At 37.4% G+C, this 141,834-nt stretch overlaps 14 protein-coding genes across 22 annotated transcripts in view; 8 read left to right on the top strand and 6 right to left on the bottom strand.

Annotated features, from left to right (window-relative positions):
• LOC149026216 (protein STICHEL-like 4) overlaps positions 1-6,094 on the bottom strand; it is a 13,996-nt gene extending 7,902 nt beyond the window's left edge. Inside the window, exons 1-4 of one of the 4 annotated variants that reach the window (XM_089146480.1) lie at positions 5,910-6,094; positions 3,063-5,790; positions 1,994-2,213; positions 1-291 (exon numbers count right to left, since the gene is read on the bottom strand). The exon at positions 1-291 is cut by the window's left edge and continues 261 nt beyond it. In XM_089146480.1, coding sequence (XP_089002606.1) covers positions 1-291; positions 1,994-2,213; positions 3,063-5,123 — 2,572 coding nt within the window. In that variant the 5' untranslated portion in view covers positions 5,124-5,790; positions 5,910-6,094. The other 3 variants (XM_089146479.1, XM_089146478.1, XM_089146477.1) reach the window with 3 other exon arrangements.
• A 3,180-nt stretch (positions 6,095-9,274) lies between these two features.
• LOC149026215 (uncharacterized) lies at positions 9,275-17,623 on the bottom strand. 2 transcript variants are annotated; one of them, XM_089146475.1, is made up of 4 exons: positions 17,079-17,623; positions 14,555-14,677; positions 9,665-9,784; positions 9,275-9,553 (listed from the first exon to the last, which is right to left on the bottom strand). In XM_089146475.1, exons 1-4 carry the CDS (start codon positions 17,125-17,127, stop codon positions 9,489-9,491), a joined length of 357 nt encoding a protein of 118 aa, XP_089002601.1. In that variant the 5' UTR covers positions 17,128-17,623; the 3' UTR covers positions 9,275-9,488. The 2 variants fall into 2 exon arrangements, with proteins under 2 accessions (XP_089002601.1, XP_089002602.1); XM_089146476.1 differs by having other exon boundaries at positions 17,091-17,623.
• Positions 17,624-24,201: 6,578 nt separating this feature from the next.
• LOC149026214 (P-loop containing nucleoside triphosphate hydrolases superfamily protein) lies at positions 24,202-41,518 on the top strand. Its single transcript, XM_089146473.1, has 19 exons — positions 24,202-24,352; positions 24,564-24,740; positions 24,850-24,996; positions 25,159-25,249; positions 25,378-25,496; positions 29,451-29,641; positions 29,784-29,994; positions 30,204-30,444; positions 30,685-31,157; positions 33,056-33,155; positions 33,478-33,677; positions 33,851-34,213; positions 34,935-35,006; positions 35,119-35,337; positions 37,348-37,587; positions 38,943-39,152; positions 39,416-39,685; positions 39,781-39,984; positions 40,547-41,518. The coding sequence occupies exons 2-19, from the start codon at positions 24,603-24,605 to the stop codon at positions 40,712-40,714; spliced, it is 3,657 nt and encodes a 1,218-aa protein (XP_089002599.1). The 5' UTR covers positions 24,202-24,352; positions 24,564-24,602; the 3' UTR covers positions 40,715-41,518.
• A 109-nt stretch (positions 41,519-41,627) lies between these two features.
• Positions 41,628-46,711, top strand: LOC149026213 (ATP-dependent zinc metalloprotease FTSH 2, chloroplastic). 2 transcript variants are annotated; one of them, XM_089146468.1, is made up of 5 exons: positions 41,628-41,724; positions 42,113-43,365; positions 43,446-43,759; positions 45,739-45,979; positions 46,162-46,711. In XM_089146468.1, the coding sequence occupies exons 2-5, from the start codon at positions 42,187-42,189 to the stop codon at positions 46,501-46,503; spliced, it is 2,076 nt and encodes a 691-aa protein (XP_089002594.1). In that variant the 5' UTR covers positions 41,628-41,724; positions 42,113-42,186; the 3' UTR covers positions 46,504-46,711. The 2 variants fall into 2 exon arrangements, with proteins under 2 accessions (XP_089002594.1, XP_089002595.1); XM_089146469.1 differs by having other exon boundaries at positions 41,638-41,724; positions 42,136-43,365.
• Positions 46,712-47,272: 561 nt separating this feature from the next.
• Positions 47,273-52,719, top strand: ERD2 (ER lumen protein retaining receptor family protein). The gene is made up of 6 exons (XM_089146472.1): positions 47,273-47,558; positions 47,694-47,959; positions 49,680-49,795; positions 51,563-51,636; positions 51,722-51,785; positions 52,234-52,719. Exons 1-6 carry the CDS (start codon positions 47,468-47,470, stop codon positions 52,268-52,270), a joined length of 648 nt encoding a protein of 215 aa, XP_089002598.1. The 5' UTR covers positions 47,273-47,467; the 3' UTR covers positions 52,271-52,719.
• Positions 52,720-53,059: 340 nt separating this feature from the next.
• Positions 53,060-60,186, bottom strand: LOC149026211 (NHL domain-containing protein). 2 transcript variants are annotated; one of them, XM_089146470.1, is made up of 7 exons: positions 59,634-60,186; positions 59,473-59,541; positions 59,198-59,365; positions 58,779-58,949; positions 58,448-58,657; positions 54,497-54,588; positions 53,060-54,043 (listed from the first exon to the last, which is right to left on the bottom strand). In XM_089146470.1, exons 1-7 carry the CDS (start codon positions 59,722-59,724, stop codon positions 53,381-53,383), a joined length of 1,464 nt encoding a protein of 487 aa, XP_089002596.1. In that variant the 5' UTR covers positions 59,725-60,186; the 3' UTR covers positions 53,060-53,380. The 2 variants fall into 2 exon arrangements, with proteins under 2 accessions (XP_089002596.1, XP_089002597.1); XM_089146471.1 differs by having other exon boundaries at positions 54,497-54,585; positions 59,634-60,185.
• Positions 60,187-62,493: 2,307 nt separating this feature from the next.
• Positions 62,494-68,517, top strand: ATCOAE (dephospho-CoA kinase family). Its single transcript, XM_089146467.1, is given in 7 exon segments — positions 62,494-62,568; positions 63,586-63,655; positions 63,751-63,826; positions 66,963-67,173; positions 67,252-67,397; positions 67,792-68,043; positions 68,045-68,517. Coding segments are annotated over 4 exon segments (705 nt in total). The 5' UTR covers positions 62,494-62,568; positions 63,586-63,655; positions 63,751-63,826; positions 66,963-67,065; the 3' UTR covers positions 68,244-68,517.
• A 408-nt stretch (positions 68,518-68,925) lies between these two features.
• On the bottom strand, positions 68,926-79,043 carry LOC149026209 (endonuclease III homolog 1, chloroplastic-like). Its single transcript, XM_089146466.1, has 11 exons — positions 78,818-79,043; positions 78,580-78,701; positions 76,833-76,896; positions 75,728-75,796; positions 74,204-74,322; positions 72,477-72,543; positions 72,167-72,258; positions 71,827-71,964; positions 71,642-71,746; positions 70,858-70,941; positions 68,926-70,662 (listed from the first exon to the last, which is right to left on the bottom strand). The coding sequence occupies exons 1-11, from the start codon at positions 78,951-78,953 to the stop codon at positions 70,519-70,521; spliced, it is 1,140 nt and encodes a 379-aa protein (XP_089002592.1). The 5' UTR covers positions 78,954-79,043; the 3' UTR covers positions 68,926-70,518.
• Positions 79,044-82,827: 3,784 nt separating this feature from the next.
• LOC149026208 (uncharacterized) lies at positions 82,828-87,663 on the top strand. The gene is made up of 7 exons (XM_089146465.1): positions 82,828-83,087; positions 83,912-84,283; positions 84,675-84,902; positions 84,985-85,339; positions 85,421-85,548; positions 85,707-85,842; positions 86,596-87,663. The coding sequence occupies exons 2-7, from the start codon at positions 83,940-83,942 to the stop codon at positions 86,833-86,835; spliced, it is 1,431 nt and encodes a 476-aa protein (XP_089002591.1). The 5' UTR covers positions 82,828-83,087; positions 83,912-83,939; the 3' UTR covers positions 86,836-87,663.
• Positions 87,664-97,918: 10,255 nt separating this feature from the next.
• Positions 97,919-101,854, top strand: LOC149026207 (protein GRAVITROPIC IN THE LIGHT 1-like). Of its 3 annotated transcripts, XM_089146461.1 has the most exons (4): positions 97,919-98,281; positions 98,559-98,608; positions 98,719-98,826; positions 99,732-101,854. In XM_089146461.1, exon 4 carries the CDS (start codon positions 99,732-99,734, stop codon positions 101,133-101,135), a length of 1,404 nt encoding a protein of 467 aa, XP_089002587.1. In that variant the 5' UTR covers positions 97,919-98,281; positions 98,559-98,608; positions 98,719-98,826; the 3' UTR covers positions 101,136-101,854. The 3 variants fall into 3 exon arrangements, with proteins under 3 accessions (XP_089002587.1, XP_089002590.1, XP_089002589.1); XM_089146464.1 differs by lacking the exon at positions 98,559-98,608; XM_089146463.1 differs by lacking the exon at positions 97,919-98,281 and having other exon boundaries at positions 98,290-98,608.
• Positions 101,855-111,149: 9,295 nt separating this feature from the next.
• On the bottom strand, positions 111,150-114,976 carry LOC149026206 (putative alpha,alpha-trehalose-phosphate synthase [UDP-forming] 7). Its single transcript, XM_089146460.1, has 4 exons — positions 114,730-114,976; positions 112,368-114,450; positions 111,990-112,263; positions 111,150-111,656 (listed from the first exon to the last, which is right to left on the bottom strand). Exons 2-4 carry the CDS (start codon positions 114,347-114,349, stop codon positions 111,354-111,356), a joined length of 2,559 nt encoding a protein of 852 aa, XP_089002586.1. The 5' UTR covers positions 114,350-114,450; positions 114,730-114,976; the 3' UTR covers positions 111,150-111,353.
• Positions 114,977-136,051: 21,075 nt separating this feature from the next.
• On the top strand, positions 136,052-137,686 carry LOC149026205 (uncharacterized). Its single transcript, XM_089143268.1, has one exon. It carries the CDS (start codon positions 136,252-136,254, stop codon positions 137,581-137,583), a length of 1,332 nt encoding a protein of 443 aa, XP_088999394.1. The 5' UTR covers positions 136,052-136,251; the 3' UTR covers positions 137,584-137,686.
• Positions 137,687-139,991: 2,305 nt separating this feature from the next.
• Positions 139,992-141,834, bottom strand: part of LCB1 (long-chain base1) — a 14,629-nt gene continuing 12,786 nt past the window's right edge. The window contains exon 14 of the mRNA XM_089146459.1: positions 139,992-140,413. The gene's annotated coding sequence lies outside the window, so the exon portion shown is untranslated. The remainder of the gene's footprint in view (positions 140,414-141,834) is intronic.
• The window catches only part of LOC149026204 (brassinosteroid-responsive RING protein 1-like), a 958-nt gene continuing 278 nt past the window's right edge, over positions 141,155-141,834 (top strand). The window contains exon 1 of the mRNA XM_089143267.1: positions 141,155-141,834. This exon is cut by the window's right edge and continues 278 nt beyond it. Within this exon, the coding sequence (XP_088999393.1) occupies positions 141,289-141,834 (546 nt within the window). The 5' untranslated portion in view covers positions 141,155-141,288.

Below are 141,834 nucleotides of genomic sequence, written 5' to 3'. Positions count from 1 at the left end.
CATTGCTGAGTTGTATGATATTACTATTTGACAAGGCCCTTTCAAACATGTCAGCATGATCAATGTTACTTTTCTTGGCTTCATCTTTCTGATTGTTATTTTGGAATGAAGAGCCATGATTAACACTAGCATCTACAGCAAAACTAGGAAAAATATACTGTTGATCAGGAGCTAATTGAAGCAATGCAGCTGTTAGCCATGTCAGTTTGTCATTAGATGTTCTCAGTTGTTTCTCAGCTTCAGATAGAGTTTTGAGAGCTTGACGGAGTTTCTCCATGTCTTCTTTGGATACTGGAATCAATAATAAGCATCAGTTGGACTATGATGAACCAAGAAATAGAGATCATAACTGGCAACAAAAACCCACTGAGGTATTTAGCAGAACTGAAGTTAAATTAATTCAATAGCACAACCATTATAAAGTTATAATTTTCGAGCAATAAAAAGGAAAGAAACACAAAAGGCTAAGGATTACTGATTACGCACTCTCCAAAACTATGTGTTGAATGTGAGTAAGTGTTATCTAATAAGCATGTAGCAGGATGATTCATGCCTGCACATTTGGATTTATCCATAAGCAGTTAATGAAGAATTAAAATCCCCCCAATGGTTCTTTTAAGCTAAGACACTGCTACTGCAATGATCCTTAGCATCCATTCACCTGTACCAGTGGTCTAAATGATGTAGCCATGTAGGACCATAACTTTCCCATACTATAAATAACCTTTTCCTGCACAACATTGACTCATTCGTATTCATCCACTGTTTCTATTTCTATTATTTCAAACTTCTCAAATAAAATGTAAGACCTGAATTAATTCTTTCCAGATCTGCACAAGCTTATTAGAGACAAAGATTCAGAGATCAATTAAGACAAATGGGTGAAACTGTAAGTCCGCACTATTTCTGGTTGGAAGAAATGTGTAAACATTGGTAAACTTAAAGACCCTAAAAGATGATACTTTGATTCATGTAGGTACTAATTCTTGTTGGAAGAAATGTGTAAACATAGGTAAAGTTAAAGACCCTAAAAGATGTTACTTTGATTCGTGAAGTTACTAATTCTTTGAAACTAAGTAAATACCAAATATTCATCCAAAAAGAAAAAAGTAATACCAAATTAAGAGAAATTAAGAGCTCCTAGAGGACCATTTAGCAGTAAAGGAAAGTGCAAACCAACTTCCTTGCAGACACTATAGGAATAGGATATGCCACTATATGTGCCACTATATCTATAGATATTAGTTCTCAAGAAGGAATTCACAACTCATTATATGCACTACTGAAATAAACAAGGGGAAAAAATAAGGACTTATGGTTCTGGATGAGATTTTAGATGATCCAGAATTCCAGATCACTATCAAACCAATGTTGGTACCTCAAGTTCTGCAGAGGACATGAGGCAAGTAACCAATGACTGACTTGTGCATCGAGCAGTCATTCAGAGACCAGAGACTGAAAGAAAATGGAAATGGCCCTCAACCAGTCTCTCAGATTGGCACATCTCACTTGGTTTTTAGTAGAGTAGTGGATATTTGTTAAAAGGCAATTCCCATTCCCCCAGATGTTGGGTATTATTCCACTGCAGCAACATTCCAATGTAGAAATCCTATCTCACTGGAGAGATATATGTCTCTGCCTGCTCTAGGAAGATCCAAGAAGCATAAACATCAGCCAACTCTTTAGCCCACAAGTTTATGAGCTGCCAAGTTATTGGGCGACTGGGTTTCGTATGCAGAGTGAACATACTGCGGCAAACCTTTGTCTTTGAGTCACTTCTGCACTTCAGTCATACCTTGTCTTTGCATTCTCTCTTTGATAAATTATTTGATATTTCTCAAAGAAGAAGAAGAAGAAAAAGGGACTGACAAAAACAATAAACATTTGAATCAAACATTTAATGGCAACAACATGATTTTACTCCAGCTCATAACTTATTTAGGCAATAACTGACAAATACAAAATATAGGGTGACGGGATTGTCTTGACTCACGCGTTGATCGGCGGAAGAACTTCCTCCTTAGCCTTTCCTTGGTGAATACATAGCTTCCAGCAAGAATGTCAGTTATTATTGTAGCAAGCTGTGACATCAATGCTAATGGCTCCACACCAGCTTCCATGATCTCTCTCAAATTTTTTACAGTGTTCACTGTGTCTGCTGACAATGCCAAGTCAAGTAGGTCTACCAATTTCTCATCAGATATCAATCCAACCTGGAAGGAAGTAATAAAAATCAGTACGATGAGTTCTAAAGCAGTTTTAATAATTTTTCATTCTTTTGAGGCGAGGGGCTATTAGGGGAGCAGCTTTTTTGTGAAAATTAATATGACCACTAAGACAGTTTGATCTTTTCCCTAAATCATCATAAATTTGCAATAAATTAATGAACCCTTCTTTGAAATAACATTCTGGTATCTTTTGATAACTTCATTCACAAAGTTCATGGCGCACAGAAGCTAAAACTTATGAAATTATATATTAAAAAAAAAAAGAGAGAGAAAAAACTTAGTCCTTTATTCCCTGAACAGTAAGAGTCAAATGTGTTAGAATTGGATTAACAGAACAACTTTCTCATAAGATCCTTCTTTTGCCTATTAAAAGAGAGGAGGGGAAATTTTTTCAAAAAGCTGGGAACTTCTTTATGAATGTAACTGAGTTTGATAGTAGTGTTTATGCAATAAAAACAATCAAATTAACAGCAGCAGGCTACATAGATGAGAGTCAGCAACAAACAGGAACAGAATGAGTTCCAACACCACAAAAATGCTCCTTTGTAATAGATGAATTCCTCCAAGGAGGAGGACAATGAAGAAGATCACATGCATAAACAGATAACTAAGAAAAACTAGGGGAAACAAGACATCAAACATGCATTGACAGGAAGTTCAACTTAGAAACATTGTTAAAAACAATTATTTTGCTCGAGTATATCAGACAATAGCATATTTAATAAATCTTGGACTATAACAGTTTTTACAACTTTGATCATGGAATACTGACAAAAATGACTTCAGAAAATATATCTTATCAAAGAAATACAGTAGAAGCAATCAAGAACTTACGAGTTCTTGAACCAAGGGAACAGTAATTCTCTGACCAAGCAAACTCAGTTGCTCTAGAGTCATCTCAGCATCTCTCAAAGATCCATCTGAACGTGATGTGATAAGTTTTAGTGCATCTTTATCTATTTCTAAATCTTCCTGGGTTGCAATCCACTGCAAAGTATAGATGATATCTGCATCCTTCAGCTTTGGAAAAAAGAACTTCTGACACCTGGATATTATTATATGAGGTAAATGGTCGAGACTTGTACTGACAAGGATAAAAACCACACGTCTGGGTGCTCGATCAATGACCTTTGAGATTGCAGTCCACGAATCAGGGGATAAATTATCACAATCATCAAAAATAAAAACTCTATACTGAGATTGCAACTGGGACATAACCATGTTGTCAATTAGATCCATGATGCTCTCAAAATCAAAATTGCCAACTGCACCAAGTTCCCTTACATTTCGGCTCTTACCCAAATCATGTGCAATACATGAATTGCAGCCACCACAAGGTTTGGGATATTCTCGAGATTGGCAATTTAAAGCTCTGGCAAAAACACGAGCACATGAGGTCTTTCCGGTGCCATGAGGCCCATAAAACATATATACCAAGCTTACTTTCCTTTTTACAACAGCATTAGAAAGGGCCTGTGCTACCAAGTTCTGTCCAACAAGATCCTTGAAGGTTCTTGGCATGTATTTCTGCGTCAAACTCTGGTGTCTAACATGGCGGTGCCCTTTTACGTTGGAAGGATTACCAGATCTAGCTTCAGAAGCAAGGTCAAAATCTACATCATGCTTCAAATCATGATCAGAAAAAATTCCTAACCCCCCTGAATAGTCCTGCGACCAAGCAAAATTGTCTGCGCTGTCCTGAGACCCTGATGGCTCAACTAGTAGAGGCAGTGCTTCTGCATCAGAATTGGTAGATGAGCTTGAGTGATCAGATTCTGCAGGCACATCTGAACCATCTCTTTTGTGGGGAATGGAGCTCCTTTTCCTTGATCTTGTATCAGATAACCCACAAGATAAACTTCTTCCAGCTATGTCCAAAAATGATTTACCCCTGTGATGAATTCTGGACCAATTCCAAGGAATACCACACCCATTTGAAGGAGCCCGAGTGCCTTCCAGATTCAAACCCTCATCCTCTTCTTCCTCCATGTAACACTTAGGTTGTGAACCATGAGCTAATGCATTCAAAGCCATGGACAATTCATTCTGAGCTCCGGTATCTCTTGTGCCAGTAGAAGCCCGAGGTCTCCTCGCACCTCGCAACCTACGCCTCCCTACCCTGTGCAATCCACTGCAGTGGCCATTATTGTTTTTGTCTAGTTCGTTACTGGTTCTCTCCTGTTGCATACGTTTTCCATGTTGACGAATGCGAAAAGAATCTACATCATCACTGTCCATTGAAAGCTCATTAAGCTGATCCGAAAGGGTTTTAAGCTGCACATCTTGACGAGCCTTCCCCTCCCCCATAAATATTTTAGCCTTTGGTTCTGTCATACCAAACACTAAGTCATTGACTGAGTTGTGAGCATCATGTGAAGTACCCTCACCCACATTATCATCCCTTCTAATTTTCGGATTACATTCCTCTGCCATGGTTCTTGTGGAATCTCTAACTCTAGCTATCCTTCTCCGATCATTAGTTACTTCCGCTCCAGCAATTCCCCTGCTCACTTCAGCAGCAGCAGCCTTTGGTGCCACTTCAGTTGCAAAAGGTGGGGAACTTCCTGATAACCTTCTGTCTTCCTTTCTTCCCTCAATTCCAATAGACCTCCTTCCCTCGCGTATTGCAGCATCCTTTTCTAGTCTCTTAAACAAAGAATCAGCAATAGAAGGAGAACGCCAAGAAGGAGGACTAGTCGAAGGATCTCTGAGAGACCTTGTCCTTTGAAGGACAATAAGGTCTCTTATAAGCGACCTTTCGGTCAATATAGGGCTCTGCTTGTGCATATGGTTCTTCAAATGAATGCAATTCGTCAAATGCACATGATTGCGGAGATGGTCGCTAATATTACCATTTTCATCTTTGAGGTATTTTACGCGAACAGGCTTGGTCATGATCAGAACATAGACTGTTCCCGCAACAGAGACGGAGCCAACAGTAGAACAACATAGGAGACAAAATCAAGCATTTTCTGTTCCCAACTGAAAAACCATCTCAATCGTGAAGTTCATCGTAAGGACTGTAACGAACGCCGACTCCGGTGCTTATAACTCAATAAACCAGAGTTCCTCCAGAAAAATCTCGTAACCGAGGCATGCAAATCCAGATACCGTCATTCCACCAACAATCACTCCCAAGTCCAAGAAGTTGTACGACTATAAAGCTGAAACCTTAAGCTTTGCTCACAACGGTTACTCCTTAAATGCACCGACAGCAACCAACATTGACTAAATCATCCGAACTTCAAAAAACCGGATCAAGCAAAAAACAAAAAACAGAAAAACAAAACCAGAAGCATGTCGTTCCACTCAACAGCCGGAACTCCCAATATTGGCTACCTCTTCGAGCAGTAAGCTATAAGAGCACAGATCTCTGCAACCGTCTATATTTTCCTTCTTTACCAGAATTAACGAAATCATATCCTCATTTATGCAGACTCAGCAAAACAAGTTGGAAGAAACGATTATGAACATCTCTGAAAACAGTATGAAACTCGCTTACTTTCACTGTTTCTGCTACTCCCGTCTCTGACAACATATAAAGCTAAGAATTCCATCATTTCTACGTATTCAGAAAGGCGAAAAAAGTATAAAACCGAAACTGAACCGAACAGAAACCTCATAATCAATTCAAATACATTATGACTAACAAGGAAATTGAAGAGTAGTCACCGAACTCACCTAAATGTAGAGAGCAAGAGATCCGTTGGTATTGTCTGCAACTTTCACATGGAGTTCACGAGGATTTCTTCTACAAACGCGATAGATGAAATGAAAATGGTGATGGAGATCTACACCGATTCCCTAACAGCCAGCTTGAACCGGCCTTAACTCGTTTCTCCATCTTGGTCCTCACTTTCCGCTCGAAAAACTAGGGCCTTTTCCCAGAATATCTATTTTATATTTAGGATTGAGACCCTACGGGATTCTAAGTTCAACTCTCAGAAAATTTTCCCGTTTCTGTTGTTGAAGCGGGTCCCACTCTATATTGGGAACTGCCACGTACTCTACGACATAGGATCTTCTCAGGCGGACCGCGTAATAAATGGTTGAAAAAACGGCGTTTCGGCGTGAAAAAGGTAACGGTGTCCCGTCAAAACTAACGGTCGCATGACACTATCACGTGCTCTCTCATTCGCTAAGATCCGTTGAGGCATTGATGTTATGGAGACCCCATCATATTCTGTGCTATTCAGAATAATTTCTGCATCTCGACGGATGATTTGAGCCGTTGGATTATAATCGTTTTCCACTCAGTATTGGCCGTCGGTTTCCATCATAGACTTTTATTTTCGATCGTTGGATGGGACATATCAGACAGAAACTGAAGCCACTACTTATCCATATAAAAAATGTGCATGACTGTCAAGCAAAATTTCAGATCGTCGGATTAAAATTTTGACGAAAATCTCGATGCGACGGACCAAAACGTACATGAAGGTCCTGCATAAAAAGAAGGTCTATAGTTGACCATCTCTCGAGAATTATTTCTTTTATTTTCTTGTGATGCAATGGACCCGTTTTGTCATGCTTGAAAGTGAAAATTTTACCGCCAAAATAAATTCATACAGCCAACTTATTTAAGCATTAATGTATAGCCTTTCAATGTTAACTGCCCCACTTATTTTTTCTAACATTTATAGTTTGAATGATGACATCATTGTATTAAATGTGTATTTATAAACTTTTCCTTTTAATTTCAATTACGGTTTATGAAAACAAATTGATAGGGTAAATCATAAATGTAGGATTATGCTCAAAGAAAATACAACAATACAAATTTAATAGTAAATTATTAACATTTAATATTCTATTTGGGTAGTAGATAAACATATTAAAATTTTGCAACATGAGACTTTATTATACACTGGTAGTCTCACGATGATATGAGAAATTTCTCCCAAAACTCTAAAGTGAATATCTTAAATCTCATAAATCTGATCATTCAAGTTGTGGTTACCTACCAAAATATGTTGGTGTGGATCAATCTTCAATCTCAAATACAATAATTTAGATCACATATAACATTATTTATTTATTTCAACTATATGACATGTAAAGCATTGTTTTGGATTGTCACGGAGCCCGAACATTTAAATTTGGAGTTAGACTATTAGTGAACCCTCTAAATTCCGCTATTATGCAAATTTATGCCCCACTTGATTCAACGGATTAGAAAGGAATTTTCCTTTGCAGTGACTCAATGATGGAATTTAAGTTTCTTCTTTACTAGCCTATTTACTCAATCATATTAAAGCTGAGGTGCATTGTACGGTTGTACCATTTTATCTCTTAGTTTAATGTCACAGTTGGCATAATTGCAACATTTTTATTAGGTAAGTGAATAAATGTAATACAGTTTTAAAATGTTGACTCTTCAATCTCTATCTTCTATTTTTCCAATAAAGAGATGTCTTTTGTTTCAAAGGTAAGTGAGCATTGATTCATTTCACTTGTAGTCTCCCCAACCTCACCAACTTAAAGAAGAAAAAAAAAAAAGAGGAAAGGAGATGTAACATTAATTCCATGTTGTATAGATCCACAGGTTTGTGGTGACACTCCCAATGGACCAGTAGAAATGTTGAATACTTTTCCATATTTTTCTTCTTTTTGTAGTAAATCATTTATGCAAAAATATCATGCTCTTAGGAACCTTGACACTAAACTAAAATTGAGCAATAAACTAATGATTTATTATCTACCAAGAAAAAGGCTATGGACTCTTTTTTTCTTTTTGGCATCATAAGATACTCTGACCACCCTATTGTATAATAATAAATAAACAATAATTTCTTTCGAAAAAAGTAAATAATACCAACCATAATAAGTAGTTTTTTTTTTGGGTAACCAATAATAAGTAACTCTTACTTTAACTTTTAGTTGAAATGTTTGACTACATCACTACATGTACCTCGGAAGCCGTTAACCTGAATTGTCTAATGATAAGCGTGTACTCTCTCAAGTCTCAAATCTCAAGTTAAATTATAAGAAAACTGATCTGTTAACTTTGACCCTGTTTATTAATTAGGGACTGTATGGGGACTGGAGAGCATCCTTCGAAAAGCTTTCACTTCAGATTGGTGGGCGCAGCTATTTAACATCTCCGATGGTAGAGTATCAGAGTAATCATGTGGAGAAGAGGTGAATTCAGTGATCACATTTCACCATCTCTTCTCTTTAAATCTTTTTACAAATCTCAAGAGTCACCTCTACCCCCGGTTGCCCGATCGCGGGGCTCGGCCCCCGGCCCCCGGCGCCGGGGCTCTTCGTTGACAAAAAAGAGTCACCTCTACTTTAATAACTTTACCTGCAACATGATGCCAAACCACCCCACCTAGATTCTTAATTTCTTCATTACTTTGAACCAAAAGTGATTCAACACTACCTTAAAAATATGAAACCCTATGCAGTTGCAGTTGCCACTATAAAGGCATCATCATACAACCCATTAACCTTTCTTTTCTTATGTGCTTGACATGGAAAAAGCATTTATATGTGGGCCTGGGTTGCAATCCAAATTTGCAACCAAAACTACAGCACCCACTAGACCTGTTATATTGCTAAACCAGTCTCTCTAAGAGTGGAACTAGTGTGAAGGAGTAGCTGCATAATGACCTTCATTGATGACTTCACCTCTCTCTGTGCAAACTATCTTGGGACCAGAATTGAATCCATTCTCCCGTCAAGTCCCCGACCGATACCAAACCCAGGAAGGGATGACTTTTAGGCATGTCCCTATCAAGCTCTACCAGTTTTGGTGCTACGGGATTCAAACTTACCGATCGAGGATGGCCAGGGGAACACTCACCCAAACTACTCCCGTTTACTTGGCTAATTGGATGCCTTGACAGCACTTTTGCATTGTCAAACAGCCTGGATTTTGTTTATTTGACTACATATCTCAAACTGTCAACTTCATATTCATTTGAAAAAAGTTAGTAGTTAAACTCAGATGTTGACATAGAACCAAACCATCAGGATGCATCAGAAAATTTTATAAGGAAACTTCTTTTCTTTTTTTTTTTTTTTTTTTTTTTTTTGGGGGGGGGGGGGGGGGAATTCATCAAAAAGCTGTACTCCAGAAAGCATGTTTCCTGTTTTCATCTTTTTTGGGTAGAAAGTTTGGAGAAGTTCAATCTAAAGAATTGTATCAAGAAGAAAGAAGAAACCAACCCAACTCCACTGAACATATGAAAAGAGAATGAAAGAGATATACATTATTTACATTCAATTTCAATGCAGCAAGATCTCCTTCTGTCATTAACTGTCACGAATTAAGTTAGTTGGTTCACTGATAACATATTTGGGCAGCTCGTACTTTGCACCTGCAAAAGTAGTTTGTAAGAGTAAAAATATAACTAAGGAAAGAAATTGCAAGAGAAATGATAGTAACACACGAACTACTGAAAACGATGGATACAGAATAGGTGAGATACCTCTCTCATCGTAGCATGTTGTCAAGTCTGCACTTGCTACAATGATACCTGCACTGTCCACAATTGCTTGCGCTAGAGTTATATCAGCCTCAACAGCAGCACGCAGCGCATCCCAGATTTCTGACAATAATTCAGATTCAGGTTCAAACTTCACTTGTCCTTCATTTCTTCATTGAGTAAGAGAGAGAAAAGAAGAAAAAAAAGGGGGGGGGGGGGAGCAGCTCAAAAAGCCACTCCTCTCTAACAAGTTCAAGATAAGATCTTTTTTAACAGAATAAAAAATGCTACCACTAAATTCGATATTTAGTTTATCATTAACAACCCCCCCCCCCCCCCCCCAAAAAAAAAAAAAAAAGAAAAAACAAACAACAACAAGACACAGCAAGAAAATCAAAAAAATTATTTGTTTCCCCTACTCCTTTCTTCAGAAGTAACTAGGCTAGAAAATGTCAAATACGCAGTACATAAATCAAACTGTCAGCAAAGATCTCAGTCAAGGAACAATTCCACAAGAGATTACTTGGAAAAAGATTATTAACCCCATCTAGCATAGTTAATGAAATTTAGCAAAGAAAACAAGGAATCAATAAACCATTTTACTATATCTTTTGATACTTCAATAAGTCCATGCAAAATAAATCCTTCCTCATTAGTCCAGAGTCAACCAGCAACTCCCAACTGAAACATACTTTTAATCTGAAATTGCCGTGAGACAAGAATCCAAAACTCTTAATAAATACATCCTAAAATAGTATGTGGTTGAAATTGATGATTCCTCTAAGATTCTCCAGTTCTGATTTTATATCAAGTCTAATTTTGTCCCATCTCACACAATCTATTCCTCTTCATTTGAAGTTGCAACCCCAAGTTTAAAAAGCCAGCGTGATCATAATGGCAAGAACAATGGTATGTCACATCTTTTTCTTTTCCCCCTTCTTAAAAGGAGCATTCCAAATTAGCACCTAAGAATTACTAAGCAGTTAGGACATACCAAAAGACAGAAAATGCTTCCACAACGTGTGCTTACTTCCAGTAAAACTCTCCCTCACAATTACCTCGAATGTTCACAACTACACCTGAAGTTTGTCCTCCTAAACAATTCATCTTTACATATTAACCACTTGAAATATAGATGCAGAAAAAAAACTAAAAAAAGGGGGATGAACCAAACAAACACTACTGTTTTCAATATGAAAGAAAATTGTCCACCTAAAGAGTTTTAAGACAATTAGGGGCCATAGTTTAGGACAAGTTCAATTTATACGAGGGAAAAAACATTCCACATGCTTTTAGGCTTATTAAAAGCCTAGTTGGAAGAATGATTCCTGTTGAGATAACCTATTCATCCTTCAACTAAAGAGATAATACGTATCTAAATTATATTTTCTTAGTCTTTTACATGAAATATAAAACAACTCTGTATGGATGTGCTGATAGCAAGTAGTTAGACAAGAAGCAAACGACCAGTCCCCCACCACCCAATGTAACACCAACTAACTTAGGAGTAGTAGTCAATATAACCACAATAAAGCTGATAAGGATCTGGCTACCCAAATTGATTGATTATCTGTCACCAATAAAAGAATTTCACCATCACAACAAAAAATCATCGTCATCCATTAGAAAAAAATCCACCTCAAACCATAATTTTATTTTCTAGAAAACGCATTCATGGACTGAATTATCAAATCTCTTCATTTTGATATCCAATCATTCCCCAAATGTTCCTCAAGCATCAACCATAATTCTCCTGAAATTTCACTCACCCGTGCCTCCTTTTCCTGCATTTTCTGACCAGCTATCAACTACTGACCACCAGTTTGACAATCCTGCCCATAGGACCTCCCAAATCCACTTCTTTAGACAGGAATTAACATGGCAAATTGATGTAGTACCAGATTATTGACAAGAGCCAATCACACAGGATCCTATATCAACTAGACAATTTGGCATGGAATTTTCTCCCTTCCTAAATCCTCTATCCATTCCATAGAATCCCTCTTCTGCGCCTTCCTCTAGAAAGGCCAAGAGTCCTCTTGTTTCCTCCACCCTATCAGCTGGTCCGATAAATGCCGCCCAACCTCTGAAGGAGGTCTTGGCATCCGCCATATCATGGATGTCAACATTGCCTGCCTTCTAAAACTCATTTGTAAAATTGCCTCAAAGCAAGACTACATCTGGGTTTCCTAGGCCTACTCCTACCTTCTTAAATCGGACTCTAGACTGCTCCTACCCCCTCTAACCCCTCCTGGGTCTGGAGAAAGCTCCTCCTCCCCCGTCCTAGGGCCTTGCCAACTATCTTTGTCCTAGTTTCTTCAGGATCATCCACCTCTTTCTGGCTTGATCAGTAGCATCCAATGGGCATTTTGCACTCTCTTCTTGGTCCCCACTCAATCTATGATACCCACATCCCTAGAGCCACCCTCCTCTCTTCTTTCATCTCCCATGGTTCCTGGTCCTCCTCCCCCCACCCAAACCTCATGCATGTCTAGGATTCCCTCCCTCCCCTCTCGCCCTCTACTTCTGACCTCACCATTTGGCTTCCTTCTCCCACCAAATCCTTAACTACCTCTTCTGCTTGGAACCTCATCCGATCCCCATCCCTCGTGTCCCCTGGGCCCCTCTAGTCTGGTTCAAAGGCCACATCCCTCACCACTCCCTTACCCTCTGGAGAGCCCCTCAACTTAGTTCTCCCCACCCAAACCTTCCTCATTAGTCATCACATCTTGATTGACCCTACCTGCATTTTCTGTGGAAAAGGTTCAAAGTACTTAGATCACCTTTTCTTTCTCTTGCGCTTTCTCCCGCTCGCTTTGGTCAGCCATCTCCTCTATTTAGCCTTGGTCGAGGCGTCCTCGTGGTTTTGCTAGTGATTGGAATTGGATCTTGAGAATCTTTTCGGGTTCCTCTATTTGCGACCATGTAGGTAAGCTAGCCTTTGGAGCTACCATCCACCACTTGTGGTGGGAGCAACCTGAAGAGATAAACCTCCAAATCTCACCCCTTAGACTTGATTTGGAAAGCCATCTATTTTTATGTTTCTTTTAGGCTCTCGTCTCTCCCCCACCCCCCTGTGGCTGATTCCCCAAGGACTAGGCTTATTGTTAGATCCTGGGGACTCTCCGCTACATTTCGATCATCTTCTTGATTGGTTCCCCCACCCCCTATTTCCACTTTTTGTATCCTTTTTTCATCATTTAATATATTATTAATTCACCCCAAAAAAAAAAAAAGATAATTTGGCTAGTCAAAACTGGGTGTGGGGTCCCCACCAGAGATTAGATAGGGTAAAGGTTATAGTTTGAAGGGGCAATGGCCACAAAATGATGGGAGATCTAACAGTGAAGGATTGGGGTTTCACCGAAGTGATTAAGACACTTGCTCTGATATTTCAGCAAAATTAAAGGTCTTTAGGGATCTGAAAAGTAAAGGTCATAGAATTCTAGGGTTTTGACTCATCAATTTGGGACCAGCTTGGTATCAAAAGGAGAGAAGCTGGAGAAGGTTGTTTAAATACAAATTTGAGGGAATTTGGACAGCTGGTTAGTGCTAGATAGTTATTAGGGTTTTGGAATGATCAACTGATCAGTGAGGGCTGGTTAACTAAATTAACAAGCCACTGGAAACATTGGTCTTTCAAACATCAGATCAGCTGATCTTTGTATTCCGGTGTATTCATATAATGAGGATCAATATCCCCAGGAACAATTCAGGATCCAATACAAGTACAAGGAGTTGAAATTCGGTAACACAATGATGTGAAGTTAATTATATAACTTTCGCTTCGCTAATACATAGAAGATTTAGCATATAAGGTATCACCCATTGAAATAGGCCTCACTATCTCTTCAATATAAAAATCTCTTTGGTTTTCCAACCAAAGCGGCAGTTGAACAAAAAAGCAAGAATAAATAATTGGCAAGAGGGACTCTCTTTCTTTGTTTGGCTGGGAACCCCGAAAACCAAAATAGAAAAGAATGAGACCTTCTAAGGTTGATCTTCATCCAGTTGTGAAAATTGAGTTTCCAACACTAGCCCCAACATTATTTGTAATGCTAACCACACAAAGATTTCACAAACTATCAGAAGTGATAGCTATCAAACAACCTTAATCTATTAAAAGGGAAAAAATGGAAAAAGAGAACAACACAAACATCATTAACCAAATACAGTATGGTAATACCAAATAATAAGTTTCTTTAAAAAAATTAAGACTTAAAACCAGTGGCTAAATACAGTCACTACCTCATATTAGAGGCAAATCAAGTAACGACCAAAACAGCCACTAGAATCCTACACTAAATTAGCTGGCCCTATTATTCAACATTCCTGTCAACTTCATTATAGTCATACTAAAAGAAGGGGCCAATGATTCTTTTCTGCACACACACAATATCAGCCTAAGTAAAAAAATACAGTTCAAGACCTGAAGAACAACAAAAACAGTAGGATTCAAATTGCAGTATGTAATTCATATATCACAACTACTGAGTAAACCGAGAAAAGGATGCAAAAAGCCCACTGTGATAGATGATGTATGCAATCACCCAAACCAACCACAATCAGACACATTTAGGGCCATGGGTGGAGAAGAATATAGGATTATAGGTAATGTAGAAGCATAAAATAGAGAGAGAGGAAGTTAACATTAATCTCATAATCAAGAAAGAAGGAGTAACATCCTTAGCAGGTTATACACTTGGTGACATATTCTCATTCACTTCAAGGTGGATATGCATGGCAGCCAAACTGCTATCTTTAGTTAAATTGACAATCTGCCACTCAACTTCCCAATTGGTAATAGATAGATGAGGTATGCAAACCAATCAGCATTAACAATATTGGAAATTAGACAAGCTATAGATTCTAGCTTGATGGTGGAAAAAATACCTTTGCGGCCACCATAGTGAGGAGATGTGTCCCAGAACTCATCGCGCATCTGCCTAAGCTGTGTCTCTGTTATTGGTTGTGGATGCTTCCAAGGCTTTGGCTTCCGAATCTTCTTAGCATTCTCTGTGAGAATTAAAGCAGTCAACTTCCTCAGTCAGAGATAATACACATTATAATACCAATCACATTCACATATTTCCTTTACAACTCACAGGCTCTAATGAATCAACAAACAAAATGATTTTCCAAATGAAAGTAAAGCATTATAAAGAAGAAAGAACAAAAATATTAATATTATTCCAGAAAAGTACATGAAAACAAAGGGATGGTTAAATAGATCCAGTTCAATCATAAACTGTTGAGCAATTAGAGTAATAAAGCAGTTACTTGAGAGAGTTAACCACTGTTTTCTCCCTTCATCCTTTGCGCCCCCACCCCCCCCAAAAAAAAGATTTACTACAACTTCAAATCAGAAGAGTCAAAGTAACTGAGAGAGGGATGATGCAGCTGCAAACTAAAACCATAATAGACTGTATGAAGAATACTTTCAAGCACTAATAACAGTGAAATCCCCCAATGATCAACAGTTGACTCTTTATCATAGACAATGAAGGATTGATGTTCTGACTAGCTTGACATAGAATGGCCCCAATCCACCCCACTGCCTTCCTTTGTTTCCTCATCTCTGATCTCCAAGCCTTGGTTGTCTCACCACCACACATCCCCTTCCCCCCTCACTCTCTCCCCTCTCCAGAAGTAGAACAAATTGTCAAACTTAATTACATTGTTGAGTTCACTAAAAGTTTAGGTAAAGTTATCAAGCACCCTCAAGCCCAGTGGAGGATAGTTCATAACTGGTACGAATGTTTTAAGCTGTGCAATAAGCTTTAAGAAGTTCTTTAAAGCAGAAACTTAATTAGGTTGTCTGTTGAGGTGATTCTGTCACCGTAGCAGATTGACTTTGAAACTTTTGACGTTGGTCGTCTCATAAGAAATGCAAATTCCTTCGTCCAAATGTACCATATAGCTTCATAGGAGGCAAAGATTGTCAAAATTCCTGGCTGATGATTTGGTAAATGAGGAGTTTTGAGGCACTCATTATTTAAGGGCCACACCAACTCCATCTGAGTGTTCTTATTTATGTAATAGTGCTTGCCGTTAATCACTCACTCATGGCTTCACTTGGATGGTCGGAAAGAAAATAAAGCACTAACATCAAGATAAATAATGCCTGCACCCACTTAATGGCATCTCTGGAGACTCAAACAAAATTGTACCTCTAGCAGTGCCACAAGGTACTGGTGTGTGGAAAATAATAATTATAATCAATATGGGGCTCGAGCAAAAACTCTTAACATCACCACAAACAGAACATGGACACATGTTAAAACAAACACCCCTGAAACACAGAATAGAAAACAAAATGGAGCAAAGACGGCGCAAAGATTTAACATGATCCACAAACCCATATGATTTGCTACATAGAGACTAAAGATGATTCACCATGTAATGAAAGAACAATATGATGGAGATTTATCAATTATACCCAAAGGCTACACAAGAACTATTGTCCAAATAACCTCAAATCCAGATCCCCAAATGTCACTTGTTTCATTTACTTGCATAACAACACATAAAAATTCTCCTCCCAGTTCTGGTTGATCCATCGGGTCAGGTCGTACTGCATCAAGCTCGATGCTACCATTACACATACCTCAGAAAGAATCCCATTTGGTTGCCACATAAAATGTGGGAGCCGGGCCAATCTTTAAAACAGCAACAAGAATTTGAGAGACATAACAAAGGCACCTCAAAAAATTCATTGAGAAGGAACCGGGAAATGATTGGGCCACAGAACATTGAAATTACACCATACCATATTGCAGCTTCCCAGGAATTTGACAGTCTAAATAAAACCGCCAACTTATAGAAAAAAATTACATATGCGATTGATTACAAAGTAATCTCAACTACTAAGGTTGCCCACGGTGAGCGGGTGCCAGAATAACAAAGCAAGGTCACCATCCGGATCAACAAACGCATATGACCCACCATAAGTTAAATAGAGCTAAACTGCCAACGCAAATAATATGAATTACACCATTGGTACAAATTTGATTTTTCACAAATCTCTAACAGTAGTCCCGTCCTAAGATGTTCCCTTGTCATGAGATATTCAAGGCAGTAAGATTCACTCTACGAATTCCATAGCACCTTAGTGAAAACATGAATACAAAACACTAATGATGCATCTTATCAGCGAAACCCAAGGATCAATTCAGAAATATCGAAGCACTGAAAACACTTAATACCAACTAGTTCCTAATCAGTGACAAACAAGAAACCAAATTAAGCAAGTGATACACGGAATGCTCCTGCATTCGTCTTCTTTTAGACTTTTCTGTTTCCCAGTAAAAAGAAACCACACACAAAATAAGTCAAAGATCAAACGAATTTCAATTACATAAAGAAAGAGAAAAAAACAGAATCAACGAAAAACCTACAAAAATATGAGAAACAATACCAGTAAACTCACCGTCTCCTTTTTTCTCCTTCGATCCAGAGCAACCCATTTGTGTGTCGACAGAATCAGATCGATAACAATTCAAGCAAATCAACACTCAGACAAACTTCATCGACTGACTGGAAAAGAACCTCAGTTCATTTAGCTGTTATCGTTAGAAAAGTTCTGTAGAATTTCAGAGTAATTGGCAATAATTTGCAGTGTTGATTGGAAAGAGAGATTTGCGGATTTCAAACTAAAAGGGATTCAGACCAGATAGAAAACAGAGGCTAAAATTTGTAAGGAGAGATGATCAAAGGCAAAGAAAGAAAAAATCAGGGGAAGTCTGAAGCGAGGAGAGTAATCACTGGTGTGGGGTTGATCTTGTATATCTCTCTATTCTCTCCTGCGCGATTGCGTTTGGTATTAATTGACTCTCTGGTAACTCGTTTTCCTTACACTTCTCTCTCAGACTCTCTCTCTCTCTCTCTCTCTCTCTCTCTCTCTTTCACAGCTCTTCAACTTTCAACGATGGCTGGGCCGCTGGAGCGAGAGACTCGGCGCCGGCTTCCTTCCGCGTAAAATACGCCCTGAGACCCTCCACGTCTTCGTTTGTTACTTTTCGCACGTGCAGATAGCGTTACACGTTGAACCGTCCGATTGCTTTTTTCTACCACTCCGGTCCGTTTTCTTAATCAGTTCGGTCTTGAATACTTGGTTGGTTTTGGTTCAACCCTAAACTACAATAGTAAAATTCAAATCCGATCTAATATCTGAGACGGTTTGGGTCCAATGCCAAGTCAGCTCGATTCTGATTTGATTACGGCTCGAATTCGGTTCTAAATGGTCCTAAATATAGTTGCAATTCGGTTCATACAATTTAGTTATTAATTATTATATGGTTTGATGAATTCTATCAAATAACAGAAAAATATATCTCATTAAAAATAAACGTATAAAAAATTTATTCTTGAGCCATTCTTTTTTAAAGCGGTAAGGTAAGGAGATTAATTGAAGTGATGGGACCTTAAAAAAGAAAGCTTTTTCAGAGTCCACTACTAATTATAGGTCTTTAATTATTAAATTTGAATTCCTTTTAATGAAGATGAGTCTTGCTTTTCATTATAAAAGGTTAGTAATTTAAGACAATAATTAATTAAATTCTTCAGTTTGTTTTAGTTACAACCATGGTTATGACTATAAAGGTTAACTATTTTAATTTAAATTCAAATCTACCTCAACTAACTCTATCATCCATTGGATCAATAAGAGTTTGAGTTACAGTTAAAGTATCATCAAGTTGATATTTTCAAACTCAAACTCTTCTTGATCGGTTGGTTAGAGATAAGATCAATGGATGATAGAGTTAGTTGTGGTGGATTAGCATATGACGTTCATTCAGACCAATTTACGTGCACCTTCATTACATCATTAAAGGAAACTTTGTTGTTCACAAGGATTGCACTCGACTTCTACTTTAAGAAACAAACGCAAAAATAATATAAATTTTAATAATTTCAACATATATTTAAAAAAAAAGAATCACACGAAAACAAATTTTATCGAATGATTTTTATTATTTTTATTTATTTTGTTTCTTGAAATAACAAACATTAGAAGGAAGAAAAAAAATCTACGAATTATCAAATGGATTCTAACATTGAATGGATTTATTTTAAATTAACCATAATAAACCAATTAAATCTAACGTTGCTTTTCAAATCATTTAAGGTGATCAATAAAGGAAAGAAAAAAATGTTATGAATGTTTAATTTAATGGTATTAGTTGACTTGGCATGCCTCTCATAATAATATCGTTTTCTTAAGTAGATCTCTTAAAAATATCAATATATTTGAATACTAATCTATCTAGGTCGCATTGATTCCTAGAATAGTATGGTGAAAATTTCAATTATATAAATCACTTTTATTGTTTTATGGGTTTTGAACTCACCTATGTTTCTAGACAATCTAACAATGTTGCAAATCATCTAGTTCGAAGACTTACTTGTTTCAGAGCCCAAATTATTGATAATATTTTTGTGAGTGGTTATTGAAAGAAGGAAAAAAAAAATGTTTTCATCTCTATGACACTGTGTCAATGATTTTTTATTTATTTTTTAATAAATGAACAAGGTTTGTTTGGGCCAGTTTACACACCTGGACTACATTTTAGAGTATAGTTTTCTATATTTATAATTTTAATTTAAGACATGAGAAAATTCAAGTCATTGACTTCATACAATGAAGTATTGGTCTTTTACCAACAAAACAACCACTAAAGATTCAATGAAATCTTCATTTGGATACATTTCGGGTTAAGGTGCAATATGGCATGTTTGGCACGATCAACCAAAATGATTTGTGTCATTGTTTAATATATATAAAAAAAAATTTAATGTATCACATAGGTTATTTTTTTCTCTTAACATCATATATACAAGGAATGTGTAAGTCCAAGTCGGCAAATCCAAAGGCAGGCTTGGCATCAAGTACCAATAAAAAAAAAAATAAGGCCTTATTATCTAAATTAGCTTGGAAATCTCATTCCAATAGCCAATAGGCCAGGATTATAAAGGAAATTTATCTAGTTCATTTATGATTTGTAGATGTATGACATATGTCCTAACATCACATCAAATGATTGGAATCAATTTATAAGTCACATCAAAGAGTTGTGATTAAATAAAAATAAAAAAAATAATGTGACTTGTAAATAGACCTCAACTTTTTAATGTGATTTTTGGACACATGTCACACATCATGGATGATCCATTTTATTGTCAGAAATATAATGAATATTGGTTCATATTATGAAAATCACATATAGGGAATGAAAGCTTTGGAATTGGGCCGACGATGGAGGGTAGGTCTAGGCAACAATATAAATATTTGGATGCCCAAATTTGAAATTTTTACTAATAGGGGAGAGTGAATTAAGCAATTGGTTGCCCAAATTTTGACCTCGCTGCTTCTTGCGGAGTTATGGTTCAGTTTCACTTTTTGTGATACTTTTGTACCTTGTTAATGAGATTCAACATGGATTATGTGTAAATGAAGCAGTGGATTTGCTTTGTGATGGATTTGGAATTACTAATAATTGCAAAATGCTATTATGGAGAAGGATTGCTTGATAAGGAAGAGAAAGATGTTGAGGGTCCATATTATCTAGCATAATTGATATGCAGGTATGTATATTTCTTGGATCTACACCATTTTCTGCCATACAGAACCATTGCCATGCAAACCCTTACGACAAGTAGTACCAGAGCTAAGTACTCTCAAGTTTGATAAAAATTGGGCTAAGCGACGTTGCTTGAGATTGAAATATCAGTTTTTTGTTTCTTCAATGCACACAAATGAGGTTTCCTTCTTCAGCAGGTCCATGTCTCTTTTTGGTTTGTTTTTTTTTTTCCTTCTTTGGGGAGGGGGGGGGTTGTTAACCACATGTCTCTTTTGGTAATATGATGTGAGTATATTAATCTTAGTATTACCTTTAGAAACCATGTACATTGAGGTTTGATTCTCTATCCAGTACAGGGACCATGTTATTTATTTATTTAATTTATTTTTCTTCTGTTTTGGGGTTTGTTTGTCTTAGGCAGTGTATTGTAGTTGCCTGGTTAAAGGGCATCATGGGATTATCACTATTCACTGGTGGGTTGTGGGGTATATGATCAATCAATGTGTAGCTGGTTTTTCATTTCATTGTCATCTGATAGATAGAATAGAGTAATTGCAATATCATTGTCCTCTCCATTTTTTATCTTCAATTACACAAATCCCCTTGACAATTAGAGGAACATAGCCAATAACTCAGTCCCTAAACCGAGTGGGCCTTTTGTGCTAGATGATCAGCAGCACTATTGGATCTTCTATAAATATAAGTGGCCTTAAAGCCCAAAAGTCTACTACCTATAAATTTGATGTCTTCAATTACAAGTAGTATAAAAGTAGGGGGTAAGTGTTTCGGATAAGAAACTCACTAGAAGCTAAGAGTCGGTTTATATTTCCACAAATTCAAAGCCATTAGTTATAGCTTCTAACATCCCTGCTCGCATGGCCTCCGCCTCCCATTCGATCACAAATTAAAATGATTTGGGTATTGATGCTGCCACTAGAGGTTTTGTTTTACCAAGATGCATCGGTATTCACTTTCACAAAAGGGTGATTTGGATGCTTCAATTCCATTATTTCCTCTACAATGTTTACATTTTCAGTTGTGGCACTTTGTGATTCACCTTCTTGACCGATGACCAATATTTTGAGTGTGCTTTGATTGCCATTTGCATTACTTCAGTTGGTGAATTCAATGATTCGCCAATTACCCTTGAATTCCGTGCTTTCCACGAGGACCATAAGATAAAAGAAATCAAACTTTTCACTTTTTATCATTCCTTCTTCTCAATTATTTGTAAGTCTGCCAAAATCTTCATCCAATCGGCCAATGTGATGAATTATCTTTGGGAGCTTCTCCATGATAATGGACTACCAAACCACACTGCTTTGGCAAATTCACAGTGGAGAAGAGCATGAGTAATGGTTTCTTCCTCCATCCCACAGGCTCCACAAAGTTGGTTCACTTTCATTCCCCTCTTGTTTAGTTTATTGAAGATGGCTAAACTGTCATTACATGCTCTCTACAATAAGTTATTCACTTTGAAAAGAGTTTAATACTCTTAAATATCCATCCAATTTGTTGGGTTCATATTTTACCAATTATGCACCTTTGAAGATGATAGAGTTATTTCTTATTCTTTTTCTTGAATGTTTTCATGAAACTATAGGCTGTTTTGACCAAAAATGTACCATTGGTGCTAGCACCCCATACTTGAGTGTCTTGGGACCGAAATAGAGTTAATGGTATGCTAAGTATTGCATCAGCCTCATATGGTAAGAAATACCTCTTTATATTTTCTTATAATCATGTTCGGCTATGAGGATGAATGTTATCTACTACCATCTTGATGTCACACTCCTCAGGTTTAGGATATGTAACTCTAAAGTTATCCAAACCTAGCACACATCTTGCATTCCATATACTCACTTTGTTCTTATGCTCATCTCCCATAATAAGTATTGTTTAAGAACATCTATTTCTTATAGTATGCTTATCCATGATCATGAAGGGTTGTTCCTTTAGTTGGCCTCAATAAAAGGAACAATGAGGAAAATAGATGGCTTTGAAGCACTTTGCCCATTCGGCATCCGGTTGTGACAATAATTGCCAAGCTACCTTGCAAAGTAGAGCACAGTTATATAAAAGAGGATCTTTTAATCCAATACCACCTTTATTATTTCCCTTGCTCAACTTATTATAAGACATAAAAAGAAGAAAAATGGATTTTTGTCTTCATTACCACCCCCAAAAGAATCTTGATGCCTTTACTTTCACTTTGTCATGAACGTTTTTTGGAATCTTGAAGTGTGAAGTGGCGTAGATGGTGGAGGTATTGTAGAAGATATTTTTGATATCAAACTGGGATTTCATCGGTGTGTATTAACACATCATGTAAGAAAATTCAACTTTTGTGCTCACTTTTTAGCAAGTCATGTGAACTCTCTTGGGGAAACTCACTTGTGCCCTAGCTATCTTCCCCCGGATTTGGTTCGATTTGTTCACCAAGATGCTAGTGGGAAACGCTACCAACGCTTGTAATTTTTTTTCTTATTTTATTTCCTAGTTTAATAAAAAGCACATTTTCACAAATTATTTTTTATTATACATATTTAAAAGAAATAAGTACAATAATTTATTATTTGGTCAATAATGAAAAATGGTTTGCTGAATTTTGTTGAAAAAAAAAAAAACTGTTAAAAAGTAATAGTGAACAAGTGAAAAAAGAGGGAAAAAAAATATGTATTGACTATTTTACCCTGATTTTAACTATAAAATTGTAAGTAAACTTGCACATAAATGAAGATAATCAAATTCTTACAATAATCCATAATAGGCAAAAAATCTATTATGCATCTTGGAGGTTTTTCTATTATTTTAAATAAAAATAAATTTGATAATAGACGTCAAACAATTTAAATTAATGAAACATTCTCATAATTGAGAATGATAATTAATATAAAAAATAGCCTTAAAAAATAGATTTTTTAAAATTTTAATTTAGTTTTAATTTTTAGATGTGACTAATGGACATGTGTTATTCATCGAAGGAAAAATGGATGGTCCAACTTGATAAAATTCATTTTTACACTTGGTAGAACCTAATAACTATGTGGTAAAAGGATATTTTGATCCTAAAATTGATACATTGTCTTCATTCCCCATGGGAGGTAGAAGCAAGTTTATATATATATATATATATATATATAAATAACTTGAATGAAAGTTAAGTCATGAAAATTAACTTTTATTTATTATTGATCTTTTTTTGTTTAAGGCGTGAAAATTACCTTTTATTTATTATTGACCTTTTTTTGTTTAAGGCGGTAGCAATGTACAAAGTGTCGGCGATGTATCGTCTTAACGTTGGGGTGACAAAACTCCTCCCAACGATATGACATTTACATAATGCCGACGATATATCACTGAAAAATTGGCGATGTATAGTGAAAAGTTGATTTTTCGGCAATATATCGCCAAATTCACCATATTTATAAAAATTATTTCGGTTGTTCACTGATTTTTCATTCGATTTTTGCCAAAGTGACATATGACCTCTCCATAATTGTATAATGAATTGTAAACTTTCGTACTATTCACTAGTTGAGTATTTGTGTTCTCTTTGCATGTTTACATTAGTTTATATGAATTTTTCAAATTTTCAGCTTTGCCCGCATAAAGTTGGACATGTGCTAATCAATTAGAAACTTTGGATTAAGTGACGTTTCAGGCTAAAATAATGTTCCCAGTGGTTTATTAGCATCAAATTAGATTATGTAACTGTAATAACAAAATTCAAGTCAAAATGACCCAAACACCCTCCAAAACCGGTTGAATGTTCATGGACACAGGACACCCCGCCAAAAGTCGCCACACGGTTTGACATTGGGCGGTAGACCCTTAACTCCAAGTGAAAGAAATACAGTAAATGAGGGTATATTAGTAAAATTAGATGTTCTTTCGGAAAAACCTAGAAAACAACCGTGCTCGCTGCTCTCGTCTTGCTCCCTATACTCTTTCCAGTAGGGTTTAACCAAAAAAAAAAAAAAAAAAAAAAAGAAAAAGAAAATCTTTCCAGTAGGGTTTTCCTCACTCGTCGCAGACTTGCACAGGTCGACGCAGAGTGATCGAGTTTTAGGGTGACAAGGCGTCGGTAGCTTACAATCCTGCAACCCAGGTAACTTCATTCTCTTTAAGCCTCTGCATATCTGTCGCCGTTCTTTGATAAGGCTACTTCACTTACGTTTTCCTCTCTGCCCCAGTATTTTGCGAGTCTTCCATGCATGGGCACCGCGTAAAACTGCAGAAATTCAACCTAGAAAACCTCAAAAAGTTAAATTTTGATTTCTGAATTGTTTTATGAATCACTTATTTGTGCGTATGTACAGATATTTGTAGATTCTGGTTGGTTTTAAGTTTAGGCGAGAATGGTGGTTGATTCTGGTAATCTAGGCCAGCTTCACAAGGCCCATCGGACTCGTCTAGCAGGTCCATCTGCAAAGAGAAAGAAGAAATCTGATAAGAAGAAAGGCGCCGGTTCGGAAGAGAAGAAACATAATCCCAAGGTTCATATCTTATCCGACAATTATCATCCTCCCCCAACGACCCCAAATGTAGAGCGATTCAGCCTTGGCTTTTATGATGGTTTTGTACGTTTATTTGTTTCCATTACAGGCATTCGCTTTTAATTCAACGGTGAAGGCGAAGCGTTTACAATCACGAGCTACAGAGAAAGAGCAGCGCAAGCTTCACATTCCTATAGTTGATCGTTCAACTGGAGAACCAGCTCCATTTGTCGTGGTGGTGCATGGACCTCCTCAGGTAGGCATTATTGAGCGAGTTGGAATTTGATCAGTAGCTTTTGAGTGGCCAATTAAGTATTTTTTCAGTTTTGGCGACTAATAGCTAACTGAAAGTCTGCACCTCTGATTTGGTTGTGTATGAAATTTTTATTGGATAGCATGTTGCTTGTGTTTTTCTCAGGTTGGAAAGTCTCTTGTCATAAAATCCCTTGTTAAGTATTATACGAAGCAGAACTTACCAGAAGTTCGAGGCCCAATTACTATTGTTTCAGGTAAGAACTTTATTTTTTTCATGTACTTTGCTTGTTAGCTGCCCTTTAGATGTAAATATTGCGTCTGCCATATCGAATGATGCTCGTATTTTGCTCCTAATTATAACGTGCATGAATGTTTGGATTAGGGAAGCAAAGACGGCTACAATTTGTTGAGTGCCCAAATGATATTAATGGCATGATTGATGCAGCCAAAGTTGCTGATCTTGCTCTTCTACTGATTGATGGCAGTTATGGGTTTGAAATGGTAAGTCTACTGCAGGGAGATTAGTAAGTAATTGTATTCAAGGGCGACAATTTTTTGTTTTAATTCTTGGTTTCGTTGCTGAGTTATGCTTAAACATTTATGAGGCCATGGATTTTCAATGACATTAGCTTGAGTTCTCAATTGCCGTTCTGTGATCTCCTTCTTCCTGCCTTCCTCTTTTTCATTCCTCCAAGAATAACCAAGTCCTGAATCTTATTTTCTTGGATGAAGTCTTGTTTGACTCCCTTTTTTAAGTGCAACCCTGCATTATATTCTTCTATTGACTTAAAACTTCATTCTCATTGTGATGTAGCATCAAGTGAATGAGGGCTAGTTCTTCTAAGATCGTTAGATGATTATTAGTGAATAAAGTAGGGATGATTGAACCAAGCTGTTGTTTAGGCCTAAACAGAATTCTGACGTGGAAATTGAACTCTCATACTAAGCCTTCTTTTCTGATTTATAAAGCTGAACGGATGTTCCAAATATATTCTCTGTTGCTGACTTGTTGGCAAAACAAATTGCTGACCTGAACTTCTGAAATCTGAAAATTCGGGTTTGTGTTTAAATTCATGTTTGAAATGCTGGATTAGGATCCCTATTTCTGGATATTTCAGATATCTGAATGCTAGACTGTTTTCCCTTTGATTGCTGTAATTAGGATTAGGTATTAAGGCCCTCGGAATGGGGTTTGTTAGGGTTTTAAGAGCTTTTGCATTGGTTGTAAAGGGATCAGGTTTAGGGTTACAGAGATAGGGTTAAAGTTTTAAGGGCCTAGGATGGAGGTCTGGTAGTTGTGAAGTTAGGGTTCTGAAAATCTAGGGTTAGCATTTATAGTTCCAGAACTAGGATTTTAAGATTAGGGTTTGAGGATCTAGGAATAGGGTTTATAGTTTTAGAGTTAGGGTTCTAAAGATGTAGGGTTTAGGGTTTTAAGACTAGGGTTTGGGAGTCGGGTAGCAACGAATTAGGTTTTGGAGGGATGAATAGTGCTGCAACTAGAATCGAGTTGATGCAAGTCAAAGAGACCACCCCAAGAAGATTTCCAAGGCTCGAAGAAGGTCCACAGCCTGGGATGCTATTGCTGCCCATCAGCATAAGAAGCAGAGTTCAAAACCAGGGGTAGTTTGGTAAATATGGCAGTAGTACTTGAGCCCAGATGGGTATTATTATAATTAGGAGTTTGTTAGGGATCAAAATATGTTTTTAATTATTATCTACGTCCGTCTAGGTTGAGATTGTTGGGTTTTGTGGGCTTAACTAACACTGGTCCCTTTATTTGGGCCCATATTCATTCAGGGGTATTACTGACCTTTACTATTGTGGGAGTGGTTAAAGGTTAGAGTTTTATATTATAAATAACCTCTTGGGTCCCCGTAGCCGTCACACAATACATTTGGGTTTGAGGTTGTTTCCACATGCACTCAAACGAAGGATTCCAAAGAGTGAAAGGCTACGGAAGATTCAAGGAGAGAAAAAGGAGGATCTATAATGAGAACGCACTACAGATATTTATTTCTATGCTTCCGTGATTATATTCATAACTATGATTTAATTATTATAGGAGCCATATAGATCCTGGTGGATCCAACAGAGATAATTAAAAGTCCTATTTAAGGTTCTCTTTGGCATAATTTATGTTTGTGACTATTAATGAACAATCAATTATGATAATAGGTTACAAGTGATGAACAATTCTGTTTGGCTACTACTAGACATAATATGTTATATACCAAGAAATAGGTTTGGTGAATAATATATTACGTAGCATCAGTTTAATTTTGAGTTGGTTTGGTTTTACCTTGTAAAATAATATCAACTTTAGTTTTGTTTTTTGCTCGTTTTATTGGTTTGAACTAGTTTTGATATCCCTAAAGTATCGTTAATGTGGAGATGAGAGCAATGTGGAGGTTAGAGAGTAAGAAAAACTAGGTTTTATTCTAATTTTTGGTAATCTTACCATTTTACTTCTACTTTACTAGTTATTCTCATTAATATTACCCGCATATACAAAAATTAGCAGTTTGTGGTGATAAATCATAAACAGCCCTTGATCTTTTTATGAATTTATGTTAAAATGAGTTTATTTTAATTAGAATCTGAAACCATGTCAAATACTTGAGCATAAATTTAAACTGTACCTAAGAGAGTCTAAGATAGTAGTCCTATTTAGATTCTATTTTTGGCGGCAAGTCCTGTTAGGAGTTGGTAATAAAGCCTATAAATATACAGCCTATGCTTGTAACCAAGACAGCGTGATGAATAAAATTATTGAAGAGAGTTGTGTGGCAGAGATCAAGGATTCTAGTGAGCTGATAGGCTTTCAACTAGAAGGAATTCTTCTGCGGCGGCATTCTTCGTTTGCCTACACATCACCATCCCCCATTGCAGGCTTTGAGACTTGGTAAGTATCAAGCCTAAATTGATTCCCCCCTCTCACCCCCCACCTACTATTTTTTTACCTTGCGGCCTTCTTTCTTTCCCCTGTACCCTAATTTCCACATCTTGCAGACCCTCCATCAGAATTTCCCACCCTCTAAATCCATATTTGTCTCACTCCATCACCCCTGGATCCCAATTCCAGCCCTGTTTTCCCCCTCCAAACCCTAAAAATTTTGATCCCCAAAAACCTCCAAACCCTATCCCTAATTTGAAATCTGAAATTAAGATCAATCCATATTAGATTTCTTAAACCCTAGACCTAAATCCTAAGAGAGACTTGGTACCCCCATCCGAGAAGCCCTACAAACCCTTGCCCGAAGGTTATGTAAACCCTAATTTGACTACTGTTCATCTATTTGATCTTGGTTTCTTGATCCTCACTCTATTGAGGCTACATCACGAGTATCAATGTAGTAGTTTGTTAAGGATTCTACAATGGGGTAGAATTGTGATGGAGGATTAAGGAATTATGGGTTCTAGGGTTTATGGAGAAAAGAAGAAGAGATGAATGGGGTAGGGTTTGCAAAGTCAACAACTTAAGTATGGAAGGTGAATGGAATCAAGTGCGGACTTGTTACTTACCTGCAAGGCTGTAACGCAAGTTTGGTAATAGTCTGCAATGGAGATGGAATAATGGAGCCAGACTGCAAGCACTGCCGAAGGGGAATCCTTCAAATAAAAAACCCTAGGTTGCTTGCTCGATCACATGGAGGTCCCTCACCACTGATAAGAAGCTCTACTAACACCTTGCTCTTAGACAGCAACACACTCGTTATTATTTATTGATTGTGTTCTCGAATTTGTTATCTGAGTTCTGTTACTGGCACTTGCCTTCTATTTTTAGCCTTAAGACTGACCCTCCTAGTTGTACTCAACATACTTATCCAAATTCAAGTAGGACTCTTATAACTAAATTAAAAAGGACTCTTATCATATCCTAGACTGACTTAGACTTTTACAATTAAATAAAATATAAGAGAAGACTGTTATGCTCTTAAAACATAAGTTGGGCAGAATTTACATAATTGAACCAATAAATTAGAAATCTATTTGTACTTGGCCGAAACACTGAAACTGATGGGCTCATAGAATATGCTATGAGCACATAAAGCTGCTGAACAAAGGCCCAAAGCTCATATTTATCAATCCTAAGTTGATTTCAAAGGGGCCAATTTGGTGCCGGACATTCATCGTTTTGGCATTGTAGTTAGGGATTCTCAAATGCATGGGTGTTTATGGATGGGATTTCTTGCTTTTGTGTGTGTGTGTGGGTGGGGATTTTTTTTGGGGGCCTTCATAGATGTCTTTTTCTTCATTGGTTGGATAATTTAATTAGTTAATACTTAACTGTTTTGTGTCAGTTTACATTGTGAGGCAGTGAGTTCATATTTGCATTGAGTTTGTTGAATAATCACTTAAAAACTTGTCATGTCCATTGAAAAATGGTCTTATGAGCTACCATTATCTGTTCACCAGATCTCACTGTTGGTTATTGGCTGTTGTGTTCTGCAGGAGACTTTTGAGTTTCTAAATATTTTGCAAGTCCATGGGTTTCCAAAGATTATGGGAGTTCTTACACATCTTGATAAGTTCAAGGATGTAAAGAAACTGAAAAAGACTAAGCAACGTCTCAAGCATCGTTTCTGGACCGAAATATACGACGGTGCAAAGCTATTTTATCTATCTGGTCTCATACATGGAAAGTAAGTTCTTTGATGAGTAGATTATTGTGTCTTTGTTTTATATGCACATGAATATTGATGAATATGATGGTTTCTCAATCATTTCAACTGGTAACCACATTCAATGCTCCTATTAATTATGATCCTTGAACTGAATGAACAGATACCCAAAGCGTGAAATTCTCAATCTTGCAAGATTTATCTCTGTTATGAAATTTCGCCCTTTGTCGTGGAGAACTTCACATCCTTATTTGTTGGTAGATCGTTTTGAGGATGTTACTCCTCCAGAAAGAGTGCAGATGAACAGAAAATGTGACAGGAATGTCACGTTATATGGTTACTTGCGAGGTTGTAATATGAAGCAGGGCACTAAGGTACAGCATTTTGCCCCCATTCCTCTCTATGGCCTATCCCCCTTTCAATCTTTTGGCTGTTCTTGTGTGTTTTTCACTAGGCTGTTCTTTGGTCATGGGTTAGTCTCTAGCCTTGCCCAAACTGTTTGAATTCTGTATGCTTTCTCGTTCATCTGAAAACTGTATTACAACTATATTTGAGGGGAAATGACTTGGATTTTGTAAACTAGGTGCATGTTTCTGGAGTTGGTGATTACAATTTAGCTGGTGTGACAGTCCTACCTGATCCTTGCCCTTTGCCATCTGCTGCTAAAAAGAAGGGACTACGTGACAAGGAGAAGCTTTTCTATGCCCCTATGTCTGGTCTTGGGGATCTTCTATATGACAAGGATGCTGTCTACATAAACATTAATGACCACCTGGTCCAGTTCTCTAAAGTAGATGATGAGAATGTGGGGATGGAACGACAAGGTATCCCTTGTTTCCATATAACTGTGTGAGAACTTCACTTTCTTGAACTGTTACCCATTTGTTTGCTTTCCTCATTGTTGAACATTTCCTTCTTCGATTTTTTCGATCGGTTGTCTGATCTGGACAAAATTCGGCCTTTTTTTTGGGGGGGGGTGAAGCTAAGCTTTTGAGATTGTAAAGTAAGTTCCCGTCTTGTGGTTCCTCATGCTTGCTAAAGTTCTTATTTTGTGACCATTTCAGGAAAAGACCGTGATGTGGGTGAAGAATTGGTGAAGTCACTTCAGAACACAAAATATTCAGTTGACGAAAAATTAGAAAAAAGCTTCATTGCACTTTTTGGTAGGAAACCCGCTGTTTCAGCAGAAGATAAGAGTGATGCAAGAACATCTTATTCCAAAGATGGCATTGAGGATATGGCGCATATGGATGGCCCATTTTCTTCTGAGAAAGTTAAACAAGGGGAAGATGAACCAATTGATTCTGACAGTAATTCTGAGTTTTCAGAGCAATATAAAACAGCGGAAAAACATGAAGTTGTAGAAAATGGGGACAGTGATTCTGATGAAGAAGGTGGTGATGATTCGGAAGAAGGTGGAGATAAAGAGCTGCAATCTTCTCCAAGTTGTGGTTTTGAAGAAAAAGTTGAGTTTTACAATGGAAGGCTAAGGAGAAAAGCTGTCTCAGTTCATGATTTTCATGATGCCAATCTGAAGGTATTCTTCAGATGTGATGTTTGTGTTGGTTACAATCCCCAATCCCTCCCCCCCCCCCCCCAAAAAAAAAAAAAAAAAAAAAAAAAAAAAGGAAAAGACAAAAAGAGAAGAGTCATTCTTCTTTGGATTCCGTTCGGTATTAGTTGTGAATTATAGTATTTCTTTTATAATTTATGAATACCCTGTCTATGCAGCATGCATGATTCTGCACCACTGGGGTTCACTGGATAGGTAGCAGTGGGCACCGTCGTGGTGTTTGTAAGGGAGTTCTCAGTTCGTTAATGAATTCAATTGCATTTGTTTGTTAATTAGTGGCTACTCCATTACTGTTTTACCAATTTCGTGGGTGAGAGTGTGTGAGGTTGCAGCGTTGAGGCATGAGCTTGTTGCTGAAATTCTTAGGGAAACTACTAGAGTTGCCAGAGGCTTCAGAGGAGTTATTCAGGGTCTTATCAGGAGGAGTTTCTGGTTTAATTGAGTTAGGCTGAAGCATAGCTTACTGTTATGAAATAAGAAAAGATCCCTGAGATCTGATGTCAAGTGGATGGCAGATCTGAATGGTTACTGAAATAGAAAATGGTCACTAAAATATGCTTGTAATAGAAGAAGAGGGGACAATATGGGGGAATTGACAAAACAATAATAGCAAGAAAGTAATACCTGGGCTTCACACCGCAAGGTGGATTGATTGGATTGAACACCAACCCACCTTGATTAGAGACAAGGTTTTTCCATAGAGAAGAAGGGCTAGAAAAGCAACTTTGATTTCAATTGATGAGCGAGTGATCCAACCTCTTACATAAGTCCCTTTATATAGCTATTGTAAAGGCATAAACATTAAGTGCACCATCCAACCACTAGCCAACATCCACTTATCAACCACCACTTATCAACTACCACTTAACTCTTGACAAAGACAAGCTTCTTTTGACAACGAGTTCCTTATTTTCAAATTGCAGCCCCTTTTTTCGACTTTGATGAATTTCTTAAGGCTAGACTTGGGCTTAGGTCTAGCCCATGAAGATCATAAGATGTAGGCTGGCTTGAACCTACCTAAATATTCTTAGCCCATGAAAGCCATGGGCTGATTTCGGTCATACCTTTCTTGACCCATTGGGCCTTTTCCCCCCTAGCAGTCTTCAGCTCTGCATCACAAATCTAGACTTCTATACTAAAAGGAGAAGGCCTAGTCCAATTCTTAATCTATTAGCTAGCTTAAACTGACTAGGGCATTGTGCTAGACTTGAAAGAAAGTCGGTTACAACTTAAAAGAAAATATTCTCATAGCCAGGAGGAGAATATTTCACAAAAACTTAAAATGAACACTGGTTCGCCCATTGTTGAGGTTCTGAAGAGTGTCTATGACATTGAAAACCATGGGATCAAAGGCCTAACGTGTGTAGAACACAACCCTAGATTTATTTGTAAGGAAATAAACGTAATTTGGTGATTAATCTGCATCACACTCTGGATCTTCTCATTCCTTTAGAAACAAGTGAATGCATATCATACAATTAAATGAAATGCCACACAATTTCTTGATAAAGGTAACACATTGCTAGTTTACCATTTAAAATAAGTATCGTAATATCTAGTTACTGTTTTTAAATTATGAAATTTTGTTGTGTATGAACTCCTGTTAATTACTATACTTGCCATTTTCTAGTAAAAATTTCCGATTTTAGGGATGTGACTACATTCTTAATGAAACTACAGCCGCACTCACCTTAAAAGGAAGTTTCTAGCTAACTTCTATATATATGGTCAATTATTATTTGTGTTCTAAAAGGTTAACACTTGGCATGATGTATATTTTCCCAATAAAAAACAAGGTTTATTATGTAGTAGTTTTCTTGTTGTGGAATCTTATTATGGTCGTAATGGTCCCTTAATGATAGGATTTTGACGAGGAGGAGGATGATGATGAGGAAGATGATACGGATAGCAAGTCATCTGCTAGTTCAGATTCTGCCGAAGATGAGGACCACCAAACTGAAGGTAGTATTTCATTTGGTTGATTACATGTCAATACTCTTGTATGGGTGTTGAGAAACAGTCATACTCCTTTCCAACCATAAGTTACGACTCAAATAGTTGCTTATGGATTATATGCTTCATGATTTTGACAATAGAATCGGAAAAAGTTGGAACTGGATATTGCCACTTGTAATGAAGAAAAGTACCCTTGTCTCTGTGTCTTTGAAAATTGTTTCACTTCTAGTGTGTCATGTCATGTGTTTATATGTCATATTTCTTTTTTCCCCCACCTCCCGAAAAGTATCATTGTTTTTTCCTATTTATTTTCTCGTTGTCCTTGTAGAAGAGGCAGGAAATGCTTCAAAGTGGAGAGAATCTTTGAAAGAAAGAGCTGCCAGGGGACAGAGTACCAATCTCATGCAACTTGTTTATGGGAAGTCTACATGCAAGTCATCATCATCTATTCATGAAAAGGAGGCTAGTAGTGAAGATGAAGAAAGTGAGGATGATGACTTCTTCCGGCCAAAGGGTGAACTTAACAAGGTACTTTTCAAAGGCCACTCATTGTTTGAATGTCTTCTTTGTTGATCTTTCACCGTTCAATCTTATCGAATATTGATTAATCCTTTTTGCTTTCATAGAGTTAGTTCATGTATTGGATTTTATGCAGCAAAATTTATGTCTTCTGCATATTTTTTCTCTTGTATGAACCACAGAAAAGCGAAGGTTTGGACAGTTATGACGCCAATGGAGAGGACTGTTCCAAATTTTCAAGTCATGGAAAACTCCAAAACTGGAAAAATGAAGAAGTTATTGAAAGTATTCGTGATCGTTTTGTCACCGGTGATTGGTCAAAGGCTGCTAGCAGAGGTCAAGCCTCAGGTGCTGACAACGAGGATGATGATGATGTGTATGCTGACTTTGAAGATTTAGAAACAGGGGAGAAGTATGAAGGCCATCAGGCAGACAATGAAGGTTCTAGAAGCCAAAATAGTGATGATCTTGCAGATGAGGAAAGGAGGCTTAAAAGGCTTGCACTTCGTGCAAAATTTGACGCTCAATATCCTTTTCCCTTAACAGTTTTCTCTTTTATTTTGTATTTTAATAATGCTTCCAAAATTTTATTCATGCAGCCGACCTAGTTTCCAATGTATTATTGATGGAGTTAGCCACCCTAGATTCTAGTTTAGGATTTAAACATCATAATATCATATTAGTTGCTCTACTGTCCCAGATCTGAACTATTTTCTGATAATAGGGAGTTGAAAAAGGCTTACTGATTGCTGATTTCAGTATATTGCATTAGATAAGAAGAGGAGGTACCATGACTGACCAAAATAGTACTCTATTATGACTAAACTATGACCATCTGCAATACATGGATCGAACTACTGATTATGTGTGTGTGTATATATAATATATATTTTTTGGCACACCCTTTAGGCCTCCACTTTTGGCCTTATAATTCAGCTCATTATGAGGACAACAAAATTAGAAGTCCGAACTCCATCGATTTTAAAATTTGAACAATTCTTCTACGGGGTCTGATTCTGGTGGCTGAGCTTGTTAGTTTATGGTGTTTAACCATTTTCTGCGTTTTGGATTCACAAGGGCCACCATGGTCTCAGGGTATTTGTTAGTTTGTGATTGTAGTTTTAATCATGGTTGGGTCAAGGCAAATTGGTGTCGCCTACGCGATGCCTTGGTTTTCATTGCCCTTTATTGCCTTGCCCTGCCTTGTCGCCTTGACAATCATGGTCTTGAAACCTTTTTTGAAAGCTTGTTCTACCTTAATGTGAGTCTACATATGATGAAAAGGATGGCTCTAAGCTCCACAGAGGTGAAGCAAATGATGGTGGATACTTTGACGAAGTATACTAGCTTCTTTGTTTCAACTTCGTACTTTTTTTCCTTTTCCTGTTTCTATTTTTCTTTCTTTCTTGAGTTCGAGATGCTTATAAAGATCAATCATTTGTTTTTTTAGTTGAAGGAAGAGGCTGAACTCCGGAAACAGATCAATATAGCCGAACTTAATGATCTTGATGAGGATGCTAGATTAGAGATTGAGGGTTTCAGAACTGGAACTTACCTTAGGTTGGAGATACACAATGTTCCTTTTGAGATGGTTGAGCATTTTGATCCCTGTCATCCTATTCTGGTCGGAGGCGTTGGTCTTGGGGAGGAAAATGTTGGATACATGCAGGTTCGTTTCTTGCAACTACCGTGCTTGTTAATGGAAAAATTCAAATCAGAAATGATAAAATTGAATGCTATTTGCTCTATGTATACCCCCCCCCCCCCCCCAAATTTTTTTTTTAATTTTATTTATTTATTATGCATTGGTGGTGTAAAATGCCAAAATGCTGGAGAAATTATAAAGACAGATATGACTTCTTAAACTCCTTGGTTATTCCAATTATAGTTTCTTTAAAAATAATTACTACCTTGCTGCATCTAACCCTGTTTCCTTAAGTTCTAAAGAAACAACCATTGTGGTCAGGGTTATAGGTCTACAGGCCAGTCAGCTATTGAACCCTGAAATTGTAGGCGTCAGACTGTAGCTACCTTGAATTCTGATTGCAGTTGCATTGTACTCATTGGATCAATATATGATCCCTAAGCTAGAAAGTCCACAAGTTTCTTGCAGTCATGCCTTGAATCATATTATAGGTTAGGCCTTCTAGTCTCTCCATAAAACTGAAGGTGAAGTTAATTCAGGGGTTTAGTCAAATCTGTGAAATGTAGCGAAGAAAACTAAAGGTTTTTAGCGCCCAACAAAGGTTTAGAGTTGGGGCTTTCCCCTTACTAGTAAATGGTGCTTGGTGTCGATCTCCTTGGGTGCGGAGTCACCCTTCCTTCAGAAAGAAAGTAGTAGGAGGTCCCTCCCTCCCCCTATAATAGCGCCAGCAAGAAAACGGATGTGTGTTAGCAACTCATTTAGGGAGGGCTGAAAACAAGAGGAGTGAAGCAGCTCGACTCGTTAGGAGAGGGTCTGAAAGGTTTAAGAGCTCGAGCAAAGATTGACCAAGTTGGGAAAGCCCTTCACTAGCCGTTGCTTGCCCTCCCCTAAGAAAGGGGCGTTAGCCCGTTTATATAGTGGTAGGCTTTTTCTTGCTGGGGCACAACAGAAGCCTTGTCTTTGTTGATTTACTCTAAAGGGCGTGGCCAACGGCTGTAATAATTGAATTTACTATTCTTAAAGAGTAAAGTGCCAGACATGAATGCCAGGTGACACAGTTTTGCAATGATGCCTAATGAAATACTTAAAACACAAGAAGCAAGAATTAATAGCTTCCCCACCGTGGACAAGTTTGCTGCCATTATTTGTGAAATTGAAAATCAGATATGTGCATTGACATTACACAGTTCTAGGGAAAAAGGAGATAATACCAGAGTGAAATGGATGGAAGCAAGGTGTGAGAAGTATCTATGTGGAACAAGACAATGATTTAGCTTAGAAGAGGTGCAAGAAGCAAAAGTGGTAGCTTCCACTTTGTACTACGCTTCCCTTCAGCCATGCTTAAAGTGAAGGAATAGATGCTTGTCCCATTTTTTCAGTGTAGGGGAGTGCAGGTCTCTCTCTCTCTCTCACACTCACTCATTCTCACAGTCTCTCTCTTAGAAAGTTTGTTCTTTTTTTTTCTTTTTCCCCTTTCCTTTGGTGGGAGTGGAGATAGGGTAGGGGGTATTGGGCAGTGTCAGTTGGGAAGAGAAACAGAGAGGTTTAATGTGGTAAGGAGCATGTACATTATGCATTGGGGGTAGGTAGGCCTTTATTATTATTTTTTGTGTGGGGGTGGGGTGAGGTTAAATGTGAGATGAAACATGTATATTGTGCATGAGATAGTGCTGTTTTTCAGTGTGCATAATTATCTAGTGCAAGAGAGGGTTTTCTTTTTCCTTTTGGGTGGGTTGGCTTGATGGTTTTATTCATGTTTTGGTTAAATATCAATCAACCAGAGCTAGTTGACAATGGCTTTTGTTCCTAGTTAAATTTTTTAGATTCTGGAATAGTATACCACCGTATCCTACTGATTTTAGCACAATGTTGGTAGATATTTTGGTTCTTTGGCTTCTTCCATATTTTTCAGTGGCTTTATGATAATACATTTAGCCTTTGATACTCTGCTTTCGCTCCAGTTAACTTTGTGATACTACTGGACACCGTTTCATTTGTAATTTTATTAAGGTGGTTTGTGTTCTCTGCTTCCAGGTTAGGCTAAAGCGGCATAGATGGCACAGGAAGTTATTGAAAACTAGAGACCCAATCATTGTCTCAATTGGTTGGAGGCGCTTCCAGACGGTACCTGTTTATGCTATTGAGGACCGAAATGGGCGACATCGTATGCTCAAGTATACTCCTGAACACATGCACTGCCTTGCAATGTTTTGGGGTCCTCTTGCACCTCCCAACACTGGAGTGGTTGCTGTCCAGAATTTGTCAAACAATCAGGTATTATGTTTTCCTTGTTGGTTTTGTTGTTGTTTCATTGATCTACTTATCATAGGCATTTTCACAACCTTGAGTTTAAGCACTTTACATATAATATTTCTTACTGCAAATCTTTGATTAGTATCAGGCTATCAGCAAAGAGAATAAAATACCCCCTTTTCTTTTATCAACCGTATGATAAGAATGGGCAAGTGTATGTTGCTTGGTTTAGATTGAAGAACTAAGTGTTGTGTACCAGCCTCAGCAAAAGCCTTTTTCAGTAATGGGGTTCCACACTCGATAATCCTTAAAAAGGTCACCATGGCTATCTCAAGTGTTTCTCCCATTAAGGCTCAATCAAAAAGGCAGATCAATTAGTGAAAAAGGCCAGGCTGTCTTGGGCAGACACTGAGAGGTTTTGGTTGGTGCTGATTTGTGCTGGATAAGCTGAAACTCTTGAAAATATTGTCATTGGTATTGGCATTGATTTGTTTATTATTTTCAGATGCAGAGGAGCCTTTAAGATGTTAGGTAAGATGCTTGTCAAGTCCTAGTTGAGAGGCCTAGTTTGTTAGATGATAAAGTTTTTAATAATTGGTTGTTTCAATATTCGATCAGTTCACAAATCATATTTTGCTAGTTTCATCCATTGGAGATTGATTCTGCATTATTCATCAAAGACAGCCACAACCAAAACAAAGAGTCATTCAAGGATCCCTGTAAAATTCCCAATCAGAGACAGCAGATAATCTCTTAACTCATACCTTCTTGGCCTAACAACACCTTGCTTAGCTGGAAAATCTGCCAATTCATTTGCTGACCTGGCCTTCTGGATCCGGTGGTTTAAATGTGAAACCAATGCTCGAGTGCCTTATCATAGCAACAAACCCTTAAGGTTTGTCTTCTTGAAATTGATTTGAGCAATAGCCATTACTTGTTGCAGTTTCGCGAATCCAATAAATTAGAAATTCCCATCCCTAATGGTGCTTTTTTAACCCACTTGTATGGTAGGCAACAGAGCAGGCATAAATTTACCTCTTCAATTGGGCCTAGAAACACACAATCATCCTAACTGCATCTGTCACTCCTCCCACCTTGAAGGTCCCAGGTTCCTCTAGTAACTAAGTAGAGTTTTACCTTGTCAACCGGGGGAGGGGTCACAAAGGCACTTGTATCTTTCTCATTAGGTGATCACACCCTGAGCAGCTCTTACGACAAGAATACGGACTGCAACATCTGTACTGTGGCTGTTTGAATTAGGATAATTTATGAAGTCTAATTGATTTGGAGTAAGTCTGAGTGGTCTAATAAATGTTATTTCCATATCTATTGTTTGTGCGTTTTAGTTGTTAAATGGCTTTCATTTGGTCTGGCAGGCATCATTTAGAATTACGGCGACTGCAGTTGTTCTAGAATTCAACCATGCAACACGGATAGCAAAGAAAATTAAGCTTGTTGGCTACCCCTGCAAGATTTTCAAAAAGACGGCACTTATCAGGGACATGTTCACATCAGATCTTGAAGTGGCAAGGTTTGAAGGTGCAGCTATTAGAACTGTGAGTGGAATACGAGGACAGGTTAAGAAGGTAATTTACGCAGTACAATAAATCTGGTCCTGTGTTTGTGGTTCCTGGTAGATGATACAATATAGGCGTCACTGTTTTGGTGCTTTTGTTATGATAATTGGTTGGTCTGGCATTTAAAAATCAAAATTTCCTTTTAAAAAGGTTCTGAAAAACATTTCACCATGTATTGCTATAGGCAGACACTGGCTGATAAGGAATCAATAAATAGTCTCATCTTAGTGGGGATAGTTCTGTTTGATAGTTAATTGAATCTTCATTGGCAGGTTGCAAAAGAAGAGATTGGAAACAAACCCAAAAACAAGGGAGGGCAACCCAGAGAAGGAATTGCAAGATGCACTTTTGAGGACAGAATTCTGATGAGTGATATTGTTTTCTTGCGTGCATGGACTCAAGTTGAGGTTCCCCGCTTCTTCAACCCGTTGACAAATGCTCTGCAGTCCCGTGATCAGGTCTGGAGAGGCATGAAAACAGTTGCTGAGCTGAGGAAAGAACAAAGTCTTCCTGTTCCTGTCAACAAGGATTCATTGTACAAGGTGAATCTTTAATATTAGATGCAGTTGAGGTTGTCCTTCCAATTTTTTATTTTCCTACAGTCTTTCTGATATTCCATTTCCTCCTTGATGAACAGCCAATTGAACGCAAGCAAAGGAAGTTCAACCCGTTGGTGATCCCAAAGTCTCTGCAAGCGGCTCTCCCATTTGCTTCAAAGCCGAAGAATATGTCTAGTAGGAAGCGACCACTTCTTGAAAGCCGACGTGCAGTGGTTATGGAACCACACGAGCGCAAAGTACATGCTCTTGTACAACATCTTCAGCTATTCAAAAATGAAAAGGTAAAGGCTTTTGGACTCAGTCCAACCTCACTCTGCATGGCTTTGAGCTTCGGTATTAAAGTGTCCTAGAGAGGTGTATGGGATGGACCCAGTCCAACTCTAACCTCCTCAATTGCTTTCTCTCATTGGATATAAACCATCATTAAAGCCGGGTTCTAGGTTTTGCTTTTTTTTGTCCCCCTTCCTGGGGGGAGTGGGGTTGTGAATGTGATACTTCATTCCTACTGAGTGAGCTTTCTATTTTTGATCCTCGGTCCCTGAAAAAAAGGAAGAAGAAAATTAGGACGGAAAAAAACACACAAGGTAGAATGTCTTTGTAGTGTGTCCTGCATTCAGTCTGAGGTATCGTATTTGCTTTTTTTTTTTTGGTTAGCATTCCTGCTAGGCTTTTTTCCCCAGCTGGTTGGCCCCACCGTTGCCCTTTTTTTTGTTGTTTCTTTTGTTTCTATCTGGAATATACCAGTGGTAAAACCACTTTTGTCAGGTTTCACAATCACATATTAGTGTTTATATTCGGGTTTGAAGTTCCTGTTTTAATATATTGAGTTGTGCCTGCACGCAGATGAAAAAACGAAAGCTGAAGGAAGAGGAAAAGAGGAAGGCATATGAAGCTGAGAAGGCAAAAAATGAGGAGGTGTCAAGGAAGCGACAAAGAGAAGAACGGCGAGAAAGGTATCGGGAGGAAGGAAAACAAAAGAAGAGGAGAGTTGGGAGAAATGCGGAAATCTGATATGATTTAACCCCTGATAAGTGGTTGCAGAGTAGAGGCCTACATTTGCTTGTTTCCCCTTCCGGGTGCAAATCAAGGTTTCATTTTTCTATCAGGTTATCTGACATACAAGCCTGTGGGGAAGCAGCAACACTGAAGTTCATCGTCGGTAACTAATCAATTGGTGACTTATATTAGTTGATGTTGGTTGATGCCATCGACCTGACAATGTTCCCAGCCAATGTTGCTCTGGGTTTATGGATCATGATGTCCATGTTGATGATATCCAGGGAAAATATTTAACCTAAACATTTCATTCCTATCCCCGGCATCGGCGTCAAGCCGGAGGATTCAAAATGAAGCAACCATATTGTATTAACAGTTAGTGGAGGCCTTCCATGTATTGGGAAGGAGGGTTTTGGTTCAGTGGCCGATTTATTTATGTGCCATTAATTTTGTACTATGAACCGTGTGAAGAAGGAAAGTTAATCCATTATACACTGACAATTCAAATCTTTGTAACGTACGTACTGCCAGTGTATGCTGGTTTCGTTATAGGTCTCTTTATTTATTTATTTATTTCATTATAAAGAAAATATTGTACTAATTCTACAGAATTAACTTTTCAATAGGGTATCTATTTCCTGTAATTTAAAAGAGGTGAATCAGAGATAAGAGAGAGAGAGAGAAGCTAAAAGTTATAAACTAAGAGGAGGCTAGACTTCGACAATTTGTTTTGCATTATTTTGAGTCGGTATTTTTTTGGGTAAAGTTTAATAGCGAAATGAGTGATTAAGATTTTATTTCGATCACAAATATCTCGAACCATCCACCCAAGTAAATAGAGCTCCCGGGCCTAGAGACATTTATCCGAACAACCATTAACCAGTAGACACGTGTGCAACTTCCTAACCACAGCCGCTTTCTCGTTAGACTTTTAAGAGTACATCCTGCTCTGCTAAATCTAAACGACCAACTCCAATTTGCTCCCGCGAGGAGAATACCACGTTTCGCTCTCACCCTCCAAGAAGGTACGTAGTTCTTTAGCTCTCGATGTTTCTTTTTACGTTCTGGATGTTATATGTGTAGAACTCCAACGATTTGTTTACTTTGCTTCTCTAGATGTACACTCGTGTAAGTGAAGCTGGACTGAACTGTTTTTAGCCTCGAGCCACCTTAGTTATAGTGTATGATTTCAAACGAAGGAACTCGAGTTTTAAGAAACCCTAGTCTGTGTTGGTCAATAGTGGTTTGAAGCGCAACAAACGAATTAATCTTTTGTTTACTAGAACATTTGAGTTTTTAGCCCAATTTGATACCCACCCTATTACTTGTCTACTAATAAATTTTCATTTCTTTATGGTTCAGTTTTTCCCCTTTGTTACTTATAGAAAGTTCAATTGTTGGACCTCTTAACAGGAACCTTGGTTTTGTTTGTTTAGTCTTTACCGTCGCGGAATCGTGGGTTACAAACTTCCGGGGTATACAACTCAATGGCTGCGTTGTCAGCTTGCATTGTCGCCAGTGGTTTATCTAATGGAAGCACTCTGACCAAAATGATCAATGGAAGGGGTTTGTCTCCCATGTCTGGCGTCTCCTCCTTGGTAAAGGGATCCAGGTTGATCCTGGTAAGATCATCTTTGGATCAGAGGCAAATTGAAGGAAGGAGAGGCTTTCTTAAAGTTTTGCTTGGGAATGCTGGATTGGGTTTAACTTCTTTGTTGGCTGCTAAGAATGCTTATGCAGACGACCAAGGTGTATCTTCCTCACGGATGTCTTACTCGAGATTCTTGGAGTATCTAGACAAGGATAGGGTAAAGAAAGTAGATCTTTTTGAGAATGGTACCATTGCTATTGTGGAAGCTGTTTCGCCTGAGTTGGGTAACCGTGTGCAGCGGGTGAGAGTGCAGCTTCCTGGACTCAGCCAGGAGCTACTTCAGAAATTTAGGGAGAAAAATATTGATTTTGCTGCACATAATGCTCAGGAAGATTCTGGTTCCCTTTTGTTCAACTTGATTGGGAATTTGGCTTTCCCGCTTATCCTTATTGGAGGTTTGTTCCTTCTGTCAAGGCGTTCATCTGGAGGAATGGGCGGGCCTGGAGGCCCTGGCTTCCCTCTTGCCTTTGGCCAATCTAAAGCTAAGTTTCAAATGGAACCCAATACTGGTGTGACATTCGATGATGTTGCTGGAGTAGATGAAGCGAAGCAAGATTTTATGGAAGTAGTGGAGTTTCTGAAGAAGCCAGAGAGGTTCACTGCTATTGGTGCACGCATTCCAAAAGGTGTTCTTCTTATTGGCCCTCCAGGAACTGGAAAGACTTTGCTTGCCAAAGCTATTGCTGGTGAAGCAGGTGTCCCTTTCTTTTCCATTTCGGGGTCTGAATTTGTTGAGATGTTTGTTGGTGTTGGTGCTTCTCGAGTACGTGATCTCTTCAAAAAGGCCAAGGAGAATGCTCCTTGCATTGTCTTTGTGGATGAAATTGATGCAGTTGGTAGGCAAAGAGGAACTGGAATCGGGGGTGGTAATGATGAAAGGGAGCAGACTCTTAATCAGCTTTTGACTGAAATGGATGGTTTTGAGGGCAACACTGGTGTCATTGTGATTGCGGCAACTAACCGTGCTGACATTCTTGACTCTGCATTACTGAGGCCAGGCCGCTTTGATAGACAGGTGAACATGCATAAATTTTCTCTGCCCTTTTATTCTATTTATAGTGGAAGCACTCAGAATTCTGTTTGTCTCTGTGATAGGTGACTGTTGATGTTCCAGATGTTCGCGGACGGACAGAAATATTGAAGGTGCATGCCAGCAATAAGAAGTTTGATGGGGATATTTCTCTTGATGTCATAGCCATGAGAACACCTGGTTTTAGTGGAGCAGATCTTGCAAACCTCTTAAATGAGGCTGCCATATTAGCCGGCCGTCGGGGAAAGAGTGTGATATCATCTAAAGAGGTCGATGACTCTATTGATAGGATTGTGGCTGGAATGGAGGGAACAGTTATGACAGATGGGAAGAGCAAAAGTTTGGTGGCCTACCATGAAGTTGGCCATGCAATTTGTGGGTAAGAAGTGGTCAGCATTCTGCTGTCATGATTATTATTTTTACTATCTTATTGAATTTAAGGTTGTCCTTGACATGTTGGTCAATTGCTCAATTGCTGAGCATATAGTCACCAGTTCAACTCCAGCAAACTGCCTCTCTAGCAACAGGGGTAAGGCTGTGTACATTTGACCCTTCACAGATCCTGCTAAATGCAGGAGCCTTGTGCAATGGTTACAGCCGGTTACTTTTTTTCTGGAATCATTTAGTATCATTGTTCACTGATTATGACCGCTGTAATTGGGAGGGTCAGAAATACTACCATGTTCACTTCGAATGGATTCCATTTCCTATGCCATGGATTATAATTTTAGCACTTCCATACGATTAGGATGTTATTTTTGCTTTTTATTTTTAAGATTGGAATTTTATTCATCGTGACTAGTAACTCACGTATAGAATCACAATAAATGACAACCTAGATCTCTTTGTTGTTGGGCAAGTTGCTATAGCACTCAATTCTGATGGTGGTTCTAGCATGAATTTCATGTTCAGTTAACCTTCAATTTGTGAAGTTTGTTAGACAGTGAATTTGTCAGGTCATGATTATGACCTGCAAATTATCTAAATATCTGATTTATGAGTATCTAGGGTGACTTCGAGTCATTAGATGAGAAATGTCTTTCTGTTGTAAATGATGCTGCATTAATCTATCTATGTACTTCAGTTTGTTCGTCCAATTGCTCCAAAAGAGGGAAAACAAATTCCATTATCTCTTTCTCTACTCACTTTCAGGGTTTCAAATGGGGGTGGTAGGAAAGTAAAGCATATACTGGCTTTATGGGGACTAAGGAGACAAATCTTGTCTAGTCTTTACATGGCTTTACAAAGATGCAGCAGGTGTGGCAACTAAGTCTAATGAATAGGAGTCAAAAGATTATATTAATGGAATAACATTAAAGAATAAAGAGTGAAATGAAATAAAAGTAGAAACGAGAAGAGACAAAGAATTATGTGCTTTTTTTTGGGGTAAGGAATAAGATTTATTTATTAATATCTAATCCTCTTTGTATTTTACTTCTGAGATTATTGGACAAGAAAGCCCAAGATAAGAGGCGGGGATGGGAGTTAGCATAGAAGCATTATGTGCTTGCTTATATGGAGTTAGTGTCATTAGTTAACAATTGTAGTGTGGCATCAGGAGGGAGCTGGTTACGGATTCAGTCATTCATCTTTTTTTCGTTACATCTTTCAATAACTGAAGGTTTACTTGATCTCCATGCTTGTTTGCCTATCTATCTGTCACACACACACAAAAAAAAAAAAGAAAAGCCTAGGGGATTGGTGATGCCATTTCATGCAAATTGTATTAAAAAGTTCTCTAGACAGATTACTGTCTCACAAGGCAAAGCCAGTCATGATAGTCTATACGTCAACATATTGGTGGGAAGCTACTTTACCATACCCTTGAAGTGAACTGCATGTTTTCACCTCCTCTGGTGGTTCTCTAAACAAAAGTTCGGATTAAGGTATCCTACATTTTTATGCTTTGGTTGGGCTCTTGTATCATTCCTGAGGACCTAGTGCAAAATTGTAGTCCTTTTGTGGTTAGGTCTCCTACATTCCCCCCATTTGCACGTGTTTCAGTAACCTGGAGACCACTTGTTATGTGATTGGTGATGCTCCCTTGGGCAGGCAGAAAAGTACCTATGCATGTATGGATTATATGATTCACATTCTATAAGTAATTTTCATCCATAATTGCCATTGAGTTATGGTCATTAAATTGGGTGTGAAGGTTAAGGTCTCTTCCTAAGGGTGAAAATTTGCTTATAAAGCTCAATTGAACTTGAAGTTGCTTCATGGATGATGAATTGTGCTTCTCCTTCAGGTTCATATAAGTTTAAATTATTTGTTGTTGTAGCTGGGTCTCTATTTAGATAAGAACTTGTACTTTCTAAATCAAATGTTTCAAGTCCCTTTTTTGGGTGATTTCTGTAGGACTTTGACGCCTGGACATGATCCTGTTCAAAAGGTCACATTAATTCCGCGTGGCCAAGCACGAGGTCTTACATGGTTCATCCCTGCAGACGATCCAACCCTGATCTCCAAGCAGCAATTATTTGCAAGAATTGTGGGTGGGCTTGGTGGGAGGGCTGCTGAGGAAGTGATCTTTGGTGAGCCTGAGGTGACCACAGGTGCAACGGGAGACTTGCAGCAGATTACTGGTTTGGCCAAACAGGTTAATGAACAACTTGTGCTTTGTGTTTGTTGATGATCTACACTTTTCTGAGGTTGCAAATACAATCAATTGCTGCTTGCCAGCGAGCTCCTCTAGCTATATATATATATGTATATAGATCTTTTCCATTTCCTGTTGGTTTGTACTCTTTCACTTGACTTGGATGTTGGTTTTATTTGCAGATGGTAACCACATTTGGGATGTCTGAAATTGGGCCTTGGTCACTAATGGACTCATCAGGACAAAGTGGAGATGTTATAATGAGAATGATGGCAAGGAATTCAATGTCTGAGAAACTTGCTGAAGACATTGATGCTGCTGTCAAGCAATTATCGGACAGTGCATATGAGATTGCTTTGGATCACATACGGAACAACCGTGAGGCCATGGACAAGATTGTAGAGGTCCTCCTTGAGAAGGAAACAATGAGCGGGGACGAATTCCGTGCAATTCTTTCTGAGTTTATAGAAATTCCTGCCGAAAATAGGGTCCCTACTGCAGTTCCCATTCCTGTTACCGTATAAGTATAATTAGTTATGTAAATGCCATTACATCTCTCCATATAATGTATAATCTGTATAATCTTTGGCTGGCGAAGGTTTGATCACATTTTTAATTGCAAAAGGTTCAACAAAAGTTTGAACTTGTGCTTAAGTTTTTGTTTTGATTTTATTGTATGAACTGTGACCTCAGATACCTCATCTACTGATTTATTCTCGTCTCTTCTTTATACTGAACTGCCTAGCTGATTTTTAGTGAGATGAGTTCCAACCCAAAGTCAAAACAGAGTAAATTAAATCAAGTCATGCTACATGAGTCCGGATCTTCAAGATCTTTTCAAAGGCTTCGCCAAATAGTTCTGGGGGATTTGAACTTTGACATCATAATTATAAGGTGTTAGTTTTAGAAAACAGTGCATTTTTTATGTCAAATAAAATGATGAGATTAAAAGTTTGATTTTAAAATTAAAATGTCTAAAATGACCTTCTAACTTTTTTGTTTTCTTAGTGACTTATTTAGTATAAATGTGCAAAGAAAAGAAAAGAAAAGAACCACTTGCTTAACGTCGAAATCCGAATCCAATCCGTGAAAATCTGAACTGGTTGAAACAGCTCCGGCGGAATACTCGAATCGAATCTTTTATTCCGTTAATTTATGAAGTGAATTGACCCCACTACCCTCATAAAATCGATGATGACATGCCGTTTTTTTTTTTTTTTTTTAAATTTTTGTGGGGTCAAAACATGTTATACTTCAGTCGTGCACTCCTCCGTATGCCCGTTACTGAGAGAAGCTTCTCAAAGCCTAATTTCTAATAAAATACGATGCTGCGTTAGACGTAACGTGTCCGTCTCCCTCGACAGCTCTCTCTTTCTTTCTCTCTTCCTCGCTCTTTCGGTCGTCCTGGTCTCTCCGTCGCATTCATTTCTCCTTCTTTGAGCCCAGGAATCTAGGGCAACCAGACAGCTCGGTTCGTTCCTTTCAGCCATGAATATCTTCCGATTTGTTGGCGATGGAATGCATTTGATCAGTATTTTGATACTGTTGCTCAAAATCTATGCTACTAAATCATGTTCAGGTAACACATTTGAGATTATTCATTACTTCTTCTTCCTCTTCGAGCAGCTTATTCTTCGAGTATTTTTATTGTATTCGAGATTTCATTGCTTGTAATGGTGGAGCTGAACTTTTTAAACATTATTCTGGTGATTAGGGATTTCGCTCAAAACGCAGGAGCTTTACGCTATTGTATTTCTGGCTCGGTACTTGGATCTCTTCACGGATTTCATTTCCCTTTATAATACTGTGATGAAGCTGGTATTCATAGCGAGTTCTCTAGCGATCGTGTGGTGTATGCGACGTCATCGTGTTGTTAAGCGTTCTTATGACAAAGAGCTGGATACATTCCGCCATCTTCTTCTTGTTTTGGGGTGCTTTATATTAGCGCTTCTGGTTCACGAGAAGTTCACATTTCAAGAGGTACTTTCCATTGTTCCTATTTGGTTATTTCTTCATTTGATATTGAAGTGGCTTGGAGGCTGGAAGATTAGTTAATCACTCTTCATTCTTTCCTCGGCTTATCTCTAACTAATGGTCATATAATTATAATGAAATGGGAGATGTTCCACTTACTCCTTTTATGACTATCCGTTATGGGTTTGATATTCCCGATTTCTGTTTCTTTTCGTCGCCTGTTTACATATATGCAGAAAATTTCTAACGAGTATGCTGCATTTCGAGTTTTCAGCCTACAAATTGCTTTTAACAAGGTCAAAACCATGGTTTAAACCTCACGAGCACGCGTAAACCAATGTGTTGCTCTAGTCCTTTTTTTTTTTTTCTTTCTTTTTTTTGGTTTTTTCTTTTTTCTTTTTTTTGGTGGGAGGGGGTAGTTGGCTTTAGAAGTTGTATAAACTTAATAGTTGCTTCTCAGTTTATGTATCGTGACTTGTTATGTTAGTACCCTTGGACTTAAGTCGGGATATTGTGGTTACCGTGTTATTAGGGTTTACAGCTCATGAATGTGAGTTTGTAACTTCTTTAAATGATTTTTAAGGTGCTACTTACAGACTTAGATTTCCGTTGTCTCTTCATTCACTTATTTTCTTACTTCTCAGTTGTTGTCTTATGTAATGTTTTTCTTCTAGTCTCTTGTCCTGGAGAATGAAACCAGCAGAAATCCCCAGACTTGGGGTCATGATGCCCTTTTGCCTTGCTACTGATTATCTTTTTTTTTAAAGTGTTTTTCTTTTGTTTGGGGGGAGGCTCTGGTGAATATATACTGTTATCAAATGGTGAAACAAGTTATCGAACACATTTAATTACCCTTTAACAAGGAACTGCTTTAACGGTGTTGCCAGCTTTTATGAGGCACTGGTGTGCATTTTGCATGATTACAGAGGTGAACATGGGCCAAGGGGAGAAGAAATCATTAAGAAATGGCAACCAGATTAAATAGCCCCCTGAAAACCTGGCAGAAGATAACTTGTTTTTTGAAAAATTGGGGACAAGTCACAGAATAAAAGGCTGTCAGGAAAGGATACTAATTGCTGAGACTGGGTAATCTGGGAATCGAATATATGGGATTTGCCAGACAAGTAGTGCAGTAGCGGTTGGATTGGCTGACCTTTCAACAACTAATGTTTCAACGGGATCACTCCAATACACCACAGGATTTGGATCTAATATTTAACTGAGGCACTAAGATGTAACCAATCTAGTGGTGTCTGTGCTGGTAGCTGATTAGAATTGCCTTCTTTTTATTGCTTTACTTTGTGCCTAAAATGGGTCTTCCCATGGGAAAGCAGCACACCTGTGTGAGGGTGAACAAAGCAGAGATAAGGCAAATAGAGGAGATTTTATATTTGATTGGACCCAAAATCCACTGCACTCCACACAAAAAAAAGAAAGAAAAGAGGTCGATTACACCTGTATAGGTTAACTTTGGAGTTGTAACCTGACTTCATATTCCCTTCAAAAATCAAGTGGATCTGCAGTGCTGCCTCTTGTCAGCTCTTATGCACATAAAGGGTCTGGGCATGAGTTTTCTTGTGGAACAATGCTCCATGGGAGGAGATAGTCTTTGTTGCTGAATTGTTGGAAGTGATTGGCTAGAGAGTCTTGCCTCATATTTTTATTTAGAAAAACTGAATTTGTAAAGATTGTTCAACTCATTTTGTAAGTTATGATTCCATTGCAGGTCTTATGGGCATTTTCCATATATTTGGAAGCAGTTGCAATTCTTCCACAGCTAGTTTTGCTGCAGAGAAGTGGAAATGTGGATAATTTAACAGGCCAATATGTCTTCTTCCTGGGGTAATCCATTGTCTTTGTCATGTTTATATAGTGGAATTGTATTATATTGTAATTGTGTTTGGTGAGTAATTTCTTCTGAAACTAATAATGTATTACAGCTGTTATCTAGTGTTTGTAATGAAATAGTCATCATTCACAGGTTCAGTTTTCGCCCTGGATTTTGTGCTTTTGTTGATTATTGTGGCTTGGGGTGTTGGTTCTAGGATGCAGAAATCTAAATTTGTAGGATGAACGCAGGTTCTATTAGGTAGGATATTGTTTTGTTGGTTGGTTCTTACATACTTAAATGTGAAGTTGATTCCAAAATTTTAATTAATTTCTTTTACCTTCCACTTCTTTAGGAGATAGATTTTGTGATTCTTGCTGGTTTAGGGATCCAAGAAATTTCCCACTTTTTGTAAGCTTTCTAGGGTAGGATGCTGAGAAGTTTCACTTGATGTGATACTCACTTGTCTATCAGTAAGACATGTTTCTGACATATTGGATGGTTATGCAATATTTTACTCCATTCGCATGTTCATAATTTTGCATTCATGTTTTATATTTGTACTTTACCTTACATGATATGCATGTCATGCCTCAGTGCATCTGAGACATGCTTAAACACATTGCTTTGATTAGATGTATCATGTATGTACAGGAAACCTTCACTTTTAGTTCTGGGGTTTTCACTGGAAAGGTGAACCAAGTCCTTGGTATTAGGAGAAAACTAGGACAGTAATGAATTGGCTGTTTATTTTGTGATAGACTTCCAATTCCTGCTGGTAATCTGTATTCCCACATGTGTTCTTGATATGCTCGGACTAAATAGTTGCCATGTTGCCTTTTCATTGTTTACGCTTTATGAAGAGCACTTACGTTATGCTGCCCCATACTCATTTAGTATCTTGGTTACAACTGAAGGGAGTTTCTTAATTCTAAACACCCCCCCCCCCCCACACACACACAGAGGGCCCAAAAAACAAGGGGAAAAAAAAAAGAGGAAGGAAAGAAAACCACACTGGAGGCATACTATGTCTTTTAAACTTTTTTGGATGAATTAAGTTTTTTAATCTTTCTTTAACTTGTATGGCAACGGACTTGGAACCAAGTTATCATACCCATTGCTAAGTAATGTGCATATTTTTGGCAATGGCCCAAAACACCTCATTCTTGTGGTTGTTGAGGTTGGATGGTCTTCTTGTGTGCTTGCAAACAGTGGATGCCCTGGCGTTAACTGTGATCTTGGTTCTCCTTGCCCTCCTTTTTCTACTTCAGCCATAGGATCTTCAAGGCTTATTGGGGGGGGGGGGGGTTATTTGATGAATTTCTTTCCTTCATGAATAAAATACTGCACTTAATATTAAAAGGAAGTTGTGTACAAAAACATGTCATGTGCCAAAATCTGTTAAACCTAGGCCTTTCATACAGGTTGTCTTCTAGTTCACCATTCTGTAGAAGGAGATCGGCTGATTTGGACTATCCACCTCAAAAGGGTCATTTGGATTGGTGACATGGTTGTAGTCCTCTTGTTGGCCTGTCATGTTGTCTCTTCACTTTTCAGCATTTTCAAACAAAGAACAGGAGTGGAGGAGCTTCCTTTTGCACTAAAATGCTATTGGACTGATATCTTTCTTGAGGAGTGAAACTTACAACAAATTGTGCTATTAGACTGAAAATCAAGTGCTTTTGTATCATTTCTCTGGATCTTATTACTAGTTGTACTCCAGTTAAATATATTGAATCGAAGTCTTCTTCTTCTTCCCCCTCCCCCCTTTCTTGGTGCAGGGCTTATCGGGCATTCTACATTCTTAACTGGATCTACCGCTACTTCACAGAGCCACGTTTCACTCGATGGCTATGTAAGCTATATAATGCACATGGATTAATATGTTTGACGGAACTAATGATTCACATTCTTACTCTTTCTTATGAATTGGATTGCAGCCGTCATATCGGGTCTTGTTCAGACAGCTCTTTATGCTGATTTTTTCTATTATTACTTTTTGAGGTAATAAAGTCAACTTGAAAAATATTTAATTGCCATTTAAACTCCATTTGTCTTGATATTGAGATGCACAGAAAACGAAGGGAATGTATCTAGTTTTACGTCCCTCCCTATATAATTGGCAGTGTCTGCCATCTTGGTCATGAGATAGTGGGCTGTCATTGAACTTAGCTCCCTTCTCACATCTGATTGGTATTAGGAGTCAGAACTGGATTGCCAATTCCTGCAGAATTGGAATGATTCCTGGGCGATCTGATTTGTGCTTGATGTCTAGGGACAGGCCAAATCGGAGTTTGGCAATGATCAGTTATGTTGCTGAATCTGCTTAAATAAGAAACTCTGAAATCAGAGAAATGTGTTGTCCATTTCTTTATTTCTGTCCAGTTCGTGCCAAAGATTGTTGAAGTTCAGATCGATTGTAAGAATTAACTTCCATTTTATTGTTTTGCAGCTGGAAGAACAACGCAAAGCTTCAGCTTCCTGCTTGAATCAATTTGCAAACTCAAATTGGTCTACAAGTTAATGCTAATGAGAGTATATAAGCTGTTTGGTTATCTTATTGGGTTTTTGAGGTGATGGTAGTGTCGTTTTACTGCACATAGCATGGAAGGATACAAGTTTAATTCAGACAAGGATAAAAGCATCATTTGTACCAAAGAAATATTAGTAGATTGGTTGATGCAACCTACACTAACTTGCAGATGTAGAGGGGATAACTGTGAAGTGTAATATGACTGTCCCTTGATCATCAGTAGTATATCCCATAGATGCCGTGATGGATTTGGAACATGTTGAAAATGGGATTCAGAATTTTTGGTTAAGTAAATGGCACTCAAGTTAGTGCCATTCATTAGTGTTGGCGAAGACAAGTACTCCACCATTATGGATGTCATATGAACATTTTATGGAAGTTATCTTCGTTTCACTATTCTTTTTATCCTGTGTCTCGTTTGTATGTGTACGTGTCTCTGATGGTATTGGGGTTATGCAATTTTTCCCTTTTTGTGGTTGGTGCGTCTTGATGCTCCTTAATGAGTTTATTCTTCCCTGTAGTAATGGCTCGCTTCAAAATGCAATTTACGTGGTTAAAAGTATCTGCTTTGCGAGCAGTTGAAAATCCATTCTGCAACTCGTCCTTCTACGCTCATGAAGCAAGATTTTAGATTCAGTTGGAAAAAACTGATTCAAGCGCGATGATTTGCTTCTGTTCAGAATTCACACTGAACCAATTATGCGACAAAAGAGAAGGGTAAAAAAATTCAGAGAGAAAATCAGGTAAGAGAAAAATCTGCGGACATTGCTCAAACCTCATAATTACTCAGATTCATTACACCCCATCAGGACATTTTAATGTAACTTCACAAGCATTAAAGATTCAGGTGTGTCACAAGTCTTAGAACTGTCCTCGTCAAAAGTTCAATGCATGTTCCTAAAAGAAAGAAAGACCCAAAAGAAGAAGAAGAAGAAAAAAAGGTACAAGACTAGGAGCTTCAATCAAAACATGTGATGCCAACCCACGCTTACATTTGTAGTAGCCTTCAGGTTGGTTCACCCACGAGGAACCATAAGATTGAGTTGGATTATGAATTTCATCTCATTCAGAAATGGAATGCATTATCAGATCCATACTTGCTCCTGATATTGAAATGGTCAAACTTGGGGTCACCATAGTCAACTGACCTGATCTCCACAGGTTTTGGTTCTGTTCCTGTGGCTCCAAAAACCACCTCCCCACTTCTATCATGGTGGCGGTGTCTGCTTCTTTCTTTAAGGCTCTTAGAACCAACCTGACTGTATGAAGGAACCTCAGTTGATCCATAGAATTCTGCATATTCTTGCCGCTTTGAAGACCGATGCTTGCTTGATAAAGAAGGATCCCTTGGAGCTGCTGACTTACTCTTTTGGAGCTTATGTTGTGTATGACCGTCACCACTTGCAGGAGAAGGGGAATGCCGTGCTTCAGAAAGAGGAGTAGCACTTCTCTGCTTTTGTACTAACGGAGGTTCAGCTCTATCCTCAGGCATTACCAGAGTGTCTTTTAGTGGAGTAAGATTAGTCTTAGGCTTTCTGATCCTGAGACTGACAGGTATGAAATAAAGAAAGATGCTACCCAGTGCTTCCACTGCAAGTTTAAACAAATCAATCACAAGGCCTCCAAGCGATGGCCATCTGGCATCTGGCTCCTCTTTCAGGCTCTCCACCACAAGACTGGGTTTCTCAGAGGTCACTTGATCTTTCGGATCACTTTCTGAGATTTGTTGCTGTATCAACAGATTCAAAATTTAAATCTTTTGAAAGAAGACACAGGAACACTAACCAAGTAGAATGTGAATTTACATCTCAATAGCTCTTATGCTACCATGATGATTTTCATGGTTTCAATGACAATGACTCTTAAAAGCATATTTCATGCACATCCACAGTACAAATGCTAGGCAAATTTAGTGAAATTCAGAATTGCTAGTCCCCAATAGTAAGAACAGGAAGATTGTTTAAGCAATATCCAACCCCCCCCCCCCTGCGGGCAAAAAGAAAAAGAAAGAAAAGACACACAAACAGAAAATAAATAAGTTAGAAAAACAGTATAGATGGTTGAAATACAGACTTTGGTGTTGTGGAATTTATTAGGAATAAACTTGTGAATATTTGAAGTCTCAGTATTAGAAGAAATTGATGAAGATAGTACTAAAGGAATAGAAAATTGTGAAACTTACTGATCTTGACAAGAAGGAAAGTCCAAATCCCTGATGAAGCATGCATGACAGGTATCCAACTAATATGGCACCGATAACAAGCATAACATCTGCTAGTAAGGATCAAATGAAATAATTAGTATTTGATTAAGATCGGAAGCAGGACTAGACAATCAGGGTTTCACTTGATAGTTGAGTTGGTTTTATGTTAGTGATAAGCCTTCTATGATGAGGAGCACCAAGGATATAGAAGTCAGGGACAAAAGCTAAAGCAGCCAACCAGCATGTTGTGTACATCGTATTTGCATAATACTAGAGTGCTTTGGGCCAGAGATGTGAGGATGATGAATTTACTCATCAACCACCTCCTAAGGAGAATAAAAGATTTTTTGGGTATTTTTCTCATGAACATTGTGGAATTATTGAGACCAAGAATGAACAAACAGGCTCCTGAATGTAAGCACATGCACTGTTGAACAATTCCATTTCTGTGCCATCTATTTTTCACTTCCACAAAGTCCTATTCTTTCTTCAACATTACTAACTTCTTCAGTTCACATTATTTCGAATCATGACCTGACCACGGTACTTAAGAAGAGTAACATGAGTTATTTATTCATCATCGTTCTTACTCTTATCCAATTCTTTTGACAGTTATCAAATCTTCATTTACTTGCCAACCTAGAAGGAATAAGGCCAAGGTAGATAAGATTCAAGTGCTTATGTATTCAGGAACACCATTCACCAAGTCGAGAACATGCTTTTAGGCAACATAAAGAAGAGACAACTGGGGGTGACTGAAATGGACACAAGCTGTACATTATAAACCAGATAAATAGCCATGTCAATAAATGTACAGCTGGACCTTCCTGTAGGCAACTATGTCTGAGTGTACTCATAATTCCTCTTGAAGCCAACATATAATAATGAGCTTAGAAGTTCAACTACAAGCAAAAACTCCACATAGAGGGAGGAAAATTTTCAAGAGAGGGTCTCAAAAGACTACCAGTAACATAAATTATGTTCAAGTTCAACTAACATGATTTAGATACCAAAGTGCACCACACAGGCACAATATTGTTAAACCATTACTTGATTGGATGGAAAAAAATGATTTTCTGGTTTTTTTAGGGAGGTATACCAACTAAATTTGTCTTAGCCAAAATTCATGTTAGATCATGAGGTATAAACTAATACCACAGACTCTCACTGATTTTGAGATTCTGCATTTCAAGGGACCCCCATTAAATATCAAATCAAAATATCTATGACATTTGACTTTTGACTTCAAAAAAATCTTTGTCTGCGAAGAGCCTCATAATGTAGGTACTTGATTTCATAATGCATCATTCGCATGAAAGTGTTTTATCTCCAATGCTTTATTGGAAAGACAGCTATAAGGAAATTCAAAAAAAAATCTCCCCTTACCACCACCAACCCCATCCTCCATGACTCAAAAAAATTTTTAAAAAAATAATAAGTAATAATAAAAGATAAGAAATCAACTTGCAAAAATTGCAAGAAAGAGCATGATCATCCCAAACACTCTTTTTCTGTTCAGTAGAAAGTATAGGGCCATTATAAGGAGCCAAACCTAACAAAACTAGTCTGCAGATCATAAATGACTAAAACGACAAACTTACTAAGGCCACTAAGTGGCACATGGCGAGGAGGCTTAATTTTGGTACTGCCAACAGTCCATTCTTGCATTCTTATTGGCTTGCATGAAGTGCCAGACATAGCTGATAATTTGATGTGTCTAGGTAATACAGCCACCAACAGACGGAGACTGCAAGCTAGAAAGCTCATTTACATGAAACAAAGATCTAGATTGTAGGTAGCATGAATAACCATGTTGGCTTTTCCAGGTTACCTGAAGATAGGTTAGCATAGCCACTCTACGTTGACATCAATAACAGCAGTAGCAGCAAACAAGCCTTATCCCAACTTAGATGGGGTCGGCTACATGGATCCCTGCCTTTCAATCAGCTCTATTTGAGGCCATACTAGATACAAGGCCAAAGCCATGCATATCCTTACTCACCTCTTCCCTTAGGGTCCATCCCGAGCTCCTTTAGTTCCTTCAATCCAGATTGAACCACTCCTCTGTGTAGAGGCAATAAAGGCCTTAGTTGAACGTGGAGCATGCCACCTCAAAAAACTTTCTTGTAACTTGTCATTTATTAGAACTACTCCCAAACCAACTCTAACATGACATAGTCATAAAAGTAACCCGTTTGAGTGATTGGCACCATTACTAGTATATTCTCTCCGTTAGCTATGCATCTTCCTTAATCCATGTCTCCTGATTCTCAGGACAAGATTGTATCCAAATTACCTCACATCTGAAGTACAGAAAACTAAATCCACCTATTTCAACTAGTTTTAGACATTTGGCCAGATCTTAAGAGTGTTGAGACACCTCAACCTAACCAACTGAATTCAGCTCAATTCAGCCTTATCCCAACTAAACAACACATGCTGAATATTTATAAAATCATCAACAAAAAGTAAATCAGCATAGTTGTTAATGCATTGCTTAGGCATTTAGGCTATTTCTTGGGTCCAGGATGACTGCAATCCTTGCTGACATTTCACAATTTTACATTGATTTTTTTTTTTTTTTTTAATTTGAAGAGTTTACATTGGTTTACGTCTATTGTTTTGTTTTTATATCTTCTGATTTGTTTATCATATGTTGGTTTTCCAATATGAAACATCATTAACATAATTATACCTTAGTGCATTGATATAGCTTCAGTGCTGCATTGTATCATTGATATATTGCATGAGTAGGGAGCCTATATAGACGCCTTGTCACCTAGGTGCCTCTCTAATACATCTCACACCTCACAAAAATTTTTTTTAAAGAAAGGCCTGATAGATTATGAAATTTATAGGCACTAGCAGTAACTAGCTCTGTTCAGGCCTTAAGCAGATCAGTATTCAGTAATTCATGTAGTGAGTTCTCCCTGCTTAAGGGTAAAACTTTGACAGTCAGTTAATAGCCTAAAACAGGATATTATACACAGGAGGTTTGAGTGAACTCAAACATGTTAAGTTCACCATGCATTTTCCTTAGTGTACTTTGGTATTTCAATTGTCAAGAAATGTGTCCCTCAAAACATAACATCAACACAGGATTATGAGCCTCTAATATCTTTCAATTAATGCTAATGTTTTTGGTGTTCCTAGCATCTCTGGCTACACAAATCCAATTCCACACATCCATTCAACCCAAGGTAATATCTTTCCTTAATCTGTCTACCTTGAACCATCTCCAATTCTCCCCTTAACCGTACACGTTTTGGTCGCTCTCACTTACAAGACAATACTTCTCAATACCGACATGTGACAAAAACTTCCTTTATCCATCTCAACCAGTTCTTCCTTATTTAATCATCTTTTGGAAGTACAGCTTTATTCAATTAGAATCAATTCTATTATTCTATTTTCCTTGGAACTACTACTTGCTTTGCCCCCCCCCCCCACCCTCTTTGTATTTCTCTTTGGTTTCGGTTCTTTAATATATTTATTTATTCATCCAAAAAAAAAATTTGTTACTAATGGTCTCATACGTCCCTATGATAAAAAATAAATACAAGATATATCAACTAATTGTTCAAATATCTTGTTTTCAATAACATTTGGATCTCACAATTGTCCTATAAAATTTTGCAAGAGCCTAATTAGAAAGTGAAGCTTACAGGGCACTCAAAATATCAAGTCACACCTTGCTTATCTGCACATTTAACTTTGACAGTAAGCACTGCAATTATTCAAATCTTTTAGCTAACATTATAGAATTATAGCAGACAAGAAACACATATAATCCCTACTGTGGTGAAAAGCAATATATTTCATACAACTGTATATATGTTTGTTGCATCCGTTAAGGTGAATAGAGGATGTCCATATTCCTTCCAATACACAATTAGGGATGAACTAATGAGAAAAATTCCAAGTCCAAACCTGTAGTAGAAATGGAGTTATACTGGAAATCACAATCCTCCTGCTGGAGAGAGATTTGCCGAATAGCAGCATTTCCTCTATCAACAACCAACAAGGAACAGGTACGCCCATCATACACCACATCAAAATCACTTGAGAATTTTGCATCTTCACTGGGGCCATCCCTATATCCTGCGACATTTGATTTTCCCCCAGCAATTGTTTTGACACCTGCAAACAGTTACATGAAGTTACATAACCGTTTTATGAAGGGCAATACCCCCAAGACTAGAAAATCCACTGGTTTCCTCATCACATTAAAACCAGTCATAAATTCAGGGGCCACAAAAACCTGCTTCTCCTATCTTTCTGATGGCTAGATTGGAGGTATCTGCAACATACACATTCCCTTTGTCATCCATGGTAACACCCTTAGGATGATTAAAACGAGCATCACTTGGTTTCCCATCCACATGCCCGGAGTAACCTTTAAATGACCCAGCAACCAACCTTGCCCTACTATCTGCAAAACCAAATCCCCATATCTGAAATGCTGTAAATAAAATATATGTCTGCCAACCCTACGCATAAAATGATTACTCAGCTGACCCATTCAGCTAAACTTTTCGGCAATAGACTAAGAAGTGGTTGATGAAAGGAACAACAAGATAATCTGAGCCTCAACTCATCATGAAGTTCTGGTTGCTCAGAATTGTAAACAATCGACAGAATAAGAAGATTTTTAAAAGGCAGAAAGAAGAGCACGCCTACACTGTGATAATGGCGGAGTAATCCGAACAATGTTACTATTCACGGAGTCGACAGCAAAGAGTTCGCCGTCATGAGAGACCCGGATGGAATACGGCACAACCCCTAGCTCGTTTCCCTCCACAACAGTCTCCACCAAATACCCATTCTCAAACTGAACAGCATTCCCATCTGTTGAAACAAACACATACACACTGAGTTTGGCGAATGCCCATTAAAATATAAGCAAACCAGTCATCTGGGTTCGGCAGATATCATCAAACTCTCTTTCGAATTACCTGTAGTAGGAGTTTTCGGGGAAGACCTCGTCCATTTGAGAAAGGAAGACAAGTGCTTTATCAAGGGTCCTGAGGGAAAAATAAAACAAAACAAGATATTATAAAATAGCAGAAAAGTAACTTGTCCATAAGCAAAACAGATCAAGAAAGATGTGAATAACCTGCTGGAGCGGCTTCTGCACGAAATTGAACGATATAGAAACTGAACAGCACCAAGAAAATGATGAAAAACCAAGAATTTCTCATGACCATCTCTCCGGTAAGCAGATTTCGAAAGGGTTTATTTCCACAGAACTTAATAGACTAAGAAGAACGCTATAAGAGCCAACGTTCAGGTTCAGCGTGTGGATTCATTCGACTTTGTCAGGTAACTGAGAAGTGATGGACCAGTAGAGTAAGAATCAGAACCATAAGCTGCCCTTATTTTTAAATGTTTAATTTGAAGAAATCAACTTTTTCTCAAATTAAAAAGAACTGCTTTTCCATGGAATCTGATGGGTAAAGAACGGAAAGAGCTGCTTTGGAAAAATTGTGATTCCATTAGACCATTTCAACTTCCACACTTTACAGATACTTTAGTTCATCAGGCATTACCTTTTACACTTGGGACTACCTTTTACACTTGGGACGGAAGCGTATCGTCTACGACCAGAAATCCATCCCAAGGAAAAAAAACATTAGACCCAAAATCACATCCATTCTTTCATCACCAAAAAAGGTAAAGATGAATTCATGTTTCCATTTTTTTAAATTTTTTCTCGAAAATTTATGATTTAAATTCAATTAAGCTATAAAGATTTAAGATTCTTCAAACAGTGGTCAATTACATAAAACCAAAATCTTCACTTCCCCCACCCACCGTCCAAGCACGTGCAATGTTTAGACGAGTAATCTAACTCTGCTGAGGAAAAATTACATTATAAGAATGATATCTATTTATTTATAAATTTTAATTTTTCTTAATTTTTTATAATCTTTTCCAACTTGTCTGGTTAGATTAGAATATGACTTCAATTCACATATACATGCGTTCGTATATCTTCAATTCAAGGATCTATTTCACTAGAAAAATGGAACTTATTTAGTCTCAAGTTTGAATCTCCTCTGCTCACTCTCAAGTGGTTTGGTAGCGTCTATATCTCAGGTTTGAATCCTTTATGCTCCTCTATTTTTCACAAAAGGCAATTATGTGTTCTTCAGCTTGGGCATGGATCACTATCAACTTTTGTAGATTATATTAGGTCTCTGGTGGGACTACATTGACGGGCCCAACAGTTGTGCTAGTAATTCACAGGGCTAATCCTTGCAACGTTGAACTTCAAAATTTTGAACATTAAAGGTTCAAGTTTAGGAATCCAAACACAAATTTGATAAACAGTGGGAAAAACAATACAAAAATAAAAGAGAGGCATCCATCGATAGTGAAACACAAAATGTAAGTCAATTTGTTTAGAACACATCAACGACAGAATAAGAAAGAGATTGACCGGAATAAGGGTGGAGAAGCAAAATCATTCGATTAGAGGTTCCACTGACAAAGAAGATAGTGCTGGAAACCGGAGACGGAAGAGAACTTTAGGTTAAACTTGATCTCAATTGTTTTCTGATTACTCCCAAATCTTGGTTCATTTTGTAAATTTTGTTTCAATTAAGGGTAATAATGGTAAATTAGAAAGAATCCTAAAAATTAAATCGGTTTAAGATGATGGATATTTTTTGGTACACGTGTCATAACATAGCACCTACACGGACAATATCCGCTCAGGCGCAACATACTACTGTGTAGAACAAAGAGAGAGAGATATGCATAGAAGAAGAACTAACAAGAAATCCTCAATAGCCTTCAATTTGGTATATAGATGTGGTGTACAACAAAGAAATGTGCATAGAAGATAATCTTTATCCAGTGTGACAGTATGTGAGGGGAGCATGCAATCAAGGTTTAAGTATTGGTCCATAACGTGTCGTTTCCGTCAATACATATCGGTATCGCAAGTCTACGAAACATTATAGGACGATATGTCTATAGTTCTATTCTTCCACATCGTCTTTCGCGTCTCTCGTTAATTTGGCCGACACAGAGAGACGTTTTTTTTGTAAAAAAAATTCAAAATAAACAATACACATCAATATGTACTAGTTGATACGACACGGAAAAAAAAATGCAAAGATACGTAGCATTTATATATTTTAAAGAAGAGCAAATTGCATGGGCACCCCAAAATGCAAGCTTAAAAACACCAACACCCCATTTTATGTTTAAAAAACACATTCGTCTCATTCCATTAGAATGATTAATTGTACAATAAAAAAAGACCAATATACCCTTCTCTATCAAACTTACTCTCCCATTTTGCCCTAGCGGCAATTCCAGTTATTCCCTTTTAATCCGCTCGTATGTCGATATAACGAGTCACGCAACAGCATCCGGTCGTCTACTCCTCTCTGCTAATAAGATTAGCCAATCTCTGTCCAAACTCCAAGCTACCAAAAACTTGACCAATGGTGGATTAGTAGAGTTGTTAAAAGCCAAACCGCCCACGAGGAGCTCCTGGGTTTGCAACCATCCGGCGGTACCTATATTAGTAATATTCCTCCCCCCTATATATAAACTCTTGGATTCGGAAACTTGCCGCGTGTCGCCGCCGCTTCGCCTCGTGCGCCTCCTCATTGGGACGGCCGCCGACCGTCGTCTACTCCTCTCTGCTAATAAGATTAGCCAATCTCTGTCCAAACTCCAAACTACCAAAAACTTGACCAATGGTGGATTAGTAGAGCGGTTAAAAGCCAAACCTCCCACGAGGAGCTCCTGGGTTTGCAACCATCCGGCGGTACCTATATTAGTAATATTCCTCCCCCTATGTATAAACTCTTCGGATTCAGGAAAATAAAAAATAAAAACTTGACCACCTGACGATATGTATCGACACGTACCGATACATATCGATACACTCGATACGTATCGAACCTACCTCATAAAATAGGGAAAAACGGGCAAAATGGGTTTTCGTGAGTCTGTGACGAGTTGCAGGGTTTCGGAAGAAGATTTCTGGTTTGTGGTTTCACATCCTCTTTCACAGTTTCGAATTTCTTGAGGTAGGCTAATTAATAAGAGAAGAACGTAAGATGCTGTCTTTCTGGGCTTTTTGAAATTTTCGATTCTTTGTATTTATATATGGTTTCTGCCTTTCTGGTTTCAAAGACTGCGTTACTCCAATACTGGGAGTTAACCAAATAGTCTTAATGTTTGTTGGTTTCTTATGAAAACCGCCTGGTTTGGTTGAGTAATTTTCATTTTTCCCTTTTTTCTGTTTTGAAATTTGGCATCCTTTGGTCAAATTCCGGGATCATACAGTTGCTGGGTTTTTAAATTGTGGTTAAATGTTTTCATTTTCCATTGTTCTATGAGAGTGATCATGACCACAACTTTTATAGATATAAGTATTTATACATGCCACAATATTAGTTCAGTAAATTCATCGAATAGATCACATGCAGTTCCAACTTCCAATATACAAAATGTGAAACTCATAAGTAGCCTATAATGAATCCAAACTACCAAAAATTGTAGTGAATCCACAAGTGTTTTTTTGCTGCAAACTTGAAGTCAACACTGGAATTATGCCTACCTCCCTGTACCAAGATGCATTGATTGCACATCAGCTTAGCATTTCCACCAACAGCTTCTCCTACTTATTGCTTGGCTTATGTGCTTAATTTCAACTATAAAGCATTAAACCTTTCTTTTCCTCCTACATTTTCTCTCAAAGTTCATTTTCTTCTATCAATTTCAGATTTAAGAGGGCTAGTGTTTTACTTCTATCATGGCTAACAACTAGATTATAAAGAAGAGATTCTTGTTGAATAGTTTCAATCCCTTTTCTAATTACTGAAAATCTCCTCTTCTTATATGTTGAATCTGTGCATGATCCATCTTTTCATAGTTGAACTCATAAAACTTATTGCTCTCTTGGGATGAGTAACATTCCCTTGCACTTTGACAATATGGAAATCCAAGGCAACTCCACAAACAAGTATATCTTTGTTTGGATTAAAAAAAAAGCTGCTATGTTGTTAAACTAAAGAGCTGCAATGTCAATGCTTTTTGATCAGGTCTTAATATTTCCGAGATGGGATGCATCTGACATTTAAAGAAGTTTTAGGAAAGTTTGGATTTGACAGGGTTTGATAACATTATCCTTTATTCTCTAAAAAACTTTCTTTAATCTATTTAAAGTATTCTCTTTTGAGAACATATTGCCTTTTGCTTTGGAGCAGGTATGACCTTAATGTTGATCTTCTGGATATTAATGCTGACAATGGTACATTTCATGATCCAGTTCCCTTGATTCAGGTACTTGAGTCCAAATCAATACAACTCATTCCTAATCCTTTCATACATTTTCCCTCTACTTTCCAAATTATCTTGGTCTTTTCCTTCAAAACTTTGGAATAGAGCCTTAGCACAGTGACAATGGAAGCATTGATGGATAGTGGTAGGGGTGTTTGCTTTGTTCTGGAAAATGTAGAAGATCGGTGGAGAGTGTATGTTTTAGTGTTGCTATGTCTTATTAGCCTTTTTTTTTGGTAGACGTCTTATTAGCTATGTCTTCTTAATTTTCTAGAACAAATGATGTGTCGACACTAGACATCCTAATGAGGGAACATATAATGCTGTTGCTGTCCTCAGCAATGAAGGGATGATATAGGAAGCCTTCTCTATTATCCAAAGCTTGGGTAACAAAACAAACTCTTCCAAGCATGAAGCCATGAGCACTATAGGAACATCATATCTAGCTTGTGTAGTAAGGGAAACACTATGGCAGCATTCCAGCTCTTATATGAGATGATAAAGGATGGATTTACTCCCCATTTTTTTATGCCAATTCATCCTTGATCAGAGGTCTGTGTATGAAGGGCATGCTAGCTGAAGCTATAGAGATTTTTATAGTAATGAAAGACAATGATTTTAGGCTAGATATCGACAATTTTTATTAGGTTTGTCTATTGTTTTTTGCTTGAATTGGACCATTTCCTCATGTATTTTGATCATTTCTATTCAATTCTGCATCTATCAATATGTATATGTGAAAAGATACAATACAAAGTGAAACGTCTCTTAAAATCACCCAACCGATACCTTACCGATATGTGATACTTTAAACCTTGCATTCAAGTCTCTATCCTTATGGGTAGACGATTTGGACTTATCTCCCTTCAGCTCATTACTGAGTTCAAACGGTTAATGGGTCAAAGTCAAAGAGTAAACCGGTAAGTAAGTAAGTTAAGTTATATACAGCTCCCTCCTGCAGCTCCTATGCCTGAGATTCTGATCATCTTTGGATCGATTCTTTCATTTCAGAAAGCCTCATTCTCTCAATTCAAGTGACCGAAACTGCAGGTATCGATGAAGGTATTTTTCTCAAGTTATGAAGTGCAGGTTTTCATGGCTTTATTTAAAAGTGTTAATTTCAATTCTTGACGTTTGAAATCAGGATTCATAGCTTAGGGTTATGCTTTCTAGTTCAGGAATATCTAGCTTCATTTTACTGGTTCCAGCAGCCTCTTTCATTCACTATATTTTCCACGTTACCCAACCATTGGAAGGAGGGAGAAGAAGAAAGAATTTTCCTATCTAGTTATTCCAAATTGGGTTCTTGATGGCATTGTTCCCCCTTCTTTTAAAGATCGGGGATAATACTGCTCATCACATTTCATAGGTGGACTGGAAATCAGAAGAGTTTATTCCTACTTCATGTAACTCTCATCTTGCATAATCTTCAGATTTAGTGATACACCATGTTACCTTTGGATTCATTGTGCTTGAAATGGCCTGTGGGAGAATACCCATCAATGAAGCGATGGGTGGGTTGTAGAATACCTTAGGTTAGTTCTTGTCTATCACAATTTGAGATTTCTTTGGGAATTTAGTTCTTGTACAAGTTGAATTAGTGTTCTTGCTTCTATTTCTATGTTCATTATGGACCTGCACACCCAGTTCTGGAGATCTTGTACAGAAAATTGAGGCATAACAGAACTTGAAATATAAGATAACCTTGGGTTTGCCAATATCAGATTATAACATATTGCATATGGGATTTTCTTATGAGGCGGCACCTCCAATGCCCTACCCTTTGGCTAACCCAACTCCCTCAAACTAAACTAACTAGTTGCTTCTCCTCCTACTGCCCTGGCCTAAGTCAACATTGCTTGTGGAATTATCCAATTGATGTAGTGTGTCCCATTGATAGGACTATTGCAAATTGCTTCTCTTCAAAATCTGTCACTGTTAACTGATTTTTTGTAGCCCTCTAGCTTGAGAAGAATTAGTAATAGCAGAAATTTATTTCCCTAAATTCCAAATTTGAATCACAAATATTTCTTGTTATAATTATCTGACTACTGATTTAATCTTCTCATAATCAGTAGCAGTACAAATTAGACTGGCTATGCCATTTGTTTTTATATTCAATGCTTTTCCTTTTACGTTTGAAATTTGTGTGGATATTATTATCACTCTTGTGCTCTCATACACTGTTGGGACCTTGATCATCCAAGCATCCCTGAAGATGTTCTGATTCCATGGTTTAACCCCTTCTTCCTGTCCCAAATGCCCATCTGGCTGGTAGAAAATATTGGCAGACTGCTCTCTGCATTCCTTAAGATAAATACCAAATCCCATTTTCTATGGCTATAATGCCTCAAACATTACTTCAGATTTTCAAACTAAACTAAATTTTTTAACTTTTTTCAGGCTTTAAAGTATCTGTTTTCTTCTTCACCACCCACTACCTCTTTTTTTTCTCTCACAATTTAGATTATTGAAAGGCCTCCCCCCCCCCCCCTTTCTGTTTTCTTTTTTTCTTTTTGAGGTGGGGTTGGTGTTTACAAGAAAGAAATCTAGACCAAATAAGCAGCAACTCTTCCTCTGGAATAATCAAATGAAATTTGCAGCAAGTCTTCTTCTTCTTCTTTTTTTTTTTTTTTTTTTTTTTTTTTTGGGGGGGGGGGGTTGTGGGGGGGGACGTGGATGAAATGGCATTTACCTGGCTTTTTGAATAAGGAAATCAAGGGCTATTTGGGTTTCTTTGAAGATTTGGGATTAGATCCTTGTAAACCAGTTCAGCAAGAGTTACTTTAATGGATCTGTAAAACTGAGAAACAGTATTCTATTCAGTACATCATGAATCAGGCTGTGAACTGTGCTAAAATTATCTGTGAATGAGTGCCTGGTTTACTGTTGTTTTATGACTGCAAGCTTATTCACTGTTTCACTCACCCTTCTCAGTTAATTTGTTTTATTCAGAGAAAAGAAAAACATGGGGGAGGGATGGTGAGGAGAAGCATTTATTTCAACTCTTTCCTCTCTTTATTTTTTTATTGGTGGGTGGGGGGTGTCATTTATTTTCTCTTAGGGGTTATTTGTCGTTGATGGCTGCACACCTAGATTCAGGTAAAGAAAAGGCTAATTTTTGGGTTACTGCTTGCAGTGAGCAAATCCTGTCAGAAAAGAAGACACCAACCCCATCTCTGTCCCTGGGACTCAACGTCTGGGCGACTGGTGCCTTTACCCATTCCTCCAGGAAACAGAAAATGAGGATCGTAGGTCTAACTGGGGGAATTGCTTCTGGGAAGAGTACTGTCTCTAATCTGTTTAAGGCAAAAGGAATTCCTGTTGTAGACGCAGACCTTGTAGCTCGTGTATGCTCTCTCTCTCTACTTCCTCAATTTTTCCAAATTTGGACATGAGGGGATATTGTAAATCTGGTCTGTTCACAGGATGCGCTGAAGAAAGGTACTGGTGGTTGGAAAAGGGTTGTGGCAGAATTTGGAGAAGGCATTTTACAAGCAAATGGAGAAGTTGACAGAGCACAATTAGGGCAAATTGTATTCTCTGATCCTGACAAGCGTCAAATTCTTAATCGGTATGCAATAATTAGGTTTTCACTGCTCTTTATCCAGCCATGGTATCTACTATCTAGTTGCTCTTTGCTTGTACAATTAGATTCTGGTAAATAATTTATTATCATTGCTTTCTGTTCCAGAGTGTTTTGAAGTATCTTATCAATTCATTACCCATATTTGTTTATAGGGAGAATCATACCAATTATTTTACATGGTAGAGGACTGGTCTTGGTCTTTCTTAAATAGTCATCGTGTTCAAATGAAAGAGCAATACAACTGTAACACCTGCCTCACCCCATCCCCAAAAAAAATCCTAGAAAGAAATTAAAAAAGAATGAGAAGAAAAAATAATAAAAGAAAAAGTAGTTTTGAGAATAACCAATCATATTTAATTCAGTTCTTACCTGCTCTCAGGTTGTTGGCTCCATTCATTTCCTATGGCATCTTCTGGGAGGTTTTCAAGTTATGGATCAAGGGGTCTAAGGTCATAGTTCTTGACATCCCTCTGCTGTTTGAGGCTAAGATGGATCGGTGGTCAAACCCCATTATAGTGGTGTGGGTCGATCCAGACACACAACTCCAACGACTCATGACTAGAGATGGAACATCTGAGCAGCAGGCCAGAAACAGGATCAATGCCCAGATGTCTCTGGATTGGAAAAAAACCAGCGAACATAGTGATAGATAATTCAGGATCGCTTGAGGAAATGAAAGAACAGTTCTCTCAGGTTTTTACCCAGGTCACTGGACCCTTAACATGGAGAGAATTTGCACTTAGCAGACAGGGTGCATTGTTGAGTCTTGTTTCTGTAGTTGTGGCTGTTGTTGCTTGCAGAAACCTATTTAACAATGTTGGAACCAAATAATTATGACAATTCTCTTGTATTCTTTGTTCTCAAATATGTATTACGGGAAATAAGATTAAACATCATCTTTTACTTATTTGCTTGAGACCTATTAATGTCTGCTGTAATATGTTCACTTCTATTATTCTCTAGTTGGAAAAGCTGATCAGCTTGGACATTGAAAATACATTCCAGATTGATGCCATCAAGTATGTTGTGTTTGAGAAACAGTCACTTTTTGCGGTGACATCATATGGGCTTGGGGAAATCCTAAATATCTGTAGGCAGTTAAACGTTTCTAGCACAAATATGTAAATAACTAAGGGCCTGTCTGGTTACTTGAGTCTGGAGATTTTAAAAAAAAAATTTAGAGAGTTCAAATCTATAAATTTCAAATTTATGGAGTCATGGTTCATAAAATTAATTATTTAGTTAGTCTAAATTTTTAGAATGAAATCTATAGATTCATCATGACAAAACATATATGGAGTTATGGTTAAAATGTTTTGCACTTTTATGGTTGGGATCAAATCTCTGGATTTCACCTCATTACCCATAAATCTACAGATTCAAGTTTTTAGTGTAAAAAGGTAAATTTCTAGATTTCATGAATCCAAATATTCACACAATCAGGTATAAATCTCCCATTTGTGAATACAAAGATTTGACTCATGTAACCAAACAGGCCCTAAGTGCATCTGTACCTTTATATGGGCGTTATTTCCAAATAAAACGGTAGTAACAATATCTAAAGTGAAAAAGGACCTGAACTTGAGTTGTCAGGAATTTCATGTGCCAACTTGGATGACCTCTCTTCAGTTATTTCAGCTTTCATCACTTAATAGATGTGGTTAGTCAATGTGTCTCTCCAGGAAAAATAACCAAAGATATTGATGTGACAGATCAACAAACCTGTGAACGTCTCTCTCTCTCTTCATTCTTCAATTAGACCATGCACTTCTAATTTCCTCAGCATAAACTCTTAAGTCTCCTCTCTAACAGGAAATTCACTTCCCACCGAGGTTATCCACCTTCACTTTCCTGCTTCAGTTACACAATTCGCTTGTTGTGAACAAATTCATAATTCTGTATTAGTAATTTTCAGTAAAAGCTCTTTTGTTTTGTCTGAGTTATGGTAGACTTGACAGATTGAAATTCAAGAGAATTTTGCAGTGAGATAATCTGCATCTAACAATGAAATCAGAAGTGGATGCAGGATATATGTATGAGCCATTATCTGGGTTGGAACTAAAACTATATCATAAACGATTAGAGTTGCACTGCCCTCTTTGATTCATGATTTGGAGATTTGAAGTCATCATGTATATACTCACTAGAAATCCTCTCATATGATGCCAATTTAAGGGAGTTGGTGGAATGCGTTGACGCCTTTTCCTTCAAATCAAAGAGAACATAAAAACATTCAGTTCGCTATACCACATCAAACTTTCCTTGCACCAGCTTTGCTTGCAGAATTGTACTCGTCCAAGCTTCTGTGCTTTACTGCCCAATAGCACTGATCCTAGAAACTGCTGGAAAAGACCCCTTGCTTCTGCCTCAATATATCCTGCCTCTAACATTCAGCAGCTGCAATACTCTGAAATTTATGCTGTTGGTAAGAAAACTCAACTCCCAAGTGGGTTTTCAGCAACCCCAAAGGAACAGGGTTCACATTACTGGAGCCAAATTTTAGCCTGTAAACATCTCCATCATGCTGCAATTTTCCAAGATCATTTACTGACATGGCTTTTTTTACTTCCCTTAATAATTGAGGAGAGTTCGATACTGGACGAGCAGATGTGAGAGGTAAACTTACTATCTTTCGAGCTGAAAAATCCGTGTATATGTTCAGCTGTTCAGTTCTTAACCTATCAAGTACCAAGTTTGTAGGACCAATGGGATACCAACCTCTAGTCAAGACCAGACCAGTATTCAATCCATCGATGAAACATTGAGTACATTCATGGTCTCAGACTCGCAATAGTGCATGCTAAAAATCAAACATATCCAGATCGGTTGCATGAGATTCACAAATTAGTCAATAATATATACATCGTCCAATTCGATTTTCACACCTAAAATTAGAATGTTAGTTGAATAATTTCAAGATAATTTCCCATACCAAAATATAGTGTATGCTACTCAGAGAACTACCTCAGTCGCTCAAATAGGAGGAGACCCAAAACTCAGATGATCTAATTGGTGTGGATCCATTAGCATTAAGACAAACAGCAACCGTCAATGGAGCAGCAAAGGAAATGATTTGGAGACCTGGAAACCCTCAATTTTGATTCAATCATGTCTTCTTAACAGGTCTTGGATTCCTTTTCTTAGATTTGGGGCTTGTTGTATCCTTGAATGCAGATGGACAAAGAGAATTTATCCCACACATACCACATCGAGGTTTTACAGGAGTACATATTGTCTGTCCAAATCCAACCTGAATTTGAACACCAAAAACCAATAAGAACAAACTCTCAGATGATAGAGCCAATCTTCTCTGTCCATAGTGAATACAAGGAACACCGTTAAAGCAAAAACTAGCATCCTGTTATACTTTTGGGTGGCATTAATAACAATAATAATTCTAATCCAATTTGCTTAAACAATAAAATAAAATAACACCAAGCCATACCAGTAGAGGATTTATTGGAACCCATTCTTCCTTTGGCAGCCACAATTGCAGAGACACTCTAGTTTCCTCAGGAGTTGAAGTTTTCTAGTAGAAAACCAGAAGAATTAAGAAATATCGTAAATCTTCCAGTAGTACTGAAATGGGCAGAGGTAAAAGGAACTTGCGAATCATGGTTGAAAAGGTAAAAGGAACTTGTGAATCATGGTTGAAAATATCAGTATCACAGGCTGCCTTGGCCAGTTAAAATCTGGCAAAGAAGGTACAGTAAAAGACGAATAAGTGAACTAGAGCTCTGCCGGCTCTCTGATGAATTCAGCAATTTGACTAATTTTATATAGTAGGTTTTGTATGTAGAAGACACCACATCTAATAAAGCTGAATAATCATGCACTTTCTTGCCTAATATAGTGCTTTGTTTTCACCTTGGGGTTTTCTTTTCTCTTTCTTTCTTCTTCTTCCCCCCCCCCCTTTATTTTTTTTTGGGGGGGGGGGGGTGCACTCCTGGCCTTTCCCCTTTTCCTTGATTCATCTTGTACAAAGATGGAGTAGGGTGAGTATTTTTGTATTTCAAGAACCTATACAGACTACCATAACAGCCACACCTAGAGCATAGCAGAAAAATGCATCTACATAAAACAAAGCAAATCCTGTACCCCTTTAGGCATATTTTCCCCAATTGGAATGTTCAATATTTCACTATCCAGGAGGGAGCAATACATGATTCATAGACCAACATTCATTTCGTTCTCTGACTAGTTAAGTATCCTACATTTGGCAAAGATACCTGTTTCATGCCTGGCCGTGATACCCACCCTAGGCGATTGCAAATGCGATGCACATGAGTGTCTACACATATCCCTTGAACATTGTTCCACGCTACATTCATAACCTAGACCATCACAGAATATAAAGAAACCAAAGAACTAATGAAGTAACTTAATCAATTTAAGTTCGATTATTTTATCCTACCAGGTGAGCCATCTTAGGACCTATTCCTGGAAGTGAAAGCAAATCTTCCAAAGAACTGGGGATATCTCCTTCATACTTCATGAGACAGATATTTGCAATTTTCTTCAAGTTAGAAGCCTTCCTCGAGTAAAACCCCACCTAAATAAGTGTAGTAATGAAGCAAGAAACGACATATAAGAATGCCAGCCTAAAAATGCAAATGCAAAGGCAAATGTTAAATTATGGTGATTTCCATTTGTCAAGTCACCCCCTCAAATAGTTCTTCTTCAGCTCCCGGCTTGAGTCAACTCAACCAGGAAAGTTTCATCAGTAAATGAATCAAGTGGTTTAAGAGACATACTGGGTAAATCAAGCTCTTGATGGTTGCCTCATCAGCATCTTCAATGGCATGAGCAGTAAGTAGACCATTTTGAAGTAGCCGCTGTATTGCTCCTGCGCACCTAAAAGAACTTAGCAAGTGAGTGCATGTGCACCACCATCAAACAGACATCCTATCACACAGAAATTGATGACCTGACTTGTGATACTTGGACTCTATATTGCCACATAAGTGGACAAAGATATCTTACACAAAGCATACTCCGAAAGGAAAATATATTAGTAGTACAGAAGTGAATTCCTAAAAAAACCCAATGACTATTTGAACTTGCCATGAGTAACCCCATCCTTCGTTTGGCTTGAAAGTAGCGAAGACACCAAAATAGCAAATCGTCTTTCCTGATATAAATAAATAAATTAGAAGAAGAAAAAAAAATTCAATTACCAAAAGGGTAACTTCACTCATTCACTGACATACATTTAACCCAGGAGTTTCAAATTCCAAAATAAATATGAATATACTAACAAACAAGCAGAAGAATTTTGATTCACTCAAACAAAAATAGAAGAATTTAGACTTTTATAGCAGGTCTCAGGACATTCTTATCAAAAGAAAAGAAAACCATTACTACTTCACCTTTATTACTAAATAAGAACTACATCTAAGGCATCTCATAAAGTAAAAAATGCACCATATTCTCATACATCCAGAACTACAAGGCTTACATTTTGGTCCTATTGACAAAGAAAAAGCTTATGACGCAGTCCCTGAAGAGTTAATCTAGCAAGTAGTAGAGAAGAACATGCAAATATTTGGACATAATCAAAGATGTGTATAATGAAATGGTAACAATTGTAAGAAAAACAAAAGAGAGGAGGGGGAGTTAATTCCGAATTACAAGTGGGTTACATCAAGGACTATCTTTAAGCCCTTATTTGTTTGTGGTTAATTGCTTGTCAAGGATGACATAATCAGAGACCTTCAAAATGAGGTTCATTTGTATATGTTTTTTGTTGACGATATTGTCTTAGTGGATGAAACAAAAGTAAGGATTAACGCCAAGCTGGAGTTATGAAGATCAACCTTGAAATCAAAAGGTCTAAAGATAAGTAGAATGGAGACAGGGTAAACGGTGTATAAACTAGTTACATTAGGATAGATAGTAAAAAAGTGGTGAAAATTGATAATAGAGAGATTTTGCAAAGTTATAATTTTAGGTATGGTGGCTCAATCATAAATTGATAAGGTGATATAGCAGATGGTGTTCCACGGAATTAAAACAGGACTGATGAAGTGGAGAGGTATAGTGTGTCGTGTGATCAGTATATTTCTAAATACTTGAGCAAAGAGAAATTTTTTAGGGGATAGTCCAAATGTTGGGTAGTAAAGAAGGACCATATAGATAAACTTAGTGTAGAGGAGCTGGACGTTGAGACAGATGAGTGGCAAAAATAGGAAGAATAAAGTATAGAATGATGTAAAGTAGATCTAAATATCTGATATGGGAGTAAGGACAGATGATATGCTATGAGAAAATTATTTGAGGTGGCATAGTCAATGTTAACAGAGGCATTTGGACGCTCCAGTATGGACAAGTGCTGATTCAGGTTAAAAGAACTAAAAGAGCTAGGGGAGAAAAGTATGCCTTAGGACATGTATCAGTATGATCTTGAATGGAGCTTATTGGAGGCAAGGATCAACGTAGCCAACCCTATTAGTTAAGATAAAACCGAATTATTGTTGGTAAATCAGAACTATATATTACACATGAATATAAGCTCATACAAAGTAAACATCATTTGCAGCTTCAGCAAACAGCTACGGTGAAAAGGAAATTAAAGGTAAGATAGTACAAGAACAAAGTTCTGGTAATTATATTACCAACTTACTGCATGTCCAGACCTAGTGCATAACATGTTTCAAATGAGACTTAGGGAAAGGAAGAGCTTGACCAATCTACACATCCAACCCAAAGGAACAAATAGTTGCATTTACTGACCTAATGATGCTATCCAAAAACTGTAGGAGAACCATCTCAAATTGAAAGAACCATACTACCTTTGGTGGGAGAGTGTTGCCTGCTTTCTCACATCCCATTGAATCTACTGGAGCATCATCTGAAGACCTCATTTTACGTATCCCTTCAAGTACTTCTTCCCAATTAGCAGGTTGTTCCACTGTATCAGATGACATATCAGAATTTTCCGTTGAAGGATAGGCCAGGAAGTATTATTCTTTTTATTGTCAAATTAAAGGGCAGCAAGACAGATTTCCCAAGACGGCACCACTACAGAACTATTGTTAAGGTTAATTAATTCATAACCAGACAATAGAACCTAATTAAAATCTTACAGGACAATTTTGCATTAACTTTGTGATTAAATGAATATGAAACAGAATTTTATCATTCATTAAAGCGAAAAGAAGGCAATCACCCTTCACTGAGCATATCCCCCCCCCCCCAAAAAAAAAAAAAAAAAAAAAAGGGGAATAAAAAGGTCAGCAACATCAAATCACACCAGCTTTCTGCAAAAAGTAAAGCTTGACTGATTTATGCATCCCCACTGCAAGTAGCCAAGAGAAAATCCTGATTCAAATTAGTACTACTTTTGGACTCAATAACAAAACCTCCTCTTTAAAGCATGAAAAGGAGTATAAGAAAGATTGTAGGCATTGGTGGTTGAGAAGGAATACAGAAAGACTGTAGGCATTGATGGCTTCTATACCAAAGGGCAGCGCAGTATCCATGTCTGCATCTCAATTGGACAAGTTCTCCATTGAACTCGTGTAATTGTGAATTTGTGATTACTGAATACCTTTGCTTTTTACAGAGGGCGAGTAAGTGCCAGCAAAGGTAGAAGACCTCACAACCCTCTCCTTGATGCAGTAGCACTGGCGTGGTTGGAACAATATTACTGGAGTCGGCTGCTCAAACTAAAATGAACCAGATCTGAACCAATTTTTAGTCCAAAAGGTGCTGGTATGGATTCATTTCTATGTTGGGGTAGACAATATAAACTTTTAATTTATGTGGTTTCATTTTGGAAGGAATTAGCTACATAAGACTTTCTGTTTTCCTTGTCTGACTTTATTTATATTATTAGTAGAGTACACTTTTCATTGACTTTGATTCCTTTTTATTTATACAATGCAAACCCATGATGAAGAATAGAGTATGGAATAAATGGATAATTATTTTGTAATTGACTACCATAGTAACCAACAGAATACCATTTCTAGCTATTCCTGCTCTGACAGCATGTGACGAAATCAGAAACAGAAATAAGCAGCAGGTGAAATGGAGAAAACAAAGAAAGAACAAGAAGAAAATTAAGAGGAAGGGGAAGAACGAAAAACAAAGTCAGAGAGAAGATAATCCCGTGAGCAATATCAAGCATTTAGAAAAAATTAAAATAAGAAAGGGGGAAAAAAGAAAAAAGTTAACCCTATTTAGACAGTAAAAACAATAGAGCAACTTAATCCTGCACCAGAATACATGAACAATACACAAGCATAAAAAAGCAGCTGAAACAGTGGCAAAGACACTTGAGACTTGCATCATCATAATGATTTTTGAGATACCTTGTGGTGTAATAAACGAAGCATCCTCAGTTCCCAGGGAAATCACTTCAGATGTGGCTTTTGACTGGTCTGCAGTGTCATCAAAATGCAAAGAGATTTAGGTTTGAGAAAAGTATCATATGTTCATGCCACAATAAGAGCATACTAACACATAAATGAAAATGAACTTACTCTGAAACCCTGGTTGCTAAGGTGCTTCAACAGACACCAAGTTTCGTATTATAAGTAATGACAAAGACGCATTAATAAATTAATTTTTCCAGACATTACTGCCTAGAAGAACTTCTGCCAAAGATATTTTAATTAAGATGAGATAAATATTGATAACATTTTCATGTCATACTTAAAAAGTGTATCACAGAGCATCAAGCATTTTCCCTCTCATCCACCATACAACACTAAGTCAGACATGAAAAATAGGCAATGGGAAGTATCAAGATAGAAACAGGGACATTTATGAAGCAAAACACTTGGAAGAAAGAACCATTATCATAAAACAAGAATGATCTAAGACTGACAACAAAACAGTGTGTGTTGTGTGTGCCAGGGGGGGGGGAGAAGACATAGCATTTTAGTGGGGGAAAATATCATCAGATTATCATTAAATAATCCAAAAATAGAACCTGGCAATAAACTTAATGATGCATTAGATGCTTTTATTTCTCTACCCTTAGATGCTTTCCACTTCACTGGTACATTTTCTTTTTTACTCAACCAAGCAGTTTGCAGCAACTTCACCAAATCAGAGCTTCAAAATTTAGAGAAAATTAGTTTGATTATAACCATAAATAACACTGTGAGAACGGAGCACTAACAGGTTAAGCTAGACAATATAAGACTAGGATAATAGCTGGCCAACAAACTTCTATATAACAGTTAATGTAGAATTTTAGTTTTCACCCCCATATAAAACAATTAAAGAATACCAACACAAAAAAACTGTGCTTTAATAAAATGTGAAATATATCCAATCACCCAACAATAGAGTTGGCTATGTTCTGGGAAAAAGTGTGTGATGTTAATAGTTCGAATTCAACTAAAATTCAAAGAATCAGTTAAGTTTTCAAACTTGTCAATGCTGTATATAATAGAGAAGAAAACTTACCCAACTGAGCTGAACTACTGGCCTTTCCATATGCAAACTCTTCAATTTCAGGTAAGAAACAAAACTGCAAAGGGTAAACGGACCAATAAGATAAGTATCCACTCATGGGCCTGCTATAATATTTTAACGAATCAAGTGCACACTTATTCAAGTATAATATCTACAGAATAAAATAAAAAATGCTTGACATATCAGCTCAACAAATAAACAAATTCTTCCTATAAGTAGTGTTCTCAAATAATTTAATGAAAAGGAAAAAGGCCATATAACTAGGGGAAACAGAAAAATAGAAAAAGTAGACAGCCGAGAAAAGAGAGGTCTCCAATATCGCTGTTTCCCATTCCAGATTTGGCAGAGCTCTGTACCAAAAAAGTTGAAATATAGATTATTAGATTCTCTGAGAGATATTAACGTCAATCTCTTCCCATGCCAGACTTGGCAAATTTCTCTACCAAAAAGTTGAACTATCGTCTATTAGCTGGTACAAGAATCATGAGAATTCTCTCATGGAACGGAAAGTATTCTTTGAATCTGATGGCTCTTACCCATCCTCAAAGCTTACTCAGAACCCATTTCAAGAACCAGGGATGACTTGCTGATATCTTATTCACCTATGAACAAAAAATATGCTCCAATCCCACAGCTCACGTCACTAAAGGAGTAGTTACGCGAAGCAACGCTTAAATTTCTGCTATGATCACAAAAGGAGCCTACCTTTGATGGGTCTATTATCTCAATATTGCCACCTCAAAACTATAACTTAACAGAACTACTCAAAGAGACAAAGACAGAGAAAAACTGATGAATCAAATTATACAGCCCTATGAGAAAATAACACATGATGACATGAGACATTACAAATTAGGTCCATAAGAAGGCCTAACCAAACAAGTCAATATCAAATAGATGGTATTACCCAACCTCTGCAGTCAAATTAGAATATATGTACAGCAGACAAGCACATCAAGACTTAGCATGGGCAACTAGATACGAGCCGACTAGGAAACTGCCAACAAAACTTCAGCCATTCAACTCATCCGTCATTAGGTCTCACATCAGGTTGGCTGTATCAGCTGATTCCATATCAGGTCAGCAATATCAGCTCATCCCATATAAGATTGGTAACTTAATCTGGTGAGTAATCAGCTTGGCTAAGCAAACCCTAACAAATAAAATATTCTTGAAGAGAGTCAGCCATTCCTCATGAACTTCTATGACTCTCCACAATGGTCTATCATCTGACCAAGTTTAAACCTGTCTACCATCTTAACCCTATAAATATGGAGAGCTAACCCAAATAAAAGGACCATATTCATTCTACCGAACTGGACGACTATCAGTTGCAACAGATTTAACTTAAGCAATTAATTTTATCTGAACTTGAAGAAATACAAAATATCTAACTTAAGCATAGGAGTCCTGCCCGTTTAGACCAGCTCTGCCTCGCTTAGCTCTGTTCTTCTCTGCGGTCATCTCGACCACAAGAGAGATTGCAAGCAGGTCAGCTCGGCCGCGTGAGAGAAGAGCTTTTCCCGCAACAAAACTAAGAAACTGAGAAAACAGGTCAACCGTCAGTGATATTTTGCATTCCACCAAAAATATATCGCCACTTGGGGTTTATGTTTTATACCAACAGTTCCTGCAAATTATTACCCGGGGACGAAGGCAAGTTACAGAATTGTTTAAAGTTCAAGGGTTTCGGGAAAAAAATAAAATAAAATAAAAAACTCCACGAGTCAATCCTTACTTTCGGTTCGATAGTTTCTGTTTTGAGCTCCTCTGCAGGGATTTCAACTTCCTTTTTCACTCTTTTCTTCCTAACAAATACACGAGCTTCTGTTCCAGAAGCTCCAATGGAAGATTCAAAACCTAACGACAAGAAGGAGAATTTGTCTTCACAACATTCAAAAGAACCAACAGAAGAATATCACATTTGAACTGAAAAACTTAAAAGGGAGCCAATTAGATAATAAGAATCCTCTCACCGGGTTCTATCTTTGAGTTTGAAATTCCAGGTTTAGATGGCAACCTTTTGGAATAAAATCTTGTTGTTGCCATTTTGAGTTGAAGCTTTACAGAAGCAGATTGAAGTATACAATTCCTAGAGAGAGTGAACAGCATTTGGTCGTTTAGGAGGGAGATTTAATAATAAACAAATGATACAAGGTTTCCTTCGCCTGCTTTCCCTTTTTCCCATCAAACAAATCGAATTCAGATATTATATTATTCCGGCGCCAATCCCTGAGTTTCCTTCAAAAATTAATATCACCCCGTCACTTCTCTAATTTATCAATTAGACTCCCTCCTGATAAAAAAAAAATATCAACTACACCTTTCTTTTCTTTTCTTTCTTTTCTTTCTTTTTTAGGGTTAAGAAATCAAAATTTAGTTTTAATATAAACAAATTAAACTTTTTGAATAAAACAATAATACCCATGAACAACACAATGCTCAATTGCAAGGATTCAAGAATTCTACTTAAACTCAATTATTTTTATGCGTGCAAGACTTTAAGGACCATACCCAAACTCAATTATTCAAGAGACTTCAACAAATTACGTATTCACGCATTCACGAGTGGATCAGACTCAGAGTTGCATTTAAACACACAAAATATATAATTCATACGAAACACAAATAGATAATTTGAGTAATTAAACTTATAAAGTTAGAGTCCAAAATTAATGTTGAGCAAAACTCTTATAACTATAAATATTTAATATGTATTGTAGTCAATCTCAATGAAGCAAATCACGTTCACCTGGACGTAAGTAGTAGAAGTCAAACGAGTCCATGTAAAATTGAGTCTCTCTCTCCCACGTCTTTTTTTCTCTCTCTCATTTAAAAATATGTATCTCTAACCCTAACTCATGGGATCTAACATATTTTCCTCTCCCTCTATCATTTGCAACCACTTTTCTTCTTCTTAGTGGTGGAGCATTGGGACCGGAAAGGGAATAGCCCCATATTTTTTTTTAAATTTTCATTAATCCTATATTTTTTTTTCTTTGATTTTCTCACTTCACGGGTGAAATACCATTATTTGGCCCCTCAAAAATAAAAAATAAAAGCTTTAGATAAAAATGATAGGCATGGATGTCATACTTGATTTTTTAACCCTAGTTCATTTTTAGTGAAGAGTCACTAAGAGGTCATGCAATTCGACTCTCGTTAAGACATATTAATGTCCCCATTCCTCGACTTAATAAAGCCCATTTGTTAAAAAAAAAAAAAAAAAAAAAAAAAAAAAAAAACTAACTCACGGTCATGAATTACACCCTATTTAATTTCTCATATATTCATTTTTATTTATTATCTCCTGAATCTTCTATTTTATTCCCTTTTTTATTTCACACGTCTCACAAAAACATTAGAGTAGTTAGTAGACATTAAAGTTTTCTTAGGGCCTGTTTGGTTACATGAATCCAGAGATTTGAAATATTTGGATTCATGAATCTGAGAATTGTACCCATTTGATTGTAAAAATCTTCAGATTCATGAAAAATAGAAATTCACATTTTTACACTAAAAACATGATTCTGTAGATTTATGGGTAAGTGGTGAAATCTAGAGATTTCAAAAAAGCTATACATTTGCACATTCACAAAAATCACGTCAATCAAATAGTTTTTTAGGATGAATCCACAAATTTCATTCCACAAACCAAACATTTAATTTTATAAATTATGACTCCATAGATTTGAAATCTCTAGATATTAGAAATCTCCAAACTCATATAACCAAACAGGCCCTTAAATATTCTCCACAACTATTAGGTATTCAGTATTTATTTCTCATATTATTCCTCTATCTCTCACACTCACTCAATAATTTTTTTTAAGGGATAATTAATGTTGCCCCCTGTACTTTTATTTTATTACTAATAGAACCCCTATTAGTTACAAAATTACTGTTGCCCCCTTCCTTATAACGGTGTTAAGTAGCGGTTAAGTTTGAATATGTAATATCTAATTTGCCATTTATTAAAATTAAGAAATCAAAAGACAATGCTACCCCATTTAAAACAACCAAATTAAATGTCAATGTTACTCTAAACTACATTTTTTTTGAATTAATGAAATAGGCAAAATCCAAATTTGATTTGGTTTTCCACCTTCACTACACTTCATTTATTTTGAATTAAATAAATGGGCAAAATCCAAATCCGATTTGGTTTCCGGCCTCCACTAAGCTTCATTTATTTTGAATTAAAGAAATGTCCAAAATATAAATCTGATTTGGTTTCCCACCTTCACTAAACTTCATTTATTTTTAAAATATTTTAGGTGATATTTAGTTTCCAATTTGAGTTGAATTATATTTTCCTTCCTCTTCAGTTTATATTTGAGTTTTATTCAGTAATTATTCCTTTATTTGGTGGTTTTTTTTAGAATAAAATATATTATAGTTGTTTTTTTCTCCACAAATAATTAAGGTACTACTATAAATTGACAAAAGGATAAATAAATAAAGAGATAAGTATAAGAGTATTTTGGGGGTTTTGAGAAAATATAAAAATGCCACATCATTAGTAAAATAATGGAACTTAACGATAGGAGGTAAGAGTAATTGTAGACAAAGTTAAAGGTTGGATTAGTAAATTTGAAAAGTACAAGGGATACATTAGTAATGAAACAAAAGTTCAGGGGGCTAATAGTAATTATCCATTTTTCTAATGTTCATTTCAGAAAACATAATTGATTTTTTTAAAAATTCATTGTTCTTTATTTCTCCTAAATTTTCAATTATATTAATAGCAATTTAAATCTCGGTATAATTCACCCATTGATTTTATTAAATGTAATCGTAATCATTGATTTTTTTTAGGGAGGAAAATTGGGAAAGTTATTGCATGATTTAGATTTATAAATCTAATTGTAATAATTGATTTTTTTAGGGAGGAAAATTGGGAAAATTATTGCATGATTTAGATTTAATTTAACAAATCTGACTGTGAATATTCAAAGTAGTTCAGGCAACGGGTAACCTATTCATACATCCGTTCAACTACACTTTAGCCTTTTTTTTTTTTGGGTACAAAAAGGGATTCACTAAGTCGGTGAATGGGGATATTAATATCTCGAACCCATGACCTCTTCACTAATAAGTGTTGGTTTCAACAACTAGAACAGCCTTGCTTTGGCCTTTAGCCTTTTTTTTTTTTTAATTCATAACTTTCTCCTAAAATTTCAATTCATATTAATAGGAATAAAAAAAATATCGTTTAGAGTTTCGGCATCAATTTTATCAAATCTAATCAAGTTTTTGAATTCCTAAACTTATCGTTTCCTACTATTAGCAATTTAAGTTTGATTAGTATGTTTAAAATTTCAGCCATTAATATTATTAGATCAAATATAGATTTTTTATCCCCATATTTAGTTAATAGACTATAAATCTATAATTTTTTCCTACAATTTATTTTTCCACATTTTTCTTTCATATTTTTTAAAGTTTTTTCTCCCCCAATTTTAGCCTTTATGCTTTATTTCAATAATTTTTTTTAGAATTTACTTATAATTTTGTTATTTATATTTTAGTCATCTTATTAAATTTATTAATGTGAAGTTAATGATTGAAAATAATAAAATAATTTAGAGGTGGGACCCATAGTAGATCCTGCATTTGTCCCATAATATGTATGGTGAAAAAACGTTATAACTTGTCTAATGGAGAGGTGATTCATACCAATTATTCGCCCCACCAATATTCAATATTGACTCCGCCCTTACTTCTTCTATTCTTACATGGTGATGATTTTTTTCTTCGCAAGTCCCAACTCTTTTACTATTTTCCGACCTTAAAATATGTGATAAAAGGGTTACTCAGGGGTGGCGCTGATAATTTCCAGGTCAACATTTATGGTGGGTGGGCGGAGGCTGGAGAGGTTCATAAATAAGGACACGCTTGTCGGCCAATGGATGAGGTTACATTAAACCGTTTAACTAAACCGTTTGACTGCGATTTCCGGTTTGATCCAAACCGAACCGTTAACCATCCGCTAGTAAACTGAATCCGGTTTGATGGATTTCTATCTGCAGATTACCTAATTAGAGAGGAATCACGAAGATCTCAGCAGATCGACGACCTCGAAATCTTTACCTTGTTTTTCTTATTCAGGGCGAAGAGGAGCTCTTGAACGGTCAGCGGCAGGTTTCAAGGATTACATGAGCGTTAAAGAAGCTGAGACAAACGTCGATAGCAAAGGCGGCAAACCCGACGCTGGTTCCACTTTGTGATTCTTCTCCTTCCAAGGTTCGATTCTCTTCTCCAGATCCTTGTCAAATCCTTCCCCTTATTCTCTTTTCCTTGATGTTAAGTAATACTGAACGTAAATCTTTGGAAATCAGTCGAATCCTCATAGATCAGGCTGAGAATTGGGGGATTGCAGTATCTGGGGCTGAGAGAACTATATAACCTATATCGGTTGTGAATCCTACAGGAGAGTTTAGATCTGCTCTAGAGTTTTTCGCCAGATCCATTTTGCAGAGATAACTACTATTAAAATACCTAACTTTTGAAATTGTTTGTGGCCTTGTCATATTTCATGATTCAGATGTCAATTTTCATGATATCGTCGTCATTTCTTTCCTTGTCTAATTGAAGTTCTTGTCGTCTGAGGTATTACAAGAGACGCTTATTTTCATATTTAATTCGATCTTCTATTTGAGCTTACATCAAATACTTTTAATCATCCTACACAGACTTGCAGTATTAAGGATATTTTCGAAATTTTTGTTGGTGCTTTCACCATAAGATCATCGAGGATAATACTTTGGCTTATGTTTTCTGTTCTAAATTTGAATTGCTTGTTTCATTTCCATTCTGGCTCTCATGTAAACTGATTTTTTATTCAAATTTCATGTTGGCTGACTTATGTTTCTATTATCGTTTTCCTTTCAAGCCTTCTTGCTTCTTTGGTGCACATTATTTCTTATGCGTTGCATTCGACAACACCTTTCTCATATCATTTTTGTAATTAATATTTCCAATTTCTATGATGGAGCGTTGCCTTACTAGCATTAGGTTGAGGCTGAATCGATGGTACTGAACACTTGCTTGTTAATTTCTTGTCATAGGTCGGAGTGTTAGTCTTCATAATCAAAAATGGGGGGAGGATTCAGAGTTCTCCATCTGGTCAGACCGTTTCTGCCATTTCTACCTGAAGTGCAGAATGCAGACAGGAAGATTCCATTTAGGGAGAAAGTAATATACACGGTGATCTCCCTCTTTATATTCCTGGTCTGCAGTCAACTTCCGCTCTATGGAATACATTCCACTACCGGAGCAGATCCTTTCTACTGGATGCGTGTTATTCTTGCCTCAAACCGTGGGACTGTCATGGAACTTGGTATTACTCCCATTGTGACTTCTGGATTGGTGATGCAACTCTTAGCTGGGTCAAAGATCATCGAAGTGGACAACAATGTCCGTGAAGATAGGGCCCTTCTGTTAGTATTTTCTTATCTTTACTTCTTATTTTTATTAAATTTGTTATCTTGCTATCTGCATTAAGCCTTGAATTCCCGTGCTTGGAGGTTATACTTGATTTTTTTAGTTGAACTGTTCTTTGTTACAAAAAGTTAATTTTCAAACTTAACTTATAGTCACTTCTGGACTTTCCCTTTTGAAGAAAATTTAACCTTTCCATGGATGACTTTCCTTTTCTTTGCTATAAACACATGCTTTATTAGACTGTTTATTTTTTCAATTACTTGACACTTACACTTGGAAGTACAAGTGCTGTGGCATTTAAGTGGAGAGGATGCAGTCACTGTTGTCATTTACTACTAAACTGGTTCTGTTGTAATATACTTGATGATATTATTAATTTCTTCTCAGAAATGGTGCTCAGAAGCTGATGGGCATTATTATTGCTGTTGGTGAGGCAGTCGCATATGTTCTGTCTGGGATGTATGGTAGTGTTGGCCAACTTGGAGTAGGCAATGCAATTCTGATCATTATTCAGCTTTGTTTTGCGGGTATCATTGTGATGTGCTTAGATGAACTTCTCCAGAAGGGCTATGGACTAGGGTCTGGTATTTCACTGTTCATTGCAACAAATATCTGGTAAGCTGATGATCATTGTTGTGTTAGGGGTCCCCATTTAGATTTATCTTTGTTGGTGATACATTCTGTTGCATTATTGCAGTGAAAATATAATTTGGAAAGCATTTAGTCCAACAACCATCAATAGTGGACGAGGAGCTGAATTTGAAGGTGCTGTAATTGCCTTGTTTCATCTGCTGATAACTCGTACGGACAAGGTCCGTGCTCTCCGTGAGGCATTCTACCGGCAGAATCTTCCAAATGTGACAAATTTGCTTGCTACAGTCTTAATCTTTCTCATTGTTATCTATTTCCAAGGATTCCGTATTGTTTTGCCTGTGAGGTCTAAGAATGCCCGGGGACAACAAGGCTCATATCCGATTAAACTTTTCTACACCTCCAACATGCCCATCATTCTACAATCTGCACTGGTTTCCAACCTTTACTTCATTTCTCAGGTACAAATACTTTATGCTTAAATTTTGGTTTTTAGCATGCTTCATTGTTTTATAGGTTGGCTAATACCATTTGTATCACAGTTGCTGTACAGGAGATACAGTGGAAATTTCATTGTTAATCTGCTTGGCAAGTGGAAAGAATCTGAATACTCTGGTGGTCAATCTATCCCTGTAGGTGGAATTGCTTACTACATCACTCCACCATCAAGGTGATTTAAAGCATCTCATTGAATTTCAATGGTACTTTATTGTTTGGATGTATCTTCAGTATGGCAGAGTGTTGCATCCCTGCCAGTGTGTAGTTTTTTTTTTACTTTGCTTTTCTGACACTTTTTACGTCATCTGGCAAAATTGTGATATTTTACAGTTTGGCGGATATGGCAGCCAATCCCTTCCATGCTCTGTTTTATATTGTGTTTATGCTGTCAGCTTGTGCACTGTTCTCAAAAACTTGGATTGAAGTTTCTGGATCCTCTGCTAGAGATGTTGCGAAGCAACTGAAGGTATTATTTTTTGTTACCTCTGATTCTGTATGTTCATCCTTCCATATGCTTTTGATTTGCCTACTTAGAATCATTATATAGGAATCCTGCTGGATTTATGAACAGTCGATGTGCATGAATATTGTTCATGCTTGGATTGTCTTTCTAAAACTTGTACATACAGCAGTGCAGTAAGCAGAGTTAATATGTGTTTTTTACTGTGAGAGGCCTGGAACCGTTAGTATCAACTAAAGTATCAACTGCTTCATATCATGATACTTAAACCCTAAACCCTCCTCCTTCAACCCTAAAGAAACCCTTAAGAAAGAGACCGCACAAACAGGGAACCCTACGTTTTCAAGACCAGCAACCTATAAAATTTACTCACACATACTGGATGTAGAATATCAAAGAGGTTTATTCAAACTGGATATTACAAAGACCGATTACAAACTGAGGAAAGAAAGACTTGTTTGCTCCTGTAACTGGATGCGATCTTTCCTCACCTGTGTCTTGAGGTGCTTGGGCGAATTACCTTTAGATCCAGCAGGCTCTGGATTGTGCCTTTTGAACGAATCTGCCATAGCTGGTGTCACTTGTTTCAGGGGCTTATCCTGGATCCCGAAACAATAATGAATGCAAAGTTCTTGGGTGGAACTGCATGCTTTCTTTTTTTTCTCCTTCTTTTAAAAGACTTATGGAATGAAATTTCCTCTCTCTAGGAATTGTGAACAGATTGCTAGATGTAATGTACTCCATACCTTGTTTGTACAGGAGCAACAAATGGTGATGCCGGGTCATCGGGAATCAAATTTGCAAAAGGAATTAAACCGCTACATACCCACAGCTGCTGCCTTTGGGGGCATGTGCATTGGTGCATTGACAGTGTTGGCAGACTTCATGGGAGCAATTGGATCAGGGACTGGAATTCTGCTTGCCGTCACTATCATCTACCAATACTTCGAGACATTTGAGAAGGAAAGAGCCAGTGAATTGGGCTTCTTTGGACTTTAAGCCCTATCAATACTTCAAGACGTTTTGGTTGGACCTGTTTGATCCAGTCTGGAACCCACCCAAGGGCAAGGAGTACTGGATCAAAATCTGCATTTTGGTCCTGTAGGATTGACCTTTTTGGTTGGGTTAGTTTTGTCAGTTAATATTTAATATTTATCTTGTCAAGTAATCGGTGGAGGTGGTTATGAGTTTGATTCAAACTCAGTTTTAGTTTTATAGGTTTGAGTAAGAATTTTATTTCAGTTTCACTATTTCATGTAACCCATCGATTTTGAGTGGAACTGAATGAACAGAATATTTTAGAGAAAATTTTCCGCTGTTTTGCGTGGCCTGGGAATAAGATGGACCTTTTCCTGAGTCAGCAACTTCATGAAATATTCTCTTCCAGCTGATTCATTCCTCAGTGCAAAATTTTCTTCTCATCTACTCTCTTGCAGCTGATTTATTCCTCGCTACAAATTTTCCTTATGCTTCATTCCTCTGTTTCTGTTTCAACCATTAAGAATTTGTTCTCAAACTTCGATTTCAGTTTTCTGGTGGCGTTCTCTGTGGAGATCTGTTGATATTATTATTCTGTAAGTTCATCCAGGCTGATAGAATCAGGGTTGCTGCTGCCCTGTGTTCACCATGGTTTGGGATACTTACTTCCGTAGCTTCATTACCATCCAGCAGTGCTTACCACACCCACATTCTTCTTGCGGAAATTAGGTTCTATCTATGTCTTCGAATTATCAAAGTTATAAGATCACTTTGAGTTACCACTTTCATTTTGTGGGGTTGTGATATAGGTATGTAAACGTTGTAATCCCTTGGTGTTAGTACTCCATAAACAAACTTATTTTCTATTTCTTCTGTCACCGCTTGAGGCTGTGATTCTTCAATCTTTTTTACTAGCTGGTCTTGTGAAAATGTTGTTCCTATGTAGTCAGAAGGTTTTCAGGTAAAATTTGGTAAATGCTAGGATTATGATTGCCAAAAATGTGAGAGGTACATATTTGAGGAAGCTAATGTATTTTGGATTAGAATCGCTACCGGGACCAAAATCCAACTTAGAAGACAAAACGTTCAAAATAGTTGTTTGAAAACCTTTCTACGCATTTGTTTTCAGTTGGAACAGATTGGTAATGGTTCAAGGTCTTAGATTCAAAATCGATGGGTTTGTTGGTCCAACTTAATAATCATGGAACCAAAACCACTGAAGAACGGAACTAATTTACACCTCTAATTTTAATCCGACTCTTTATACCCTTTTCCAAAATTTTCAATTAAAATGTTATGTGCTAATTGGATCAATCTAGTATGATAAGTTAATGGCTTAACTTACTTCGCTCCATCAGTTTTAGAGCTTTTGACACACAGAGAGAGGTGGACCCAGGATTCAATATCGGAATTTGGTGCCAAAATTTCGACGACCACTGAAACCTCGAAATGTTGCTGACGACCTTTTTAGAGGTTTTGGTCAAGTTTCCCTTTTATAAATAACTATTATATTAGAGGCAATACAAATATTGTCTTATAATTTGATTTCTAATTATAAATTTATAGATTTAGTCAATCTTATTTTATAATTTTAATTACACTTTTGTTTCCAATTTTAATTTTAATCAACCTTACATAATTTCAATTACATCTTTGTTTTCAATTAATTTTAATTACATTTAGAAGGATTTCGGTCAAGTTTTTTTTTTAATAATAATTATATTAAAAATAGATACAAATATTATCTTATCATTTGATTTATAATTATAAATTTACAGATTTAGTCAACCTTCCTTTATAATTTTAATTACATATTTGTTTCCAATTATAATTTCAATTATATCTTTATTTCGTTGAGTTTTTATTTAAAATTTGAATTTGATTTGGCATATTAAAAATATATGTTCTCTCAAATCAACCACAAAATAAAAATAATTAATTAATAAAAAAAACAGTAACAAACTTTCGAACTTTTACTCATACGTATTCAACTGTTCAACATTTAAAAAATAATAAAAAAAAAAAAGAGAGAAAGAGTTAAAAAAATCAAGAGAAAAAAGGAAAAAATAAACCGAAAAAGAGAGAGAAATAAAAATATTTAATTGTGGTCCTCTGGAAAAGATTTAAGAAAAAAATTTTATTTTTCCAAATCCAAGTTTCCACTTAGTAGTGTGAGGAAAAAGAAGAGAAGATAAGTTAACAAATAAGGAGAAATTTATAAATTAGGAGTTAGTTTCAAATTGGATTTTAATTGTGACCCATAAAAAATAAGAATGAAATGTATATGGTTTATCTTTACCTTTAAAATTGTTTCCATTAATGGGGGAGGCCCTTAGCTCCAATGTAGTTTCCCCTCTATGCACCGATCAATGTTAAAGTGTTTAACATTTAATGTTAAGAGTTGAGGTTCGAATCCCGAAAATGATCACTTGAAATAGAATGAAATCTGTCAAAGTATGAGCTGCTTAGAAGGAGTCGTTGAAGACGATGATTATAAAAGCGTGATGATATGTTATGACTTATGTGCCTAGGTTAAACGTCCTTTTTTTGTTTTTTGGTAAGAGATTAAACGCTTATTTAATGCTATATCTGATGTGAGATAAGAAGATTTTTTTACGCTAGAGATTATTATGCTGCTAGTTTCTTGCAGCTTTCTATTCTAAATTAGTAAAATTACGTAAAAGTGTGGGGATTTAAAACTATAAGAAGAACGCTTCATGTTTTTTTTTTTTTGGTAATCAAACTTTCATTAAGAAGATGCTTCATGTGAATCTATTAAAATGTTGGATGTTACATAATGCGTAACACTGAGTTGTCTATGGTCCAGATCTAAAGTGATGGTTATCTCAATCATACGGTTTTGTTTTTGATTTTTTTCCTTTAAATTTTAGTGGTGTAGTTTAAAAAGAAAAAAGAAAAAAAAAGAGTAGTCCATATAATTGATTCTCATCATTCGAAGCTTAATGTTTTGAATAATTGTGTAGCACTAAAGCAAAATCCCAAAATGTTAATCAAAATCAATGTCATAATCATAGGAAAGGCTTCTTCGCGGGGTTTTATTAAAAAATCCAACATCTCATCTTAATTGCACTATATTGCCTTGATAATGGTGTTTCTTGTTGTAGTTTGATGGAGAACTCTCCTAATCAACCATTAATGCTGGGACGCCTTTGTCTTCCTTTGTCTATCCGGCACCAAGAAAGCAAAGAATTCCATTCCAAATAAGCCCCACACTCCATCCTGTCTTGTTCAATATATAGTCTATCAACCCACATAGAAGATTGACACTTTAAGACTTTAAAGCAGCATGTTTCTCACAGTTGCAATAGAGGTTTTGTTCAAGTTTTATTTTTTGTAAATAACTATTATATTAGAAGGCGATACAAATATTACCTTATGATATCATTTTTAATTATAAATTTATAGACTTAGTCAATGTTATTTTATAATTTTAATTATACATTTGTTTCTAATTATAATTTCAATCAACCTTACATAATTTCAATTACTTATTAATTTCCAGATATAACAATCTTATGCTAAGAGAAGATAAGAGAATAAATAAGGAGAAATTGATGGATCATGAGTTAGTTTCAAATTGAGTGTCTTTTAATTGTAATTTGTTAAATAAAAAATAAGAATGACATGTATATCTTTCATCTTTACTTTTAAAATTGAACCCAATATTTTTGGTGGGCGGGGGAGCATGGCTGCCGAGCCCTAATGGAGTTCTGCCCTTGCCCACAGAAAGTAGAGTGAAATTTATTGAAGTATGAGCTACATAGAGTGAGAACTGTCGAGGACGATGACGATGATTATGGAAGCGTGATGGTATGTTATGTGCCGAACTCCAATTTCACATATATTTTAAAAGTAAAGATTATTACTGTAGCTAGTGTTACTTGCAGCCTTCCATGCTTTAGTAAATCTACCTAAAAGGTGTGGGGATTTAAAACTACAAAAGAACACTACAAGTGAGTCTATCAAAATCGATGTCATAATCATAGGCCAGGCTTCTTCGCGAGGTTTGGTTAAAAGATCCAACTCTTCATCTAAATTGAACCATATATATTTCCTTGACAGTGGTGCTTGTTGTTTGTAACCTGATGGAGAACTCTCCTAATCAACCATTAATGCATGCTTGGACGCTTTGTCTTCTTCTGTCTGTTCTGTCCAGCTCCAACTCTCCAAAGAAAGTGAAGAATTCCATTCCGTATAAACCCCACAGCACTGGCCAACCTGTCTTGCTCAAATAGTTTATCTAACCCATGCATGCAGCAGGTAGAAGAGAAGATTGAGAGTTGAGACTTTGAAGCAGCACGTGTCTCATGGTTGCAATTTTTGACCGAAAGAAAATATATTTTTCTTTTTGGCCGCAATTCTGAGTTCGGAGTCTTCGGACCACAAACAACAAGTGGCTGCGAGGCTTCTTCGAGATGATTTGTGCTGCTTCCAGGTTTAGCCATTGATTACACGACGGAGGAGCCATTGCTGTCTGGAAAAGAGAAGAGAGAAACGTTTAAAAGGACATCACCGTCCAGAGCACGAAGTCCACAACCAGAACCAGCTAGCTAGATTCACCATATCTTTACTCTACTCTACTCTTTACACACCTGACACCACCTCTAACCCAGACCCCCCAAATTCTCGTCTAGTCACATCAATCCCATCCATCTTCTTACGTTTTCATTCTTGCTCTCTCTCTCTCTCAGAGCCTCGTGATACATTCCAGATTTTTAACACTTTCTATCTCTCTCTCGGCTTTGGATCCTCTATCTCAAAGCCCTTTAATTAAAACCCACTTGTGAATCTGAACGTTGAGGCTTTGGATCCTCATGATTCATTTCCCACTATGAGTAGTTCTTGTTTGATCTTTGAAGACATGGATGGATGGATGGACTCAGCCTTTTAACCTTTTGAGCTTTTACTGGATTATCCTGTAGCAGCAAAAAAAGAGAAAGTAAAAGTGAGGTTTCTGAGAAGCAGCTTGTGTTGATTCAGCAATAAGGCTGTGCGCAAACATGTGTTTTCTGAAATCTTACTAATGGTCTCCGAAGTTATTGATCAACTCAGTGGACAAAAAGGACGTCAATTCTGGAATCTAAACTCAATTTCTCTCTTTCTTTTTTGACTTTTTATTGGAACCCTTTTCTATTCATAACATCTAAATGGTAAATAATGCCATAATAGCTTGGTTTTGGACCTACTTTAAGACCTACATAGATTAGATTGGTTCAGCTCGGACCCACCCATATCCAAACTAAATTATTCTTGATTTGTGGGACATTCATTAATGAATGGATCTTTGAGAATATTGACGTTTACAATTTTGAAAGCTTTCATCCAATAGCCCAAGAAAAAGCCAAATGTTTCAGGAAGAACAGAATAGAATCAGGGATGGAATATTTGTAAGCATTTCGTGTAACCAATTGTGAAGGGGTTTAACATATAAAAAAAAAACCAAAACAATTGTGAAGGGGGAGAGATGAATAATGACCTTACATTCTTGGGTGTTTTCTTTAAAGATCAAAAGCTTTCTTCCTTTTAATATATCATTCTTTTAAGTAAAGAATGGAATACTTTTGCTAAGTTTTATGCTATTCAAGCATGTTTCTAATACTGATCAGTTTATTATTTCATCAAAAGTCAATAAATTCAGTGTAGTTTAAATTATTTATTTGTTTTTCTTGGTAGAAATTCAGTGTAGTTGACATAACGTTTTCCTCCCTTCTGCAGACGAAATGCAGCCATCTACCTTTCCTGGAAAAAAGGATTGTAAATCAATATATTTAATTAAAAGAACTTTAATAATTAGCCTAAAAACTATAATATTAATTGGATCTTAGGGATCGGTTGGTAATGTTCTCTTTTCTAACAATCTTTTGTTTTCAAAGAAGAGAATAATAGATTGTAGGTGTTTGTGAAAACGGTTTATTCTTTTCTTCCCCTAAGGACGAACTGATGAGAGAACTGTTCAGAAGAACACTTTTTACCATACATGTTCTATCAAAGAAAAAAATAAATAAATTAATACAATGGTCTTAATAATTAACAAACTGTTGCATCTTGCACCTCTACATATAAATCTCCTCTGTCTTACTCTCATGTTGTGGACTTTATTTGGAGATATTTCTACAACGAGTTTATCAAACGCCCATTTTCAAAGAATAATTCCCTAGAACAAAAGCATATGAAAATGATTTTACACGACAATTGGTCTCCTAAGACTTGTATATGATTTGATTCATGAATGAATTATTTTACCTTTTAAAGTGTATAGAGTGAGAGAGTACCAAATTACCTAAAAATTAGGTATAATTGTCACTTGTTGTCTAGACAAAGCGTATAGGTTGTCATCTAGCTACCATGCTTGGAATCTAAACCTACCTTGCTCCCTCACCTCCACCCCACTTCCCACTGACAAAATGTTGAGGAAAAAACAAAAAAAAAAGTTAATTAATTGGGTAATTGTGGATTGTAGTGTGTTCAATAACACATGGGTGACAAATAATTAAATTTTGTTCTAAAGAACAAATTTTGTGTTCAAATAAAAAAACTTAGAACAAACCGCGCTCTCTTCAAGCGAAAAATGGTTTATTAATGAGTAAAATCACAACATTATCAATTTTCATAGAGCTAAATTTGATGTTTCACTAATGTAATATGCATAGCAGTCACTATTCCTAAAGACCCTAAACAATTGAAGACCATTAAAATAAAGAAGCAAATTGATACTTTGAAACTTGTTTAAACTAGTGTTATTGGGAGAAGCAGCTAAGCATGAATAGTTAACTCTAAGGGATCTAAGACAAATGTTTTATATTCACCACTTTACAATACTCTTTGGGCCTTAGAGAGTTAGGTATGTTCTGACTAGTAGAGCTCTTCCCTCAAAAAGGAATTAAGCATGTCTGATTAGCTATCTTTGCTATAATGGAGGTAATCAGTTTAATTAATTTTGTTGTATGTGATTAAGGAGAGAAGGATATGCACATTATTTATATGTGATAAATTTACATGTGACATTGAAAGGAACATAAGATAGAACATCACATTGAATGGTAGGTTAATCATTTGAATGGATGAGGGGGAGAATGAGAAATCTGTGATGATAGCACAATTTGGTAAGGCAAAGTGCTTAACTTTTGATTTTGATGGGATGTTCTTGGCTCTTTAAAGTAATCAATCAACACCACATATTTGTTTTTTGCTGTCTGAAATGTTTCATATCTATAATAAAGTCCATATATATATATATAAAGGTTCTATTATCATATTCATAACATTTGATGCATCTCTTATAGAAGAAAAGCATTAGATTCATTTACCTGTCATTCAAAGAGAAAATTAAGGTTTGAACGAACAGTAATCAACCTTGTTTTCAAATAACTTTTTGGTTGAGTTCCCAAACAATATTTTCATAGGCCATTTGATTTTTCTTAATTCTAAGCAACTTGCGAAGCCTTCAAATTCTTACCCAACCATAGAAAAGCATGGATAGCGTAAACTATTAGATAGATGATGAAAATACATCTAATTTTCACGAAAGTAAATTATTTTTTCTTCAGATAAAAGGTTAATTTTTATTTTTAAAATTTTTTATGAATAAATAATATATTAAAATTGAACAAGGAATACAAAGGGGAGAGGGGGGGGGGGGGGGGGGCAACAAACAGTCAAGAAAGCAACTGAAGAGAGGAGCTAAAGTTCTAGGAACTAACAATCAATCTATTCCTTGGAGAGTCCATCATTAGGGGAGGGGGAAAGAAATGAACCTAGAAAAAACATCAAAAGAGATATTCCAAATCGAGACTCGAAATCACGATTTAGAAGTCCATCTTCTCATGTTGCACTCTCACAATAAATGATGAACTGTAGCAGCAAAGACGAGCATACCTACTCGGTCGCAAATTGTGGAACCATAGAACTTACTCAGGACCCAATTCCAATCTCTAGCAAAACCAAAAGGGCTCCTCAATCTAGGCCAAATAGAAGCAAAGGTTAAGATCCAGATGGAGCAGGAGAAATGGCTGGTGAAGAAAAGGTTGTCAATGTCCTCAATACTAGTCCAACAGAGGCTATAGATGGGGCTGTTAGGGATGTGGTGACTGATGAGGAAGGTTTGGGTTGGGAGAGCCAGGTTAAGGGTTCTCCAAAGGGTAAGAGAGTGTTGAGGGATGTGGCATTTAAACCAAACAAGGGGGGACCAAGGGACTGGGGAGGGGTTCTTAGGATGTTCCAAGCAAAGGCAATTGTGAAGGGGTCCAAAAGGTAATGTAAGTGGCAAAGGAAGACAAAAGAGGAAGGGAGTTTCAAATTTGTGTAAGACTCGGGTGAGAGAGCAAAGACCAAGAGCCATTAGTGATGAACGAGGAGAGGAGAATATCTTTTATGATTCAAGAGTTATATACAGTCCGGGGACCAAAGAGAGAGAATAAAATACCCATCGGATGCGAGGAGTCAAGCTAGAAAGAAGTGGAGGACCCAGAGGAGATTTGGACCGAGATAGTAAAAAGGGCAAGGGTGCGAAGGGTGAGAGATTATTCCATATCCAGGAAAAGTGGAGAGGGAAAGCACGGTCCATATAGAATCCAAATTGAGGAGGTAAAAGTAGACCCAAGAGATCCAAATGAAATTTAGTGCCAAATGCTTCAGCAAAAGTAAATTTCATGGGCTAATATGGGCACAGCCAACCGTTTTCTCTTTTTGAATCGATTCAACTGATTGACCTGTTGTTGATCACCTAACCCCATAATTGATTCACTGAGATAAAGTATGGAGACTGTTATGAAAATGACATTTGTGAACTTGATAGCATCATGTTCATGCATATATATATTTCTCATTTTCTTTCCTTCCTTATGCTTGATAATTTCTCATCTTTATTGGAGAACCTAAAAGAGAAAGTCTTTCTTGTCAAAAATCAAACTAAGCAAGTCTATTAAAGCTCGGTGGTTGTTCAACGCTTAGGTTGAGATGGACTTATCAATGATCTCTTCATATTGTGTTTGCCAAGTTAAATCTCAATATGATTTTCAACACGCAATTACTATGGATGATAAACAACCATCAAGGCATAACTATAACTCCAATTCAAGCTTAGTTCTCCTGCTATTTAGTCAATAAACTGAGATTGTTTGGATTTGTTCAATTTGAAGAAAGAAACAAAATATAGAATGCATGTTTCACATATATAGGTTTGATTATTTATTTCAACTTTGAGAAGTAAAGTGTATGTGGGTCATGTTTTCCACTTTCACATAGAAAATAGCTTCTTCCATTGGTGTCTCTTTTAATTTAAGTATTCAATCGTGGAGACAATATAAGAACTACTCAAAAGAAATTTGGTGACTTTATATATATGTATTGGGTGGAAGAAAGCTTGACTGTGACTTCAAATATATTGAAGAACACACCTCTAGTATTGATTATGAAACTACTTAAAGTAGAATCCGTTCATACATATACGTATGAAATACTTGAAATTATTTTCTGAATAGTAGATGAAATTTTGAATACTCATCACCTACATCTCATAATATCTACTTTTCTTTGGCTTTAAGACTAAAAATACCTATAATCATTTCGTAATATAATAGCTAATGATCTAAATCTGATAATAATTAATACTCCTTGGACACCAAACATGGAAGAAGTTAAGCTTTGGTTCAGCCTTGAGGGTCATCTGTAGAAACTATGGTGGTTGGCTGGGTTGATGAACTAGTTCAACAGATGATTTGATCTGGTTATTCTGGATTCTGGTCATCTAGTGTGTGTTTTGTTACGTAATTTAATTAACTAAACCCATATGTTGTTCTTGGTGGCTTTCTTCAATTCTAAAACTATAAATGCTTCTGTGCCTTGCTTTCTGGGTTGAATTTCTTGGTGCTAGGTGTACGTACCATCACATCACATCCAATTTCCTTGGGCTGAAAATAAACACCTGGCTTCTATCATCCATTAATTATGAACTAACACCTAATCTTAAGTACCAGATTTATATGAAGCTTCACCACAAGTTCAGGACCTTCAGGCAACCATCCATGAAAGTTGAAACCACACCTTTCACTCAATATTAATTAGGGTTTCCTTATCAATCTTGTAACTTGTATTGACAAGTCGTCATTTATTAGCTAGGGTTCGTAATCAGTCGGTAGTTTTTGATAGGACTTAAACAAGAATGGTGTCATGCTTCTTATATCGGACTTCAGAGATGGACCTGGCGTTCAATGTAAATTACCCGATTTGGAGATTTGGAGATTTGTAACGGAAACAAAGGGTGACCCGAATGACCAATGGGCCTAATCATTTATCCGATTAGAATATAAGGTTTTGATCGAGAGTTTTGTGACCTAATTCTGAAAATTTAGGTTAAGTAATTTGAATTTTCTTGTTTTATAATTCCATTCTACGACGACATGTCAGTTGATCTTCTATGCCCGTGACCGTGAGAGGAGCCATGCATGCATCCAAACATCATTTTGATAAACGTACATTCTGAATCCAGTTCCAGTCTAGCATGGGCAGGACCAAGCAAGAAAACAAACGTGCCTAACAGAGAAACTGGTAACCAATCACAGAAAAGATTAAGATAAGGACATCTCGATCGTCCACCTGAATTCCATAACCTACCATTCAACTCTCAACGTCCCCTTATGTCTCAGAAGATTTTGCGATCAAATATACGGATCGGACGGTTGTAATAAAAAGAACGTACACCGTTGATTTCCAATTAATTATTGCTACTCAAAATCTGAAAAAGTATACGTTTCTGTAACATTTCCGGACGACGTGACACCAGGGCCGTCTCTTCTCCAGCTGGAACCAATATAACAACATTCTCTGTTATGTAAATTACTCAACTACCCTTACTTATCACATTGACTGTCACATTATTGACCTCCGCTAATCACGTCGGTTACATTAGAAACGGTCTTTGGGAGCGACCGTTGAAATTTTAAACATAGGAGCAACCATTGAATTTACGGAAAAGGGCACAGAATGTTTGGTAATTAAGTAAGAAAGTTAAGGGTATGAAGGTCATGAAAAAGATCTAATAGTTGGGGAGGTTTTAACTTTTAATTCCCAATGCCAATGACTCTGGATTCGGACAATTTTTCTTTCTGCTCTACTTGTTTTGGTGTTTTCTATGCGCCGTGGCAGTAGTTTCTCTGTATTTTCTGTCACCAAGCACTCTGTCTCTGCGAAAAGTTTCTCAGAATGCATATGATCGAATACCTCAATCTCAACCAATCTCCTCTGCAAATGAGTGGTTCTTATTTAGATTTACTTTCACGGTGAAGAAAAAAGAAATTGCTTCGGAGGAGGAAGGAAGGAGAAGAGTTTCTGGTCAAAGTTTCTTCTTTAGGACTCTCTAATGGCAATCTATTTGTCCACGAAGATTGCGATATCGTCGAAGTTTCTGTTTTGATTTCGGGAATCGCTAACCAAGAAGGTTCTTTGAAAGGTATTCCATGTTTCTGGCTTTGGTTGGTAAGAGAGAACCTCTGAGGAAAGATTTGAATAACCAAGAAGGAAAGCCCTTCTGTTCTTTCTAAATTTTTTCTTATTTTAAAGGTTCTTGTTTCATTCAAAAGCTCGGAGATTTGTTTAGTATTTCATTGTGATACCTTTAATAACACAGTGTATCGATGTTCTAGTTGTCAATTTGCCTTAGCTGTTTTAATATTCCCCTTTCTTTTGATTAGTAGATTCTGATTCTTACTCGTGTAAGTCTCTTCTAGGGTTTTACTGGTGACCTTATCTCGACTTAAGTGGTTCTTTCTTTCTCAAGGTAAGCGTTACCACAAAGCAAAAGATTCAATCTTTTTATCAGTTTAAATTTCCCGATCGGGGATTCTCTGTTGGAGAAGTTTTTGTGATCTTCTCCTTCTCGACTTGCAGAGTTGCAGGTGAAGGCAGTGAAGAGCTTCACTCAATGGTGTTATTGTTCCGTTACCTTGCGTTTCACGGTAGATGAAGAGAGAGAGAATACTCAATAACTCTTAAAAGGTACGGTTATTTTTTCGTAAAATTTACATTTATTTTTAATGATTGAACGGTTCAGATTAGTTAGATCTGTGATGAAGTGGGCCTGATTGTACAGTCTGGGTGTAACTCGAGATTCGAACAACCAACCTCTGTTGTCACCGGAAAAATGCATATTCCTCCATTATTTGTTTCTGCTTGGTTTCGTTCCTGTATATGGTTTGTATTGTCCTTATTTGTTCGCCCCCACCATCACCGTCAATGTCTTGTGACCGCCCATGTACTCAGATTCTTAACCGTCTGATACGTTACGTTTGTGGGTCCGGAAGGAAATTTGATTAATGTTTAATGGTGGGCTCTCTGGAATTATTCCCCTCTTTGAATGTCTGAGTGAGAATTTACTAATAATAATGGATTATTAAAATGAGGAAAAATCTGGAGACAGGAATGGAGGAATTAGATTATTAAATTAGTTAAATTATGAATTTTTGAGTATGAGTTGTTTTATGATTTCAGACAGACTGACTACAGGATTTTGTTTTATGGGATGTTAACGCGTCTTTTGAGTTTCTGGGTAGAATCGAGAAAGAAATACACCAATGTCGTATATAAATCTTTTCTGGTTCTCTCTGTCTTCGATTCACCATGAGGTTCACCTGTAGAGGGTTTTATCTTTTCTTTGTTCCCGCCTTTAAAATCTACTTTTGATCTTGAAAAAAGGATCAGAAAGGTGATGAGGGTTAGAATTAGAAGCTGATCTAAGGCCAAGTCCTCGATCGGAGAGTTAAAGGGAGAACTTTTTCATTTGGGCATGCTCGATTGCTTCTCTTTTCTTAAAGTTCTTCTTCCTCTGTTAACGGCTAAATTCTGCTACACCCATTATTGTTTCACCATCATTCTCGGCGTCTCATTGATCTTTCTGGGTTCAGATGGACTCTGTGAGACCGGAGGCAGCATCGAATGTCGGTGGGATAGTTCGCACATTTGCCAAAGTTCTCCGGTTTCGTGCAGCTGACAATGGAAAAGTCCGGCGATTGAAGTCTCAGAACAAGCTCAAGGATGATGAGATGAACATGAACATTAATGGGCGTGTGCATCAGGGTAAGGTGGATTCTGTTGGTGTTAACATAGACCTAGCCAAGTCTTTCAGTGAGGAAGATGAGAAGCTCAAAAACAGGGCAGCTTTGGAAGCTTTCTTAGCGAAGCTCTTCGCAAGCATTTCGTCTGTGAAGGCTGATTATGCTCAGCTCCAGATGGCTCAGTCGCCTTACGACCCAGATGGCATTCAAGCTGCGGATGAGCTTGTAGTTTCAGAACTTAAGCGTCTTTCAGAGTTGAAACAGTGTTATCTGAAGCAGCAGATGGATCCATCTCCACAGGTAACGCAGTTGTTGGCTGAAATACAAGAACAGCAGAGCCTATTGAAGACTTATGGAATCATGGGTAAGAAGTTTGAGTCGCAGTTGAAGGTCAAGGAGTCTGAGATTATCTTGCTTAGGGAGAAACTCAAGGAATCCGAGGCGCAGAACAGGGGAATAGAGAGAAAACTAAACCCAAGCGGTGTAAGTGGTCCTCTCTCCGTTCTTCTTGATGATGTCCACTTATCGGGCTTAAACCCAAATCACTTCATAACGGTGCTCCGCTACGCCGGGAAATCCATTCGGAATTTCGTTAAGGTGATCTTGGAACAGATGAAATTAGCAGGATGGGATATCGACGCAGCGGCCGATTCAATCGAACCCAACATTGTCTACGCGAAACCAAACGACAGGTGCTTCGCATTCGAGTGCTTCGTATGCAGAGAGATGTTGGATGGCTTCCACATCCCTAATTTTTCTCTGCCGAATGTTTACGAGCCCGAAAGGAATCAGCGTCAGAACTACTTCTTCGCGAGATTCACGGAGCTGAAATCTGTAAAACCCATGGATTTCTTAACCCAGAAGCCCCGTTCTCCATTCGCGAAATTCTGCAGAGCCAAGTACTTGAAACTAGTCCATCCAAAGATGGAATCTTCCTTCTTCGGAGATCTGAACCAGAGGAACCTGGTCAATGCAGGAGGTTACCCAGAAACTGCTTTCTTTGCAACATTTGCAGAAATGGCGAAGAGGGTATGGCTTCTGCACTGCCTGGCCTTCTCTTTCGAGCCTGAGGCATCCATATTCCAGGTAAGGAAAGGATGTAGATTCTCCGAAGTGTTCATGGAGAGCGTGGCGGACCACGCGCTGACGTTGCCGGTGAACATGCCAGGCGTAGGTTTCACGGTGGTGCCGGGTTTCAGAATCGGGAAGACGGTGATACAGTGTCAGGTCTATCTATCTCCGAGTCCGGTGTGAACACGCGCTTGTGGGGACGGTCGATGTCGTCGGATGCGAATCTCTTTTTTTTTTTTTGTTTCTTTCTTTTTCTCTTCTAAATCTTTCTTTCTCTTTCGGCGGAACACATCCCAATTTTCTGATGATGTATGGAACGTATGGTGATGTGATGATGAAGCGGCATCAGGAAAAAGTATTGGGATTCGGACCTACACGTGACTTGGATATGACCTGGAATTTCTGAGTGGGACCAGGGAGAAAGGCGCGTTTTCACTGCAGTGGGGACCATCACATGACAGGTAAAATTAGACGAGGCTGGGTTTTTCCTTGTTTGGGTCTTCTATTGTCTGCTCTCTCTTGCTGTTTTTCCAGCAGAAGGTGAGCTAGTATCCATTGGGGTTTGGAATAGACGAGTTTCAAGAAGTTGTTTGTCGTCTATTCCTATTCCCTTGTGGAGATTTTGTTTCATGTAAGCCAGGAAAGTTATATGTAAATATTTATATAGAAGGGTAGGTAGTTGTAATTTTGTTATGCAAGGAACCCGATAAATAATTTATAGTTCTCCATTTGTTTTTTTTTGGCCCTTTTGTAATTTGTAAATATTAACTGGTTTTTTTTTCTTCTTTCCTTTTATATATATCTCCTGGCAACTTAAAAAGTATTGGTGTTGAATATCGTATTGGTCAAATCATTTTAAGAGACATCATTTCATATCAAGATCATATTGATGATGTATATGATGTGTAATTCAATAGAGAGATGTATCAATATGTATTGTCATAAATACATATTGGCTAGCCGTTCCATGGGATACTTTAAATTAAACCTTGATCTGTGCTGCTTCATGTGGGTGGGTGTTGTGATGGAACTCTACAAGACTAGGAGTGTGATTCAAACCAAACCAAAGCAAAAGCGTCGGTTGCTCCTCTGGGACATGATAATCATTTCCACAAATTGATTTCGTTCCTTCACTTTTTGGAGGGATGCTTTACCTCTCTATTCTAAGGTAATCAAGTTCTCTCTTCTTTTTTTTTTGCTTCACAACCAATACAATTTTCACCTCTGTAATTTGTATATAAGATTGTGGCTATCGAAGGGTAAGAATTAGAATTCACATGTCACAATCCGAGATAAGAATATAGAGAATTAATGGGGCCCCCCCGTGAGGATTGGAATACGACGGAACCCCACTGGTCGGGTGGTCCAGAAATTGTAGAGGATAATCGGAGTCCATAGACAGTATAACTGGTTGAGAGACTGGGGTGGGGTCTTTGCGTTCTTTTTTACTAGTTTAAATTTAGACTGGGTTTTCCAGAGTGCTCAAAAATGTGCAGGTAAAGAGATTTTACTAAAATTTGTGGTTACAATTCTCCCAAAAATATGCTACTAGTCACATTCGACTTCCACTGAAGCTTCACGATCAATTTTGCAAACTTGCTTCAAACTTCTACTAGGTGTTGTGGATGGAAAGAAAAACATAAAACCCACTGGGTGTCTTGGGAGGGGCTATGTCAGACGTGGCTTGGGATTAAAGAGCTTTGAGCTCCAAAATGGCTAACCGACCATGGAAGGATGAGTGCTTTCTGTGGGGTCGATTTACAAATGCTGTGTATTTTCCTAATACATCAATGTGGGAAGTTCAGATTGAATCATAGTGTTAGGCATATGGATCTACAACCACGAACAAAGAAAATACCAGTAAAACACAAAAAGTATTTAATGTAGTTCTACAAAATTCTGCCTTTGTCCACCAAAGGTATAATAGATTCTATTATTTCTAGAAAACTTCACATACTTTCATACCCATAAAGTTATACTCTTTGCTTGTCTTCAATCCTTATTGTCGGGTGTGCCAACCCCTTACAAGAATTGATTCTTATAGGTTATCCCACATACTATTTATAGGAAGATTTATAACTCTAATTTCAATATAATTATAATTTTAACCTCATATTAGTAATTGATCCAAACATTGTTTAAAAATATAAATACAATCTGATTATAATTATGTGGACTCACAAAATACAAGACATCTAAACCCAACAATCTCCACCTTGGCTTGAATTTTACAAGTCACCTTAAAAAAAACTATTGATGATGTTTCTTTGCAATCACCCGTTTCTGTGTATCCGCCACACATTACTGCATGACCCACATCCCCTTCTTGGATGCGTTTCCTGACCGCCATCATGAAAACCTATATGACGTAGACCTCCACACTCGGGGTGTCTCATACTGCTTTCCGTCGTTTTATAACGCGACTTGGCTCCACCTCTCCATCTGTCACAGTCGGCTTCAAGAGATCACCGCCACTCACCAAATTCGAAGTGAAAATCACCTACTTCTTTCTAGATTTTCCCATGTTGGACGCCTAACCAACCTGCAAATTCTTTCTATTTATACCCTTGCCCGAGTGTCAATTGGAGCTCCACCTGTTTCCACACGCCTTGCAAACTTGTGCAATTCACTTGATCTGCGCCTTTCGTACCCATCAATCAACCTACATAACTTAACCGTTGACCTCCGTACCCACAAGATCAATACCAACCTAATAGGTGCCTTTCATACCCGTCTTCAACCTAAAGAGCTTGACTGTTGATCTTCGCACGAACTCATCAGACCAATACCAATTGAACGAAATCTCCTTAATCTATTACTTCCATTGAGTCCAGAACGTCCAAAAATCTATAGAAAACCTAATCCCACACACAGCACCTTCACACAAAATCATGTGAAAACAACTTGTACCATAGTTATTTAATAATAAAAAACAAATGTTCTTTTTTGTTTTTCTCTAACCTAACTTTTTTTCTTCTTCTTTCTCCACGTTTCATGTCTCAAGAGCTTTTCAAACTTTTTTTTCTCTCAGAATGCAATCATTATATTCCTTAAACCCTGTTTGTTTAAAAAAACCAATAAAAACTTCAAACAAAACACCAACTGCCAGATTCTTTTCTACTTTGTTTTTATTTTTATTTTTTCAACATGACATTTCCAACACAGATCGCCATGCTTTTCTTTCAACAATCAAACAAGCCAGTCTTCCTCTCGATCTCCATACCAGACCGTAGAACCCATATAGTTTTCCCCGCTGATCTTGAACCTCTTTGTTTTCTTCTTCATTAATGATCTAAAACAGATCATTGAGTCACTTTTTTAAATTTATTTTGTTTGATCAACAATTCGTACCCAATAGAACAATCATTTGAAAAAATATATATAAAAAAGAACTTTACGATATCTAAATCAAACTAGAGAATCGTACTTTCGAACGATCGGTCAAAACCTTCTTCATTCTTTGTACATCGATCATCTATTTCTTGACAATGATCCGCTTAACTTTGCTTTGATATCAATTGTTAGATATATGGAAGCACAATTTTGAATGAAGAAGATCACAAACAAAACACACAAGAAGAATCTATTGTGGTTCCGTAAAATTCTGCCTACATCTCCCAAAAAAAATAGATTCTACTATGTTCAGAAAACCTCATACCAAAAAAGTGATACATTTTGCATGTCCTTAACCCTTATTCTCAGGGTTGGCCAATCCCCTATTAATTCTAATAGGTTATCCCAAACTCAAGAACTATCTACCCAATTTGAACCAGGCCAATCTATTAATTGGGCTGAAAATGCCAACTCCGACGTAAATCCTGAATTAGATTTTTGGGCCCCGATTCCACATTTGAACTATCAAGTATCAACTACAACTCTACACAGGAAGGATGAAACGTGGAGTTGAGAGTTGAGAGTTGAGACTCTTTACCTTGATGGCTTGATGTCCCTCCCTGTCTGAAGGAATTGAACCTACCAGATTTTGTCAATGTGGTACCTGGTACGCTTAGATTACGCGAGAGATCTGCAAGATCATCAATCAAGGTAAGGTGCTTCAATCAATCAATCACTCAATCAATCATATATATACCCAGATTATGGTGACTGGTGAGGTCACCATGCATGAGACTTGATAAATGTCGTGCATCGTGTCATAAAATAATTCAAGATTTTGAATTTGAAAGTGGAAATAATCTGACGTAGATGGCAAAGATGTTTTTTTAATATTGTCAAAATATAATTTGTCTAAAATGTCGGGCGAATCGGGGCGGTCGTCGAGCTGGACACAACCATAAATTATTGCCGACATATTTAATAAACAATCCGGGTCGGACTCAATTGGGTAATTCCTACCCTACCCTGCCCTGCAAGGACGGATTATCATTTTTCTCTGCATTGAATAGTCTTACATCTTCAAAATGAAAAAAAAGAAAGAGAATATTTACTTTTACTATTGACCGAAGGATTTGATAGATAGATTAAGTTCTTGGTGACTCTAGATTTGGTAGAGACGTCTGTGTTTTTTTTTTCTTTCAATTTTTGCATTTTCATGCAAAATGGTGGGGTAGGTGTGCACCTATGCCGTGGTTACACGTGCCCAACTACCATAATCTACTAGTGGAACCTCCCCTTGTGGAGTTGTGGCCTTGTGGGAACGAGATTTTGTCCTGTTCAGCAGATTACAAGTGTTTTCTGCGTTAATGAGACAAGCAAAGGAGCCAATAGAGATATATATATATATATATATATATATATATATATATATCTGAATCACTATTTCAATTTCATACTGACAACAAAGATTATTTATTGGGCTTTTTTTTCTAAGGCTCAGATGACTGACGTGGGTGGGGCCCACCATCAATCAAATTCAGTCAGTGGTGGTAATAATAATGAATGAAATGAATGAGGTGGAGGTAAATCAGGTGATCGAGGGCCTAATATTAATATGGGCCCCTTATGGTGGGAAGACGTTTGACAAATCCATGCATGTGTATGGTGTACACTGGGCCAAAGTGGGCCTAGGGTTGGGAGCTATCAAAGAGTTCCCATCAATACACACACACACAATGACACGATGGTAATAATTCAGGTAAGGGTTCCTATGGGTCCTGCAGTGCAGGTGAGTCTTTTGTTGTTGTTGTTGTTGTTGTGGTACATGTATTTCTTGTGTGGCTCTCAGATCATGATATTCCCATGGCTCTTGTAGTGACTTTTTATTTGTTTTCGTATAGGTATTGTTGCTCTTGTGGCTCTCATGCCATGATATATTTTCGAGATTCAACATTTTAAAGATTACAGGGTTGGAACTTGGAAGAGATAAGATCCGTTGAATCTTGAAAAGTCTTGTCTCGATCTGAGAGCCATACAGGAGGAATCTGTCTAGTCTCCTCCGATAGTTCTTGATCACGAATTACAAGGAGGCCTACAGGGTTAGGATGATCGGGTTTATTTTTGTAAATATTTTATTATTTTTTACTTGTGGTCCCCACATAATTTGTGGTCAGCATCCGGCGGGTGATGTGCTCCTATCCGGGAGATAATCGACACTCATACAGGAGATACCTACAAGGCATAACTGTTTCAATTTCTGGTATTTCTTGTTTCAAGAAATAGAAAAATTAGCCAAAAACTGTTCTGTTTCACATGATTTTCGTTAACATAAATTGAAATTTATGAAAAATTGTGCTTCAAGAAACACTTTCGATATACTTATTGAGCCTATTTTTGGAATCAAAGTTGGGTGGGGACATTGTTTAGAAGGGGTATTTATAAATTTGGTACTTTAAACATAGCACTGGCAAATTTCATAAGTTTAAAAAGTATTTATGATGTTTCTCGAAGTAGAAACACTTGGCGGGACCAATGTTAGATAAATCAATAGGTATGAACTGTGCCAAGGTGGGCTAGGGTTGGGTTGGGTTCAGGCCTTTGATTTAACATATGACCTATCTAGAGTGTTACCAAATCAGGGTAGAAATACTTTGCTTAATTTTCCTTTTTTAGTTAATAATTACTTCTATCTGTCTTACGGCCCACAGCGGCCCTAAGCCAATAATGAATTTTAAAAATATGGGCCGTACTAGATAGGCCCATTAATATACTTCAATGTGGGCCAAGTTTTATTGCAATTAAATTGGTCGGTTTGGGTTTCATTTCACCAGCCATTTCACAACCACACATCTCAATGATAGATGTTGTTACATCATTTTCTTGTATATATTTTGTAGAATGGTAGACTCAGTGAAGTGATTATTGAGTTGATTCATAGAAAACGTGCATTTCCTTCAACTAAAGTGCTTGAGATAAGGTAAGTTATATAGAATCAATGTTGGTTGATCATTATCGATTCTTAAAATGAAGCAAAGAGGGTCTGATGGTGTGTTAGTTCAAACATCAAACCTACTAACTAGATAACCTCACCTACTGTTACTTGTTTAAAGATTTGAATGTATCATGTCATGTCATCATCATAGCTAGGGCACTCGATTAAAGACCTACACTGTACCCTTGCCTAGCTAGGTGGGTTTGGGATTTTTAGGGTTTTTGTGGGGTGTGTGGTGGTGGGTTTTTGAAGAAATGCAAAAAGGACACTTAAGATTTGTTTCCCATACATGGCTTAATAAACTTATAGTCTTGTTAGGGATAATAGATGCACAACCACGAATAGAGAATAATACAAGCAAAGCTTACAAGGGAAATTTAATGTGGTTCGGCATAACCTTGCCTACATCCACCAGAGAGAAAAGAAGTTTCACTATTTCGAAAAAACCTTACATCACTCTTACACGCAAAGTGCTACCCTTTGCTTGCTCCCAATCCTTATCCTTAGGATGAGTTCCCCAATACCCTATAGGGATTGATTCCCCAATCTTCTACAGACCATTGATGCCTATAGGTTATCCCACATAGACTATTTATAGGGTAAAACCCTAATCCCAATGTAATTACAATTTTATCTCAGTATTAGTAATTGACTCAAACCTTGTTTCAATTACAAATACAACCAAAACCATAATTACATGGACCCACAGAATACAAAACACCCAAACCCAACATTAATCATACTTTTGATCACAAAAATAAATGCATACATGATACATGTTTAATAACCATTGCAGAACTGATTGGTATGCATTTGTTAGCCAGATCAATCAGCTTGGTTACAATACATTCTTGTACTTGGTTGGTTAAAAATAATGGTGTAAATGGATAATCGAAATCTGTTTTTGAATTTACATTGGTATCTATTTAGGGGGTATTCGAACCTGTTAGATTACTAATAAGAGGTGAATATGGTATATCCCTTTCCAACTAATTACTTGTCCGATAAAATTATCCAATTAAGTTGCTTTTTTGGATTTTTATTTTTTTTAATTTTTTTACTTGAGATATGTGAGTACCCTTTTAGATTTTTTTACAAAAGTACATACAAAGGAAAAAACAATAGTGAATAAATTTAAGAAAATCAAAGACTAAAATGAGTAAAAAAAAGAAAAATTCCTAAATGCTTAAGATGTTCCCGGTAGTTGAGAACCTGTATTCATGTCCATTTAAAAGATTTTTTTTTTTATAATTTTTTAAATTTACCATACAAATATCATCTAAATCCAGCTGAATCGGTTCAAAAGTCGATAAGATATTATCAAAATCCTTCTGAATATAATAGGATATTTAGATTACACTACTACTATCCGATCTGAATCCAATCTGTTTACACCCTAATAACAAATAACGTTGAATTGCTCGAAGCTGAAAGTTCTTTCCATAAACTTCAATGGAGCTTATTTTGCTGGTCAGGAATCACACTTATTTAAATTGCATACAAGATAAGCTGAAGGAGTTGTGAAAGTGTTGTGAACAACGTTATCGACCCATGAATAAATTTTTCTAGATCATTTTCCTTGGTTGATGAATGTGTTTGTGTGCCATTTAGTATCCAATGAAATAAGAAAATCGCTTCCAAATTAATGTCTCTGTCACCTTGAAAAATAATATTTGATGGACATATATTTAGATTAGATCAACCTATAGAAGTGAGGTCTTTATAAAAAAAGAAAAGAAAAGTCAGAAAGGTTAGGTAGCCTTCTGGCTATGCACAGTTTAGGAAAAAAAAACTAGGCATTAATTAATTATCAAAAAAAACAACAATTATGCTTCAACCAGCAACTAAGTTTTTTAATAATACTATCTGGCAGGTCCTAGAATGTGTTTTAAAATTTAAACTACGATCTTAATTTCCAGAAACAAAAACAAGAATCATGGTTGGAACTGGAGGAGGTTTTGCTAGTGGAAGTTCAGAAAGGAACTGATAGGATTTACTGGTGGATGGATACAAGAAGTCACTGCCTGAAATCCAAATCTGGGTTCAGTTCAGACTTCAGAGTAAAGAAAGATCACACCTATATAGATAAGCTTTTAAAGCTTATCTCCACATGATGCTTTGTTGCAACTTGCATGAACAATGCAAAAGCTGGCATCTGCTGACTCTGCTCTCCTAGCTGGGAACTTTGTCGAGGACAGCTGAAAGCCAAGGCCCATGCCCTTCCACTTGCATTAATTTATCAGTCGAAGCTCAAAACATGCAAAGGCAACCTTGCAAAACCAGAGAGATGATGGTGAAGTTAGATAGAACAGGAAATAAACTAAGAACATACAAGTGAAAACTGAGAACAGAGTGGTCCATGATCCATCACATGCGCTTCTTCAGAAACCTTTTTCATATTAGTGACTGTTGATGATACATGTGTGCTGCAGTCTCTTTCAAGTAGCAGTGACTTTGTAGGGTCAAATCTCATCCAAACAATAAATCTATCCATCTTGTTCTTGCCCAAGATTTTGCTTTCTTTCACTCTCAATTCTCATCCATCTCCCTCCAAAACTCATGGAGCCTATCCAACTTATCTGGAAAAGTGATGTTTACAGGTCCCATCCTCTTCACACGAGACAAGAAAGAAAAAGAAAAAAATCCCTTTCAGTCCTGCACTTCCTTTAAACAAATGAGTCAACTGGGACCCATTTTATCATCTCTGCAATGAAAAAAAAAAAAAAAAAACAAACAAACAAACAGGTAGTGTGTGGTGGTGTGAACTGTGTTGCAGCCTCAGAATTCCACTATTAGAAGAAGAAACCAATCAGAACTCTTGCTAATCACATTTAGTATCAATCGGGGAGTCGAATAGCTATGGAAAGAGATAGTAATTAGCTCTTAAGGGGACACCTCATGCATCAGTCCTTCAAGAACTCTAGGTCAGCCAGAGAAAGATGTCGTTATAACTCAAATGACCTGTCTCAACTGAAAGAACAACCGATCTCACTCAGCAACAGTGGGATTAGACAATTAACAGGATTGCTCATGGACCAACTTCATGAAATGATCACAACAACTTCTGAGGCTCTTAGTGAACCCCTATCTCTGATATGACAAATTTTGGATGGATACATGTGAAACAAACACCATCGGTCTATCTTCTTTTCTTGGTTGGGTCTAATTGACATTGCGCTTCACTTCTATGCCCTCCCTCACAAATCATCACTAACAGCATACAGAATCCAGTCTAGACTTAAAAAAAAAGCCTTCTTGCAGGGATCCAGGTAATTAGGATCTTTAAACTCCGAAATCACAAGAAACGATGTGGATGCATCAGATGGGAGACCAGCAATAAAATATTCCAATCCAACCCAGAGAAAAGCTGTGAACGCATCAGATTTGGGACAAGCAATCAAAAATTTTAAATCATACTTTTTTTTTCCCATGGATTCCGAAACTTCACTGATCCACAAATGCTTCTCTGGGATTCACATATTCAAATAACCCACTAAACAAATGGAGTAATAGAAAACTACCATAACTAGGTCTCAAGAATGGAGGTCTCAAGAATGGAGGAAAAAAGAAGAAGAAGAAGAAGAAGAAATAATTAGCAACTACATTATCAGTAATATATTCAAATGTTCCGGCAACTCTCCAGCTTCCACAAGTTTCTAGGCAGCCACAAGTTCTTCGAGACTAGTTATATGATCCCTTCTAAGAAGTTGAAGATAACCAAGCCTACACAAAAAGTCTTCCCTTCTGTCGAGTCAGTCTTTACCAATTAACAAACCTTCAACAATGGTCAAATCCCTTAAAATGTTTTGAGCTGACGCAGCAAAAATAATCTGGCCTTCGGACGGTGAGTGTTAATTCAGTATCAGTCCATGCTGCAATTGCCTCTTCTTTAGCCTACGCCATAATAGGCCACAAAGTGCCTTCCAACAAATTCTTTCCGAACAGAGCAGCACAATAACAATCACCTCCGGTTTTAGGCTTCCATAATCTTTATAAGCTTTCACTTCTAGATGACACTGGAATTCCCCAAAACAAAGGAAGCCCTGAAGAGGACAAGGGTCACCTTAAAACCCTGCTTATGCTGAATCAGAATCATCGGAGGCTGGAGAATCAGAAGCTTCTGCTAGAGCTTCCAGCATATTGATGACCTCAATTGTGTCATCCAAATAATACTTGGCTTTGCTTGGCTTCTGCCCAACCGTGCATGCAAACAAAGCCGTTTGAGACGACAAGATATTCTTGTTCATAGCATTACCAATGATCTCAAACATGTCCTCATCTGACCTATCATCCCCAATGCATAACACAAAATCTGCTTGCCTCCCTTTCTCAGCCATGGTAGTAAAGACCTTCTCAGCAACGAGACCTTTGCTTACTCCCTGAAATCCAAAGCCAAAAAACAGGTTCAGTTCAAGCATCCTAGTCAGTTATACAAAGGTTGAAATTGTGAGGCAACATAACATTAGGATGGACATGGTTTACTCCGATCAATCACCGAACGCCCATTTACAGGGCCAAAAAAGAAATAACAAACACCCAGTTTCTCCATCATCTAATACAGTCACACATCAGGGGAAGACACTAACATAGTATATATGACATACTTTAACAGTGGTTGCAGCCTAACATAAGTTGTAATTAGGGGTGCAGGATTCAGCTAAACAAACTGCCCAAGTGAAGGCTAAAGGAAGAAGCTGAGATAAAAAACGTACCTGAGGCTTCACTTCAACAATGTACTGACCACTCTTCACAGCAACAGGTTCATTCGCTAGAACACTCTCTAGGTGATCTAACAGCTCCTTCGCTTGACATGACCCAAAGCCTGGGTCGGCATCCCTATGGTGCCAAACCAAGGCACTCTCCTTGGTTTCAATGGAAGAACCATCAGTGGCTTCTGTATACAACTTGATTACTGGCTCAGCTATCTCCATCCACCCAAAATCAGTACTCTGGCCACAGATTTCCCATTCATCACCACAAGACCACCTGATAAATTACATCATTAGAACAACAGTAGAATTCCAACTACAAGACAAGTAAAGGAGCTTCCACTAAAGGGACACAAAGGAATTAAAAACCGTAAAGCATACCTCAACAAGTAGCCATGCTCGGCTGCAATCCCAAGCTTCTCACATGGAGAAAACCATGTTCCCAAACTTTCCCTGCCTCTTCCGCTGACAATGAAGACCGTATTCTTATCATCCCCACAAAGTTTGTTTAGAATGGAGATGACCTCTTGGCTCGGAGTCTTGTTTATTGAGGTTTGAGGCATAACAGTGCCATCATAGTCCAGCAGTATAGCTCTGTTCTTAGCCCTTGAGTATGCTGAAACAATGGCATCTATGGAAAGCTTTCTGAAATTAGGATCAAGGGCCACAACCCTAAAGCCAAAACTCAATCCAATTCCCCAACATCTTCTCCTGAAATGATCTTTACAACTTCTCTCCATATCTTGCAAGAAGCTCCGTGCCCAATAAGCCACATCATGGGTACTTACATACCTATAATGCTTCTCATGCCTCAGCTGTTGTTCAGCCTCCGGCATTGAAATAGCCTCATTCATTGCCTCCGCCGTCGCATCAACATTCCATGGATTGACACGGATTGCCCCACTCAATGAAGGAGAGCACCCAATAAACTCTGAAACTACTAGCATGCTTCTCTTTGGCCCGGTAGACTCTGAACTTGATCCAACTGTGGAGGCTCCCTGCCTGCATACGATATACTCATAGGGAGTAAGGTTCAAACCGTCCCGCACAGCCGTGACAACAACACACTCCGCAATCGTATAGAAGGCCATTTTTTCACTAACTGAAACAGCCCTGTCGATGAACACTACTGGTTGATAACCGGGGCTACCAAATTGTTCATTGATCCTCTTGCAGCTTGACTGTATTTCTTCTTGTATCTCGTCAAGATTTCTTCCTGTGCCCCTTGCAGGATTAGCTATCTGAACCAGTACAGCCCTTCCCTGCCATTTGGGATGCAACTTGAGCATCTGTTCCATAGCAAAGAGCTTCAGGTTAATCCCTTTAAAGATGTCCATATCATCAACGCCAAGTAAAATAGTCTTCCCTTCAAACTGCTGCTTAAGCTCTGCAACCCTCCACTCCTCATCAGCCTGTCTCAGAACGGACTCAATCTGACCCATGTGGATTCCAATGGGCATGATCTTGATGCCGACTGTTCTCCCATAGTATTCTAACCCAATGTAACCTCTTTTCGATTGATATTCCAAACCCAGCATCCGACTGCAACAGGAGAGGAAATGCCGAGCGTAATCAAAAGTGTGGAAACCAATAAGGTCTGAATTCAGCAGCGCCTTGAGGATCTCTTCCCTGATGGGAAGAGTCCTATAGATCTCAGACGAAGGGAAGGGGCTGTGGAGGAAAAAACCTATCCGCAATCTATTGAAGCGCCTCCTCAAGAAGGTCGGAAGCACCATGAGATGGTAATCATGGATCCAGACGTAGTCATCTTCTGGGTTTATGACCTCTATCACTTTCTGCGAGAAAAGCTTATTCACAGAAACATAGGCTTCCCAAAGAGAACGATCGAAACGACCGCCCTTATCAGCAGAGAAGGGGAGCATATAGTGAAACAGAGGCCAGAGGTGCTGCTTGCAGAACCCACGATAGAATTTGTTGAAGAGATCCGGCGGAATGAAAGCAGGTACACATTTGAACTTCTCCAGTAGAATCTGAGACACATCGTCTTGCTCATTGGGCTCCACTTCAACCTTCAAGAGCCCAACATAGATGACTTCCATGTCCTCAGGCAACCCATCCTTTAGCTGCAACAGTAACGAATCTTCGTCCCAACTAAAGCTCCAGCCTTTGTTATCAGGCCTTCGCTTCGATTTCACGGGTAGCTGGTTTGCTACGATGATTATCCTATCTTGAGCGATCGATGAGGGAACGTCCGACGAGACACTATTGGCCTGATCGTCGTCAAGCTCGCAGACAATACCAGGGACGGTCATCACCCTCGGAAGACGCTTCCTTTCCCGACCCATTACAGGAAAATTCCCAGACGCAAGATCCAACAGATTGGTATACGATCTGGAAATCATTTTCTCTACGGAAGGAAATCGCACAGAAACTGAAGCTCGCGCACAGAGGTTACCAAATCAATCAAATCGCCAAAACGAAAGATTTCATAAATCTAGGGTTCCTGGAAAGCAGTGACCTTCCATCAAAAAAAACGAACATGGAAAGACTCTCTATCTCTCTCTATATATATAGATATTTATAACAAAATAAAAATGTCAATGAGGGTATAGGACGATTGCAGAAGATTTATCTGTAGAGATTTCTTTCCATTTGATCGACAAAAGAAACCCAATTCCAGGTAAAGAAAAATACCTCAGAAAATACTGAAATCATAACATTCAAGGTACGGCGAGATTTACAAGGAAGAAAACAAATTAAAAACTGGAATTTTAGAACTGACCTGCTTGTTCTTCAGAGAATGGAAATGTTTTTCATCGTCTCCTCTTTCTTTGCCCTTTTCGACTTGTAAATCAACAAAATTATAAGCTTTTTTGGTTTCTATTTTCGTGAATACAACCAAAAAAAAAAAAATAACGAAAACGCACACTGAGACTCTCACGCACACACTCTCTCTCTCTCTCTCGCGGTTTGGATTTCGCCGGTTCGGCCTCTCTGCATTATAAACTTCCTCTTCTCTCTCCGCAGCGGAAGACCCAACCAGAGGCTTTGAGAATATTAAATTAAAACATTTGAAAGGTACCAAAAATATTAAATAATAAAAATGAAAATTAAGAAGTTAAAAGAAAAAGAATAAAGAATCAAGATAAGGTCGACCACGAGGCGACTACCCACTCATGCCAGCTGGCATCCGTCTCTTCTTCACGCGCTTTCTTATTTGCCTTTTTCTAATTAAAGCGGCGTAAGATGACACATGTCAGCATTGCAGGAGCCCACGTCGACAGTCTCTTGTTGGATCCGTTCTCGATGCCGGAGCCTGACTCGGGGTAAAGAAGGCCCGAGTCCAATCCAATACCCATCCGTCAGCAGAGCAGAGGATATTATGGTCTTTTTCAAAAAAATTGAGCAAAAATATCTAAGAATCGTTGATGAAACTATGAAAGTGAAACCCTACTGGCTACTGCGCTACATGGGGCCATGGGGCCATGGGGGTGGGTATTGACCGTATCGTCTACGTACGTCCACCGAAAGAGCGTGAAGTGATGAAGATAAGGTGTTCGATACTTTGTCAAGCTGGGGCGGGGTATATGCCTGCCGCCTCTTAGTCTTTCCAAATTCCAAACAAGCACATGCACCACCGTCTGGCGTCTCGGCATGTTTAGTCCACAAAGACAAATCCACCTTGTGCTTGTGCTGATGTGGTTGGTATTTGAGTGGATGTCACGTTAAGGGGCAGGCAGATCAGGTCATACGTCCTGGTCTTCTCAATTTGCAATGGATTGGGTTCGATAGGGCCCACTGGCCCCAAATCCATAACCTAATCCACTATTAGTGTCTGTCCCGTCCTGGACTGGGTCATTATCTTCAGAAAGCTATATTGCCGACACCGACACCGATACTTTCTTGATATTGTGTCGGTGGGATTTTAAATTTCAACCCAATCCCAATCCCAATCCTCAAGGTTTCGGATTCTTCTGGTATCGTATCGGCCCTTGATGATTATTCCATTGTGTATGCCATGATTGGTGTGGTGTGAAAGATTCCTTCCTTTCTTAATTCTCATAATGGATGGTGGAGAGTATAGAATCAAGCTGGAGTGGATTAGAATAGAACAAAATACCGAAAAGGCTTGGCTGTGAGGTGAAACAATATACTTTCTGAAAACAGAAACAGAACTTTATGAGAACAGAAACGGTAGTGGATGATTCAGGTTCATCGGTTTTTTTTTCTTTCGGATGGAAGGAATGGGATGGACCCACCGAAGAAGATCCAAATTGGATATCCCTGAAACGACTGAAAGCATAGTGGATTTTTTTGGGTCCCTTTCGGCCCATGGTCCAACCTCTCAGTCCAATTATAGTTCTTCATGACGTGGCGTCATGGCCCACCTTGTCCTTCAGAGATAGGGTTTGGACCAAGTTCCCTTGGCTGCCAGAGCTGCAGAGCAACAGCTTCTCCTGCCACAATTAACAAAAAAGGGTTATTGGTTTTGCAATCTGGTTCAACGACTAAATACTTCATTTGGTCGAGTTTAATCCGGTTCATAGCGGTTTGATATCTGATCTATTTCTTATTGAACCCGTTGTGCCCCTCTGATTAAACCGTGGTTGATCCATTGACTGATTTTATATCCGGTTCACGAGAGAAGAGCTAGAGCGGGCTAACTCTAGAGTAGGTCGTAAAACAAACCTTAATCACTTTCTTGATTTTTTTTTTTTTTCAGTCAAAAAAGCATTATGTGCTCCTTTGACAGCTTTTTACTACACATTATGTGGGACCCATATATGAATATGAGCCAATGCCAGTTGAGTCCATGAAGAGCCACTTTTGTTTACGCACGTTTTAATTTTGACCGAATAGTAGCAAATACATTTAAAATGAAAAAGTCAATAAGTTTTGAAAAACATTTCCGTCCCCTTATTGGTGAGAAGATTCTTTGATGCGGTGGATCCTGTCTGTTATTCATCCACTGGTCTGCGTTGGTCCTCTAAAAAAGCAATATAAAATTCGGTCCGGAAAATAGCATTTATGATGGGGTTGTTGAAATTTATTTATTGGTTTTTGCAAATAATTAAGGAAAATTTATGTCACTTCCCTACGTTTATTTTACATTCACTCTCAAGGTACCTTATATTCAAACGTTCACACCTGAAACTCATTAAAAAGTAAACTCTCACGTGATTTAGGTTTTATGTATGATTCCAATGCAAAACCTTTTTCATGGTTCATGCATTTTATTTATCCATTAGGTTTGACTTGATTTAGGGCAATTCACCTAATATTTTAAAGATTTTTTATTTTTAATTTTTAGTTCTTTTAGCACCTTAAAATTGAGGCCTTGAAGCACTGATACCCTCATTTTATGTTTAAAGAGACTAAAAATTAGATTTTCATTGGATATAATTGTCCAATTTCTCACTAAAAACAATTAAATTACTGTTTATTTTAAAAAATATTCCTATAATAAACAGTGTCTATAATGTTTTCAGTGATAAATTGAACAAGTATATCCAATGAAATTCTAATTTTAGAATCTCTTTGCTTTTTAAATATAAATATATATATATATAAATAAGTCACAATATAATTTCTCATATTTATAAGTCAAATAAACCAAATGGGTTTTAATTTTGAATTTTAAAAGCATAAGAAAATTTTCTAAAAGCACTAATCCATTAATTAGATTTGATTCTCAGAAAAATAAAATAAAATCCAAGTTTAGGTACAAAATTCAGAAAACAAATGATTTAGAGTCATAAGTTGAAATGATATAAAAGAAATCATTGCGTAAATCAATTTTGTATCATTGGATAAAAGATGTGACAAGAAAATATGGACATCATTTCATATGCAAAAATCACTCACTTCACCAAATTGTATAAAAGCTATACTTGGTGTCATGGCATTTATTGATGAGATTTTTCCTCAACTTGTGTTCTATATCCTCTTCTTCTTGACATACATCATGCCATTTTGCTCCCAAAATCTCCGAGTCTTGCCTTCTTGTGCACGAAAGGAAAGAAAAAAAATTTCACCTTGGTTATCCAAAACATTTTTACTAATCAAAGGTATTTATACTACAATTTGGATACCTTATACAAATTTTTTTTTTGGAGAAATTGGTAGTTTCATTGATAGAAACCACTTAGTGTATGGTAGGGCCCCCGTCCAGCCCATACAAATATGCTGGGCTCCAGCTAAGTAAAACCAGCATTAGCCCATTAAAGCCTTTTCTGACTTGGCCAGTTTTGGGCTAGTGTTCTGTCTCACCAGCCCAAACTAATGCTTGGCCCTGAGCTCCAACTCAAGTTACTCAACCCCCAACCCTATTTGTTCAAGCCTAAAGGGATTTCTTCTAGGTTGGGTGTTAAAGAAGTGGAGGTGGGTTAGATACACTTCTTTAGGGTTTAGGGTTTAGGGTTTAGTGTTTAGGATTTACATTAGACCACTGGATCCAGACCCTCTCTGTCCAGCCCTTTCATGTGTCCAGTGCATCCAAAATCGGATGGACGACACGTGAACGAATTCAATTGCAATTTTCGGATTTGAATCATAACTTAAGGTTGGTGTTAAGTATGCATTCAAATTCGTCGATTTTGATAGCATTCGTCCACATGTCGTGTATCCAGTGGTTGGATGGAGAGGATCTGGATACTAGACCACTTGGGTGTCAAAAAAAATTGGGATCAAAGGAGATCAATCAGTTCGCAATTGGTTTAAAACTGACTATTAGCAAGCGTTTGGTTGCTGAATTCTATAAAATATAGATTTGAATTGCAATCTAGGTGCAATAGAACCTGGTTCTCTGGAATTAGCTTCATAATAGAAAATTTTTTTGGTTAGTCTAAGCCCAAGATTTAAGGGCATGTTTGGTTACATGGGTGGAAAGATTTCAAATCTATGGAGTTATAATTCATAAAATTAGATGTTTGGTTGTGGAATGAAATCTGTGGATTCATCCTAAAAATCTATTTGATCGACGTGATTTTTGTGAATGTGCAAATGTATAGCTTTTCTGAAATCTCTGGATTTCACCCCTTACCCATAAATTTACATATTCACATTTTTAGTGTAAAAAGGTGAATCTCTAGATTTCATGAATCTAGAGATTTTTACAACCAAACGGGTATAATTATCAGATTCATGAATCTAGAGATTTGAAATCTCTGGATTCATGTAACCAAACAAACCCTAAATTTACTTGAAAAATTGCTTGGTTACAATAACTCTTGAATTTGAATCTATTTAAATAATTGTTTGGTTAACATGGGTTTAGGTTTCAATCATTTAAAATAACCTTGTCTTTTAAGAAATCTAAAATAACAGTTTGATAACTTTGATTCCGGATTTAAAAGACCAATAGTTTAACTTTCACTACCATCACTATGCATTAAAATATTTTATATTTTTTTTATAAAATGCACTAAAAAATATAAAATTTTATTTTATAAAATACATTAAAATATATTATCCCATACTCTTAAGTTTAAAAACACTACCCATGAACCCATCACATTTTTTGTGATGTGGGTTCACAATTCAATATGATTATAATTGATTAATACATATCATATAACAAGAAAATTTTTAATAAATTATTATAAATCTTAATATTCCAAAAAATATGATGAACTACAAAATCAAATGACAACATTTATTAAATGAAATAAAAGTGGTTTCATATTCAATTTGGTAAAAGTAATGAAAATTGAATCCGATGCTAAAGGCTTCTGCACAAACAGAGTTCCCAAGGGGAGGGGGCTTTTTCCAACTCAAGATCACCACAACAATTATTCCTGGAAGGCTATTTTAATGACTCGACCTCTCAACTTACAATTGGTGGTCTATTGACCATTGCGCCAAGGATTGACCCTCTTTAATTCTTGATTGCCAAAGTCTAAGTATAATCACACCAACTTACAGTGGAATAACTATCAATATGTAAAAACACCATGGTGCAAAGAATCAACTTGTGAATAACGAAGAAAACTAACAACATGAATCTTAATGAGATCAAACCATCATACCCTATAAAATTTCTAGATGCTTTTCTATTTGTGCTTAAGATTCACTTATAAAAACACATAGTAGATCAATCCAAAAAAATCCAAATTAAGAAAAACATCTTTCACCCCACCCATTCATATGTCTAAATCTGAAAGCAAAACAAGCCAAAATGTGAAAATAGATCATAAGGAACTCATGCTTGGACTCTTGGAGGAAATCAGTTTAAGAAAAATAAAACATAAGGTATAAATATTTCTGTACTCACCGCAACCTCCAAATTAACTATCAAAGCAATTCACAAGAACCCAATCTACTTTATTCATATTGGTGATTTCCATGTAAGCAGGATAAGATCCTACTTACTTAAACAAAAGATGGCAGGTCTAGTGGTTCAAGTGGTGGTAGCCCAGGAACTAAAACAGAACCACTCAAGCTTGGTGGTGGGAAGGTGAGAAGTCCCTTCTGCACATTGTACTATAATATGCTATGAACAACACAAAACTAAGTGAAGAATAATTGATAAAACCAAACCAAACTCTTTGGCTACATCTAAAGCCCATGTCAAGAAATGGGCATAAACATGGGAAGTGAAAGGATAACCTGAGTCGACCTATTTCAGTTAAGAATTTTTCAATCCTTTCTCTTACACATGAGAGAATGAGAAACTTTGACATTGGAGAAGAAGAGCAAGAGTCTCATTCTTTTTAGCGAGGATAAATCTGACAAATTGGATTATGAAGAATCGACCTCTTTTATACCTACTGTTTAAAAACTGGATTCAATCTTGAGTTTATGTTTTGAGATGACTTAGCCTTGAATATATAGTGTAAAAAGTAGGTTTAAGTGAACCATATGATTTTAGGGCGGACCAAATCGACCTATCCAACGGGTATATGGGGCCCCTTTTCCTTTTGAGCTGGCTTACTCTCCCCCCCCCCCTTTTCCCGGTTTCTCGTTCCCCGTTCCCGTTGCCCCCATGAGTCCATTAAACTTTTTTTAACCAAACAGTTTCTTAAATCCGAATTCTGGATTTTATGGAAACTGATTCTATAGAATCCGACAACCAAACGCTGGTTAATGAATTTGAAACCGAACCACATTGACCGAAACAACACCAAACCGGCCAATTAATAACCTTTATTAAATTTTAAAAGTCAATATAATGCAATAAATAACATGTGGAGGCGTGGAGCTACCTTATTCAACATTTATTATCTTCCAACTACAATTCACCAACACACCCATGCACGTCGCAAACGTGCTTTTTTTTTCTCAAAACTCAAACTCAAAATCCAACCCAAACCATATTTTTCTCACACAAAAATCTGTTCAACCCTAAACCACAAGCGGTCCGACCAAACCAAATGAGACCATAGCCCGACAACTCAAAAAACTGATGTGACAATAAAATCAATCCACCATATTTGCGGCTTGGACCGTGCCCCATGGCGATCTTAAAAAGATATATTTCGCTGCTTTCGTCATGAAAAAGGGTCCATGTTGTCGTCCACCCACAAAAATATTTACATGAAGAGACGACCGGTCTCATGATTGCTTCTATATAAACTAACCTTAGCTGCTCTGTATACGATTCACGTACTTTTGTAACTTCACACAGCCCATGGGATCCTTTTCTCATTCTTCTTCTTCTTCTTCTTCTTCTTCTTCTCCTTCTGTTCTCTGCAACTTAAAGATTCTCTTAATCTTCATGGCTGTTAGTATCTCTGTCGACGCTCGAGTAAGCCCTTCTTCTATGTTCACTGTTTCAGATCATAATGGAGGAGCTTCAAAGATTGTCAGTCTAGAGAGGAAACCAGAAGAGCCCAAAGCCGTGGTGGTCTTTCAAAGTCTAAGCAAGGCGAGATTTCCACCGTCTGGTCCAAGTCATAAGAGCCATAGCATGCCGATAGTGCAGGGCCAAGACATGCCGGTCCCCAAACGACACCTCTTGGAAGCAAGCTCTGAAGGTCATTTTGCGCGATTCTGTACGTAGGTCATTGATCTTCAACTCTCTCCCCACTAAGCATAACTGGGTTTAATAAGAGTATTGTTTTGCACCTGGACTTTTCTTCCTTTTCTCTTGCATTTTTTGTTTTTTTTGGTGTCATTGGATTCTAGCTAGGTGGTGGTACGTTCACCTTTACATACACTTGAGATGGTCATCCCATTTATCATCATAATCAATTTACAAAGAGCAAAAGAGACAGGTGTTAGCTCCTAAAGTGTATGCAGAGGTGAACATACATAGAGAGGACCTTAGACTCAAATTGAAAAACTTTATGTAATAGAGGAAGCAGAGCTGGAAATATTACATTGCAATTGATTTTATGGGTCTCATTTGGGCCCCTTTACAAAGAAAACAGTGAAGTTGGAGGGGAAAAAAAAAGAACAAGGATTTTAAAGTTGTCTTTTTGTATTTATCTTTTGCTCTTAATGCCACCTTCACCCCCACTTTTCCATCCTAATCGCAAAAAGATCTCAAAAGAGAAAAAGAATCTTGCCTCTTGCAATGTGGTGATTGTGTCATCAAACACAAAGTGAGGTGAAATGATACTACAGCAAGATTAAATGTCCGTTCTTTGCCGTCATGAATATGAAGATTCTTTTAGATGTTATTGCTTTTGCATGCACACATTGTAGTTAATCGACCTTAGTATAGGGGCAATGTTGCCAAGCAAAGAACTCTCTCAAAAGTATTTATGTCTATTTTCAAAAGGAAAAAAATATGTGTTCCATGGACAATTTGAATATTTACTTCAGTCGGTACCAATCTTTTTTCAAACTTAAAAAATAACCGAATATATCGTCCCCTCTAAGCATAGGGGTAACGTTACGAAGGCAAACTCTCTCAAAATGTATATATGTTTGTTCTCAAAATAGAAAATATATATGTTACATGATCAATTCTAACATTCATTCTCATGCTAATATATTATTTTCCCACCGTGTCAACATGTCCGTGCTGGATATCTTTTCTACCATCTACCAATCCAAACATTCTCAAATCTCATATAGGACATGGGTGAACATCGAACTTATGCTTACCCGAAAACCGATCAAGATGGGATCCATCCTTTGCCTATGTAAGATTATGAAAAGTTGGGCCAAGAGAGAATAGGGATGAAGAGCCTGCAGATATCCTTTATACTTCCTTTCTATACCAATTTTTTTAGAGTCCTATGAATCTTCTCATGGTCCCCTCCATTCCTTTGCTATGTTAAGCTAGCATGGCTAAGGGGTTATCTATGATTCTATCCCCATGAGGAAGGAAGGAAAACCAAAAAAAAAAAAAAAAAAAAAAAAAAAAAGAAGCATGGCTAAGATTCCATTTCAGAAATGCCTGTCGAATCAACCCCCTCCTTTTTGCTTTTGCCAAGCAAAATCTAGTACCCCAGGTCGACCAATTGCATCTTCTTGTTTTCTGCTCCAAGAAAGTTAATAAACTGGTCCAAGTGGGGCAGGTAAAGTGGTATATCCATGCCAGTATATCCTCTTGTGTTTTCCACAAACAAAAAAGTTAATCACCTGTTTGATTTGATGGAAAGGTTTTGCTGGGGTGAGATTACAATTTCTTTGCTCTCTACCTCTCCTATTTCTAGGGATTAGTCACTTCCTAGCAAAATGGCAGGGTTAACAGAACAGAAAAGAGAAGACCTGCAGCTATAAGATGTTTCCAAGCAGATGGGTTTTTGCGTGGTTCTTCTAAAAATCAGAAAATGGGGCCTTTTGGGCTCCAGAGTTGAAGACATGGGCTTTGGTCACCATCCCTGATTGCATCACATAGGTTAATTATTAAGTCACTCTTAAAATCAATATCACCCCTAACTTACTTAATTTATCAGTTATAACCATTATAAGGAAAAAAAAATATATATGAATGACACTCTCTACCGTTAGGAAATCATGGTTAAATAATGATGATGTAGCAAGTTAAATATTTCAATAAGATAAGCATGCCCTTGAACTAAGGGTGTGTTTGGTAATGGGCTAATGAACAGTTTTTTGCGTTCTTTTGTTCTCAGAACATCGAAGAACGCCAAAAGACGTTTCATAAAATGGATTGTTCTTTTGTTTTTAATAAATAAATCAGCTCAATTTTTGTGTTTGAGAAAGCTTTTTGCAAAATAGCTTTGACTTGTTTTGTCGTTCTAAAAAACAAAAAGCACGTAAAAAATACGTCAAAGAGGGACACTCAACCCAACGACTTCATTCACATGCAATTTTTAACTCCTTCCCGCCTTGTTAAGATTTTTTTTTTTTTATTTTTTAAAAGGTTCACCTCTCAAGTGTGCTTAAATCATCGTTTTTTTTAACAAAAATGCTAGAAACAAATTATCGCAAATGATGTCGTTTTCAAAAATAATCTTTACCAAATGTGAACTAAGAAAACTAAGTAACCCGTCTTTTTCTTCTTCTTTCGGCTGCAATCATTTTTCATCTTCTTCCAGTTTGCATCTTCTTCCAGTTTTGCATCTTCTACATGATTTCTGTTTTCCCACGAATATTTTTTCATTTTTTGCTCCTCTATCTTCTTCCCTTAAGATGTCATGGTAATACTAAAAGTGAATAAATAAAAGCTAACTGAAACTAACGTTGTTAAAAATATTGGATATAATTGATAAATTAGGTAACTTAGGAGGGGGAGCTAAAAAATTCCCTTAGTCTTATTAGTTAATGTCCAAGAGGTGAGCTTTCATTTGCCATGGGCAATGAAAACCTATTGTTGGGTAATGCAAAGGATTAAATCTATGGGGACTAGGATGAAAGTCCTTTGGCAGATCACATGTGTTCTCCCGACGCTTTTTTATCGCACAATTGTGTGAGGTTCTGATACTACATCTGAATTATTTAAATAATACTTAGATATGAACACACAATTATGTGGTGAAAAAGAGTCTATAGAACATTATGTGCTCCCCATTAGAGAGATGATCTAAAGTCAATAACTTCATGGGTGAGACCAGTGTCCGACATGTTGCTCGGTGTCGCCGTGTCGGTGCTCTGGCGACATGCGAAACACGTGCGACACATGCGACATGTTGCCCGACTTTGGGTGAGTAATATTCCATTGGCTGCACAGGTGGCACATGAAAAATTCAAGAAAGGCCTCATCTTTCCTCTATTTACTAATATCAGAAAGTAATTGTGCAACACAATAAGTTTCACTACAAGGCTTGACTTTCACATTTACTTTACTATGAAACCGACAACCGTGAAAACCTCAAAAATATTCCAATAATTCTGAGATTTAATTGATTGAGCTTTTAGTTAACGGCCTTGCTTCTCACAATTTCATAGCCAAGAAACGCGAGATGGAAAAGTTGGAGAAGAAATGAAACTCCGCAATCGAGACGGAGAAGATGGACTATATCACCGGAGACGGGGAAGATGATGAAGGGGGATCACCGTCGCAAGGATGGGATCAAGGTTTGGAAGCTTTAGCTAACAGAAAAAGAGGAAAAAGCCCCGACCGAAATTACTTTCGCGAACGGTCGACCGAATAGTTGACCGTTGGTGATATATCGCCGATAAAGTGTAAAAATCGTGTTGCTGGAGGGTTTCATGTAACCCCCAGCAACATCACAATAAATTGCCGTGTGTCGGTGACTAAGTACCTTGGGTGAGACCCTATCATTTGAAAGAAAGGAGAGGAGAGAGGAAGAATAAGGAGAGTCTTATCCCATATGTACATGAATTATTTCCCCATAAACATTTCTTTTTGAGGGATGTGACCCTTCAACATGCATTAGACCGAATAAAATAAAGTGGAATTTATTTATTTGTTTTTGGGTACAAAAGTAAAGAGAAATGCACCTTTTTATCACATTGCTTTTGATCCTTTGTCAACTATTCATAAATCAGGAAGGTTTGGTAACTGTAACACATGCAGAAGACGCTGGAACCTCATCTCTTTTCGAAGGACAGAGACATCCACATCCACATTTGAGTCATGAGTTTATATAAATCATTATACTCATGACCTTAGACTGTTACAGCCTAGCAATATCTCTTTGAGTAAGGAATTAATCTTCCTCTAAGAGAAACTTAAGCAGTAAAACATGCTGCAGGGACAAAGAGAGAGATCGACAATCAGTTCTTAATTGTCCCATGTTTTGTTGCTTAAGCTTCTGAATCATTCACCAAGATTCGATCCCTTTTGCCATTGTTTGCTGCTTAAGCTTCTTAATTACTCAGATCTCATTAATTTCTATTGCTTCATGTTTGGCTTTAGAACAACTTGGCAAGAAGTCAAAGACAGCCATGCATAAAGTGGGTCTGCCTTGAAACAGAAGATAGCATTCTCTCTCTTTGTGGTTTTGTACCAAAACGTGTCAACTCGTGCTTACCTACCTAACCTGTATATTCCTTCTGAACATGACCCATCTCTTTCTTTCTGAGATCTGATTGAACTAAACAAGGTGGAGCTAAGACGACAACTTTGGAACTCTCATTCTTCCGATTTTGGTGGCAGGAACAGGAAGATTATTTCTTCCTCAATGGAAGACCATCCATATGTGATGGGGACAACTTTAAAGTTCAAACCAGAAACCCAAGTTGAGTTCTGGAATTTGCATTTCTAGCTTACACGTTCATGAACGACTCACCACACTCACAGTATAATAATAGTGAGTACAGCTATTGAACTTGCTCTCATCACCTCTTGAAAGTCAAGGAATAAATAAGAGACGACACATGTGATATGTAACCATGAAATAATGGTGGGCCGGGTCTTCCCTTATGCTGAGTGCTCACCAGCTAGAGAAGATGCATGTACGAGACCAACAGGTTTCAAATTCTTTGTGAATCCCTGTCCTGTTAGCTACAAAGGGCGCGTAAATTCAATCTTTTCTATCTCCTACTTTGATTGTTTAAAGTGTTCAGCAGAAATTTCATTTCATGGTCAGTTTTGTTCACTTAGTTTTAGGTATGATACGTCATGCATGGGTCCCTAGCTAGCTCATTTGGCCTAACCTAACCTAACCTAACCTGGCCATCATCTCTTACCTTCATGATTAGGGTTCATGTCTATATCGGTCTCTGCCAAAGCCCAAAAGCCCAAAGGGGTCTTAATTTTTCTTTTCTTTTCTTTTGTAAAGAGCCTACAACTATTTCTGCTGCCAGTAATAATTGCAGAGATATATATATATTTTCCCACGGGTAGAGAGATTTTCATTCAAGATTTATCGGTTTCTCCTTTAGGTGGGTGAACCGAAAATTAAATGAAGCCTACAACCGCGTTGAATTGTACTACATCCATGGTTAATCACTTAAATTTCCTTTGTGGTTGATCTGGATTTTGTTTCAAAATATGGAATCTTATATTGGGTTCAGTTGAGTTTCTGTTTATAAGGAATGAAATTGTCAGTTAGACCGGCTCTAAACTGAATAATCAACCAAAATAAAGGAGTGAATAAGAATTAAACCATACCAATTTAGTTCTAGTTTGAAAAAGAAGCTGCAATTCAGTTTTGATTTCTACGTGTAGTGAATTGAATTGAATCGAATCAAAATCAAATTGATTGCAACCAACCCCTATTTTGAATCCTCTATGCCAATATGGTGCAACACTAATCATTCTGCTTGTAATTTTCCATGCCTATTTGGTGTAAGAATTCATTTCAGTCTTGTTCGAGCCAGTTGATTCTCTGAAGCCATAGGCATGGAGCAGCTGCCCATGGTCCACTTTGACACATTTTCAACATTATTGATAATAAAGTATCGTATAACAAATATGTTAGCTTCAGAGGTAGTAGCCACAGACGCAGAGATGAGATTCCCTTATAATGCTTATGGTTTGGTTTAGCCACTAATATACTGTATTACAGAAATGTTAGCTATGCCTAATATGTCAAAAACTGATTCTGAGGACTAACAAACAAACCTGGAGAGAGGAAAAAAGAAAAAGAAGAAAGAAGCAGACACTACTACTATTAATTTCTGTGCATTCCTACTTACACCAGTTACCCAGAAATTAAAAGAATTATAAAACAGAAAAAAAGAAAAAACAAGAAAAGAAGTCAATCCTTGAGGCTTGGAAATGAAGAACAAGAGAAGAAGAGCAGGATTCAGTGACCGATTCCTGGACTGGGTACTGATCTCAAGAGCCGATCTTTGACATTAATGTCATGGGTGTGGAGAAGCTTGCCATCGATGACCATGGAATGACCTTTCTTGCTTGGAGCTGAACGTGGTATTGAACCTCTGGAAAGGGCATTCATCAGGAGCTGAGAAGAGACTAGCTTCTCCTTATTCTCCATTGAACTCATCAGCTTTCTTGCATCCGAAGAGGGTGTGAGGAAGAAGAAGAATACAACCATGAAGAGAAGTGAAATAGTGGCAAGACGAGCCATAACAGAGAACCCAATAGATATATATTTTGTAGACTTTTGCTACTGGAGAAACTTGAAGGAAGGAGACGATATAAAATCCTGTACGGGGAAGTTATAAAGAACTTGGTGGGAGATGGGAAGCTTTTATAGGCTTTTATATAGAGAGAAAAGAGAGGTAGAGAGACTTTGGAAGATTATTTGGCAAGTAATAATTTGAGTCAATCCAAACAAGAACGAAAGGCTCAGCTGGGAGAGAGAAGGATGGAAATTAAGAATGACTTATGAGTTCATAGCTCAAAGTTTTCATATGGAAATGAGTATTTATACACCAAGAAAGAGAGAGAAGGTTTGAGGGGATTCTTAACACCTATTCCTACTAAGAAGGGGTCACACTTACTATACAAAAAGTAAGAATTGAAAGGAAGTGTTTGACTGCTACACACATGGCCGGAAAGCTTAGAAAGGGAAACCAGGACCCTCTGAGTTAGAGATGGAGCATGAAATAGGTTTTGTTGGTGAGGGTGTTGGGGGCCAGACCACACGGTGTCCCTGCTTGTCTCTTATAAGCATGCTGGGGCCATTAAAGTTAAGCTCCACCTTACTGCTGTAACTGACAAAAAACCATGATCAACTTCACTGATAAGTTTGGTTAACAATGTAAATGCAATAGTGCTGTCATGATTCTATCTTCTATCTACTTAAGCTTCATGCCTTATAAATCTTCACAGGAATTGGGTTCCTCTATTAAAGTATCAAACCATAGCCATAGGAGAGATCTAGTGGTTACCTTAAAGTACTCTACAACAATATTAATAGAACATCACCATCTGTATTGAATGGAAACCCCCACCGATTCACTGTAGCTCAACGCGTTGATTAAGCCATTTATTCATTCTTTCTTTCTTGGCAGGCTTCATTGCTTAATGGCCATGAGTGAGTTGCCTGAGTGGTTAATTCTCTGCTAGCTAGGCACATACATATATGCATATCTAATGCTTCAATTCATCTTTCTCAACTTAATGAATTGACAGCTCTTGACAAAGCATTCACCATATAAAACAGCCACTGTCATCTCTCATCTCCCACTCGTGCGTTGTCATTATGTGTTAGATGCACGTATGTATGTTAGCTTGACAAGCATTTATAAACTACACTCCCCTTAAGGTCAACCCATGGTAAGTAATTAATTAATGTGTAGTTACCATGAGGTCCAAATCCAATACCTTTCTCAACTAGTGATGGAATTATACAATAAATAATATGTTTGATTCCTCCAGGACTTTGTATATGTCGGAAAGTCTTTAAAGTCTTTGGCATTGGGTTCGCCTTTTTATGTTTGATTCATTTCTTTGGACTTTCTATATGCCAAAAGCTTTTGACACTGGATTCACTTTTTTATGTTCGATTCAACTCATATATATTTGAAATCCTTTGTACTTTTTTGTTCGAAAGTTTTTGGAGACAAGAGATAATTTTTTTTTCTTTTAGTAAGACATAAGAGAATTAAAAGGTGCCAAGTTTTAATTACACCCATGGAGATGTCATTTAGATAATCCAGATCCCTAGCTAGTTTAATTGAATTAATTTTTTAACCTTTTGTTAGGTTTTTCAATAATAGCAAAAAGTTTCTTGGTCGCAATAGTATAAACGAGCTATGAAGTTTTTGGTTGATGCAACTCTTACGTCTTGTAGAGAGTGACATGCATGATAGTTCCTATCATTGGATATTGAGTTATGGACGAGCATCTTACAAGTTTCATACCCAATTTCAATAATATATGTATTTTTTTTGAAAATTTTGAATTTTGAATGCTTTACTTTTTGAGCTGTCCAATACTATTTGGATTGAAAATGGACATTGAATAACAAACCTTATGATCATACATCCGTCCATTACATTTCAAACACATTAGAATGAATTAAATATCAGTCAAAGTTAAGTTCATTGTTAATTTATACCAACTAAGAAACATCTTCTCATAAAATAAGAACCTCAAAAATAAATTATTCATAAAATAAGAACTTCAAAAATAAATTATAACATTAATCAATAGCAATATTAGTTGTACAAACTCATAAATTATTTTGAAGATCAATATCCATAAGGAATTTAGAAACTAAACAAACTCTCATGCACTACCGAGTTTAAGATAGATGAACCCAATTAAATATATATATATATATGGGTAAAGGAGCATCGAGTCATATCAAGAAGTCCACTAGTGCAAATTTGGATTCAGATTGCTTTGATATCCGGTTCTGAATCCGGATCTGACAAACCATATGCTTTAGCTTGTGTAGCGGACGTGATTTGAATGCTGAGCATTAATGTGCAACATCTGCTGTCAACGGTCGAGATCAAATCTTGACAAAGTTGAACCGGCGGAAACCTGTTTCTATTACCATCTATTGATATTGGAAAAGCGCTTCCTGTAAACTTTGTGTGTGCATGTGAATAGACAGAGTAAATCAGCAAATCTCAAAATTAAGAAAACATATATGTGTGCACGAAATCTATGGTTCATGATATATCAAAATAAAGAAATCAATAATAATACAAAATCAAAAGAATTAGCTTTCACATGTGTTCTTCGACCACCAATGAAATTAGCAACAAGACAATAGTAGAAGATATGGTGGCTAAGAACTAAGGGAAGGTATATATAGCTTGATTTCGAGTATGAGAGAAATCAGATATGAATTGAAAGGGTTATTAATGTCATCATATCATCTAGGTGATAAATTTTTGTTTTTCTCTATGAATGGAGTAGATAGGAAGTATTGATGTAGCATCAACTGACACGTACGTATAACCTCCAACCCCCAAAAAAATAAGTGAACATTTACTAGCGTGGTTGAAAAACCAAATTCATCAATTGCTCATAAAACCATTAAAACTATAAAGTAAAATGCAAGATGTCCACACTAAATAGGTATAACTAACATATGCTACCCGTTAATAAACCAGTCATGACTTACCCATCAAACTACTTAACCAAGGCTGCCTAGCTTCGCTTCATCATTAATACATTTCAAAACCATTATTTCTGTTCTTTATTGCTTAGACTATTTTAATATTCTACGTGCATGATCAATAGGTACGTACAAAAAAATGCCATAACCCAGACCAAAGCTTGATTTCTCAAGAACCCTAATTGCCTCGCAAAGAGGAAGAAGATGAACAAATAATGATACAACTTAAACTATTATGAACCCTGGCTTGCTGTGTTGCCCGGTTAATGGGGTCGCCAGATGAAAACTGGTTGGGTCTGTGGGTTCGGTTGTCCTCCTGTTGATTAAGACTGGTAAAAAAATCTTGTTCTCTCTCTGGTGTTTCCTCACTTTATCTCGTCCTGTCGGGTTTTTTGTTTTGTCTGCTGGTGTTCTCTGCTTTTTCATCGCTTTGTTTTGTGATTGTCTGTTCTGTATTTGATATCTTTTTTTTTTTTTTTTTTGGTAAAATCTGATATTTGATATCTGAGTTGGTATTTGGTAAAAACCATTAAGAAAGATGATTAATGCATAACCTGTGGGATTCGGTCGGTGATAGCTTTGTTCCAATCATTCCATCTCTAAGCCTACCAATTTAGACTTTTGCTTACCACTCCATTATTTACTAGAGCTCTTTCAGGGGTCTACCATTTATTTTTTGTTTTTTGAGCAAGAGAATATATAATATATATAAAGAAATAATCGCAAATTATAGTTTCATAAACCCTCCCACCAGCCTCCTCCTACAATGGCTTTGGGCGTTCGACCCTCTCGGATCAAAATCACCTCCTTATTATCATTTATCGGACTTGCCAGAGTCGCACCTCTATTTGTCTCTCTAACTTGTGCCACCTTACATTTTGCGGTTTCCCTATGGAATCCTAGTCTCTTTAAGTAAATGCGTTCCAATGGTATTCACCACTTTCTTGACCATGTCCACGCAATACTTGAGTCGAATAAGTACCACCTTACTATATCCTTGAGAGACAATTTCCCTAAGGCCACTAGCCATCCCCATGGCTCACAGGTGATATTCGCACCTCAACTCCACCTGCTTGCAACACCATCACCTGGTTTGACATAGAGCACCATACCACCCCTATTTTTTCCGTCCATCGGTATTAGGACTACCTAGCCATTGTTTAGTAGCCCCACTTCCTAAAATCACGATGAAGAGGTATCTTCCACCAGCGCATCATCGAGAACCTATTTGTCCATCGGTGTTCTACAAATAGCTGAGAGTGTGTTTTGCCCCTCCCAACACTTTATTTTGCGTTCTTGCCAAATGGGTAGACTAAGATATTAAACTAAAGCAACAAACAACACTCATTAGAGGTTCCCGGCGTTCTACACCCATTGCCCGTCTCCCCCATGTCATAGGAGCTTGTGTGAAAACCCATTGAGATGAGGATGCTTTTTAAAGATCAGCTGAAAAAGCAACTAAATAGAGATGATCAATGTCTTCCTCACCGAATTGCATAAGGGGCAGGTAACATCCATCAAAACTCCCCAAGAGGCCAAACGCTTCTTTGATAAGGACTTGCTTGATTTTTCTATCCAAAAATTAAAAACAGGTTGGTTGATCGGCAAATCCTGTTTCTTTAGTGGTTTAGGTCTTGATGTCAATTTTTGAAAAGGTCGATCATCTGGGTCGATAGAATCTTGGCCTGCATCAATAGTTCAAGAACTAGAAAAGGTAATATGTACACTTAGATTCAGGATTGAAAGTTAGGTGTTTATTAGGTCAACACCAGTGATTGAAAGTGATGATGGCTATATTAAGTTAACCAAAAAAAATTATTTCTTTTCAATACAACATATCTGGAATTTGAATAATCCATTGAAGGAATATGTCATTTTTTATTCTCCTTTAGAAGTCCAAGCCCACCCAACTGGCTCTGGACTTGGTGTGGCCCAAAATATTATTTAAGGCCTCAAAAATTAGGGCCTGGCCCATTTCACAGTCTGAAAATCATAACTAGAAGCCCGCCCCCATTTTGTAGCAGCCCATTAAGGAAGACTAAGATTTGAGGCCCAACCCAAATGTCTGTCTTGCCCAAATCAACCTGGATTTTCATTCCCTTCTGCTAGAATTTCCAAATGTTATTTTGATTTCAATCAAAATGAGTGCTTTGAATGTACAAGGACAATCACCAAAACTTATACATCAAATGTGCAAAACTGGTTGATCTACTTTCCTTTTCTCTCATCTCAAGTTAATGAATTGATGAAAAAGAAGGAAAGAGAATAAAACAATCCCATGTGAATGAAACTAAAACATCAACTCAACTCCGTTCTGATCTTAATATATATTCAATAATTCACTTCAACCATTAAAACAGTGCAGTACCAGTGATTGATTTGAATTCCGTAAAGGCCACAAAGTAAGCAAAGCTTGTGCAGAGAGAAGACTTCCTCTTTGGGTATAAGGGTATACTGACCAAGCTAAGGTCCTCCATCAAAACTTAAAGCATGAAAGACAGAAAACTTCTCTTTTCTGACATTTCACCATTATTTAACTGTTTCTTCATTTCTGTGTATATGGGTTTATGCTAGTATGTGAAGATGATGAAAGGCTAGCTTTTTAGCTTTTCAGCTACATATTGCAGTTGTCCATTCCAGAAACTTTCAACCATGCAACACACTGTTCTGTTAACTAGTTGGGTCTGTCTCTGAAATTCAATCGTATCATTTTTAGATTTCAATACTTTTCAACAATTAAGAAAAGAAAAAAATGAAAAAATGGTAAGTTGTATGGAAGGATCTCTCCCTCACTTTGGGATAAAAAACCAGAATTAATTCCTTCACTATCAAGTTTCCTTTAAAGGTGCAGCTTTTCTCTTAAGCATTTCCAATCTCCTTTAATGAGAAAATCCCAACTTGAAACCAAAAGGATATCATATAATGACATTTAAATGGAATTACAAATCTGACATGTAGCTCTCAATACTCCTTGTGTGGCCCTCTTATTGTAGAAATTGTTTGTATGATTGGTAATGGGCCTTTTTTTTTCAATTGAATTAAAAAATAAATGCTGTCCTTTAATGGATTCTTTTGAAGGAATAGTTCATTCCAGAAACAATCACTAAGAGCTCTGAGCAGCTTCCAACGGAGATAGACTGTAAAGAACTCTGTTTCTAATATCAGTGGGATGAACACTGATCAGCTTAACAATATCTCTATATATTCATGCTAAACAAGCCTGAGTTTCAATGGTTTTCCATATAAAAAAGATTCTAGGGTTTTTGAGAACCGATTTGAACTGTGAGTTAAAATATCCCTGGATTCAATTCACATAAATGTTTGTGCCCACTTGTACTGGTATGGGCTTGATACAGATAGTAAAGCCAAAACTGATCATAGGTAGCCGCTGTACAACCGTACCATCTCGTGTAATAACTACCGTACCTTATGTTCTCTAAAATTTATTCCAGGTTACCAGCTGAACAAATATCCCTTTTTTTCTATGCACGGTTAAAATTTCCTGTTGCCTCAGAGGATACAATTCATGAGCAGCCATGGAAAGATCTAACTCAAGCTATGATAGAGTGGACTAGACATAGCAGTCACGCACTCTGACTCTGTCTTCTTTGATCACCCAAGAATCAAGAGCTAGCAAGTTTTCACATGCCCAGCTGAGGAGCTGGTTTTCAAAACCACCCAACTATTACCATCTGATGTGCAATTGTTACTTAAATGCCCCACCTGTTCCAAGATGAGTATTGTCAAATCTTTCTTTCCTATTTTCACAAACTTCTACTTGGATCTTCCATAATGTCCCAGCTATTGAAGCACTTCTAGGGAATCCTATAAGATCAATCTATCCTTTTTCTGAAAAATGGTCAGAGATTCATGTGGGTTCGACTGATATGTTCACTAAAGATCAAAATTGTTGATGAAAGAAACCAAGATGTTTGCTGGACCCACAAAATATGAAAAACCATCTGTGTTCAACAGAAGGAACTAACATAAAAAAATGATGAATGCTACGAGAGATACAACTGATCAATATGTAGATGCTCAGATTGCTGCTTGGGAGAACTCAGCTGTAGGTGTACTCCCTATCACTTCCATGGCAATATATGTTTTTGTCCAGAGAGGAGTACTCATAACCTAGAATTCAAACTTTGTTGCATAAACAGAGAATGAAAGAGGTGGAACCCATGCATTGTGGAGGCTCTGGCTATTTTCTTTTGCAGGGACTAGGGGGAGAGAAGAGAAACTATGAGGAAGCAGCAACAGAACACTAAGGAACAAAGATTGGAAGCAATGAAACCAAAATACATCGTCAGCAGAAAAGAACTTCCATCTGAAAGTGACCTTTCCATGACAGAGAGAGAAAGAGAGTTACTAATTGATTCTTTAATTAGAGTCACGCAGATTTGATATTGAAGCTCTGAACGTGAACTCTGCTGGACCCAGTTTGCATGCTCTGTTTGTTATACTCTGTTTTGCATAAGCAAGCGAGGGCACAAATGTCCACACACGCAGTGGGTTGTTGGGAACTTTTGATGAGTCACAGCTGGGTCATCTGGGTAATGAATACTTGATTTTGTGTAATCAAGTCTAATAAGTAATTTTCGCAAACAAAACTTTCTCCAGAAGAGACTGGAGGAACATAGAGAGAGAGAGAGAGAGAGAGAAGAAAAGATCACATTCTCAGGAGGGGAAAAGTGAAGGAAAAGCAAAAATTAAAGAAAACCCAGATGAGATTTTAGTTGTACAAGCTAATAGCTGTTACAAACAGGTGAAAAAGTGGGAGAATGGTCACAGGAAGTAAGGCGGGCATTTCTTTTGAATGAAGGGACCATTAAGGCCCACGTTCCTCCATAACAGCTTAACTGTCTCCCTAACTGCTACCTTCTCATCATTCAATTTTTCTTCTTTGCTCCCCTTCTCTCTCTCTCTCTCTCTCCCATTTTCTTCTTCATCCTCCCTGATCATCCTTCTCTTCCTGCTTCTTTCATCACCAAAAGATGAAATGGGGAAGAAAGAAATCCAATATCATCAACAGCAGCGACAACAGCAGCCACCACCACTCTGCCTCCTTACTCTCTCAAGTTTTCCTAACCTCCTGGATTTCAAAATTCAAGCAAATGGGCATCAAATCCAAACCCAAACATTCTAAATCCAAGTTTAAAACTAGACCCACATCGCCTTCCCTGAATGCTACCCCACCACGGCATCCTAAGGACTTGGCTTTTACACCGGAGTTCACTGGTAGAAGGCTTAGCCAGAGGAGGAGCAGAGCTCTAACAGAGATGGACGGTGATGAAGATTACTGGCGACTCTCGTTTGGTGGAGAGAGCTCTGATGGTAAGAAATCGAGAGGTCCTCTGCCTTCTGTTTTGTATGATTCTGAAGATGAGCCCGAATTGCCACCTAGGTCTAGTTGTCGAAGTTGCGGATCAGCTGCAAGAACTGAAGAATCACCCAATTTTTCTAACATGGTCTCTGACATCAGAAAAAACAGAGGTTCTCCAGCGAATGTGAAATGTGGAGGTCAGGAATTTGAAACAGAAACAGCTCCAAAGAAAATTACAAAGGATTCGAAACTGATAAACAAAAAGTCTAGGAAGTCAGGTAGAAGAATTGCACAGAAAGAACAGTTCTTACCGCAAATAGAAACAGTGGAAGAGAATGAGGAGAGTTTAATGGGTTTGAATCCAATTGAAACGACTCAAACGACCATGGACAAGAATTACAGTTCAAGGCAATCTCTTTACATTTCTTCACATGCGAGAGGGAGCGACCAGGAGAGAATTTCTCCGAATTCAGAAAAATCCCATCAAGGATCAGATCCAGACCAGAAAAAAGCAGAAGACTTAAAGATTGAGTTCTTGTCCAGGTATGAAAAACAGAGAAAATCTGTAAGCGTCAATGAAGAATTACAGAGGAGAACAAAACCGAGTAGCAAAGCGAAAGTGTGTTCTCCAAGAACTCCGTCCAAGAACGAGGTTTGCAGAATTAAAGCTATTGAAGACATGAAGAAGGCCAAGATGAAGAAGAAGATGAAAGAGAGAGTAGTAGAGAAAAAAACAACAGCAGCAGCTTTAGAGAGCTTCGCAGTAGTGAAATCTTCCTTCGACCCTGAGAAGGACTTCAGAGATTCAATGATGGAGATGATATCTGAGAATCAGATTAAAAGATTAGAAGAATTTGAGGAGCTCTTAGCTTGTTATCTTACTTTGAACCCCGATGAATACCATGATCTCATCATCAAGGTTTTCAAGCAGGTATGGTTCCATTTGAGGAGGATTTCTTTTAGTCCCGATTTACAGAAATATAATCCTCCTGATGATCAGTAATTGTATTCTGTCCAAACAATCTGTAACTCTGCAAATAAATGAATAATTAACTTAAAAAAATATATATACTTTTTCGTATATACGATACCATTTCCTCCTCTCTTCTTCTTGGTTCTTTGAAATCTCATTAAATTTCATAAGATTTTATTAGTATGTAACAGTGCATGGGTTCAAACTGAGACAGAATTGAGATAATTTATGTTTGGTTAAAAGATTAAACTAATGATTATATAAAGAAGTCCTTTTGAAGTTTGAACAACCATACACCATTGACACAAAGGATGTTTGAAATGATGCTTTGGTGTTGTTTCTAGCTGTAGATTTCACTTAACCAGTTAAGCATTGGGCCACTTAAATGTTTGTAAAAAGAGAGTTTTTATATTTTTCGGTAGAATTGTAAAAAGAGATTAAGACACCATTACTTTGTTTAAGATATCATATGTTAATGTAAGTTGTAAGGAAGAAATTTTCCTGCAAACAAGATTATAGGATTGTTCCCGCTGCCTCAATCACACTCGAAATAATTCCTTCTCTTTTGGGTTTATAAATATTCTTTCGATTTCTGTTTTTATCGATATCTCTTTGGGATTCGAAGCGTCATCGGTTCAAACCCGAACAGCAAAACATTCCGGCAATCTAAACAACCAAAGTTCTTGTTGGTAAAGGGGATGCATATTCTGTAGCACCTCTCTGTAGAATTGTTTGTAATGGAAGCAAAAAAAAAAAAATAAGATAAGAAATGAGTGTGGAATCTATATTCAGAGCAAAAAGAAAAAAAAATCCCAAAAAAAGTCATGCAACCTGTGCCCTTTCATATGGTTTCAAAACTATTATCTTATCGAAAAAAACATTAATGAAAAAAATCCGAGAGGATTCAAATTAATTACCACAAAAATAATCAGCAACATAGAGATTCAATTCCCTGCCCCTTTACATGATCAGTCATAGTTTTGCAGAGATTAAAGAAAATCATGAGTGATGGATGTGGTAAGGAAAAAAAATGGTGGTATAGGAAACCCATGCTTGAAGGATTCGAATCCTCAAAGAACAAATAGTAATCATGTTTTACCTTGGAAAAAAATTAGTATTCATGTAGTAAAGGAGTCTGTAAACGAATAACAGTTGATCCAAGGTACGAAGAAGAAAAGCATTAAAGCTATTTTAATAAAAAACAGAAAAAAGAAGCTTGAAAGTTGAGAAATTGAGAAATTGAAAAAAGAAAAGCCAATAGCTTGCAACCCACTTAACTCCGATATGCCCAAAGAATGTCAACCCAAAGCTCATTTGTTGAAAATGTGGCATTTTTGTTTCGGCCCAAAATTTGTTCTGTATTAACTTTTAGCCTAATTTGGGTTTAAAGCAAATCTGACTTGCCCATGTGTTCAAGGGACAGATGTAACACATCAGAACGACCCACATACCTACATTACTGTGCTGCTTAAGCCATGAATAGGAATTGCTGAAGGCATGATGATGATGATGATGTAGATGGTTCACATCAAGTTGTAAATAAAGATACTTGATTATTGATTGAGTATTTAGATTTTTCATATGTGGAAGTGGAAACTTGTGGTCGGCAGCTTAAAAGTATCTAATTAATTAATTTGGTGCAACTCACTTAAACCAATGTTAGTTTTTCATTGAATCGAACAAAGTAGTTTTCCAGCAAGTGTTCAAAAGAGAGATGGCAAGATGGGAGGTACAATATTCCAATTGGATAGGTTCGTTAGAGCGTTTTAAAGGAGAAGGTCGAGAGGGACAAGTAGAGGGAGCCCAAGCCACAGAATCTCCAAAGGTGGGGGAGGTGGATGCTCCTGTGTGAAGTCCTCAAGAAGATAAAAGAGTCTTCCAAGGAGGAAAATGAATCTTACAAATTGAGAAAGTAATCTACCAGGATAAGGTAGTAAGAATCCAAGCAATGAATAGGTAGAAAGAAAGAAGAGTGTGGAGTTTAGAAGGAAACCCTTTAGTTTTGGGGACATCAAGCTACTAATGTTGTACTATTCCCACCTTTAATTCTTAGTTGAAGGAATTCATAAACCCTTTCATCTCTTCTAGCTGTATGTATCAGTTACAGCTACTTAATTAGAATATAAAATTTGGGTCCAGTAATGGAATTATGGAAGTCTCTTTCTTTTTCTCTCTCTCTCTCTCTCTCTCTCTCTCTGGAAAAGCATTAAAAGTCATAAGTTTCAATAACCGCCACATGCAAGCACCAACTGATTCATCACTGAACCATGATTCATTTGTTTTGTTGTCAAAAGACAAGAATTTTGGCCCCTCCAAAAGATCAGGCTTCAGGCATCAGATCCCCATCCCCCAAGTGGAGTTCTTTTTCTTCATCTACGCCCTAAGGGCGGTGAATTAACGGTTAAGCTAACCAAGAACTTCATTTTTATATAGAAATATAAAACATCTCTGACTTTTGCTTAACCAACATGAATTGTTGTGCAAAGGGAGGGGAATGCAACTTGCTAAACATTTCTCAACTTTTCTAATGATGTCATCTTCCACTTCTCCATCAAACTCTTTATCATATTTTCTAATTAGGTTTCTAATACAAAATTGTTTTCTTTATTATTTCTTAATTAGGTTTATAATGCTAGCCTACTTGGACTAGGGCCCCACCACACACCTCATGTATGAGAAGTAGCATGGGCCCTCTCCTCCATGGACCCTGGACCCACCTGAGGAGGAGGGTCATAGTTTGAACGACAACCCATCTCAGGCAAATCTTTGATATCATTCTTGAACTTCCGGTTCTATGCTTTATGGTCTTTCAAGCTTTCAAGCTTTCAAGCTTTAACTTTTCATCAACGGTCAAGATAGTCTGCATAGAATAATGAATTCATCAGAGATAGCCCACTGAAAAGCACTTAGGCAGAAGACTCTTCTAGACTCAGATGAGTTGTCTTTTTTAAAGGAAAAATAAAAATCATGTATATATGCAAGCCTTCCAAATAAATTTTTCTGAGAAAAAGTTTTTCTGTAAATGTGATTATTGAGTTTAGACACATGATGAAATGAAATGATTATCTCACTCCATGAAAATTTATCCCTAGCAGTGGTGGCTTCACACCAGCACAAGGTAATAGCTGATGTTCTGGGGGCAAAGAAACTACTTCCTTCATTTTTTATACAAGAGATTGATGACCATCGCACTACTACAGAGCCAATGAAAAGTACTTGCAGATAAGATTTCTCCCTCTTTTTCTTTAAAATTACTTTAGAAAGGCAAGGGTGGTAAATTACTGAGCTCCACGCAACCAGGAAGAATACTTTTTCTTTAATTTTTATTGATAATAAATTTTTTCCTTTTTTTTTTTTTTTTTTTTTTTTTGGGTAAAAAGCACTGCTTTGAGATAAGCATTTAAGTAAGCCAACGCTTGTTCAGGTGTAAAAGTTAGCAGAGACCTACTTTATGCTTTAAAAGCATAAAGCAAGTAAATAGATTTTGTTTTCACGAAAAAGAAAAAGTAAATAGTTTTTGTTAATGCGATTTTCTATATCTAAAAAGCTTGGCCCATCCAACTAATCCATCTGCAAAATCCTATTTAAGTCATCTAGTAGCTACCTGAGTCCTTCCCTTCGAATCTTTGTTTAACTTTCTCATTCTTCTTGGCTTGTTGCATCCTTGCTCCTTCCCTTCCCTCTTCCCTCTTCCCTTTCCCTTTCTTCTTGGCTTTGCATCTTACCATCTGGTTCATGGGTTTTCCTTGCGTTGGCAGAATTGAAGCTCCAAAGCTTCTCAAAGCCTTTCTAAATCTACTAACTCATCTCAGAATCACTGTTATGGTGGCACTCTTCCACCTAAGGATACTTGATCCACCTGATCAATCATATTCTTGGGACGATCACACCGATTATGTCTTTGCAGAGGATTTCCCAGCTTCACCACAGTTCTCTGCATCAAAGAATCGTGCTATAATGGAGTCAATCAAGAGACGTCTTCCAGTAACAGAATTTGGCAGTTTCATCGAGAGATCAGCATCATGGGAGGATGACAAGTTAATCTGTGCGGATTGCTTGAGTTGTATGGAGAGACACCATGAGATCAGGGAGTTACCCAGCTGCTCTCATGTGTTTCATAGAGAATGTTTAGACAGGTGGGTGGATCAGGGACAGGTGACATGTCCTTTGTGTAGGTCTAATCTATTACCAACACAAGTAGAGCAGACGACAGATGGAAGAAATACATGGATGGTAGAAAGAATATCCTACTTGTTTGGTGAAGATTTGTTGATGGCTATG

Source organism: Hakea prostrata, chromosome 2, assembly GCF_041222555.1.
Source record: "Hakea prostrata isolate BN-2017 chromosome 2, UWA_Hpros_2, whole genome shotgun sequence".
Lineage (NCBI taxonomy): Eukaryota > Viridiplantae > Streptophyta > Magnoliopsida > Proteales > Proteaceae > Hakea > Hakea prostrata.
The sequence above is the reverse complement of the archived record's forward strand: the minus strand, read 5'-3'. Positions and strand labels throughout refer to the sequence as shown.

Excerpts from the sequence above, each read along its gene's own strand:
- LOC149026209 (XM_089146466.1), bottom strand. The coding sequence starts at position 78,953 with ATGCTGTTCACTCTCTCTAGGAATTGTATACTTCAATCTGCTTCTGTA. Across the intron at positions 76,897-78,579 it reads CAGAAACTATCGAACCGAAA|TTTTGTTTCTTACCTGAAAT; the intron begins GTAAGGATTGAC and ends TACCCTTTGCAG. Across the intron at positions 70,663-70,857 it reads TTCCAATAAATCCTCTACTG|GTTGGATTTGGACAGACAAT; the intron begins GTATGGCTTGGT and ends GTTCAAATTCAG.
- LOC149026206 (XM_089146460.1), bottom strand. The coding sequence starts at position 114,349 with ATGATTTCCAGATCGTATACCAATCTGTTGGATCTTGCGTCTGGGAAT. Across the intron at positions 112,264-112,367 it reads GAGCATGGCTACTTGTTGAG|GTGGTCTTGTGGTGATGAAT; the intron begins GTATGCTTTACG and ends GTAATTTATCAG. Across the intron at positions 111,657-111,989 it reads TTGTTGAAGTGAAGCCTCAG|GGAGTAAGCAAAGGTCTCGT; the intron begins GTACGTTTTTTA and ends TTTGGATTTCAG.
- LOC149026208 (XM_089146465.1), top strand. The coding sequence starts at position 83,940 with ATGGGGGGAGGATTCAGAGTTCTCCATCTGGTCAGACCGTTTCTGCCA. Across the intron at positions 84,903-84,984 it reads TTCATTGCAACAAATATCTG|TGAAAATATAATTTGGAAAG; the intron begins GTAAGCTGATGA and ends GCATTATTGCAG. Across the intron at positions 85,549-85,706 it reads TACATCACTCCACCATCAAG|TTTGGCGGATATGGCAGCCA; the intron begins GTGATTTAAAGC and ends GATATTTTACAG.
- LOC149026214 (XM_089146473.1), top strand. The coding sequence starts at position 24,603 with ATGGTGGTTGATTCTGGTAATCTAGGCCAGCTTCACAAGGCCCATCGG. Across the intron at positions 33,678-33,850 it reads CAAAGGGTGAACTTAACAAG|AAAAGCGAAGGTTTGGACAG; the intron begins GTACTTTTCAAA and ends TATGAACCACAG. Across the intron at positions 39,153-39,415 it reads TACGAGGACAGGTTAAGAAG|GTTGCAAAAGAAGAGATTGG; the intron begins GTAATTTACGCA and ends CTTCATTGGCAG.
- LOC149026211 (XM_089146470.1), bottom strand. The coding sequence starts at position 59,724 with ATGGTCATGAGAAATTCTTGGTTTTTCATCATTTTCTTGGTGCTGTTC. Across the intron at positions 59,542-59,633 it reads TGCAGAAGCCGCTCCAGCAG|GACCCTTGATAAAGCACTTG; the intron begins GTTATTCACATC and ends TTTTTCCCTCAG. Across the intron at positions 58,658-58,778 it reads CAGAAAGATAGGAGAAGCAG|GTGTCAAAACAATTGCTGGG; the intron begins GTTTTTGTGGCC and ends AACTGTTTGCAG.
- LOC149026205 (XM_089143268.1), top strand. The coding sequence starts at position 136,252 with ATGAAATGGGGAAGAAAGAAATCCAATATCATCAACAGCAGCGACAAC.
- ERD2 (XM_089146472.1), top strand. The coding sequence starts at position 47,468 with ATGAATATCTTCCGATTTGTTGGCGATGGAATGCATTTGATCAGTATT. Across the intron at positions 47,559-47,693 it reads TGCTACTAAATCATGTTCAG|GGATTTCGCTCAAAACGCAG; the intron begins GTAACACATTTG and ends TCTGGTGATTAG. Across the intron at positions 49,796-51,562 it reads CAATATGTCTTCTTCCTGGG|GGCTTATCGGGCATTCTACA; the intron begins GTAATCCATTGT and ends TTCTTGGTGCAG.
- LOC149026215 (XM_089146475.1), bottom strand. The coding sequence starts at position 17,127 with ATGGGTTGCTCTGGATCGAAGGAGAAAAAAGGAGACGGTGAGTTTACT. Across the intron at positions 14,678-17,078 it reads AGGAGACGGTGAGTTTACTG|AGAATGCTAAGAAGATTCGG; the intron begins GTATTGTTTCTC and ends TAATTCTCACAG. Across the intron at positions 9,554-9,664 it reads AACATGCTACGATGAGAGAG|GTGCAAAGTACGAGCTGCCC; the intron begins GTATCTCACCTA and ends CTACTTTTGCAG.
- LOC149026207 (XM_089146464.1), top strand. The coding sequence starts at position 99,732 with ATGGACTCTGTGAGACCGGAGGCAGCATCGAATGTCGGTGGGATAGTT.
- LOC149026213 (XM_089146468.1), top strand. The coding sequence starts at position 42,187 with ATGGCTGCGTTGTCAGCTTGCATTGTCGCCAGTGGTTTATCTAATGGA. Across the intron at positions 43,760-45,738 it reads GTTGGCCATGCAATTTGTGG|GACTTTGACGCCTGGACATG; the intron begins GTAAGAAGTGGT and ends TGATTTCTGTAG. Across the intron at positions 45,980-46,161 it reads TTACTGGTTTGGCCAAACAG|ATGGTAACCACATTTGGGAT; the intron begins GTTAATGAACAA and ends TTTTATTTGCAG.